The sequence below is a fragment of the Schistocerca serialis genome, chromosome 3 (assembly GCF_023864345.2).
Source record: "Schistocerca serialis cubense isolate TAMUIC-IGC-003099 chromosome 3, iqSchSeri2.2, whole genome shotgun sequence".
Taxonomy (NCBI): Eukaryota; Metazoa; Arthropoda; class Insecta; order Orthoptera; family Acrididae; genus Schistocerca; species Schistocerca serialis.
The window spans coordinates 404,622,999-404,767,177 of NC_064640.1; the positions used below are offsets into that span (position 1 = coordinate 404,622,999).

The window sequence follows — 144,179 nt, forward strand, 5'->3', positions numbered from 1 at the left end:
ACCGGCAGAAGGGGCTGCTCTCAACATGCACAAAGTAGTGGAAATAAAAAGAGGTACTGTTACCTTATTGGTGAAAAAAAAGCACGTGGAGGGCATCGAAGCATGTGGAAATAGGACGAGTCTGCAGCATTGAGAAACGCTTCCAAACAACTGTTTGCAGGTGATGATCTCTACATTTAATCCCACGCTCCAAAGCAACAAGTAGCAGATATCCAGTGTTGTGGCAAGGCTCTCTCCGTCTCAACCAAGTGGTGTTAGTCAATTATTATGTGGTAATCAACAGTGTACCAGTGGATGGATGGGTGGGAAAGACACCACTGACGTGGAACGATGTGTGTAATACGCATCACAGTTGATAGTGTGATCAGTTTAAGCAGTATTTTAAACATAGCTGCACAACAGCAACGGTTTCACGTAATAAAATTATAAACAGCCGACCAGTTGCAATGGATAAAGAAATTCTTTACCTAGGTTTCGACAAATATAAATTTGTATTCTTCAGAAGGTAGCCTAAGGACAATGAACATCATAGCTTACATTAGAAAAGTATGAAATTTTTAAACCAAGAATAAATTTTAACACAAATTAGAGAACTCTTGCATTACAGAAGTATGATAACGACGACTGGTACTTACAATTTTACATTAGTAAGGACTAATGCTGGTAAACTTAGTGGTTCATTTCCTCAGGAAGCTATGATGCACCTTCAGTGCTTTAAGCTCACTACCCCTTATGTAATGGTGCTTTTGTCACGATGTATGTTTGCTACTACATCGGCCCTTATGTGATTTTGCCTGACTAAAATTTTGGTTTTCCCTGTGAATATGTATTAACAGGATCGTGTACCAGTGTTCGTAATTCTTTCTTGACAAGAGCCATTATTGTCAATTTTAAAGTTCTGACATGTATACCGTTTGTGGGCTTCACTAATATAGTAATGTAATTTTTTATATTTTGGCTGTATATGCCACTGGGCGTAAGTTTCTCGGCGTAAGCGCCACCTGCTTTTTTTTATGTATAATTACATTATTTGTACCAATGCTCCCATACTGTTATAACGGGAGTGTTAATTTCCTTCCTTTTTTATTGTTACTTTACCTAAGGACGTTATTAATACTGATAATTTACACTTTGCCTTTGTACGCCAATTGGCACATGTTTCTCGGCACGAGCTCTGCAAGATCCATGAGCTATTTTATATTTACGTGACAAACACTAATTCTAGGGCTATATTTTATTTTTGACACATGGATCTATGCCGACAATTATAAAAACGGCGATGGTACATTAGTCCTTACTAATGTAAAATTGTAAGTACCAATCGTCGTTATCATACTTCTGTAATGCAAGAGTTCTCTAATTTGTGTTAAAATTTATTCTTGGCTTAAAAGTTTCATACTTTTCTAATGTAAGCTATGATGTTCATTGTCCTTAGGCTACCTTCTGAAGAAGACAAATTTATATTTGTCGAAACCTAGGTAAAGAATTTCTTTATCAATTGCAACTGGTCGGCTGTTTATAAGTTTATTAGTTTAAGCAGTTTTACCAGTTGTTCCGTAACTTCAGTACCAGCTAGTGACATAGCAGACTGCTTCCCAAGTTCTGTATCATCGCTAAATCACCCCTTCACTACTTTGCAAGTATCATATACCAGATTTCGAATGCATATAGATGACTGTGCGGTATGGTCATTCACTTGTGTACACCATTTACGAGATTGCTACCTACATATTTACAGCACATCGATCATAGTGCAGAATTTACGAATACGACTAGTCATCTTTCCCTGTGTGGATAGGCGTCACAGAGTGTTTTCGCATTTGTAGGATAATGTCGGGGATTGAAAGATCCCTCCCACATTGTCCCTTTCCAATCTTCCCTGCAACACGGTCACCAATTTAAACTGGCAGTGACTACATTCCACATCTTGTGAAGCAACAGCGTCAGCTGTGTCCATAACTGCTGTTCAGTGGAGACTTCTACACCAACCTTACATATGGCACCCATCCAAATGCACAAGATCTGCATCTACATTTATACACCGCAAGTCACCCAACGGTGTGTGGCGGAGGGCACTTTACGTGCCACTGTCATTACCTCCATTTCCTGTTCCAGTCGCGTATGGTTCGCGGGAAGAACGACTGCCGAAAAGCCTCCGTGCCCGCTCGAATCTCTCTAATTTTACATTCGTAGTCTCCTCGGGAGGTATAAGTAGGGGGAAGTAATATATTTGATATCTCATCCAGAAAGCCCCCCCCCCCCCCCCCCACTGCGGGTTCGGGGGTTAGAATAGGCCCGCGGTATTCCTGCCTGTCGTACGAGGCGACTAAAAGGAGTCTCAAACGTTTTGGCCTTTATGTGATGGTCCCCTGTTGGGTTTGACCTCCATCTTTCCAAATTCTTCCGCAGAGCGAGCCAATTGGGGAAGGGCGCCTTACATGATGCATTTTGTTCATCGTGCATTGAGACCTCTAGCCAGCTTTATCGTCGTCGCATTGCCGTCCCGCTCGTCCTCCATCCCTTGGGCGAGGATGTGTTCCTGGGTGCAATTTTCACTATGCACTGTGCAGTGTTGCTTTTTGCGGAGACAACGACCATGGACGTTATGGCGCCTAATATCCAGCACGGTACCCAGTCCGTTAAATGGTGGGGCCGCCACGTACCCTGTTGGTTGTAGCCCCCTGACAACACAGGGATCGCTCTACTGATGCCTGCGCCGTTAACTCTCCACGTATGCCAAGGAGTACACGCCCATCTCCCTGGGGCATCAGGAATCCCGGCAATGGCCATCCTGCCAGGTGGCCTTTGCTGTGGCTTGGTGGCGCCCGTGGGGAGGGCCCTTGGTCGGAGTAGGTGGCATCAGGGTGGATGACATGCAATGAAGCGTGGCACATTTTCTCTTGCTGCTGGCGAGCCACCAGCAGTCTCTAAGCTTTCGAGGGCTCACTTTAAAGCTAAAGTGTATGACCCCAAATCGTTCCCCTCCCTGGCCACACCATGGGAGGAACGAAAGGCTATGAATGACAGCGAAAGGTATTCGCCCCGGTATCTCGTCTGTACCAGAGATGATGGGGAATCCTTTGCGTCCGTGAAGCCTCAGTTCTTTGTAGAACATTTAGAGGACAAGTTCGGGGAGGTGGAGGGCTTGTCCAAAATGCGGTCAGGCTCAGTCTTGATAAAAACAGCATCCTCTGCCAGTCAAGAGCCTTGCTCGCTTGTACGAAGCTGGGGGATGTTTCTCTTACTATCACCCCTCATAAAAGCTTAATTATGGTCCAGGGGCATTATTTTCCACAGAGATCTACTTTTACAGTCCGATGACGAGCTGCGCGCCAATTTAGAGCGACGAGGTGTCCATTTCGTCCGGCGCGTCCACCGGGGTCCGAGGGAAAATCAAGTTGCCACTGGCGCCTTCTTCTCGGCCTTCGAGGGTGACACATTACCTGAGAGCGTCAAGGTGATGGTCTACCATTGTGATGTCAAGCCATATATACCTCCCCCGATGCGGTGCTTCAAGTGTTGGAAGTTTGGCCATATGTCTTCTCGCTGTGCTTGCAGCCTCATATGTCGCGATTGTGGTCGACCATCTCATCCTAATACTCCATGCGCCCCGCCTCCCATCTGTGTCAACTGCAGAGAGCACCATCCCCCTTGCTCGCTGGACTGTAAGATTCTACAGAAGGAACGGAAAATAATGGAATACAAGACCCTGGATCGACTGACCTACACTGAGGCTAAGTGGAAATTTGAACGGCTTCATCCCTTGTGCATGATGTCATCTTATGCCGCCACTGTCACTCCTGCCCCAGTTCCATCAGCTGCACCACATACAGTCAGCTCTCAGAGCCAGAGGACGACACCTGCCCCTTCACGGTGGGGGCCACTTCTCTCTCTGTTGCTCTCGCACCACCTACCTTGGGAGCAGCACCCCGTCAACCACCGGGGACACCAGTCCCCACTTCTAAGCCGGAGAAGCGTAATTCTTCTTTGGCTTCTCTCGCTCGGAAGCGATCCCTTGGGTCATTCCCTTCCCAGGTTCCTACTAGCAGCACAGCACACACCTGCCAGTGGCTGAAGAAGCCACAGGTCGCTGGTCGTCGAAGTTCTCGATCCTCTTTGGTCCCGGAGACTGACACAAAAAAACCCTCCCAGCAAGGGCAACCAAATGAACAGCGCGAGAAAGCGAAATTGAAGACCCCTAAGACCAAGGCACCTGCTGTGGCACCTACTCCACCCCCACCTACAAGCTCTGCATCTGAGGACAAGGTGGAGTTTCTTGCATCTGCTGAGGACCTCGATCTCGCCAGTCCCTCTGACGTGATGGATGTCTCCGGCTTAGAAGTGGGGACTGGTGTCCCCGGTGGTTGACGGGGTGCTGCTCCCAAGGTAGGTGGTGCGGGAGCAACAGAGAGAGAAGTGGCCCCCACCGTGAAGGGGCAGGTGTCGTCCTCTGGCTCTGAGAGCTGACTGTCGGTACTCGATTGGTGGCGGTAGGTGACCCAGCAACGTAATTTGCCTCCTCAGTTCCTTCACGCCTTCCTCAGCCATGGACAATGTCATCCTCCAGTGGAACTGCGGCGGTTTCTTCCACAATCTTGCTGAGCTCCAACAACTTCTCAGCCTTCACCATTTCTTCTGCATTGCTCTTCAAGAAACTTGGCTTCCAGCGATGCGAACCCCCACCCTCCGTGACTATCGGGGTTAATATATGAACTGGGCAGCTTATGAAAGGGTATCTGGTGGCGTCTGCGTCTATGTCCTTTAGTCTCTTCACAGCGAGTCTGTCCCTCTAAAAACACCTTTAGAGACTGTCGCTGTTCAGGTGTGGACGCCACAGGCTGTTACTGTCTGCAGTCTGTATCTCCCACCGGATTGAGATGTCCCGCAGCATGTCCTGGCTGCGTTTATAGCCCAATTTGCGCCACCTTTCCTGTTACTGGGCGACTTCAATGCCCATAACCCTCTGTGGCATGGATCAGTGGCAGGGCAGAGGCAGCACTGTTGAGCATGTATTGGCACAGCTCGACATTTCCATATTAAATGATGGGGCCTTCACACATTTCAGTGTGGTGCATGACACATACTCAGCCATTGACCTTTCGATCTGCAGCCCCAGCCTCTTACCGCCTGTCCAGTGGAGTGTGCATGGCGACCTGTGTGGTAGAGACCACTTTCCGATCTTTCTGTCACTGCCACAGCATCACTCTTGCAGATGGGCTATGAATAAGGCAGACTGGGACTTGTTCTCCTCCATTGCCGCTACTGAGCCTCTTTCCCATGAAGCCATTGATGCGGTGGTTCAATCGGTCACCACCAGCATTGTTACTGCCGCAGAATCTGCCATTCCCAGTTCCTCTGGTTCCGCTCGGCAGAGGACTGTGCCTTGGTGGTTGCCTGCAATCGCCGAGGCGATTAAAGTTCGCAGGCGGGCACTCCAGCGTCACAAGCGGCATCCCTCATTAGAAAACCTCATCGCCTTTATACGGCTCCGTGTGTGGGCCCGCCGCATCATTCGCCAACACAAGCAGGAGTGCTGGGAACGGTAAGTCTCCACTATTGGCCGCCATATCTATACATCGCAGGTTTCGGCCAAGATTAGGAGCCTCTATGGCTATCGGACCCCTGTCAGCGTCCCTGTGCTCTCCCTGAGTGGAGCAGTTTGTACTAACTCCGACATAATTGCAATTCGCTTAGCAGACCATTTTGCTCTCAGTTCCGCTTCTGTGAATTACCCACTGGCCTTCTGCTCCATTAAAGAGCGGTTGGAACGTCGGAGCCTTTCATTTCACACCCGCCATCCTGAAGCCTACAATGTTCCATTCAGTAAGTGGGAATTCCACAGTGCCCTAGCCCCTTGCCCTGATACAGCTCTCGGGCCAGATCGCATCCACTTTCAGATGCTGAAACACCTCTCAGTGGACTGCCAGCGACGCCTCCTCGACCTTTACAACCGTATCTGGGTTGAGAATGAGTTTCCGTCACAATGGTTGGAAGGCATTGTTATCCACGTTTTGAAACCTGGCAATAACCCATTGGAGGTGGACAGCTACTGCCCCATTAGCCTCACCAACGTTATTTGCAAGTTGCTCGAACGCATGGTGAGCTGGCGGTTGAGTTGGGTACTCCAATCTCGGGGCCGTCTGGCTCTGTCTCAGGGTGGGTTCCGTAACGGCCGCTCTGCCGCCGACAATCTGGTGAGCCTGGAGTCAGCCATCCCTATGGCCTTTGCCCGCCGTCAGCACCTCATCACTGTCTTATTTGACATGCGGAACATGTACGATACGACATGGCACCATCACATCCTCTCTACACTTCATGGTTGGGGTCTTCTGGGTCCGGTGCCGATTTTCATGCGAAATTTTCTGTCCCATCGTACCTTCCGCGTGCAAGTCGCGTCCTCCCATAGTTCCCCCCGAGTTCAGGAGAATGGGGTACCACAGGGATCTGTCCTAAGTGTCTGCCTGTTTTTAATTGCAATTAACGGGCGCGCTGCGGCGGTGGGAACGTCTGTCTCAGCTTCCTTGTATGCTGACAACTTCAGCCTCTACTACTGCTCCATTGGCATTGCAGCTGCTGAACGTCAGCTGCAGGAAGCTATCCGCACGACGCAGTCTTGGGCTGTAGGGCATGGCTTTCAGTTTTCGGCTGCCAAGACCTGCGTTATGCATTTCTGCCGGCGACGAACATTTCACCCTGAGCTGCAGCTTTATCTTGCCGGCAAACTTCTTGCTGTGGTGGAGACACATCGGTTTTTGTGTGTGGTTTTTGATGCCCAGTTGACTTGGCTCCCACATATTCGACAGTTTAAACAGATGTGTTGGCAACACCTTAATGCTCTGCGATGCTGGAGCCACACCATCTGGGGCGCCGACCGATCTACCCTCTTACGGCTCTACCAGGCGTTAATCCAGTCCCGTCTGGATTATGGGAGCCTGGCTTATGGTTCAGCATCCCCATCTGCTTTGTGGGTGCTGGACCCAATCCTTCACAGCGCGATCTGAATCAGAGGCTGAGACGGTTCTGCGACCCTGTGGGCTGCAGATTCCTCGACTTCCGCCATAGGGTGGTGGGGTTTCGGGTTCCGCTGGATAGGTCAGGAGTCCACTATACGCAACAAGCGACTACACGGGTAGCAGGGGTTGTGTGGCGTGGACTGGGCGGTTTTTTAGGTTAGATGGCCTTGGGCAAGTACAGAAAGGGCAACAGCCTCAACGGGTGCGGGGCAAAGTCAGGACATGCGGGGACCAAGCAGCAGTCGGTATTGTAATTCTCAACTGTCGAAGCTGCGTTGGTAAAGTACCAGAACTTCAAGCGCTGATAGAAAGCACCGAAGCTGAAATCGTTATAGGTACAGAAAGCTGGCTTAAGCCAGAGATAAAATCTGCCGAAATTTTTACAAAGGTACATAGATTGAATGCAACCGGTGGTGGAGTGTTCGTCGCTGTTAGTAGTAGTTTATCCTGTAGTGAAGTAGAAGTGGATAGTTCCTGTGAATTATTATGGGTGGAGGTTACACTCAACAACCGAGCTAGGTTAATAATTGACTCCTTTTACCGACCTCCCGACTCAGCAGCATTAGTGGCAGAACAACTGAGAGAAAATTTGGAATACATTTCACATAAATTTTCTCAGCATGTTATAGTCTTAGGTGGAGATTTCAATCTACCAGATATAGACTGGGACACTCAGATGTTTAGGACGGGTGGTAGGGACAGAGCATCGAGTGACATTATACTGAGTGCACTATCCGAAAGTTACCTCGAGCAATTAAACAGAGAACCGACTCGTGGAGATAACATCTTGGACCTACTGATAACAGACAGACCCGAATTTTTCGACTCTGTATGTGCAGAACAGGGAATCAGTGATCATAAGGCCGTTGCAGCATCCCAGAATATGGAACTTAATAGGAATATAAAAAAAAGGAGGAAGGTTTATCTGTTTAGCAAGAGTAATAGAAGGCAGATTTCAGACTACCTAACAGATCAAAACAAAAATTTCTGTTCCGACACTGACAATGTTGAGTGTTTATGGAAAAAGTTCAAGGCAATCGTAAAATGCGTTTTAGACAGGTACGTGCCGAGTAAAACTGTGAGGGATGGGAAAAACCCACCGTGGTACAACAACAAAGTTAGGAAACTACTGCGAAAGCAAAGAGAGCTTAACTCCAAGTTTAAACGCAGCCAAAACCTCTCAGACAAACAGAAGCTAAACGATGTCAAAGTTAACGTAAGGAGGGCTATGCGTGAAGCGTTCAGTGAATTCGAAAGTAAAATTCTAAGTACCGACTTGACAGAAAATCCTCGGAAGTTCTGGTCTTACGTTAAATCAGTAAGTGGCTCAAAACAGCATATCCAGACACTCCGGGATGATGATGATGGCATTGAAACAGAGGATGACACGCGTAAAGCTGAAATACTAAACACCGTTTTCCAAAGCTGTTTCAGAGGAAGACCGCACTGCAGTTCCTTCTCTAAATCCTCGCACAAACGAAAAAATGGCTGACATCGAAATAAGTAACCATGGAATAGAAAAGCAACTGGAATCACTCAACAGAGGAAAGTCCATTGGACCTAACGGGATACCAATTCGTTTCTACACAGAGTACGCGAAAGAACTTGCCCCCCTTCTAACAGCCGTGTACCGCAAGTCTCTAGAGGAACGGAAGGTTCCAAATGATTGGAAAAGAGCACAGGTAGTCCCAGTCTTCAAGAAGGGTCGTCGAGCCGATGCGCAAAACTATAGACCTATATCCCTGACGTCGATCTGTTGTAGAATTTTAGAACATGTTTTTTGCTCGAGTATCATGTCGTTTTTGGAAACCCAGAATCTACTATGTAGGAATCAACATGGATTCCGGAAACAACGATCGTGTGAGACCCAACTCGCTTTATTTGGTCATGAGACCCAGAAAATATTAGATACAGGCTCCCCGGTAGATGCTATTTTTCTTGACTTCCGGAAGGCGTTCGATACAGTTCCGCACTGTCGCTTGATAAACAAAGTAAGAGCCTACGGAATATCAGACCAGCTGTGTGGCTGGATTGAAGAGTTTTTAACAAACAGAACACAGCATGTTGTTATCAATGGAGAGACGTCTACAGACGTTAAAGTAACCTCTGGCGTGCCACAGGGGAGTGTTATGGGACCATTGCTTTTCGCAATATATATAAATGACCTAGTAGATAGTGTCGGAAGTTCCATGCGGCTTTTCGCGGATGATGCTGTAGTATACAGAGAAGTTGCAGCATTAGAAAATTGTAGCGAAATGCAGGAAGATCTGCAGCGGATAGGCACTTGGTGCAGGGAGTGACAACTGACCCTTAACATAGACAAATGTAATGTATTGCGAATACATAGAAAGAAGGATCCTTTATTGTATGATTATATGATAGCGGAACAAACACTGGTAGCAGTTACTTCTGTAAAATATCTGGGAGTATGCGTGCGGAACGATTTGAAGTGGAATGATCATATAAAATTAATTGTTGGTAAGGCGGGTACTAGGTTGAGATTCATTGGGAGAGTCCTTAGAAAATGTAGTCCATCAACAAAGGAGGTGGCTTACAAAACACTCGTTCGACCTATACTTGAGTATTGCTCATCAGTGTGGGATCCGTACCAGATCGCGTTGACGGAGGAGATAGAGAAGATCCAAAGAAGAGCGGCGCCTTTCATCACAGGGTTATTTGGTAACCGTGATAGCGTTACGGAGATGTTTAACAAACTCAAGTGGCAGACTCTGCAAGAGAGGCGCTCTGCATCGCGGTGTAGCTTGCCCGCCAGGTTTCGAGAGGGTGCGTTTCTGGATGAGGTATCGAATATATTGCTTCCTCCTACTTATACCTCCCGAGGAGATCACGAATGTAATATTAGAGAGATTAGAGCGCGCATGGAGGCTTTCAGACAGTCTTTCTTCCCGCGAACCATACGCGACTGGAACAGGAAAGGGAGGTAATGACAGTGGCACGTAAAGTGCCCTCCGCCACACACCGTTGGGTGGCTTGCGGAGTATAAATGTAGATATAGATGTAGATCCGACTTGCCACTGGAGCTTTCCGGACCAGCCCTGTGGACAGCATACTTGTGGAGGCAGGTGTCCCTCCACTGCGGTTACGGCGTCAACATTTACTGGCCGCTTATGCTACACATGTTTGTAACTTGCCCCGGCATCCTAATTATCGTCTCCTGTTCCCTCAGTCGGTCGTCCATCTCCCAGAACGTCGGCCCCAGTCGGGTTGTACGATCGCGGTCCGCGTCAGATAGTTTCTCTCTGGGCTTGGGGTTCTCCCTCTTCCACCTCCTTTCCGGGCCCCTCTGCGTACAACCCCGTGGTGTGTGCCCCGCCCTTACCCTCGGCTCGAATTGGCACAGGGCCTCTCCGGAGACCTTCCGCCGCCGCTTTCTTTCCATCCTTGCCACGTATCAGGGCCCTGGCGTTGTTTAGACTGACGGTTCGATGGTTGCTGGTCGTGTCGCTTATGCTCTCACTCTAGGGGACCATTACGAACAACATTCATTGCCAGTTGGCTGCAGCGTTTTCACTGCTGAGCTGGTCGCCATCTTTCGTGCCCTAGAGTATATCCGCTCCTGCTCAGGTGAGTCCTTCGTTATCTGTAGCGACTCCCTGAGCGATTTACGAGCTATATACCAGTGTTTCCCTCGCTCTCGTCTGGTGATGGCTATCCAGGAGTCCTCCATACTCTTGCCCGCTGCGGTCGCTCTGTGGTCTTTGTGTGGACCCCAGGCTATGTTGGGATACCCGGCAATGAACATGTTGACCGCCTGGCCAAACAGGCCACTAGTAAACCATCTCCGGACGTTGGCCTTCCGGAGGCTGCCTCCGAGCTGTCTTCCGCCGCAAAGTTTTCGAACTTTGGGACACTGAATGGCGCGCCCTGCCTTCAGCCAACAAACTTCTGGCCATCAAGGAGGCTACCGGTGTGAGGCGCTCCTCCTTGCGGGTCTCTCTACCGGCTGCGCCTTGGGCACACACGGATGACGCACGGCCACTTATTGCGCCGTGAGGACCCACCTCTATGTCGCTGCGGATCCGTTTTGACGGTGTTCCTTTTTAACTGTGCTCAGGCAGACGTTCGCGCTGCCTGACACGCTCCCAGCCCTTTTAAAAAATGACACTGCCATGGGGCTTAGTTTTGCGTTTTATTCGGGCAGGGGTTTTTTTATCAGTTAATCTGAGTGTTTGTTATGTTTTTTTTTTTTTAGTCTGGCCTTTGGCCTACGATTTTAAACTGAGTTTTAGTGTGTTTCTAGATGGTTGGATTTTCCTTTTTTGTTTCTATGGTCGGCCAACCACTGTCACATTCTGTGTGATTTTAATTCGTTTTGTCTGAACTCTGTCTGAATCCTTCTTCTCCTGTGTCGTCTGTTGTCGTCTCCACTATTCGTTTTTATTCTGTGTGGGTGTTTGCAGTTCTGGAAAAAGGGGCCGATGACCATCGCTGTGTGGTCCCTCCAATCTCACAAACCAATCAGAAACGCACCCTCTCGAAACCTGGACAGCAAGCTACACCGCGATGCAAAGCGCCTCTCTTGCAGAGTCTGCCACTTAAGTTTGCTAAACATTTCCGTAACGCTATCACGCTTACCAAATAACCCTGTGACGAAACGCGCCGCTCTTCTTGGGATCTTCTCTATCTCCTCTGTCAACCCGACCTGGTACGGATCGCACACTGATGAGCAATACTAAAGTACAGGTCGAACGAGTGTTTTGTAAGCCACCTCCTTTGTTGATGGACTACATTTTCTAAGGACTCTCCCAATGAATCTCAACCTGGCACCTGCCTTACCAACAATTAATTTTATATGGTCATTCCACTTCAAATCGTTCCGTACGCATACTCCCAGATATTTTACAGAAGTAACTGCTACCAATGTTTGTTCCACTATCATATAATCATACAATAAAGGATCCTTCTTTCTATGTATTCGCAATACATTACATTTGTCTATGTTAAGGGTCAGTTGCCACTCCCGACACCAAGTGCCTATCCGCTGCAGATCTTCCTGCATTTTGATGCAATTTTCTAATGCAGCAACTTGTCTGTATACTACAGCATCATCCGCGAAAAGCCGCAAGGAACTTGCGGCATGTGGAGAAAGGTAGCACTTTGTATCGGTGTACAGTACACGTGAGAGAGTTGAGGTGATATAACAGATGGTTAACAAGAAACATGTGGTTTATACATGATGGAGCTCCAGATGGATGTAGTTTAATCATTTCACGTAAATCAGCTGTGCTATCAATTCTAAAGTATCATTCCACCGTCTACGGTCAGTACCAGGAAGGTACTGGCGTCGGAGAAATGATTGTAGAGCATAGAGACATGCTCGTATGGTTACACGGTTCTGCGCCTAAAAATGCTATATTATTAAAGCCATATGGTTTCTGTAGTATTAATAATGCGGGTAGCAACGCTATTAATACTGTAATGCAGGACTGATTTATCCAACATCATACATGCAACTACACTGCAAGATTCCGTCCCCAATCACTGCAGTGACAGACTTTCTGTGTTCAAATGTGTGTGAAATCTTATGAGACTTAACTGCAAAGGTCATCAGTCCCTAAGCTTACACACTACTTAACCTAAATTATCCTAAGGACAAACACACACACCCATGCCCGAGGGAGGACTCGAACCTCCGCCGGGACCAGCCGCGCAGTCCATGACAGCAGCACCTGAGACCGCTCGGCAAGTCTCGCGATGCAACAGACTTTAAAATGGTAAAACTACTTCCTTCTTCACTAGTCTGGTGCCCTAGGAAGGCATGGTAAGTGTATATTCGCCACTTGAGCTGCTTAAAAACCAAGCAGAACGAAGTCAGGAGACTGCTATTCTGTCTCTTAGGAAATTAATGGATTTTATTTGTCATTTTAAGTCTGAAGTCTGTATACCCTCAATCACACTTCCATGTCAGTTATGCTTACCATTAGTAGTAGTGTCAGTTTTCACAGATATGGCTATGTTTCACTAAGAGCGAGGAAAAACCGACATGAATATTTGCGATAGCTGATACACTGATGTAACCACCCACACCCTGCTGTACTAAAATGCACACTAAGAAGCAGCAACTTCCTACGAGCGAGTAAGCACCACAATCAGTAGGTAAAGGAGATGTAACAGTCTTATTGCTGTTTACAGTAGCATCACCACGGCTCTGGTAGCGTTCCTCTTGCACGTATTTAAGTCCTGGTCTGATGTTAGATAGTTTTCCTCATGTGTAGTATAATATAGCAATTTTGTCATAACAGCACATCTCTCGAGTACATCCCCCTCACACTATTAAATGTGGTATATGTGGCATTGGTCCACTCTCCTACAGAACACTCTATGGCTTAAGTCTTATTAACACATTGATTCCTCTCCTTAATACTTAAGGAAAAACACTGCTTGCGAGAACCAACCATAATTTGGTGATATCTATATTCGACTGCATGTGTGAGGACACAGTTATGGATTAGGATACATATGTTTGCCTGCTTTAATATAGCGCCTCTGTGTAATACTTATGTCACCTTTGTTGGAGTATGTGTCACAAAAACCAACATAGTTTACAGGGGGAGGGGGAAGGCTAAAACTGAGCGCAGCCAGAGCGTATTTTTAAGCTTTTCTGGGTCTTGAGTGTCCAAGTACCCCAACCCATTTCAGTCCCCCACATTTCATGGCACTTTTCACTAATTTTATGCGTTCTCAGTCAATTTACGTAATTTTTTATGTTATTTCGTGATGTTACGTATTTCTTCGTATTTCCCTCAATTTTACGCTTTTACCATCAATTTGCCGTAATTACACAGATATTCCTCAAGTTTTACTGGTTTTATGTTGTTTTTCGTATTTTTTCGATATTTTCATTATGTGTATGATCATATTGCTAGCATACCCATGTGTTGTTTGATTTTATACGAGGACATTTGCATATTAAAAAATCCTAAGAATTCCCCTCTTCCCAATGATCTACATGCATGCATTTTCGATGGTAAGATCATGAAAGGTATAGTAGCACTTTCCTCATACTTAGGCGAGGCTCAACTACTGGTGTAGATTGCAAGCTCGTAGTCCGGAAACAAATCCGTTTACTGCTACGACTCATTATAGAGATTGTCTGCAGACTCATGTAGCGATGCATTGGATGGAAACTCAAAGTCTGGCACAGTTCTACAAGTTCATCTGACTTCCACTCTACCGTGTAGGGATCTGCAACAGTGAGTTGACATATTTGCAGAGTTGATTTCTGATGTTGCTCTCATATTCTTTTCCCGTAAGTATATGCTCTTATTGCTTACCAGATGAGCTTCGTTTCTTTTGTTTACACCTACCAACTCTGACACGTCCCCACAACCATATTAGGACATCTACAAACTATATATTTCGGGATTTTTTTTATCCTTGTAATAAGCCATTCGTTAGTTGACAGTTTGTCGACTGCAGGTTGCATCCTGGAATATGAGAATTTCCCCTACCCGCACCAACAGAGTGCACATCCCAGCAACGTAATTTATAGATGAACAATTAGCAAGTTATGTATTCGAACCACAACTGTCTGCCGATGACAGCTCTACACACATACATATAGAGACTATGCATACGTCCTACCAATCGCGAAGTCTCAATTTACTCGCTTGTACGTTATTTCGACAGTGCTACAGCACCATAAATAGTGAGAAACTCTTCGAAAAACGATTCTGTAGGGGATCTATACACATTTAAATTCGTCCTGCTAAAGAGCATAACATCTTCGATGCAAGCTATATTACCGATATTTCCTAACAATATTGCCTAGATTCTCCAGTAATACCAACGAACCAAGGTATCCTGCTGCGCCTATCACAACTCCTTTTATACTCCATGATGACGGCACATGATCATCCCAGTTCCGCTATTTTGTGTGTTATATGTTCGTTGGAAGGATAGAGACAGTCCTTCGTAAGTATTATTCTTATGTACAAGATAGAACAATACATTAGACATTAGTCGGGCGGTATAGTATAGCACTGTACTAGAATGCGTCCAGACACTCACAACCAAATATTCTACAGATGCAATGCATCTGCTCTATTTTTGGTGTACCTATGTCCATGCATGTGTTGTGGATGGTTCCGGTAAAGCAGACCCAGTCCTCCCACTGTGTGATCCACCACGTATTATATCTGGAATGGTGTCTAGAGGATGTTCCACAATGCAGTACCTCCGGGATAGGGTTCAAAGGTAGATCCACCAGCGAGAGGACTGGGTGAGGCTTATCGCAGACATCCATGACACTCACATAGACAAAGAAATGCGGAAAAGAGAGCAAATGTGCTGCATCTGTAGAATATGTGGTTGTGAGTGACTGGGTGCATTCGATTACAGTGCTATGCCATACCATCTGACTAGTGTGCTGTTATATATTGTATATAAGAATAATACTTACGAAGGACTGTCTCCCTCCGTCCAACAGACATCTAGCACACAAAATAGCAGAACTGGGGTGATCATGTGCCGTGGATCTTTAAGAGTATAAAAGGAGGTGTGAGAGGCGCAGCAGGATGCTGTGGTTTGTTGTTATTACTGGAGAAACAAGGCAATACAGTTATGAAATATGCATAATATGCTCTACGATCATTTCTCCGATGCTGGTACCTTCCTGGTAGTGACTCCAGACGGTGGAATAATATTTCAGAATTGATAGGACAGTTGCTTAACGTGAAATGTTTCAAACTCCATTCGTCTGGATCTCTATCAAGTATAAGCCACATGTTTATTCTTAACCATCTGTTATATCACCTCAGCACTCTCATGTCTACTGTACACCGATAACAGGTGCTATCCTCCTCGACACGTACGCATCTGGAGAGATATTGTGCATTTCGATGGGTGCAGAACAGTCTTCACTGAACAGCAGTTACAGACACATCTCGCTCTGTTCCTTCACGAGACATGGAATGTAGTGGGTGTAGGACCATCAGACTTCTCGTCAGTTACAGATTAAATTCGCGACTGTGCAGCAGGGTGCACGGGTCAAGAACAATGTGTGAGGGATCCTTGAAAATACAGCATTATGAAATGGTTGTGAGCACTATGGGACAACTTCTGAGGTCATCAGTCCCCTAGAACTTAGAACTACTTAAACCTAACTAACCTAAGGACACCACACACATCCATGCCCGAGGCAGGATTCGAACCTGCGACCTAGCGGTAGCGCACAGTTTTGTCCTACGAATGCGAGAATACTCTGTGACGCCCATCCACACAGGGAAAGATGGCCAGTCGTAATTATAAATTCTGCCCTATGGTCGATGTGCTGGAAATATATAGGTAACCTAATAGCATCGGTATAAGATGGTGTCTGATATACTTTGGTGTATACGGCTGAATGGACGTACCGCTCAGTCATCTATCTGCATTTGCAATCTAGTATGTGGTACTTGCAAAGTAGTGGATGAGTGGTTTAGCGATGATACAGAAACTGGAAAGCCTTCTGCTGTGTCATTGACTGCTGTTGAAATTACGGAACAGCTGGTAGACTCTGATGTGTATGACCGAATGGAAGTACTACACAGTTATCTATCTGCACCCGCAATCTGGTATATGGTACTTGCAAAGCAGTGGAGTGATGATTTAGTGGAGTATATGTAGTAAGCTCGATGTAAACACGCAGACAGTATTAGTTTCGCGATATATCGGAAGAGAGAGATACTGTAAAATCTTACGGGAAGTTGTATTACAAGGTGCGGTATAACTGGCTAAAGTTTGGATGCACATGATAGTGTTTTTCTCGACATGTGAGTCGACTGCGTAAGACAGGCTTTGATGATCAAATTGCTTACAAAACTAGAATCCAATAATCTACTGCTATTGCGAATGATTGACTTCTGAGTGATACTAAGATTACAGACAGGTCGGTAGATGGGACTTACGGAGGCAAAATGTCAAATGTAAGCACTCTGATGGTATTTCATTTCCATGTATCCGAAGAGATAGATGCACTAAAATCTTACAGGAGGTTCTATTACAAGACAGGCTCTCGCGATTTGTTTCGTAAACATCATGCTGGTAAAATGGGACCTATCATAGTGCACAGCCGGCCTCTGTGACCGAGCGGTTCTAGGCGCTTCAGTCCGGAACCGTGCTGCTGCTACGGTCGCAGGTTCGAATCCTGCCTGGGGCATGGATGTGTGTGATGTCCTCAGGTTAGTTAGGTTTAAGTATTTCTAAGTTCTAGGGGACTGATGACCTCAGAAGTTAAGTCCCATAGTGCTTAGAGCCATTTGAACCGTAGTGTACAAAACAGCAACATCCACTTGAATTACAGCTTCTTGTTGTCGAATGTAAAATGATGTTTGTAATAAACATATGCATAACAGTTTATTTACAGGCTCTGATTTGAACGTGAGAGACGCTGTCAGGTCATATAACTTATCGATCAAGCTGAAAGAAATTGCTTAACATACTTGTTTTTCCGTTGGAGTGTAAATTCTCGCTTTTTCTTTACTCTGATGACGGTTTCGAAATAACGAGGACATTTTGCAGTGATCGGTTGTTTTTGCAGGAAAATAGTGGAATTATTTTTCCCATTTTTATGCATGGTGGACATGTATGGGCCTCTGTCGTCAGGCCATCTGTAGTCGGTGATGGTGCTGCAGTTTTTTTCGCCACTTCATTGGATGTCGCAAAATAATGAGATGCGAATTGTATCCTACAGTCAAACATAAAAACTGTATCAAAAAAGGTAATTTATTATCATCATGATTGTATTTTCCTTTTTAATGGATGCTCCATTGTAAGAGATGGATTAACGTTAAATGCAATTGTTATAGTGAAGTGTTTTTACATTCAGAACAGTGGACACTTGTGGGGACAGTGTACGGATGGTCCATTGTGTGTGAGATCGCTGACGTCGACCAGGGGGCTGCATGTCACAAGGGGTGGTGCTACTACATTTTAGACAAACAAACAAGATGGACTTGCGGGGCCCTCTTTTATCACGTATTGTGTAGTTGGCTTTACATCCTTTTGTGTTCACGGTGGTCAGCCGCTGTGGTCGAGCAGTTCTAGGCGCTTCAGTCTGGAACCGCGCTGCTGCTGCGGTCGCAGGTTCGAATCCTGCCTCGGGCATGGATGTGTGTGATATCCTTAAGTTAGTTAGGTTTAAGTAGTTCTAAGTCTAGGGGACTGATGACCTCAGATGTTAAGTTCCATAGTGCTTAGAGCCATTTTTTGTGTTGGCGGTGGGCCAATGCTTGGACTGTCGCCTCAAGACAGGTTGGGTGCTGCTGATCCACTGGCAGAATGGTGGTAGGCCGCAGAATAATCACGAGGCGCGTTGTAGCAGTTAACCATTTGAAAAGGCCTGTCCCCACCATAGCAGGAGGGAGGGAGGAATGGAGGTGGAGGGATGAGGGGAGGTAGGAATTCCTATAACTTCGCTAGTTCCCAGCCATACATAAATTGATCAATTTAATTAATTTGCATATCAATTGGGTATCAAAATTTCCTCGCACCGCCCTACTATTGATGGCTGCAAGCACCTCGGATTTCCACAGAGTGCTTCATCAAAATAACAATAAAATATCTAACGAATTTTGAAGGATAATTCAGCACCAGTCCCGAAAGAAGGTTGACGGTCACAGACTTGTCAAACAACTTTGTGTTGTTTCCCATATCTCCACTGTTCCAGCAGCAACAACATATTTTTCTGTGGCTCTCAAAATCTCTCTATAGTGCTGCTACGCAAACTCTTCATGACGTCTGGATTATAGCACACCAATCTGAGGGCATCTAGTTGATATACACGGTTTTTGTAAATTTCCATTATCAATTTCTAAGGTGTTCAAATGGCTCTGAGCACTATGGGACTTAACTTCTGAGGTCATAAGTCCCCTAGAACTTAGAACTATTTAAACCTAACTAACTTAAGGACATCACACACATCCAATTTTCTAAGGTGTCTTGAGGGTGATTGAGTAGATAATGTTTTGAATTCGAACACATTTTGCAACCATTGGTAAAGCGATCATAGATTAAGTGCACTCAGTTCATCACACTCATTATAGCTAAATAAATTGCTCGTGTACTCGTTGATGGGTGCTCTTCAGTGAGATGCTTATGGGTTCTTCCAGCTCGGATGTGCGACGTCTCCTTGGAGCATTGCAGTCACACTTGCTGCCGTTGAATGTACACCTTTTCCAAGCCGTTGCGTAATTGTGGCGAAAAGAGCATGCGATAGAGTGAAACGTTGTGGAAAAAGGTCTTGATAAAGGTGACAAGCAGCTCTTCCATTACCGTGAGCTTCACCATTCGGAAGGATCATGTCTATGTAGTCTGCAAACGTGTACTCGACCACGTTGCTTTAACATTCATAGACATGTGAATGAAGCACGAACTGGGTCAGAGAGGTAAGATGGACGTCAAATGGCATAAGCCGATCTCTGCTATAAGTCCTAGAAGTATGTAATGGAAATTTACGGACACCTATAAGTTGTGTATTTGAGACTAGAGCCAGCAATAACGAAATTTCTGTACTCTAGCATGTATTATGTAGAAATAAATGGGGAAAAAATTCTTTGGTTGGTATGGCTTGTTGGCAAGAAAGCTTATCAAATAGTGCTTTATGATCCTGTAACACCTTCTGGTCCATAGCTTAATGTTATGCGAGTTTAGATTTTGTCAGTATTTGTTGCGTGTATTGAATAATTCCAATTTTTTTCTTTCCTCTGTCTGCTTTGTCACTTTGTTTACCACTCTGTGGTTTCTCATGTGCCCAAGCCGAGTTAGTATATAGGTCAATATCATTTGCATGCAGCTGTTGTCTCAGACCTGCAGTGGGTAGAGATAATTTTTGTGTGTCTTACCACAGTTTTATTACGATATAATGGTTTCAGTTAAATTTAGTGTTATTCTAATTATTACTGTCAGAACCAGCAATCCCAAGTCCTAGACAATTTGTTCGATGCATTCATCTGTCTTAGCTTACAAGGTGCGGGGCCACACAAATGCTGATGTGGTGCTACTAGAGCACATCACATTTGTAGGGTTTCGGATCTGTGGGCATATCACTGAGTACATCGATGGCGGCCAGCATCTTGGGTTTCTGTACAGCACTTCATCAAAATAAAAAGAAAATGTCCGATGAATTTCGAAGAATAATTCATTTTCAATCGCGAAACAAAGTCGGTAGTCAAAGAATTGCCAAACAAATTCTATGTTGCTTCCAACTCTCAGCTTTTTCCAGCAACGGAAACATACTGTATTTTTCTATGGAATTCCATACCTCTCTTTAGTGCTGCTACCGAAACCTTGCTGTACCTCTGGGTTACGGGACTACAACTTAGGGAGTCTTATTGAACTATGTTGTGTATTTAGAATTAGATCTGGCACCATGAAAATTACTGTACTGTGGTATGTGTTTTATAGAAATAAATAAAATGGAAAAGAATTTTTTACTTGGCATTCTTTGTTGGCAAGAAAATTTATCAATTACTTGTGAAGCTTTACGTTTCTGTAACAGGTTTTAATCCATAGCTAAATACGAGGATTGGAACTTAAGTAGTGGCAACTATTCATTCACAACCGATACAAAATAGTTACATGTTTGCACCTGTTACTGTCCTCCAGAGTAGTCACCAGCGTTGTGTAGAACCCCTTGCCAGCGATGTGGAAGGCGTAGCATATCGTTATCAGAGCCTGTCCTGTTGATGGTGGGAATGGAGCGGTCTACTGCCTGTCGCATCTCTGGAACAGTTCTGAAGCGAATGTCACGAAATCAAATCAAAGTCACAAGGCAAAGCTGGTCGCAGGTGATGCTCCAAAAAAAAGCTTTGCGAAAGAAGCTGCGACACTTCCTGCGCAACCCACCCATCATTTTGCACGACAATGCGCGGGCGCATACAGCGCAAGCTGTGGCGGCTCTGTTCGCTCGATGGGACTGGGAAGTACTGTACCATCCACCATACTCCGCGGACTCAGTCCTTGTGACATTGATTTGATTCCGAAGATGAAGGAACCACTTCGTGGCATTCGCTTCAGAACAATCCCAGAGATTCGACAGGCAGTAGACCACTCCATTCGCCCTATCGACAGAACAGACTCTGCTAACGATATACTACGCCTTCCACATCGCTGCCAACGGGTTCTGAACAACGCTAGTGACTACTTTGAAGGACAGTCACAGGTGCTAACATGTAACTATTTTGTATCGGTTGTGAATGAATAGTTGCCACTATTTAAGTTTCAACCCTCGTATTCTTCTAATGAGACGGGTTTCTGTCTGCTTTGTCATCTTTTCTCCACGCTGTGGTTTCTCGTGTGCCCAAGCGCAGTTAGTACGTAAGTCCTTGCCTTTCCCTGCAGGTGTTGTCACAATCTACAATGGTTAAAGATAACTTGCGTGAGTCTTATCATAACTTTATTTCAGTATAATTGCTTCAGTTAAACATAGTCTTATTTTAATTATCATTATAAGAAGTAGCAACCCAAAGTGCTCAATAGTTTTTCAATATATTCCCGTGGCGTAGCTTACAAGATGCGGGGTTACACAAATGTTGATGTGATGCTACTAGAGCACATCACATTTGTGTGGCCTCGCATCTGTGAGCACTATCACTGAATACATCGACGGTGGCCAGCATCTCGGGTTTCCGAAGTTTACTTCATCGAAATAACAAGAAAATATCCAATGAATTTCGAAGAATAATTCAGCTCCAGTCTCTAAAGTAAGGCGACGATCACAGACTCGCCAAACTATTATTGTTTCGTTTCCGGGTCTCAGCTGTTCCAGCAGCTGAACATATTTTTTTGTGGTTCTCTAAATCTCTCTCTAGTGCGGTTACCCAAACCTTGCTGGACGTCTGTGCTACGGGGAACCATCTCGATGCATCTTACTGATCTAGAGGAACTCCCAGTACAGACGTCCAGGACATCTAGAAGCGAAAGAGTAAATAATGTTTTGAAATGGTGCCGATGCCTGGAACCGCACCGTTTTCGTGCTGTAACCATTTGAAAACATGTTTGTAACGCGATCATTTTTACAAATAAATGATGAAGCGTGACCCAGTACATCAGTTGTTGTACAGTTACACTCATTAATAGCTAAACAAATTGCACGTGTAATCGTTAACGGGTGCCCGTCAACGAGATGCAGTATGGGCTCTTCCAGTTCGGGTGTGCGGTGTCTCCTAGGACCACCACAATCATGCTTGCTGACTGTGAAGTTACCCTTTCTCGAACCCATTGCTTAATTGTTGCGAAAAGAGTATGCTATAGCGTAGGACGTTGTGGAGAACGATCTTGATAAAGGGGACGAGCAGTTCTTCCATTAGCGTGAGCTTCGCCATTCGGAAGGACCATGTCGGTGTATTCTGCTACCGTGTACTCAGCCAAGTTGCTCTAACACTCAGAAACACGTGAATGAGGTTCGAACCAAGTCAGAGAAGTAGGACAGACCTCATTGCACATCAGTCTATACGCTCACCATGACTATCCAGTTGCATACCTACCTAGCAAACATGTTTTCAGACGGCTGTAGGACGGAGACCGTACCTTTTCGGACACATGCAAAGGAATTTTCTAACTGGAAAATTTCATTTTTGTTGGTTTCTCCGTCTGCTTTGTCATCTTGTTTTTCACTCTGTGGTGCCCAAACCGGGTCAATACACAGCTCCCTAGCTTTATATGCCAGTTTTGTGGCAAATGTACAGTGATTAAATAATATTTGTGTGGGACTTACTGTGATTTTATTACAATGTAATGATTTCAGTTATACTTAGTGTTATTTTAATTATTGCTGTAAGAACTAGCCACTCGTAGTCCTAAATAATATTTTAGATGTATTCATCTGCTTAGCTTACAAGGTGTGGGGCCACACAAATGTTGAGGTAATGCTACTAGAACACTTCACATTTGTGAGGTCTCGCATCTGTAAGCACCATCACTGAATACTCGTAGTCCTAAATAATATTTTAGATGTATTCATCTGCTTAGCTTACAAGGTGTGGGGCCACACAAATGTTGATGTGATGCTATTGGACCACTTCACATTTGTGAGGTCTCGCATCTTTGAGCACCGTCACTGAATACTCATAGTCCTAAATAATATTTTAGATGTATTCATCTGCTTAGCTTACAAGGTGTGGGGCCACACAAATGTTGATGTGATGCTACAAGACCACTTCACATTTGTGGGGTCTCGCATCTGTGAGCACCATCACTGAATACGTTAACGGCGGCCAGCATCGCCAGTTTCATCAAAATGACAAGAAGATATCCAATAACATTCGAAGGATAATTCACCTCCAGTCCTAAAGTAAGTCGATGCTCAGAGACTTACAAACAAATTTGTTTTGTTGGCCAAGTCTCAGTCGTTCCAGCAGCAGGAACATATTTTCTGTGGCTCCCTAAGATCTCTCTCTAAGGCTGCTACCCAAATCTTACTGGACATTTGGGTTAAGAGACAACAACTTGAGGGCATCTTATTGATCTATGTTGTGTATTTGAAATTTGGGTAGCGCCATGAAAATTACTATACTGTGGCATGTGTTTTGTAAAAATAAATAGTGGAAAAAATTCTTTGCTTCGCATGACCTGTTGGCAAGAAATTTATCTAATACTGGACAAGCTTTACGTTCCTGTTACACATTCTGGTCCATAGCTTAATGTTATGAGATTTTAAGTTTTGTCAGTATTTGTTGCTTGTAATGAGAAATTCCATTTTTGTTTCGCTCCTGTGTCTGTTTTGAAAACTTGGTTTTCATAATGTAGCTTCTCATGTGCCCAAGCCGAATTAGGAGACCGTACCTTTTCGGACACATGCAAAGGAATTTTAGAACTGGAAAATTCCATTTTTGTTGGTTTCTCCGTCTGCTTTGTCATCTTGTTTTTCACTCTGTGGTGCCCCAAACTGAGTCAATATACAGCTCCCTAACTTTCTATGCCAGTTTTGTGACAAATGTACAGTGGTTAAATAATATTTGTGTGGGACTTATCGTGATTTTATTACAATTTAATTATTTCAGCTATACATAGTTTTATTTTAATTATTGCTGTAAGAACTAGCCATTCGTAGTCCTAAATAATATTTTAGATATATTAATCTGCTTAGCTTACAAGGTGTGGGGCCACACAAATGTTGAAGTGATGCTACAAGACCACTTCACATTTGTGAGGTCTCGCATCTGTGAGCACCATCACTGAATACATCAACGACGGCCAGCATCTCCGGTTTCATCAAAATGACAAGAAGATATCCAATAACATTCGAAGGATAATTCACCTCCGGTCCCAAAGTAAGTCGATGCTCAGAGACTTATCAAACAAATTTGTTTTGTTTGCCAAGTCTCAGTCGTTCCAGCAGCAGGAACATATTTTCTGTGGCTCCCAAGATCTCTCTCTAGGGCTGCTACCCAAATCTTACTGGACATTTGGGTTAAGAGACAACAACTTGAGGGCATCTTATTGATCTATGTTGTGTATTTGAAATTTGGGTAGCACCATGAAAATTACTATACTGTGGCATGTGTTTTGTAAAAATAAATAGTGGAAAAAATTCTTTGCTTCGCATGACCTGTTGGCAAGAAATTTATCTAATACTGGACAAGCTTTACGTTCCTGTTACACATTCTGGTCCATAGCTTAATGTTATGAGATTTTAAGTTTTGTCAGTATTTGTTGCTTGTAATGAGGAATTCCGTTTTTGTTTCGCTCCTGTGTCTGCTTTGTAAACTTGGTTTTCATAATGTAGCTTCTCATGTGCTCAAGCCGAATTAGTATATAGGCCCCTGACTTTTGTATGCAGGTGTTGTCTCAAACATACAGTGCTTAGAAATAATTTATGAGGGTCTTGCAATAATTTTATTACAATATAATGGTGATATAATGATTTCACTTAGACTTTGTTTTATGTTAATTATCATTGTAAGAAATAGCTATCCAAAGTCCTCGATAATATGTTCAGTGCTTTCATCCATCGTGGCTTGCAAGGTGCGGGGCCACACAAATGTTGATGAGGTGCTACTGGAGCGCATCACATTTATGTGGTCTCGCATCTGTGGGCACTATCACTGAATACATCGATGGCGGACAGGATCTCGGGTTTTCGCAGAGTAATTCATCAAAATAACAAGAAAATATCCAATGAATTTCGAAGGATAATTGAGTTCCAGTCCCAAAAGTAATACAGCAAATTTTATGTTGCTTCCCATGTCTAAGCTGTTCCAGCATCAGGAATTCTGTGGCTCTCAAAATCTTTCTCTAGTTCTGCTTCCCAAGCCTTGCTGGACGTCTGGGCTACAGGACACCAACTTCCTAGCATATTGTTGTTTTGTGTTGTGTGTTTGAAATTAGAGCTATCACAATTAAAATTTATGTGCTCTAGCATGTGTTTCATAGAAATAAAGCGGGAAAAAATCTTTACTTGGTAACGCTTGTTGGCAAGGAAGTTTATCAAATACTGGTGAAGCATTATGTTCCTGTAGTACCTTCTGGTCCATAACTTAATGTTATGAGATTGTAGATTTCGTCAGTATTTGTTGCTTGTAATGAATTCCATTTTGGTTTCGTTTCTCTGTATGCTTTGTCACCTGGTTTTCCACTCTATCGTTTCTCATGTGTCCAAGCCGAGTAAGTATATATGCCCTACCTTTCTCTGTAGGTGTTGTCACTAACCTACAGTGGTTAAACAGACTTTTTGTGAGTCTTATTTTAATTATACTACAAGATTGTGGTTTTACTTAAATTTAGTCTTATTTGAAGTATCACTGTAACAACTAGCAACCCAAAGTCCTCGACATTATTTAGATTATTTTTGTCTATCTTAGCTTACAAGGTGCGGGGCCATACAAATGTTGATGTGATGCTACTAGAGCACATCAGATTTTTGTGGTCTCGCGTCTGTGGGCACCATCACTGACTACCATTGCGAGGAGTACTATAGGCGTCAACTGCAACCCGTATAACGAGCGTCGAGTTGACACAACTCAATTTCGCTCGAGGCGGATATTCCAACCAATTAGCTCCAATTAGCTCACCAGCAGATAAAGAGAGGGCGACACCAGTAGCCGGACCAGCATTAGCCTCGAATTGCACTCGCAGGCCATTTCTCACTTCTGCTGAAGCTTAAGTTTGAACCAGTGAAACAGAAGTGTTATTCTGTGAGACGACTATACAGGCCTGCACCCAGATGGCAGTCAGAAGTTCCATTGGATCCAGCCACATTGCGGAGATCTCGCCTGGACGACACGCTACCATGATCAACTCTTCTTTTCTTGGTTGCCACCGTGAAGTGGGACTAGCCAAACGAAACGCCGCTGTGTTGTGAGGACTTGGTAGTCTGTTTTGTACATCACTTACACCTGGGAAGTGTCGGACTTAGTGCCAGTATTACAAAATTCAATCCCACGGATTTTAAATAGATTTACTTTTGTGACTGTTACGTTTTAGAACTCAGATTATTTGAACATTCACTCAGTCAAGAAAGTTTTTATCCCTGTTCATCAGAAGTTAACTATTGAATCTCAGCTTACAGGTGCGGGGTCACGCAAATGTTGATGTGGTGCTACTAAAGCACATCACATTTGTGTGGCCTCGCATCTGTGGGCACCACCACTGAACACCATTGCCGTGGCGACTAGAGCAACAGGGCCAACTGCAACCAGTACAACATACATCACAGCGACGATACTCCAGACCACACGAAGCAGAAATTCAAACAAGCCAGCTTGCTAACAGATGACAGAGGGCGACACTACTAGTTGGGTCCGCATCAGTTCCAAAGCGCGAGTACCGCCTCGATCTGAGCGCGAAGGCCGAACTGTTTCCTATTTCCGCTGAAACTATGTTTGATCCAGTCAAACAGAGGTGTTATTCTGTGAGACGACTATACAGGCCCGCGCTGCAAAGGCAGCCACTAATTCCAGAGCAGCCAGCATCATTGTGGAGATCTCGCCTGGACGACGCGCTACCATGATCAACGCTTCTACTCTTCGCCGTCACTGTCAAGTGGGAATGCCCAAACAGGACGCCACCGATTGTAAAGTTCTTGGTATTCTGTTTTGCTACACCATCTACGCTTGAAAAGTGTAAGAATTAGTGTCATTATTACAAAATTCATTCCCACTGACTTTAAAGTGATTCAGCCTTGTGACTATTGCTTTTTGGAACTCAGATTATTTGTGCTGCATTCACTTAGCCAAGAAAATTTTTATTTTTATTCTTCAGAAGTTAATTATTGTGTTCATCCGAAATCTGTGACTTTTTTCCTTGTTCTGTAAATATAACTGTTTAATTGGTGTAACTTGTGAACACCTCGTGCAATATAACCAAAGGAAGTCACATATCAACCCTGAATGAATGTATAACGGAAGAATTCGTATTGTTGATCCTTGTTGCGTATCTGAAATTAGAGCTATCACAATGGAATTTCTGTACTCTGATGTGTGTTTCACACAAATAAAAAAATTCTTTGCTTGACATGGCTTGTTGGCAAGAAAATTTATCAAATGTTGGTGAAGCTTTATGTTCTTCAATTTAACACAAGTGGATAGAATTCTAATCCACAAAACTTTACGGTTTCATATCGTCTCTTTTCGGGACGGCATAATTATCAAACGATAAGTGCCTCATTCTAGAACAGACGATAGAACTCTAATCCACCAAGTGGCTCAATTTATTTGTAATGTGAGACAATATAAACATCAATTCTCATACTAATGTAACAAGACCTTCACGTCATCTTACCCTGAGTCATTGTTTTGTGACGGCGTTACCTCACATAAAATGGACACGAATCAGAGAGCAATACCTATTCATTCAAATAACTACTACTGACCAAAATTCAGAAGTGACAGAAATGATGCTATGGCCTGATTATTATTAATTAATTGAAACATGTAGAAACTGAATTCTGACTCTTAATTTCAGTTGATAACAGCGATAATAAACTTACATTTAATAGTGTCATTCAGTTTGCAAAATTATTATTTATGACGTAAAGTGCGAAAAAATCGTTCTTTATATGAAAAACCATATTTGTAAGGTAAAGGTTGTCTCTACAGAGCTTGTTTTGAGTAATCTGATTTTCAGTTATTACTTATTTCAAACCGAACAGAAGCTAATATACCCCAGTATACACCACTGTTAAAAACTGTTGGCTTTTGGCAACAATAATTGGTAGCGTCGGAATGTCTTCACGCGTTGCAGCAGAGGAACCACATACAAACCAGGAGTTCGTCAACGCACACGAACTCGAGGATCCATATTAAGTCCCCAAAAAAAGACTAGTAGGCTGTGAGGACATTCTTTGGTATGTATGTTTAAGGTTCTGGTCATTCTTTGACCACAATTTCTTCAGTTAAGAAAGAGCGGATAAATATTATTTGGATTTCTATGCCAGAAAGGCGTAAACAAATGTTTAACAGTAAGTAGACTGAAACATCCTAGCAGATTTAAACTGTGTGCTGGACCAGGACTCGATTTTGGGACCCTGATTCAACACTTGGTCGCACCAGGCAGAAGGCCATAAGTACAGGTCTTGGTCCGGCACACAGTTTTAATCTGCAAAGAAATTTCATGTCAGCACACATACTGCTGCAGAGTGAAAATTCGTTCTGAAATAAGTAGACTGTTACTATTAGCTACCGAAAAAAACAATAAAAAAAGAAGTACTCGGTGTTAACTACCACAAGTTGGGACTGTGTTGTGTGTGGGATACTACACTCCTGGAAATGGAAAAAAGAACACATTGACACCGGTGTGTCAGACCCACCATACTTGCTCCGGACACTGCGAGAGGGCTGTACAAGCAATGATCACACGCACGGCACAGCGGACACATCAGGAACCGCGGTGTTGGCCGTCGAATGGCGCTAGCTGCGCAGCATTTGTGCACCGCCGCCGTCAGTGTCAGCCAGTTTGCCGTGGCATACGGAGCTCCATCGCAGTCTTTAACACTGGTAGCATGCCGCGACAGCGTGGACGTGAACCGTATGTGCAGTTGACGGACTTTGAGCGAGGGCGTATAGTGGGCACGCGGGAGGCCGGGTGGACGTACCGCCGAATTGCTCAACACGTGGGGCGTGCGGTCTCCACAGTACATCGATGTTGTCGCCAGTGGTCGGCGGAAGGTGCACGTGCCCGTCGACCTGGGACCGGACCGCAGCGACGCTCGGATGCACGCCAAGACCGTAGGATCCTACGCAGTGCCGTAGGGGACCGCACCGCCACTTCCCAGCAAATTAGGGACACTGTTGCTCCTGGGGTATCGGCGAGGACCATTCGCAACCGTCTCCATGAAGCTGGGCTACGGTCCCGCACACCGTTAGGCCGTCTTCCGCTCACGCCCCAACATCGTGCAGCCCGCCTCCAGTGGTGTCGCGACAGGCGTGCATGGAGGGACGAATGGAGACGTGTCGTCTTCAGCGATGAGAGTCGCTTCTGCCTTGGTGCCAATGATGGTCGTATGCGTGTTTGGCGCCGTGCAGGTGAGCGCCACAATCAGGACTGCATACGACCGAGGCACACAGGGCCAACACCCGGCATCATGGTGTGGGGAGCGATCTCCTACACTGGCCGTACACCACTGGTGATCGTCGAGGGGACACTGAATAGTGCACGGTACATCCAAACCGTCATCGAACCCATCGTTCTACCATTCCTAGACCGGCAAGGGAACTTGCTGTTCCAACAGGACAATGCACATCCGCATGTATCCCGTGCCACCCAACGTGCTCTAGAAGGTGTAAGTCAACTACCCTGGCCAGCAAGATCTCCGGATCTGTCCCCCATTGAGCATGTTTGGGACTGGATGAAGCGTCGTCTCACGCGGTCTGCACGTCCAGCACGAACGCTGGTCCAACTGAGGCGCCAGGTGGAAATGGCATGGCAAGCCGTTCCACAGGACTACATCCAGCATCTCTACGATCGTCTCCATGGGAGAATAGCAGCCTGCATTGCTGCGAAAGGTGGATATACACTGTACTAGTGCCGACATTGTGCATGCTCTGTTGCCTGTGTCTATGTGCCTGTGGTTCTGTCAGTGTGATCATGTGATGTATCTGACCCCAGGAATGTGTCAATAAAGTTTCCCCTTCCTGGGACAATGAATTCACGGTGTTCTTATTTCAATTTCCAGGAGTGTAGATTGTGGATGCCGGTCACGTTCTGTTCAGCAAATTTGAGTTTTAATCCGGTTGACAACGAACGCTGTTAATGAATTGTGGAAGTTTAAAATATTAAATCTGCAGCTACTGGCTAGTCTGCACGCACATCAGCACCGTCTGTCCATCTATACCATCGCATTCGTATCTTCAGATGTTGCTGATGGTCGCTGAGTACTAACTCCACTCCAGGCCACTTTTTTGAATTTCTTTTTATTTAATGACTTGCTGTCACTGAGACCTTTATGGTAAAGGTCACTAATTTCTTTCTTATTTATGTTTAAATAGAATAGCAACAGCTGTGAGGAGGAAGGCCGTTCAATTAATTTCCCTTGCTGTCAGTTTATGGTGTTTCGGTTGGTTTACATATATTTGCTTACCTTTTTCGTATTTCTAACGTCTGTCAACGTGGCGGCAGTTTAATCTTCGACACTGAAGCGCAGACTTTACTCCTGAGGTGCTAGCCCACTCAAGAAACACAATGGCAATGGAAACGTATTCCATCCTCCTTTGATGATGAGTCGCACTTGTCAGCATTGTATAAAAAGTCTGAGAACCGTGTGGTAGTCTATTCACTTCCTGTAGTGACAAAGAATTATTCTGTTCAACTGACTTGACATTTTATTGGTACTTCAATGAAATATTCTGAAATATTTTAACTTATTGCGTGTCATATAGCTATCAGATTATGGTTTTAGATCATCAAGTTCATTCGCCGCTGAAAATACAATTAATTTTGTCGTTTTCATTCTAATTATCTATCTTTTACATCACCAGGTCCCTAGGTGTGTAGTAATATCGCCACGCTTAAAGGCAAAGCTGTGTTAGTTCTAGGTCCCAAACTCGCCAGATAACAGTGTTTTACATATTACGTTACTGAGCTACAGCCATTGTGCTTCCAGAATCTAGAGAATAATTCGTGTCAAAACGATCCTACATGAAGCGAGAAAACTATTTTCGGACGTGACTTTTCGATAGCATTCACTTCATACGTGGCACAAGTGTTCGAGCTTCCTCCACTGCCTTCAGCCGTATATTAAATCCATAGAGAACAAAATGTTAAACTTTTTTCTGTTAACACTCCGTTTTCTTAACTCATGAAGAACGCTACTCACAACCATCAAATATACAACGTTCAAGATGTCATCGCAAGAACGATACAAGAACCTTAAATAAAAACAGACGATTGAGAAATACACTTATAGCAACCTACATACCAAGAGACCAAACATAATCACCACGAACTTACGCACCAATCTACTTTTTCGAGTATATTTTGCACTACAATGTTGTTGCTGCATGGTGTACACTCGGTTTATCGAACGTATTTAATTTGAAAACCAAACTACAATCAACAATATGAATATTAACTAGTATTATGGACGCCAGTGTGAGTGCAAAAACGTTCACTGTAAATCATAGGCTAATGGCGTGACGCAGCCTGATTGCCTGGGCTGATGCCGACTGGCATCAGGTGGCTGTAGGCATGTGGTGCAGAAATTGTTCTGATCAAGATAGGCAGCCAGAAGCTCTTTCATAGAAATGTTTTTCCAATGTTTTGCTGTTGCTGGCCGTTTAGAAAATAAAGTAAATTGTATCTGAGCTACGAACAGACACATAATATTAAGGACAGGTGATGTGTAGTTAAAAAATTACGCAAGTAATGGGTTTAATAACCAGATTATCTTTTGCGTTGTGCGACGTGTACCATCAGCAGACAGTGCAGCTCAAGTAGCAGGCGACAATTCCTGTGGAATCTTCAGCATCCTACAGTTTTGGAAGTTTTCTAAATGGTCGTAATGTGATTTTATTCAGTGATTAATAAATAAAATCGCATGTAAGCACTGGGTAGTCGAGGCAGCTGATTATAGCCGTTCCATCGAACAAAGAAGTAAATCTACTGAACACGTTGTAATCACCTACAGGAAGTCAGAATACTCATCCAGTATGGCGCACAAAATCATGATGCAATCATAGTGAAGCTCCGTGTCTGGTGGGTTAGTGCTACTTTAGTATACATAGGATCTGGGTTCGCATCCCATTTCAGGCAATAGTTTTTAATTGGCACAAACAGATCCTGTTCAGATCTGCTATGTGCAGTGAAGAATCTACGATTGCTCCGTGGTTACAGATTCACCTTAAAGACGATCCTTCGCTGCCGATTAGATTTCAGACTGGGACACCACAGAGCCGAATATGGCGGCATGTTAAACCTGTCACCAGTAAGCCTTCTTACTCAAGTTAATTTATTTTATTTAATAAACCAAATGCCATGTAAGGTCACATTTCATTTATTCCATCTTTTATTTTAGCCTGAGATCTTGAAAGTATTGGTTCTGGATTGAAATTAAAACTCACTTCCTTCCTTTCGTAAGATTTGAACTCTATGTGGCTATTGAGTTCCATCGACTCGTTGTTTCCTCAAGATCCCAAACTCCTCCATGCCTGCACACAAGGCACCTGTCTGAGTTCAACACCACAAAGATTTTCTTCAAGTATTTTCAAACACTAGCAAGAGTACATCTAACTGCTGGAGGAAAATATTTTTGATTTTTAATGTCTCTTCACTCGTGATGAATTTTTCTAGGGTTATCAACCGAGTGGTGGCGTCGACTTGTCGCAACGTTTCGATGAGTTTCGTACCCATCATCTTCTGTCGAAGAAATTAACGACGAACGACATTAAATAACTAACAAACCTTAAATACGGTGATGTAAAGTTTTGTGTTGGATGGGAATACGTACCCAGCATCTTATCTAGTTGGTAACTAAGAACAACCAAATGTGAACTCTGGAATTTCCTCTGCAGTGTCGAGATGTCTGAGCCTGAAATGGTGAGACGAACGCACTTAGAAGTGGGAGTTAAATATAGGTTTCTTGCGCCAGTATCAGCTTCGGGAAAGTCTGAACTAGAAGTTACGTGACAAAGATTTCAGTGACGACTGGGGATCGAGCCACGCACATATCGACATTGACTATAAACAAAGAGGACGATAATTATCTACTTCTTTTTCACCAGCTGGGTGTGTCATGTTTAACCTTGAAATGATGTGAAAAAATTCTGTGTCTCTCTGGTAGTCGAAATCGTCACACATCGTTATTGTTGACGAGTGAAGAGACATGCGATTGCAGTCTTTCTCGACGTAATCCGATGATGCATTCTTCTGGGGTTATCAGCCGAGTGGTGTCGTCGTCTTGTCGCAACGTTTCGATGAGTTTCGTATCCATCATCTTCGACAGAAGGTTTCCATACAGCACTTGAAGCTTTTAATTGTAATCTTTCTATCTGGTTAGGTCATCAAACACTTTACACAAAACTACTCGCCAAGCAAACGACGATTAATAGGTGTTTGGAAAACCTTTTAGAACTTGGAACTGTCATTTAATTTTTGGAATTCAGATATTCTTGGAAAATCTCTTATTCGAAAAATAAATTTGTTTTGAGTAAAGATTTCGGAATAAGTTATGCAGTGCAGTTACAGGTATTAGTCGTCTCAGACACTAATACGAGAAATGTCTCTTAGTGTAATAAAATAAAGGACTGTTTCATCTGAAATAAAGTGTTAAATGATATTTATAGTATCGTGGTATTAATTTACGTGTGGAGTTACTGTCATACAAAGCAGTGTTCTCTAGTGTTCACTTGAGGTAACCATTTTGTATAGTCAAAAGAATGTACTGGAGACTGATTAGAAGACCTGCAAAAGAGAGACGTTACGTCGGCTGCTTGCCAACCGGGCGGAACACAAGTCACGTCGTTCGGATCTTTGGAGCATGATACTACCTCGGAACAAATATTCTATTATAATTTAGAAAACTTTTAAATCGAGAAAATCTTGTCAATACAGTATTTAGTCATCTATCTGTTACACCAATAATCAGTATCTGAAATCAAATTAAGCAGGATTATCAAAAACTAGTTATAACTGCAGTACATTTTGAAGCAGAAGATATTAGAAATTTCAATTTTCGCGACAGGTATGATTATTAAGACAGTAACGAAACTAAGTTAATTTGCAAACGTCACATGGTCCATGGTGAAAGACCGTCTTCTGTCTCAAGGTACAAGATGGTGCACGTCTGACGAAGTCCATCCTCCACACGTCTCATAACAATTTTTAAAAATACATGTAATTTTACTTGCCTTAAAGTCTGTAACTGAAGAATTAACAATATATTCAATATATTCCAAATAGCGTTAATATATTATACAGCACTTACAGCTGTAGAGCTCAAAATATTTACAAATGCTGCTCAAAACACAACCTCATGTCCAACTGCAACAAAAACTATAGTAAGTCGCGGAAACTGTTTATGGCGGTCTCTAGTGCGCGTTCCTTCATGTGATTCCAAGATCAGTTATTAAACTGAAGTACACTAACGTCTAGGTACAACACTTTCACCTCCTAGATGGAACTGTAGAACACATAAACAGTAAGGAAAGACAAGATACTGCAGCACATACGACAAATAACTGGAGAACGTATGTGTAAGTTCTACATTCAGAAAAAGATTGCTACACGAGAGGAAATCATGGCCAGCTGCATCAAACCTGCCACAAGTCTGATGTCTCAAAAAATAAGAAATAAAAGTAAGTATCCAAGCCTGTTCTGTGCTCCATCTAAACCACCTTGTGGTTGACAAGTCTTTAACCTCCTCCCGCACAGACACCGACTGGCCACCGTGTCATCCTCAGCCCACAGCCGTCACTACATGCGGATATGGAGGGGCATGTGGTCAGCACACCGCTCTCCCGGCCGTAGGTCAGTTTCCGAGACCGGAGCCGCTACTTCTCAATCAAGTAGCTCCTCAGTTTGCCTCACAAGGGCCGAGTGCATACCGCTTGCCAACAGCGCTCGGCAGACCGGATAGTCACCCATACAAGTGCTAGCCCAGTCCGACAACGCCTAACTTCTGTGATCTGACAGGAACCGGTGTTACCACTGCGGCAAGGCCGTTGGCAAGTCTTTAACCTAATCTATATTAATATTGGGGTTGTGATTCAAATCTTATTTGTTTCTGTAAGTCGCAGTCACGCCTGCTTGGTGCAGTGGCTGACTGTCTGCAGGCCTCAGCTACCCGCTGAAACTTCGTAGAAGTTGTTATACGCGGCCAGTGTCATTAATATGACCACCAGTTATGTTCGACGTCAGAGTCCAATTACCACTCATAGACGGCAGAAGGCACTAACAGTGGAAGGTATATAAGACATCTCGAGGGGGGAGGGATGGGGGAGGGCGAACAGTGGAGTCGGTGTCATAATGAAGCGACTTACGTAACGTGAAAAAGGGCATGATCATTGGCTCTCGAGGTATGGATGACAGCATTTCCGCAACGACTAAGTTGTAAACCGTTCGTGAGCTGCCGTGGTTAAAGTATACGATGGATAGCAAAAATGGCGCTTCCCAAAACCGGCACTGAGACAGCTGTTGTGCGCCATGGGCCAAGGATGATAGGGGTGAACGACGGCTGCAGAGATGTGCGTGGGCAAATACACATGGAGCTGTTGAGCAGCCAACCGCCCAGATGAACCAAGGGGCTACCAACGGTCTCTCCTCTGTGACTGTTCAGTGAACGCTGCTGTGTACGGGCCTCTGTAGCGGGCGCTTAATTCATGCGCCCATGTTGAAAGCTGTTTCTCTGCGGCTACGGCTGGAATTCGCACGCCGATACCGCAACTGGACTGGGCGTCCACTAAATGGTGTCAGGTGGCTTATGCAGGTGAATCACTTTGTATGCTACAACGGACAGAGGTCCCTTGACGGGTAGAGCGTGAAACAGTCATCCGAAGGTTCCATTTCGGAGGAGGAGCGTTATGGTCTGGGGAATGTTTTCGTTCAAAAATGGTTCAAATGAATCTGAGCACTATGGGACTTAACATCTGAGGTCATCAGTCCCCTAGAACTTAGAACTACTTAAACCTAACTAACCTAAGGACATCACACACATCCATGCCCGAGGCAGGATTCGAACCTGCGACCGTAGCAGTCGCGCGGTTCCGGACTGAAGCGCCTAGAACTGCATGGCCACCGCGGCCGGCAATGTTTTCGTGTCATTCCCTTGATGATCTCGTCATTTTGGAAAGCACAATGAATCAACATAAGTATCCATATATCCTTTGAGTCCGTGTCCACCCCTACATGCTGTTCGCTTTTCCACGGCACGATGGTACCTACCAACAGGACAATGCAAGGTATCGCTCAGCTTTCAATGGTTCAAATGGTTCAAATGGCTCTGAGCACTATGGGACTTAACATCTTAGGTCATCAGTCCCCTAAAACTTAGAACTACTTAAACCTAACTAACCTAAGGACATCACACACATCCATGCCCGAGGCAGGATTCGAACCTGCGACCGTAGCAGTCCCGCGGTTCCGGACTGCAGCGCCTAGAACCGCAAGACCACCGCGGCCGGCAGCTTTCAATGTACAAGCGCGGTTCAAAGAGCACGAGAATGAGTTAACCGTACTCCCCTGGCTATCAAATCCTCTGGATTGAAACACAATCGAGAATCTGTGGGACCACCTCAGTCAGGCTGTTCATGCCATGGATCCTCAAACGAGAAACCTAGCGCAACTGGCCACGTCACTGGAGTCGCCATGTCTCCACATCCTTGTCGGTACCTTCCAGAAGGCGGTTATTCAGGCTTCTGACACGTGATCACATGAATGTGACTGGATCGTGTACATTCATGCCCAAAACATTCCATCATGGCAACACTGGGTGAACCATTTTCTGGTGGTACAACATGGGAACACGTGACATACGTAGCATTCTAGTATGAAACGACTTAGTGTCGGTGTGGACGGAGGTCTTAGGTTTAATCGATGCGATTGAGGGTATTGTGCGTTTCGCATGTAGTATTCGAGTACTGGAGAAGCAGCATGCCATAGTGAACAAGCATAAATGATCAGACACAGATTAGAGACAGGCCACAGTCAAGAGATGTGGACCAGAATTTGTCACCCATTGCGTTATTTCACGGCTTCCTCTCTTCTTACGTTACAATCTTGGGAATAATGGGAGAAGTGACTCATAGGATGCCGTCAGTTTTGTTGTCGCTGATGTCCTGATGTTATTGCCACATTTCATGCGTCAATTCTAAATACATAACAATTACTATTAAAATATGTATAATGAAGCCTTATATGAAAGAGTTTCGAGATTTGAATATGCTGAGAGTTACCTTAATTATATTTTCGTATCAAGTTCATCGGCCTCCTCAGTCCGTGAATTAAAAACTAAACAACCCAGTAGATGACAACGTGAGTCTATATTCGCGGCCGATGCAATTGTATGTAGCAAATTTGTAATGCCATAAAACTGTAATGAGACATAGGAAGACCTGCAGAGAATGGACATTTGGTTTCGGGACCAGCAGTTGACCCTCGACGGACATAAATGTACCATATATGCGCAATGACCCACTGCTGCTTAGTCAGAATACTGGCGGTAAATCACTGGAACAGTAACAACTGTAAACCATTAAGAGTTTACATCTGGGGCAACCCAGAGTGGAGCGACAACATAAAAACCCACAAGTATGGGAAGATACGTCCATACGGATTCTCACCACGACCTCACAGCCCTCCCTCCCCCCCCCCCCCCCCGCCCAAGAAAAAGAACGGTTCTCAGCCTCATAGTGGCAAGAGCATATGGTATGACTGACGAAGCCAATTTAAAACATATATTAAGTTTAAAAAGAGCTCCGAAGCGTCAAAGAGCAACAGATAAGAATGAAGAAGAGGACGCAGCACCATCACAGCTGCTGTTTTGCAATACATATTGAGCGTTACCGATCGCATAGAAAGTATCCTCCGCGGAAAAGGTTTAAATACAAGCAGCCATAAAATCAAAGATGCATTAAGACCCATAAAAGACCACTCAGATCCACTACACATTGCTATAATATACGAAATCAAGTGCACATTAAACAAAAGATACATAGAAGGCACAGGTAATGTAATGGCTAAAACAACATGAAAGACATGTGTACATCAAAAACCCAAGATTCGAAGTCGGGACCTCTGCCTTTCGTGGGCTAGTGCTCAACCAACTGAGCCGCCTAAGCAGGACTCACGACCCATCCTCACTGCTTTACTTTCCCCAGTACCTCATTCCCTACTACCTTTCAAATTTCACATATGCCCTCCTGCAAAACTGGGATTATCATTGATTATCACTGGGATTATCACATGCACGACTATTAGTAATACGAATTATTAGGCAAAAACTGATTTTCGGACCAAAAAATATAAAAGCCATTCAGATTAATTAACATTTATAATTAAGATAAGATACTAAAATCACCACACTATATTTAATAAACGTAATGATGGAGCTTCAGCAATTTTCAAAATGGTTCTGAAATTTGACCAAGGTTCAAATGGTTCAAATGGCTCTGAGCACTATGGGACTCAACATCTTAGGTCATAAGTCCCCTAGAACTTAGAACTACTTAAACCTAACTAACCTAAGGACATCACACACACCCATGTCCGAGGCAGGATTCGAACCTGCGACCGTAGCAGTCCCGCGGTTCCGGACTGCAGCGCCAGAACCGCACGGCCACCGCGGCCGCCCATTTGACCAAGGTACAGAAGGTAGAGGCAGTCGATAGGTCACAATCTACCCTCGGTTCCACGCTTGTGAGGCTCTTCTGATTTAATCCCCCTCCCCATCCCCTTCTGCCGTCAGTTGAAGCGTCAAAGCGATGGTTAACAGCTCATCTGTCAAATCCGAAATGGACTCAACCACTCGCTTTGCCGCCGCTACATCAATGATTCAGAGGAATTAGGGTCTCTTGCATGAAACGACGTGACAGCGGTACAACGTTTAAGCGGTGCTAAATCCTAAAAAAAAATTGTAAAACATTAGGCTACTTGTGTTTCTACTGTTGTCGAGGAAACAAAACTTTGTATTCTAGGACGAATCCCTCGCTCTGAAGCGAAGTACGGCTCTTTCCGAAACTGACTGAAAAATTATCCTTGCCTATCGTGAACAATGCTCTTCGAAAGAGGAGTGGTACTGACAGAACTGAAGAAGAGAAAAAGGGGGGAGGGGGGCACGGGTTGTGTGGCGAGTCGTTCGTGGATAGCTCGGTCGATAAAGGAAGGTTCCGGTTACGTGTTTTGGCACGGCGAACAATTTACATCTGTTAATCTGTTAAGATATGTTATACCTTTAAATTATTTTGTGCAAATACAACAAAATTTTCAGGTTTGGGACAGAATAACATCGCTTAAACAACAATAATTTTCTCAGTCAGCTGTACTTCTGTTATAGCCACTACAGGTGTCGATGATTTTGACGTCATCGTCAAGTGGATTTCTTCGTATCTTACTTGTAGAATTGCATTCGTGGCATGCACATGCTAAGGTTTTGAGGACCTCAAGTGTCGCTTTGCGGTAGTGAAAAAATACTAACGTTAAGTACAATACTGTATCTGTCATAATACGTGTAGAATATATTCCTGCTGAATTTACTGCACTCTACAATACGTGCGAAAGATCAGGTGTACCAACATGAAGATGTTGAAATTTACATTTAGAATGGCAGACCAGAAAAGATGTATAAAACCTTAAAGGCTGTCAAAACTTCTTCATTCACATCGATGAAGTCACTAACGTTCGTGTTCCTACCGCTAAGGTGATTTAATGAAAATAGTGTTTATAATTAGATTAAAAGTGTATGGCAAGAACATACACATTATTACTTCTCTCATCCATATGACTCACTCATCCTACTTCTCTTCATTTTGTATAAAATATTCTAGTACACCGATATTATTGTCAGCTAGCAGTTTTCTCACTAATAATTCACGTATTTCGATTTTCGGTCTTTTTTTACCAATTGAAGCTTGTTTTCTTGAGTTATTAATTTTTACATTTCTTATTACTTCTTCAAAATTTCCTTTGTGTGTTATAGGAAAGTGAACGTGAATAAACAAACAAAAGAAGAATTGCGCTTTATTATGATATGTGCGGAGCGCCTCCGTAGCCGAAACGTTAGCGTCACTGCCTGTCGTTTGAAAGGACCTAGGTTCGATTCCTGGTGCATCCTAGAATTTTCATGAGGTAGGAAGGTCTGGGACGGGCTCCACTCCGTGTCATGAAGTTAAAAGAGGAGTTGCATGAAAGAAGGAGCGGCGACACAGTCGGGATTCATCAACTAGCAATAATGGCTGGAGGAAATAGGGACATGCTGAATACATGCCCCACAATCACAGATCGCACCAAGTCAGAAGTGGGGCCCTCCATTGTTGCCAGATGTATCCAAGATGGCGGTGATGACGTCATCCAAGATGTGTAGACTTAGCAGCACCGCATGACGTCATCTAAGATTTCGGCCATTATGTCACTGATGACGCAAGTGCCACATTCCCCCCACCCCCCTGCCATGCCCCCTGTTGGGAAGTTTGAATTTTGGTGGGAAGATAGGTATTGGTCTATGTCCACTAACCTAACCCCCCCCCCCCACAGCCCTCCCCTCCCCTCCTCCCAGAAAAATGACGGGAAGTTCAAATTCCAATAGGACAATGCATCACAGCTCTACCAAGCTAAGAAAATCGTGGGAAGATCGGTCACTTGGCCTGCCTCCACTAACCTATGTCACCCGACTGCCACCTCCTCCTAGGAAATTGCGCCAAGTTTTAATTTTAGCGGTAAAGAAAGGTCACTTGCGGTTTCTCTACCAACCTAAGAAAATTGAAAAGGAAACAAAGCTCACCTCCACTAACCTAAGTCACCCGGCCGCCACCTCTTCCTAGGGAATGGTGGCAAAAGGACTCAGTCTGCACTGGGCTGGTGGAGAGAGGAAGGAGTGTACTTTATTTACTTTGGAACAATTTCTTTACGGATGGAGTATAGTCATCACAGTGATAGAGAACACGTACTCTGACATGCCACACAGCATACAGATCTGAAAACTACTCCTAAATAACTCATGTATAAGGCTCTACACACGTGCTTGCTAATTGTAAACTATCAAAATAACACATTCCACAGCCTACAGACATACAAACCACTTGTAAATAATGCAATACATTTACGTCCAGAGAACCAAACAACTCCTAAATTGTCAAAATAATAATCCATCTAGAAGACTCTGCGAACATGCTTACGAATTGTCAACTTTTCAAATCATGCACCAGTCTTTATTTAAACAATTAGAGGCAGCACCACCATACAGTGTGTTTGTCATGAGGTCCACACTCCAACTGACCTAGTACACAGTACCACCACCAGAGGGCCCTGTTATGTGTTCCGTGACATAATCCAAGATGGCAGCCATGATGTCAGCTGATGACACAAGTACCGTTATCCAAGATGGAAGCAAACAGTGTGTTCACCACGAGGTCTGGACCTAGTACACAGCACCACCACCAGAGAGTGCTGTCATCTATTTGCCATGTAATCCAAGATGGTGCAGGGGGGGGGGGGGAAATGGCGGGAAAACGACTCTGTCTGTGCTGGACATAAGTTTTTAGTTTCCAGGCAGTGTCTCCACCACAAGATCTAGATTCCAACTCACCTAGTACACAATTCTGTCACCAGAGGGTGCTGTCACCCATCATGTGACATAATGCAAGATGATGGTCTGGGGTGGGGCAAAATGGTGGGAAAAGGATTCTGCCTGTGCTGGACATGAGTCTTTATTTTGCAGGCAGTCTCTCCACCATGAGATTTTGAGACCAAATGACCTAGTACACAGTACAGCCACCAGAGGGTGCTGTCATCCCTTCTGTGATGTAGTCAAAGATGGTGGTCTGGAGTGAGAAAATGGCGCGAAAATGACTCAGCCTCTGCTGGGCTGCTGCGGAGAGAAAGGAAGGAGTGTACTTTACTTATTTTGGAACAATTTATTTAGGGATGGAGTATATTCACCACACTGATACAAAACACATGCTTGGGGTCATGTCACACAGCCCACAGACCTGTAAACTACTCCTAAATAACGCTCTGCTAACACGCAAACCCTCTCCTAAATTACTAAAATAATTTCAGCACAGAAATGCAAACTGCTCCTAAATAATGCAGTACACAGATGTGCAGACCAACTCATAAACTGTCCAAATAACGCATAGCACAGCCTACAGACCTGCTCTCAAAGTAATGCAACAGACATGCCATCAACATGCACAAACACCACTTCCCACACCCTGTCCACTGGAACGCACAGGACATTAGCGGCAGCCCCCGCAAAGTGACGCAGCCATCAGCTGTCAAACCACACACAGGCGCCCATTAGTATCCCACACGCATCCCTTTCGTACTTGACACCTGAGAAATTCCTCTCGAAATACGTGTGACCGGTGCTGACGTGACCAGGCAGGAGCACAGACGCTCCAGGGACGCGTACCGCCACTGGACACAGGTGAAAGTTGCCCCTATTTTTGAGTATACAGTCTGTGTTATACTGAAGTCACAGAACTCCAAGGTGTGCTCACGCCAGTCTCAAACGAGAGACGCCTCTGGGCAGCATGTGTCTTTACCATAGATGACAGAGTAGCACACAGCATATTGTTCCTAGTGTGACATGACACACTCATCTAACCCCACTTAACTGCCCAGTGTGACTGATGCAACACCACGAAGTGCACGTGCATAGGTACAAATCTTCGCAAGTGCATCTAACAAGGTTCTCAATCTTACACTGATGACATGTGACTATGTAAGAAGTAAGAACTGAGTCCACCTCGCTGAAATTATATAGTGTCCCAGAAATAGTTAATGCTCGCTTTCTTGATGTCCCAGCTTGTATGCACGAAAATTCTTGCCCTAACTGAAAATGTTTACGAAAATAACACAATAACGTCGAATGCAGTCTTCCTCATGGACCTAATGTGGTATTCAGTCCATCACGTGTTATCCTCCCTACTTTCAACACACTCAAACGTTCCCTCGGCTATGTAGAGGCATTTGTATCCCAGCACAAAGGACGTGAATGAATCGAGCATTACAACTGACTCTTATCGAATTTACCTGCTGAATTAGTGTTGCCGCCGGTAACGAAGAACTGCCCACCTTTTTTCCATCTGCCGATGTGAGTTTTAGCGGTTATTTTAGACAGATCGCCATATTGCACTGGCAATTACATATTACAAACTACCATACATATCGCCAAATACCGAAAGACTCTTACTCATTTACACTGCTCTCCCACCAAGGACAGGAGCTTGAATATTAGAACATGAAACCAACCTGCAATCCATCAATACATCACCGGGTACCCTACATAATGTCAAATACAGAAAGACTCCTACTCAATTACGCTGCTATCCCACTAAGGACAGGGGCTTGAATATTAGTGTGTGAAACTAAAATTGTTCGCAGTATCAATTGTGGCGCTTATCATAAGAGTACATCGATGGTGTCTTTTCCATCCCATCTATGCACTGGCACGGTGTTGGTTACCACATAATGATTGACTGATATCGCATGTTTGAGTTGAGGAAAGAGTTTTGGTGGATGGACAGCACCTTCTCGGGGGGATAGTGCTGAAACACTGATCGCGTACATGAGTGCAATATGAGGAATCAGTCGAAAGGGAATGCAGAGCCATCAGCTACTCCATCAGTGTGAGAGACAAGTCTAAATGTAGAGCTTGTGAATCACCTTCGGACTGTAGTTTGGAAACCGACGCCAACGTCGTAAGACTCTTCCAGTCTGCTTAAGTTGTAGCTGATTTTTTTTTTTAATCAGCCAATGTGTGGCGTGTTATGCTATCCGCCCTAAGAACATGATTTACACCGTGCAACGTCTAGTTCCCCACAAAAGGCCATGGAAAGGCCATTGATCAGAACTTCTTAATGTCAGCTTAGAACCTGGCACAGCCCTCGAAGTCATGGCAGAAAAACGAAATGTTTGGCTTTGTACAAAAGCGTGTTAGAAAACAGTGTTTCAAACAACTAAACAGGACCAAATGGAGGGTCTCATGCGATTTAGTATAGTCTGTGGGATACCTTCTACCTTCATTCGCCTAGAGTATAGGTGATCAAACTTTAAAGTGGCCTCTGCAGTGCCTGTATTTCTAATATGATCATGCCACACAGGTGGTAGTAGCAGGAACAGTTTGAGGTGTAAATTCGGTGATGGATAGGGAATGCTTGGAGGGCTGCACAAAAACCTCGTTCGAATTTTACTATAGCAGCTAGGTTCAGGAAAGGTGACTTGTTTCGAGATATGAGAGTGCCAGAAATATGAATGAGTAGTGGTTGTAATCACTGAAGGAACTGTCAACAGGATCAACGCAGGTATGTGCCTGAATGGAAAGGCCTAATTGCAAATCATGGACATCATTTCTAGTGGATAGCGTAAAACTAGAGATATGAGAAGCTAGTGTACATTTTGTTTGCTTACGACCGCCATCACCACATCATCTACTACTACTGTTTGTGTTCCTTCTCAATCAGTCATCGCCTATAGCTCAGTGGATCAATTGCACAACCTCTGATACGGTATCGAGACAGAATGCGCTACAAATACTATAGAATTATCTAGCTGGGGCGGTGTGAGGGAGTCGCAAATACCACTTACATACCAGGTTCCTTAGCCTAATCACTTTCAAAATGCGGTAATTTTATCACAATGTTGCATCGTGGGCTACATGTTGGTCTGACAATACACATTCCTACGATCACCGTCGCGGTATTTGTCCGAAAAAAAACTACCTCATTCAGAGGTAATGTTCGGTATAGCTTTTAACATGGATACTTGTGTGCACCTGTAGAACCAAGGTTGCTTGTGACAGTAACATGCAGTAATTGTTACGATCGAGTTTTGTAACATCTGGCCGATTCGTCTCTCTTTCTAAGGCACAGCGGTAGGACTCGCAAGAAAAAGCTAAGAGACGTGCCCACCCATCGTTGATTGTCGATCAGTATTATTCTGTATCGTGTATATCATTTATTGGTCAAGTATTATACTTAGTAGTAGTGGAGAGGGGTGGGGGGGGGAGAGGGTGCGTGAGATGTTCACATTTGAGCATCAGGCTTATAAAGTATGACTTTGTCCAGTCGTAAGGAAGGTACAGATATTTCCATTTCCAGAGCCACAGCCTTCAGCACGGTGTTTTTCCGATACTTCACTCATTGTTGAATGTCGTTCAATTGAGACTGCGATCATAACATTTAATTGTAAGTATAATGATAAAACATATATGTTACCGGTTTTCTAGAATGATTCTGTGTGTGCATGGCCTGTGGCGGGAATGATTCACATTTCCTGTTAATGGCAGCTGCCTGTTGGAGTGTAGGATCATATCTGAGTTAACTTTGTTGTCCTCTAGACGACCGTGTTGGGTGGCTTTCGTGATTAAGTAGAAACTTGAGAAGATTGTGTATGGAGGTGTGTTTGCGCTGGACTGTTATTCACTCCCATGTAAATTGTTGGGTTGACTGCTTCTGCACATTTCGTGCTTTTATTTAGTTGAGAGAAGATCGATTGTGGTGTGTGCATCTAGCATGTGGAATACACGTTTGCCTGTTCTCTAGACATGGGAAAGACCTTAGTGGCTTGTAAATTAGGGACGATTTGAAATCTGTTACATCACCGACATCGGTATTCGAGAGTGGGAATATCAGTTTCCTCTATTTGTCTCTAGTTACTCAGTGGTTCACAGCATGCTGCACCTCGTTAAAATTTGGGGTTTGTAGAGAAATAATTTCCAGTCTATAACTTGGGAATTATGTTGCGCTAGTGGTCGGTGGGATGCTGCCTAGTGCTTGATATCGAGAAGTACCGCGAAAATGGTATAATATTATGGTGAACCATGAGAAAAATACATGTGTTCTTGTAATCCCTGAGTCTGGAGATGTGTGTAGAAAATCGAACAAGCATGGAAGCAGATTCGGAGTAGAAACATTAAATTTGTTTGTGTGGAGCGAAGACGATCCAGAATATGCAGAACAGCTCTGAGAGTGACTTCGGTCCACTGAGGGTGCTCTGGTCGTGAGTTGGGGGTGGACAACTTCTGCTCGTAGGCAGTGGGAAAATATCCAGTGCTGAGAGGAGTATATATATGTTACTGTCCGTCTTCATCATGAATGTACGAATGATGTAAAAGACATGATTTTGATGGTGCAAGATACGAATTGTATGTTTACTACATCTTCACAGTACGCAGTGGTATGTTGCTGGGTTGTAGATCGGTATCACACACTAATATTCAAGTTCCTGTCCTCAGTGGGAGAGCAGTGTAATTGAGTATGATTCTTTCCGTATTTGATGTTATGTAGGGTACGCAGTGATGTATTGATGGATTGCAGGTTGGTTTCATGTTCTAATATTCAAGCTCCTGTCCGCGGTGGGAGAGCAGTGTAAATGAGTAAGAGTCTTTCCGTATTTGGCGTTATGTATGCTAGTTTGGAATATGTAATTGCCAGTGCAATATGGCGATCTGTGTAAAATAACTGCTAAAACTCTCGTCGGCAGAAGGTAAAAAGGTGGACGGTTCTTCGATAGCGGCGGCAACGCTAATTCAGCATGTAAGTTCGATAAGAGTCAATCATAATGCTCGATTCATTAACATCCTTTGTGCTGGGATATAGGAGCCTCTACATAGCGGACGGAACGTTTGAGTATGTTGAAAGCAGGAAGGATAGCATGTGATGGACTGGGTACCATGTTAGGTCCGCGAGAAAGACTGCATTCGACGTTATTCTGCGTTATTTCCTTAAACATTTTCAGTTAGGGCAAGTATTTTCATGCATACAAGCTGGGACATTAAGAAAGCGAGCGTTAACTATATAATTTCAGTGAGGAGGACTCGGTTCTTATTTCTTACATAGTCACACGATATCAGTATAAGATTGAGAACCTTGTTAGATGTGCTTGCGTTGCGTCAGTCACGCTGGGCAGTTAAGCAGGGTAAGATGAGTGTCTCATGTCACACTAGGAACAATGCGCCCTGTGCTACTCAGTCATCAATGATAAAGACACATGTACGAATGATGTAAAAGACATGATTTTGATGGTGCAAGATACGAATTGTATGTTTACTACATCTTCACAGTACGCAGTGGTATGTTGCTGGGTTGTAGATCGGTATCACACACTAATATTCAAGTTCCTGTCCTCAGTGGGAGAGCAGTGTAATTGAGTATGATTCTTTCCGTATTTGATGTTATGTAGGGTACGCAGTGATGTATTGATGGATTGCAGGTTGGTTTCATGTTCTAATATTCAAGCTCCTGTCCGCGGTGGGAGAGCAGTGTAAATGAGTAAGAGTCTTTCCGTATTTGGCGTTATGTATGCTAGTTTGGAATATGTAATTGCCAGTGCAATATGGCGATCTGTGTAAAATAACTGCTAAAACTCTCGTCGGCAGAAGGTAAAAAGGTGGACGGTTCTTCGATAGCGGCGGCAACGCTAATTCAGCATGTAAGTTCGATAAGAGTCAATCATAATGCTCGATTCATTAACATCCTTTGTGCTGGGATATAGGAGCCTCTACATAGCGGACGGAACGTTTGAGTATGTTGAAAGCAGGAAGGATAGCATGTGATGGACTGGGTACCATGTTAGGTCCGCGAGAAAGACTGCATTCGACGTTATTCTGCGTTATTTCCTTAAACATTTTCAGTTAGGGCAAGTATTTTCATGCATACAAGCTGGGACATTAAGAAAGCGAGCGTTAACTATATAATTTCAGTGAGGAGGACTCGGTTCTTATTTCTTACATAGTCACACGATATCAGTATAAGATTGAGAACCTTGTTAGATGTGCTTGCGTTGCGTCAGTCACGCTGGGCAGTTAAGCAGGGTAAGATGAGTGTCTCATGTCACACTAGGAACAATGCGCCCTGTGCTACTCAGTCATCAATGATAAAGACACATGCTGCCCAGAGGCGTCTCACATATGAGACTGGCGTGAGCACGCCTTGGAGTTCTGTGATGTCAGTATAACAAAGACTGTATATTTGAAAACAGAGGAAACTTTTACCTGCATCCGGTGGCAGTTCGGGCCCCTGGAGTGTCTGCGCTCCCACCCGGTCATGTCAGTACCGGTGTCTGGGTGAACACATATTCCAAGAGGAATTTTTCAGGGATCAAGAATGAAAGGGATGCCGCCACCTCATGCATACAGGACCCTAACACACTTCTGTGTGTGGTTTGACAGCTGATGGCTGCATCACTTCACGGGGGCTGCCGCCAACCTCCTGTGCGGTCCTGTGAACAGGGTGTGGGGAGTGGTGCTTACGCACATCGATTGCGTGTCTGTTGCATTATTTAGTAAGCAGGTCTGTAGGCTGCGCTGTGTGTTATTTCGACAGTTTATGAGTTGATTTCGTGTCTGCACATCTGTGTACTGCATTATTTGGGAGCAGTTTGCATTTCTGTACTAACGTTATTTCGGTAATTTAGGAGGAGTTTGCGTGTATGCCGAGCATTATTTAGGATTAGTTTACAGAACTGTGGGCTGTGTGACATGACCCCAAGTATGTGTTTTTATCAGTGTGATAAATATATTGCATCCCTAAATAAATTGTTCCAAAATAAATAAAGTACACTCTTTCCTTACTCTCTCCAGCAGCCCAGTGCAGGCTGAGTCTTTTTCGCGCCATTTTCCCCCTCCAGACCAGCATATTGGACTACATCACAGGAGGGATGACAGCACCCTCTGGTGGCTGTACTGTGTACTAGGTCAGTTGGACTCTAGATCTCATGGTGGAGAGATTGCCTGGAAAATAAAGACTCATGTGCAGCACAGGTAGAGTCCTTTTCCCACCATTTTCCCTCACCCCAGACCATCATCTTGGATTACATCACAGGATGCATGACAGTACCCTCTGACAGCAGTATTGTGTACTAGGTCAGTTGGAATCTAGATCTCATGGTGAAGATACTGCCTGCAAAATAAAAACTTATGTCCAGCACAGACAGAGTCGTTTTCCCACCATTTCCCCCCACCATCTTGGATTACATGAGAAAACAGACGACAGCACTTTCTAGTGGTAGTACTGTGTACCAGGTCAGTTGGAGTGTGGACCTCATGGCAAACACACTGTATGGTGGTGCTGCCTCTAATTGTTTAAATAATGACTGGTGCATGATATCGACCGTTGACGGTTCCCAAGCATGTTTGCAGAGTCTTTTAGATGGATTATTATTTTTACAATTTACGAGCTGTTTGGCTCTCTGGACGTAAATGTATTGCATTATTTACAAGTGGTTTGCATATCTGTGCAATGCATTATTCTGGCAGTTTACAATTAGCAAGTGTATGTGTAGAGCATTATACAGAGTTATGCGGGAGTAGTTTTCAGGTCTATATGCTGTGTGGTATGTCAGAGCATGTGTTCTCTGTCTCTGTTATAAATATACTCCATCCCTAAATAAATTATTCCAAAGTAAATAAAGTACACTCCTTCACTCTCCAACAGCCCAGTGCAGGTTGAGTCCTTCTCCCACCAATCCCTAGGAAGAGGTGGCAGCCAGATGACTTAGGGTAGTGGAAGTGAGCTTTGTTTCCCGAAATTTTCTTAGGTTGGTAGAGAAACCCCAAGTGACCTTTCTTTACCGCCAAAATTCAAACTTGGCGCCAGTTCCTAGGAGGATGTGGCGGTTGGGTGACTTAGGTTAGTGGAATCAGCCCAAGTGACCTATCTTCCCATGAGTTTCTTAGCTTAGTAGAGCTGTGATGCATTGTCCTATTGGAATTTGAACTTCCCGTCATTATTCTGGGGGACAGGGAGGGGAGGCCTGGGGGGGTTAGGTTAGTGGATGTAGCCGAATACCTATCTTCCCACCAAAATTCAAACTTCCCACCAGGGGCCATGGCAAGGGGGGGCGGGGCACTTACGTCGTCAGTGACATCACAGTCGCCAGTTTGTATGACATCATGTGCTGTTGCCAAGTCTACACACTGCCATCTTGGATGACGTCATCACCGCCATCTTGGGTAAATCTGGCAACAATGAAGAGTGGGGCCACTCTCTCCTAGCCCTACTACTCACATCCTGCATTGTAGACAGCAATCGGTGAGGTGCAATAACCCTAAGGCCAAATCTGTGTGTGGTGTTTACGGTTACAATATGGACGTATATTGGGGCAGAACCGAAGTTTGGGTAAATAACCTCCATCAAACTGCCATCTCAGTCAGCGTACACTGAACAGACTTAAAAAAAACAGAAGTTGGAAAATTATTAATCTCAACAAACAAAATATTTATTCATTTCTGGAGTAATAGTTTTTACTTTGTGGAATTGTCCTATTACAAATTTACTTTCATGTATTCTCCGTTGGATAACATTTTATAGTATTCTGGTAATGTTTCTGTAATGGGATAAGATGCGTTGTTGCATCTGGAAATTATATTGCAACTTGTTAACGAAGTTGGAATTGTTTGACGCCTTATTATATTTCCCATGCAACAAAACACAGAACATTGTAAGAATTTGCCAAACACGAATCTATATAGGGCTGCAGCAGTGAATTTTTGTGTCAAGTGGAGATACATTGAAACTTAGGGTACTTCGTCAGCCTAAGGAGGGACGAAGTATTTGAAACTGGTAGAAATATCATCTGTGTAGTTCAAAAGCATGGGCTAGATCGCAATCACAGTAGACTAAAGCACGAGAAATAGGACGCATGTACGGAAATGACAACTTGTGAAAAATTACTGTCTCTAGGATTTGAACCTGAGATTTGGGACGCAGTGCCAGTAGAAAGAAGAAATGAGATACTTCCGATATTTATACACATGGTGGTAATATCACGACCACATGAAAGTAGGTAAATTTATAAAGTTGCATCACTGATACGCCAACCCACGAGTTGGGACTCAGTCGCGATAGATAAAAGTAATAAGAAACCTGAGGAAGTGCCAAAATATTCATAAATACATAAAATAGAAAAATATCATGCACAATGCTCTCATTAGGACTTGGGCCCAGGACCACGCGGGTGCAAATCTTCTTGTGACTCGTTTGTCTGCTGTTTTTACTCATGACGTCGGTTATCTAGGACTTTCCTGTCATTAATACTTTTCAAGTGCAAAAACTATTGAAAACTGAAAAAGTGATAATGTCAGTACTCGGAACCAGGGTCCCAGGGATGGGAAGGAGAGGGAGATGGTAGTGGGCAGTGAGCATTTCTTCGGTAAGTAGTAACATCACTCCCAACCTTGAATCGGTACTGTCACTTTTTCCAGTTGCTGTGTATCATTGTGGAAGATGTATTTTCCTGATTAAAGATGAATGATGAACTCAGTTCTCTTGTCACAATTTTTTCGTGCAGTTGGTTCAGGATAACTGTTTAGTTACTGTTTTACCGTTTTCAAAGTAATTAGTCGAATAACCATATAAACGGTCAAGTCACATTAATGTGACCACCATCTATGTGTAATAACCACGCACAGATAGAATGTGGCAGCACTAGCAGTGGAGTGAGTGGAAGGTACGTCAGGCATTTCGGGGGAATTCAGACAACAGTGCAGTCGCTATCGTAATGCGAGAACGGATCGATTTATCTGACGTCCAAAAGAGCATGATCATTGGCTTTCGGGTCAAGGGTAGAGCATTTCCTAAATGACTACGTTTGTATACTGTACGAGTGTTGTCGTGGTTAAAAGATACCGTACATGGCAAGATGGCGCTATCCAAAATCAAGTCCGAGGCAACAGTGACGCACCTCTGGCCACAGGGGTGAACGACGGCTGCGGAGATGTGTAAGGGCGAATGGACGTGCAACTGTTCAACAACTGAGTGCCCAGATGAACCAAGAAGCTACCAACAGTGTCTCTTCAACGACCATTTAGCGAACGTTGCTGTATATGGGCCTCTGCAACTGGCGCCTGGTCCATACTGCCATGCTGACTGCTGCGTTCATCGGCGACGAAGGCTCGAATTTTCACGCCAGTCCCGTAACTGGACGTCCGATACAGGTGACCTTTCAGACGCATCACGTTTTATACTTCATCGGTCAGATGACTACTGGCATGTGAGGCTTGAAATAGCTAGAAGCTAATACCCTGCAACAATCGTCGGAAGGGCCCACGCTGGAGTAGAAAGCGTTATGGGTCTGGAGAATGTTTTCGGGCCATTATCTGGGTGACCTTGTCATTCTGTGAGGTGCAATGGATCTACATAAGCATGCATCTATCCTTGGGGACCACAATATATATAAATGACATAGTAGATAGTGTCGGAAGTTCCATGCGGCTTTTCGCGGATGATGCTGTAGTATACAGACAAGTTGCAGCATTAGAAAATTGTAGCGAAATGCAGGAAGATCTGCAGCAGATAGGCACTTGGTGCAGGGAATGGCAACTGACCCTTAACGTAGACAAATGTAACGCCTTGCGAATACGTAGAAAGAAGGATCCTTTATTGTATGATTATATGATAGCGGTACAAACACTGGTAGCAGTTACTTCTGTAAAATATCTGGGAGTATGCGTACGGAACGATTTGAAGTGAAATGATCATATAAAATTAATTTTTGGTAAGGCGGGTACCAGGTTGAGATTCATTGGGAGAGTCCTTAGAAAATGTAGTCCATCAACAAAGGAGGTGGCTTACAAAACACTCGTTCGACCTATACTTGAGTATTGCTCATCAGTGTAGGATCCGTACCAGGTCGGGTTGACAGAGGAGATAGAGAAGATCCAAAGAAGAGCGGCGCGTTTCGTCACAGGGTTATTTGGTAACCGTGATAGCGTTACGGAGATGTTTAGCAAACTCAAGTGGCAGACTCTGCAAGAGAGGCGCTCTGCATCGCGGTGTAGCTTGCTGTCCAGGTTTTGCGAGGGTGCGTTTCTGGATGAGGTATCGAATATATTGCTTCCCCCTACTTATACCACCTGAGGAGATCACGAATGTAAAATTAGAGAGATTCTAGCGTGCACGGAGGCTTTCCGGCAGTCGTTCTTCCCGCGAACCACACGCGACTGGAACCGGAAAGGGAGGTAATGACAGTGGCACGTAAAGTGCCCTCCGCCACACACCGTTGGGTGGCTTGCGGAGTATAAATGTAGATGTAGATGTAGAACATCCCTACATTTAGTTTGTTTTTCCTCGGCACGATGGCATCTACTAGCAGGACAATGCAACATGTTACACAGCTCACAGTGTACTTGTGTGTTTCCAAGAGCACCGGGATGAGTTTACCGTACTCCTTATCCACCAGACCACCCAGATTTAAACCAGATCGTGAATCTATGGGACTATCTACATCAGGCTGTTCGCGTCAGGGATCCTCAACCGAGAAGACTAGCGCAGCTGGCCAAGGCACTGGAGTTGTCATGGCTCCAAACTCCTCCTCGTGCCTTCCAGAACGTCACTGACTCTCTTTCTGCACGTCTCGGAGCGGTCCGCGCTGAAAATCGTGGTTACTGAGGGTTTTGACAAATGGTGACATTAATGTGACTGGATAGTGTATGTATGGTGTTAAAAATACATATAACTTTAATTATTGATCGCATGTTACCATTTTGTGCACTTTCAGAATGTTTTCATCAGTGGTTTCTGTATTAAAATGTCCTGTGTCTGTAACAGAATAGAGACCACGTTTTATTTTAGCAGCCGGCCGCAGTGGCCGTGCGGATCTAGACACTTCAGTCCGGAACCGCGTGACTGCTACGGTACCAGGTTCGAATCCTGCCTCGGGTATGGATGTGTGTGATGTCCTTAGGTTAGTCAGGTTTAAGTAGTTCTAAGTTCTAGGGGACTGATGACCTCTGATGTTGAGTCCCATAGCGCTCAGAGCCATTTGAACTTTTTTTTTTATTTTAGCCTCTCATTTTTAACTAAGAAGGACCAGAGTCCCTATTTGGCTTTACCAGCTTTGAATGAATTTTCTTATGCGATACATGGGCCTGAAGCAAATAAATATTACGTCACAGTGTTGGAGTTTATCTATTTCAATAAAAAATAATTTGCATGATTATTTGAAAACACATCATAAAATAAAAAATTCTTAGTTTATGTTGACATTTCACTTGTTCCATCGTAATAAAAATAAAATTTCTTCGATATCATTCTCATCTCTACACCAAGCAGAGAACATATCACTTTGCAGTTGCAGCTAGCACTTTGTGGAAAACCAAAAAAGTCGTTATGTAGGTCTTACATCCTATCAGTCGCGATATCGAGAAGAGTTGTGAAGACCACATGGGAACAATACCAATAATGTCTGACGATTTGCTGGAAATTGTGTTTAAGAAGCTAGTAGAGACTGACGAGATAATGGAAGCGATGAAAACGACGGAAACTATGGAAGTGCATTGCTTCTGACTGCCCCGAGTGCTACCAGCTAGTCACTTGTTAAACCCTGACATCATTATGATGGTATGTTAGCGACAAACCCAGTTCACTCCTGACGCAGTCAATTTATTACTCGCGAGACAGAGTAACATTTTCCCACCTCCACTCGCAGTCCTGCTGTGTTACAAAACTCCAGCAAAGCAGCCTAGATCGGACTCCTAGAACCTCACACAGATTCCATTTTTCTCCCATGACAACGTCAAAATATTTTATACTTCACCGTACGCGCACAAGAAATAAAGTTTCAACATTACTATTACTCAGTGACTCACCACTACATTTTCCATTTAATCTCTAGAGATCTGAAGCAAAATCTGTACAGTACATCGAAACAAACAACCATTAATATACTGACTGGCCTGACTAATAATACATTCACGAATAATATCAGGTTGCTAACGAGACAAAATGACATAGACTCAAAAATAAAAGTTACTTTACTTTAGTTTACTAATGCAATATTAACTTCTTTTCACATTGTAAACTGCACATGCTTAATGAATGTTTTCTCATTATTGTTATTTGTTGACATAAAAATGGAAACAAACATTCACAAATGATGTTACGTTTTCTTAAATTAGAAAGTTACATTTTATCAAGTATGAAACTTCTTGAAACATTTTCTTTCCGGGCTTAGGCAAGAGAACGCCTTATATTCAGATTTTTCAGGCTTGGACAACCCGTTCTCCAGCACCTTGATCTCTTTTTTTTAGTAACCATCCCTGGCTCATTAAAAACACATTTACATCTCTTCGCCTATGGTACTAGTGGCTGAACTGATATTCTCTTTCTCTTTTTGTCCTCTTGCCTTCCATCGCGTTCCTTTTCTTCATTTTCTTCATTTCGTGTGGTTTTTTGGAAGTAAACAAAATTTTGTTAACTAATAATAAACGGGGTAAGATGGTATCGACTGTCGGTTGATTATAGGTGTGTCAATATACGAATAAAGTATATATGAATGAAGTGTGATAAATCGAACTTCACAGAATTACTTTTCACTTCATTTTCTATGGTATAAACGGAATCAGGAAACTGTTAACACATTCTGGCACGGATTTAGAAGGAAATAAAACTAAATCAATAATACTAACTTTTCCTCTGGGAAGTCATACTGTGTCTTTCAGGAACCGACTGTTATTAGAGAGGATGCGTAAATAGAGAATAACCAAGAATGATTGTGTCCCATATGTGGTAATACCTTGCGAATAAGATTTTCACAGCAGTTTTTAATTTTTCTAGGGTTAATTTTAAGTGAATTTGACTGATTATAGCTAGTGTGGACTCAGTAATTATAATCGATAACTTAGAGCTATGCTAGATTTTTCCATTGTTGGCTGTAAAACAGAAGTGAAGATCATTTTATGATGTTAGTGTTTCCCCTAAGTAAACAAGGAAATAGTGGATAATGGTAGTTAACCGGGAAGAAGCGGATACGTACAGATAATTCCTTTTGGTATGCAGTAAACATGTCATATGATGAGGTATTAATAATTTCCAACTAATAATGTTACTTATTATCTAATGATGTTTCATTACAAAAAATGTATTATCAAACCATGCTACGACCTTTTTCTTTTTTTCCTTGGAAATAATGAAAAGATTAGTTAAATTTTTTCCTATCATATTTTTTTTTAACCAGATTCATATGTTCTTGATTCTAAATGTGAGTACAGGATTACATTTTCTGTATTGCACCAATACAACAAAAAATTATTGGAGACAATACAATTACTCGAAAATAAACTGTACGGGAATAAAAGAAGAAGTTTCAAAGCTTATTGGCTTCAAAGATGAATATCCCAGCAGCAAAACCTGAAGTCGCTACAGTCCAAAATCAACGAAACGTTTCTTCTGTACAGCTCTTGATATTTTCGTACGTTCGAATCATGTGCCTAATCTTTTACAAATCTCTGCCGTTCGCCGGTCGTATACAATGCTTCGCAGTAAACTTTCATTTACTTTCACATTTATACGGGATGGGACGCGAACACCACCGCCAAAATTTTAGAAGTCGATGGATGGTTACTGAGTATTTCGATATAAGTGATCCGTGGTCTCCGGTGACTCGTTACAGAGTAAATTCATTTCATTTCATTCCTTACCGCCCATGTCTTTATATCTGAATTGCCCTGAAAATTTCGACAAAACTGTGCAGTTGTCGACATTATGCTATGTGTGTCTCGTTTCGACACAAACTTGTTCCATTCACACGCGGTAGCTGCTGTTGACAACAATAGTGCTCACTTTACTCTTCGTCCTCAAGCTTGTCTTCAGTAGTACTCGATTCCGTCTATGATTTGTTTTCCTGTAGTTTCAGTTGTGCGTTAACTGTGAGACACATCAGTACGGATAATTTTACTGATGAAAAGTAGGCCGATATGGAACTTGTGTATGGATTCACAAAATGTAAAAGCAGCATGACAATCTACTACACTGCCTACAATAAGCCTGTCCGTTGTCTTGTGGGGTAATGCTGCGCGGTATGGGATCCTTACTGGATAGTATAGTATCTGCGTCCTGGAGACACTAATCGTGGCCTACACAGTGGAGTCACTGGTGAGGGAAGGGTGGACAACCGCACGGTACAGTCGGAGCTTGGTATTTAAGTCTATGTCTCTGCTGGTGAAGTGCGGGTACAGTGCTTTTATCAGCTTCAGCCCCTTTTGGGTGACATACTCTGTATATCGGTGGAAGAGGATTTAATGGAGGCCATGCTCAGGTCTAAGTACTGATGATGCGCAGATACAAAACGTGGACAATTATCAAAAATTGTTCAAATGGTTCTGAGCACTATGGGACTCAACATCTATGATCATCAGTCCCCTAGAACTTAGAACTACTTAAACCTAACTAACCTAAGGACATCACACAACACCCAGCCATCACGAGGCACAGAAAATGGACAATTATCAGGCTCCTGTCTTGTGGTGTGAAATAGTCCCGCTTTGGCCGCGCCTCCTGTCGGCCATTGGAACGCCGTCATACGATAAGAGTAGCGCTCGCATTGGCTGCGTCCAGTGTCCCTGCCGGTGACAAACTGCATTATGTTTGTTGCTGTTCCGCTGGCTATCTACCCGGAGCTGCACCGAGTTGGCTTGCAGAAGTCTGTACAGGAAGCGGACGACGCCTGAGGCAAGGCCACCCGACAGAGGCTGGTGCGTGCGCTGCGGTTGTCGTGCGGTCGAAAAGCAGGTCGGGGGATGCAGATGTTCAGAGAAGGGCAGCTTATTTTGTATTATCGCGACATAGAAGAGAGAGTATCACGAATATTATACAGGATTTGTAGCGACAATCATTAAAATAAAGGTGTTTTTCGTTGCGGCGAGATCTTTTCACGAAATTTCAATCACAAATTTCTCCTCCTAATGTGAAATTCTTATGTTGACACTTATCTACACAGGAAGAAATGACCATAGTAATAAAATAAGAGGAAATAGAAGGATTTAGGTCTCCGTTTTTCCTACGTGCTATTCTGGAGAGGAACGGTGTAGAAATTGTCTCATGGTAGTTCGATTAACCCTCTGCCAAGCACTCAGGTGTCAGTAGCAGAGGAGGCATGTACATGCAGATGTTATGTTGAAGCGTTCCAACAGTGATGACAACCACAGCACAGTACACATCACAAAACATATGTCTGAAAAAATGGTTCAAATGGCTCTGAGCACTATGGGACTTAACATCTGAGGTCATCAGTCCCCTAGATCTTAGAACTACTTAAACCTAACTAACCTAAGGACTTCACACACATCCATGCCCGAGGCAGGATTCGAACCTGCGACCGTAGCGCATATGTCTGAGAGTTGTGGCACTGTTATGTGTTTTGTGTTGCAGAGTTTCGTGAGCACATATTACAGGCGTTTTCACTGTTTTACTGTTGTGATGGTATTTTCACAGAAACTTAGGTAACTGGACAAACAAATCGTATAATTCATAATTACATGTTTACTCTGTAACGAGCCACCGAAAACCACGGCCCCTTATGCCAAAATACTCAAAAAATATCCATGAGCAACTTACTCCGAAATTATGTCGGTGAAGTTCGGGTTCATCTGATATACACAGTCATATAGGAATTGCGTTTGCTGTAAACTGTTATCAAACAATAGATTAGAAGTGCTGTTTGGTATCGCTTATGAAATATAAGTCTTGTTATGGTCCATGATTGACTGCATTTCTCCTTACGAGGCTACCTAAGTGTCCATATCCCGTGCATGCTGGTAAAAACATACCGGTCCCCGGAGAATTGATCACTCTGTCTGTACAGCTTCTCTAATTGTTACAGGTCTTTGCTGACATGTAGCAGTTGTTCTGAGAATGACTAACTGCTGATGTGCTCTTTCTACAATTGTATCGAATAAGATACAATCGACGTTCATACAAAGTACAGCGCACTTTGTGCATGAACACAATTTGAACGGCCGTACCAGGTATGACACCTGGGGTTGGTGGAGGCTAAAGTGTTGATTTATTACCTCGATAATTCCTACTTATATCCCAAGTCTACTAACGTCTGTGCTGCTGGCACGCGCCTAAGCAGCCAGCACTGCAGTTCTACCCAGTCTACTTTTCTTTTTTTCAGGACTAAAATGTGATTCTTCCTTTCCGCTGCCGACAAATGGAGCTCGCTAACTTGGGACTCTTAACTTGTGCCGACTGCGCCACTTTCGCACGAAAACTCTCTCCCCCGTTGGAGCTGTCTCCAACGTGATAGCGTAGAGTGGACCGCTCCCACAGGGACCCTGCCGTCTCTCAGCTCCCCTTTCCTCCACGCGCTCTTCCCAGTACAATTCAGTATTGATTTCAGATACTCAGAATCAGCATCCGCCCAAGATAGCGCACTACCGAAACAGGGAAAACAATTGTACTTTGATTTAGAAAACTATTTACAATTTACCAACACAATTAACTTGTTTCCCTACCATACTGTATCCACGATCCTTTCCGTAACGCTGAGACGCGCCCTACGGCACCTAATTCAGAAAGCCTTTAGGATGGGATCTTAACTGCCAAACTATTCGTTGCTGCAACGAAAAACTTAGACTTTGTGAGACAACTAGGTATGAAGGAACCGAAGCAGACATCTGACAAAATTTCAGCTCACTCAACTCCATCTACGTTATTTACTACATTCGTTAGACTGACTTAAGATTTTTTATGTACTGTGTTATTATGATTAGTCTATAACTTGAAGACAAAGTCGATATACGAGCCAGCACCGTATCGCATTTAGTTCACAATATTTTCAGTTTTTATATAAACGAGCAACAAATTCCATCTGGTGTGTTCTTCTGATTCGATAATCAGCTTCAACGTGACGAACACATAGGTACCACTAACAAGGTCTTCTGGTTTCTACTTCAATGTAGTATTATAATGAAGACTCTAATCGAGGAGATCCATTTCATTATCTGCCATTTTAATATTTGTGAGATTTCTTCCCAGCCACAAAATTGTTGCTCTATTTCCTGTGTTATGTCTACAGTTTTGTTACTCTTCCTCTGTAAAATATAGATATCTTAAATCTCATAACAGTCTTGCCCTGTTCATTGTCAACCAGATTTTAGAACATGTTTTTTGCTCGCGTATCATGTCATTTCTGGAAACCCAGAATCTACTCTGTAGGAATTAACATGGATTCCGGAAACAGTGATCGTGTGAGACCCAACTCGCTTTATTTGTTCATGAGACCCAGAAAATATTAGATACAAGCTCCCAGGTAGATGCCATTTTCCTTGACTTCCGGAAGGCGTTCGATACAGTTCCACACTATCGCCTGATAAACAAAGTAAGAGCCTACGAAATATCAGACCAGCTGTATGGCTGGATTGAAGAGGTTTTAGCAAACAGAACACAGAATGTTGTTCTCAATGGAGAGATGTCTACAGACTTTAAAGTAACCTCTGGCGTACCACAGGGGAGTGTTATGGGACCATTGCTTTTCAACATATATATATATATATATATATATATATATATATATATATGACCTAGTAGATAGTGTCGGAAATTCCATGCGGCTTTTCGCGGATGATGCTGTAGTATACAGAGAAGTTGCAGCATTAGAAAATTGTAGCGAAATGCAGGAAGATCTGCAGCGGATAGGCACTTCGTGCAGGGAGTGGCAACTGACCCTTAACATAGACAAATGTAATGTATTGTGAATACATAGAAAGACGGATCCTTTATTTTATGATTATGTGATAGCGGAACAAATACTGGTAGCAGTTACTTCTGTAAAATATCTAGGAGTATGCGTACGGAACGATTTGAAGTGGAATGATCATATAAAATTAATTGTTGGTAAGGCGGGTACCAGGTTGAGATTCATTGGGAGAGTCCTCAGAAAATGTAGTCCATCAACAAAGGAGGTGGCTTACAAAACGCTCGTTCGGCCTATACGTGAGTATTGCTCATCAGTGTAGGATCCGTACCAGGTCGGATTGACAGAGGAGATAGAGAAGATCCAAAGAAGAGCGGCGCGTTTCGTCACAGGGTTATTTGGTAAGCGTGATAGCGTTACAGAGATGATTAGCAAACTCAAGTGGCAGACTCTTCAAGAGAGGCGCTCTGCATCGCGGTGTAGCTTGCTGTCCAGGTTTCGAGAAGGTGCGTTTCTGGATGAGGTATCGAATATATTGCTTCCCCCTACTTATACCTCCCGAGGAGATCACGAATGTAAAATTAGAGAGATTCGAGCGTGCACGAAGGCTTTCCGGCGGTCGTTCTTCCCGCGAACCATACGCGCGACTGGAACAGGAATTGAAATCGCACGGAAATTGCCCTCCGCCACACACCGTTGGGTGGCTTGCGGAGTATAAATGTAGATGTAGTAGATGTAGATTTCATCCTACCTATGTATAAGGTGTGTGAGAAAAGTAAAGAGACTGATCTTTTTATCTACCAAAATGTTAATTTTTTTCAGATGACTATAATGTTCCCTTTAAAGTCATTCCCTTTGCTAGCTATACAACGAAGGAGTCGTTATTCACAATCTTTCTAGGAGTGCTGAAAGGTTTCAACCTGTAGGGGCTTTAAAATGTCCGTCAGGATGTTATCAGGTGAATACGGCGTACGGCGGAGTAGGGGAAGGGGGGGGGGGGGGGAAGGGCTGTGGAACAACAGGAATGCTTTTTGAGGTCAAAAACTCTATGATGGAAGTGGCCGTGTGACATGGGGCCTTGTCATGATGTCTGCAATATCCAGTCCCACACGATTTACCCTTTCCTGAGCCATTCAAGAGCATCTTTGTGAAACACTTGATTGACAGTTTGTTCTGGAGGAAAAATCATACAAGAGCAAGCACACTTTCGACATTTTCGTCGGGTTTTGAAGTTGAAGGTCTCCCTGAGTGAGGTGCATGTTCAACGTGTTCTCGGCTTTCCAAAAATGATTTGTATGTGCGGAAAACTTGTGCTCCTAATAAGGAATGTTCCCCAAAGGCCTGTTTAAACATTTCAGAGGTCACACTCGCGTATTTACCAAGCTTAACGCAAAATTTAATGGCATAATCCGTTCTAAATTCCACTGTTCCATTTTCATAACGCCCAACAAAAGCACAACTTCACTTATAGCGATCTCAAAAATCACGCGAAGGCTGTACGAAGCTGAAACTCGGACTCAGCATCTCGAACTCATGGACACACGGTTTTACACAGAAGTAGAAAAACCCAGTGTTACCAAATCGTTGCCGGCCAGTGTGGCCGTGCGGTTCTAAGCGCTTCAGTTTGGAACCGCGTGACCGCTACGGTCGCAGGTTCGAATCCTGCCTCCGGCATGGATGTGTGTGATGTCCGTAGGTTAGTTAGGTTTAAGTAGTTCTACGTTCTAGGGGACTGATGACCTCAGATGTTAAGTCCCATAGTGCTCAGAGTCATTTGAACCATTTTTGAACCAAATCGTTCACTTTCCTCCCTCGTATACCGTTGAACTGAATTTGGTGCCTATTTCAGAACATCGCCCCAGACTGAATCTGATGGGGGGTTCTGCCAAAATCGTTAATGTTGAAAGCTACAGGGTGGCGCACGATAAGTCACCTGATTTGTTTCGCGACTAACAGATATGTTGTTGACAATATTTGTAATTTATTGATGTAGAAGTAAAGAATACAGCTTGGAAATACAACCTAATGAATCACATGTTCAATATGACTGCCGTTTTGGTTTAGAACTTTTTCAAGTTGCACACGTCCATTTGTGACGACTCTCCGACACGAATCTTCTGGAATGGTGCGGCGTAACTCCACAATGATTGCCCTATGTTGCACTGCATTTTTGGGTTTTCTGTGGTTTACCTTCTCTTTAAGGAACCCCCAAAGGAAGAAGCCACATGTGTTAATGTCCGGGCTGTGGGGTGGTCACATTCCTCCTCCTGCATAACGTTCGGGAAATCTGTTTGACAGTACCCTAAGGCCAAGTCTTTCGTGTAGGAAATCAAGCACAACGTTGGCAGTATGGGGGCGTGCTCAATCCTGCATGAACCATTCTGTCTGCAATGGAAGACATAAGGCCACGAGTTGAGGACAGAACTGGTTTCGCAACATGTGTAAATAGCGTTCAACGGCTACTGTAGCATCGAAGAAGAACGGACCGATGATTGCATGGCTTGACAGCGCGATCAACACACACACTTTCTCCCCATAGGTGTCTTCCGTGTGGATTATTCGCGGAGGTTCACGTGCCCAGAATCGAACGTTCTGTTTGTTCACAACATCATTCACGTAAAAATAAGCTTCGTCGGAAGACCATGTGTTGTGTAGCACTGCCTCTTGGTCTTGCTCGATTGCCCATCTTGTAAATTGCAGTCTCCGCTCCTTATCTCTCGCAGTAAGCTTATGCACTAGAGTCAGTCATCTTGTATGGATACAAGCGAAGGTCGGATTGAATAATTCTTTGTACAGATCGGCGTGAACTTCCCAACTCGGCACTGGCTTTTCTTGTTGATTTGCTCGGACAACGAGTCAAAGCCACTCGAACTGCTTCAGGTTTTTGCGGCGAACGTACGGCACGTGCATGTGGCCGCTGACACTCCAAAACAGATCCAGTACCTTCAAATTTTTGATGTTATCTGCGTATTGTCTGTGGGCTGGGAGCCCACCGTGTGCCGAAATGAGCACGAAACCTTCTCTGTGTCAATGTAACGCTGTTCGTCGCAGCGAACAGTAACACAATCTTCGTCTTTTGCGCGATGGTCAACCGTCCTTTGTCCGCCATCGCGGTAAACTGAAATGGCGGACTCACAACGGAAGCGATGAACTCACAGCGACATCTGGCGTAATTTCCAAGAACTTCACGAAATTGAGCGCACAATTTGAAAGCTATTGCCCCAATAGTATACTTGTAGGATCAAAATTCAATCGTGTGCCACCCTGTTCATGTGAAACGATGCGATCTGGACTGAAACTTACAAATAAAGGGCGTTGTGGTTAAGACAGAACAGGTTTACCAACAGCCAGCTATTGTACTATTGTGCCAACTCCTTGTCATGACATTCGATGCCAATGTTAAGGAACTGGAAACTGTAAAAACATAATTTTGTATCCGAGTCAAACCGCCTCATTGCTGCTCTCAAAATTTGGCACGCTGGTCAAATCGTGCAGTATCGAGATTTGTGGGACGTGGGACATGCGGCTGTGACAGTGGTGCAATGATGTACTGCAGGGGAACGTGATGGTATGCCCACACACACACATTACATCCGTAATACACGAGTTTACTAGCGAAGACAAAATAATATATATATATATATATATATATATATATATATATATATATATATGTGTGTGTGTGTGTGTGTGTGTGTGTTGAGGACACAGCGTCGCCTGCTTATGTGTTTATTCCAATTCTATTAATCAGTTTTTTCCACCTACCTCTGTCTGTCTCTCCCCACGGCCCTCTGTCTGTTCATCTCCTCCTCTCATCTTTTTCTCTGTACTCCCGCCCCCCCCCCCCCTCTACACACTCTCTCACTCTCTGTCCATTTCGTTCTGACCCTCTATCCATCTGCTTCGCTCTCTCTCTCCTCCTCCCTTCTCCCTCTGTCCATCTCCTCCTCTTCCCTTTCTCTGCCCATTTCCCCTTCCCCTCTTTCTGTGTGTCTCCTCCTCTCCCCCCTCCCCATGTCTGTGTCCATCTCCTCCTTCTCCCTCTTTGTCTGCCCATCTCTTCCTCACTATGTTCTTTCTTTATGTTATCACCCTGTCCCCAATAGGAGGTTTTTGGTGCTTACCTTCCCTCCCCTTGCAATATTTCTTTCCAGATAGTGAGTAATACATATACCAAGTCTGGCAGAAATTGATCCATGGGTTTAGGAGGAGTTTTTCATCCTCATCTTTTGCAGCATATCCACATGTCACACATATGTGTGGGGTTTGTCAGCGAGAAAAAGTTTTGTAAAGTTTGTCATAAGTCACTAAGTGCTCTCATTCTCAAATACTGGATGAATAAAGTCTGGGTACCCGTGCGTCGTGGGCTATAATTCTTTTCCAAGCCCACTCCCACCACTTTGATGGGTAGGCAGTGCTTACTCTCCATAGCATACTGCACAGAGAATGGCAGAGACTTGTTCTTTTTTATGGTCAATATCTCTTATTCATTACATCAAGCATTTCCTTTCGGTATTCAGCAGTGACACTTTTCTGTGAAAACAGCACTTCCGTCCGATAGTTTCCGTGATTCCTTTCTGTTAGGAGTTGAACTGACTACTGCTACTGACGTGTGTGCCTCCTAGAGAATAAATTATTTGGGGCATACACTCACACGCGCGCGCACACACACACACACACACACACACACAGCTGAAATTTATTGCGCGGGAACCACCGCCAACATCATCACTTAAACATAAGACAAAGGTACAAAACTTTAGTAACGTATAACGCACAGCACGCGCCGTTAATATTTGATTGACTGGAAGACCGAGGTTGTTCTGTTCAAAGCGAGTACAGAGCGAACAAGGTGGTGCATTGGCTGTGATACTAGACTCGTACTCGGGAGAAATGACTCTCATATCTCACCAAACTGCGCTTCTTTATGTTCGCCGTGCTTTCAATAAATCATCCGGATAAAAGGCTGATTTCGCAAACACGGCTGTAGTGGATGTCCTTTTCCCAGGCTTGTCAAATCCGAGTTTGTGCCCCATCACAAATGACTCGACGTCGAAGGAACATTGCTCGCTAACTTCCATTTCCTTTGTCATTTCACCGTGACAAACTTCGTCGACTTACTTGCAGAATACATTCGTGAGGACATAATACCCTTTAAGGACCTCAAGGCAGATTTGTGAAGTAAATGGAAGCAAGAAGCCTCTAATGAGTTGTTTGGCACCATTCATGATAATAATTCGTGAATAATGTTCAATGCATACACATTGCTGCAGGCCGTGCATCATCCGTAATACACTGGTTTACTAGCGAGACAAAATAACATAAGTTAAAAATTAAGTCTTACTAAGTTTTAGTTTACTTCCGTAATACAGATCTCTTTTCATGTTGCATATTGCACAAGCTCGTTGAAGCTTATCTTATTACTGTTATTTATTGAGATAAAAATCGTAAATAAACATTCTAAAATTTGCAAAATACAACCCAGTCCCGTGCATGTTGACCTGATTCTTTTTTCAGTAGCCATTTGTGGCATGTGCAAAACACGTTTGTATTTTTTGGCCAAAGGAGGTAGTAGTTGATCTGATTTTCTGTTAGTTTTGTCCTCCTTCATCACCCTCCACTCCATCAGTTTCTGGTTCTCCTGTTGTCGTGTTTCCCCTTCCAGTGCTGTTGTACGTAAGATTTTTGGCAGTGTCCTAACTGGAGAAACAACATCACATTACATCCTATGCAACATCTCTTCAGCATTTTAGTACTCAGCGTATGATTCCGCAATGGAACCTAAACTTAAGATAACTAAGAATTGATACGACAGTTATCAAAGAAGACATACGCAACCTAATATCAACAAAATATTGTTAAAATTACGAATTAACAACGTATTAAATATGATAAATCAAAGACAGCATCAATTTGAGCAACTTAAACCAATTCTCACGTCATTTCATTTAGTATAATTGGAATAACGAATCTGTTAAAAGCTTTATAGCATTGTTTTGGAAATAAATAAACCTAAACCAACAATACTAACCTTTTCTTCTAGAAGTCACGTTCAAATTCTGGAAACTACTTAACAAGTGTAGCCTAAATCTAATAATGACAAATAGCTTCCACAGAGCGTTTCGAAACAGGTACAGAAATAAGCGCACTTTGGTAACAAATATAATGTGAAACAATGTTGTATCATGACTATCAGTATAGCCTACGTAGATGTACTCGATATGAAATGAAGCTTACAATCAATTTCGGTTAGGAATAACTTCCATGTAGACCAAAGATGTGAGAGGGATCAATGAAACACTCTCTAGACACTGGCGCTGTAGTCAAAGCAGACAACCTGACAAAAAAAGTGAAGCGTCCAAAAGGGGAAGAGTAAACGAAACGAAACATCGCGGTTTGAGCTTATATGTCACGTTATTTCAATGATTACAAACTCCAGTGAAATTTTCAAATAATTTGTCGGTTTGAGCCCACTTTTCAGTATGACGTTGCACGTCCTCCGACTTGGATGCATGCACTGATTCGGTGGACAAGAGTGTCGTAAGGTCGTTGTGTTCTTTCCTGAGGCAAGATGACGCACAGCTGTTACAACAGGTCCTTCATACCTGATACACTGGGAGTGGGACGGAATTGATGTCCTAGCTGCTCCCAAAAATGTTCTATTGGTGATTGATCTGGGGATCTTGCTGGCCACAGGAGTAACTCAACACCACGAAGCTTGTTTATAGAGACATGTGCCACGTGTGGACGAACGTTGTCCTGTTGTTGAAAAATGGCAGCACGACACTGCCTTGCGAGATGTAACATATGAGGACGCAAGCTGTCTGTGACGTACCTTTGTGCCATTAGAGTTACACCAATCACTGCCAACCGTGACCTGAAGTCAGACCAGATGGTTCCCCACATTATGATGTCAAGAGTAACTCCACAGTGCCTCACAAAAAATTGGAAGAATGTGACTCCTCCCTAAATCGCAGCCATACTCGGCACCGATGGTCATATGGTTCATCGCTGAACACAATACGACACCATTCATCAGTAGGCCAGGCTTCTCGGTCACAGGACTACACCAAACACGGCGGATTGTGTTGTCGAGTTAACAGCGGCCTCTGCATGGGTCGGCAATTGGTTCAAATGGCTCTGAGCACTATGCGACTTAACTTCTGAGGTCATCAGTCGCCTAGAACTTAGAACTAATTAAACCTTACTAACCTAAGGACATCACACACATCCATGCCCAAGGCAGGATTCGAACCTGCGACCGTAGCTGTCGCTCGGCTCCAGACTGTAGCGCCTAGAACCGCACGGCCACTCCGAGGACGGCAATTCACCAGTCGGGCAGTTATTAGTCTGATCAGTGGTGCAGGATGACACACAGTGTTAGGGAGTCCATTACTTAACCTCGGATGGCACGCTCTGACGTCGAGGGGTTACGGTATTGTAATTGGGAATGATTTCAACTTGCCAGGCATAGACTGGGAGAATCACGCTATCAAAACTGGTGCCAGAGACCATTTTTAACAAGCACGGACAGACGCTCTTTGCCTTTGGTAAAGCAAGTTAAACAATGTAAGTTAGCACTGTGGTTCCAAATCCACATTAAACATGACGTCCCTTCGACATATATTTAAGCTAGACCATGACAGGGGCGGAAGTCACGCCAGGCAGAAACTCTGTCACCAGTTTGCTTTCTTAAACGAGATTTTTTTTAAATTAATGAGCCAGTCGAGATGCAAGGTCACAGAGCACTTATTTCGTATTGTATTTGAACGTGAGATGTTGAAAATATTGGTGCTGGACTGCGACTGAAACTTTATTTTCCTTTTGCTGGATTTGACCCTTTGTGATGATGCAGTTCCATCGTTTCATTGTCTCCCCATGATTCCGACCTCATCAACATCTCCACGAAGAACGCGTGCCTCGGTTCGAATCCTGGGCCAGCACAAAAGCTTACATCGTGTCATTTCAACTTGTAACATGCACACACGAAACTACAGACGACAAATGATTGTGATTTTTTTCATCACCTCTCTGTGCTTTTTGAACAACGCTGGTAGGTACCTGTTTCGACTCCCAGTGAGACACAGAACTTTGCGTCATGTTATATCCACTTCAGACATGTGTATATCTTGCTTTATGTAAAGTAAACCGATTTTTAATGTATATTCGTGACTAGAAGTCAACGACAATAGGTGCTAAGTTCGAATCCCAGTAAGACAAAATTTTTTCGTCTCATCATTTCAGTTTCAATCATCTCGCTATTGGTGAAAAATTATGATTTCTAGTATTTGATTGTGCTTAATTAACAATCCGATTAGGTGCCGGGATCGAATCCCCTTCCAACGCAAAACTTTGTGCCGTGTCATTTCAAGTTCAAGCCTGCGCACACTTTGTTACTTGTGATTGAAACTATATATAATATCTTTCGTGGTTAGTTAACAGGAACAATAGTCGATGGATTGGAGCCCGGGTCCCAGTCCAATACAAAAATGTTTCTAATGTAATTTCAAGTTGATATTTGCTTATTTAAATGTCATTTGTTGCAATAAGTTTGAGTTTATAAGCGTAATGCCTGTGTCATCTCTAATAAAGAGTTTTCTGATATTTGGATTATCATGACATTAATTTGCATCTGGACTGATAGCTATGTAGAGAAGTTATCTCTTGTTGCCTCTTGTAGTAACCAGTTTGTGTAGTTAAACGACCGTACCGAAAAGAGAGCAGAGCACTTGTAAGACAATTACATTACGTGGGTTGCATACAAATCAGGCGAAATGCAATTCTGTTCTTTCGGATGCTTTTGACTGTGATAGTGCGTTCGACCAGTCAGTAGTGAGCAGGCAGTGTTAAGCTATGGACGTGCGAACGCAATATGTCAACGTTGTTGTCACACAAAACACAATGGAGCAATATCTCTAAATCAAGTGTTCAAGACATTCTCCACAATGCTTTGAAGAAGAGAAAAGTGTGTACAAAATCTGTGCTGCACACCTTGACTCTCGAATAAAAGCAATGACGCGTAAACGTCTGCCGCGATTTGTCTGAAATACAAAAACGTGGCCTGTTCTTTTCCGAAAAAACCACAACGGGTGACGAGACTTCGTGTTATCAATACAAATCTACTGATGAATTCTTCTCGGGTTATCAGCCGAATGGTGGCGTCCTCTTGTCGCAACGTTTCAATGAGTTTCGTACCCATCATCTTCTGGCGAAGTGTCGACGCTGACGCTGACGCTGAAAAGACGAGCCTGTCCTTGGCTCGAGATGGTGCAGTTTGGACAAAAATTTGCCATTCCTGAGGTTGTTAGGGGGGTGAGATTAGATCTTACCATTCTTGTTGATTTGTCCTTGCTAGTGGAGCCTTTAAGAAAGGTAAACACTCACTAATGGGGGATTAGTAAAACTTCATCCCTCAGCAGGTCAGGCCAACGCGTGGTTGGCCTATGGTGAGGTTGTTGGACCGGTCCTCGGATGAGCCGGTTGCGAAAGTGGCCCGCTTTCCCGTAGAATGGCGCGAATCCTATCTCGGACAGGCAGGATCCCAGTGTCCTCGTGGAGTTGGCACGTCGAGTAGCGCCTCGGAAGATGCATAGCAGTCTTTAGGGCGCGATTCTGTGTACCTGCTGCAGAGTAACAATTTGAGCATCTGCGGCTTTCCTCCGGACCACGGCCGCATACTCTACAGTGGGCGGACCAATGTTAGATATAGCGAGATGCCGTGTTGCGGGGGCAATGACTGCGGATTTAGCAGCGGATACAGGGCGCGAAGGCGTCCTATTGCTCTCCCTTTGACATCACGGCCGTAATGCTTCCAGGTGAGCCTCCTGTCTAGGGTGACCCTTAGGTATTTCGCCGTCCCACTCCATGGGATAGGTTCTCCCAGGATTTCCCCTGGCGTAAGCCCTGGCGGCAGAAGTCTTCGGCTGAAGACAACTGCCTGGCTCTTCGTGGCGTTGAATTTCAGCCGCCATTTTGTTACCCATGAGCCCAAGGCGTCGCACCCGCGTTGGAGGCGGTTTCCCAGAACTTAGGCGTTCATGCTGTGAGTGAACAGGGCCGTATCATCTGCGTACAGCACCAGTTCAACTCCTACCACTTTCGGGGCGTCGGCAGTGTACAGGGAGTACAGCGAGGGGCCGAATACCGACCGCTGAAGCACTCCTTCAAGTATCTGCCGGTCTGAAGACGTACCGCCGTCGGCCCTCATGTGGAAGGTTCGTTAAGACAGGTACGACCGCAGTAGCGTCATGTGGGACGTCGGTATCCCTTGTTCAAAAAGTTTGAACTCGAGACCGTCGTGCCACACCGAGTCAAACGCTCGGGACACGTCGAGGAACACTGCCCCAAGGTATTCCCTTGTTTCCAATGCCCTCATCGCCGGTTCTACCACCCGCAGGAGCTGGTGGGAAGTGGCATGCTCTTCTCGAAACCCGAACTGCTCGATGATGCCCTCCTGGGTGACGTACTGTATCAGTCTTCTCGTGTACAGCCTCTCGAAAACCTTCGAGAGGGACGGGAGCAAGCTGATGGGTCGGTAGCTGGTTGCCTGGCGTAGGTACTTGCCGGATTTCAGAATGGCTACAACCTCTGCGTGTTTCCACCCGGTGTAATCCCGGCGGAAGGTTCGTCAGCAGGAGGTTTGTGATGCCATCGCTGCCTCCAGCCTTCTTGAGGTTCAGCGAATGAAGCTGTGCAGCAATTTCTTCCTCCGTTATCGGCTCGATAACGTCGCCTTCCTCCCTTGCCGCGCGGAAGGTTGGTAGTAACTCGTGCACCCGCCGTATGTGCTCCACGTCGATGACGTCTGCCACCGGTGTGAAGTTCGCAGCAAATGCGTCAGCCAGAACGCTGGATTTCGCGTCCGGATCGCTGGCGAAGTCGTTCCCGACCTGTAAGGGCGGTATTCGCTGTCGCCAGCGTAGGAAATATTTTACCACCCTCCATGGACTACCATCCTCAGGACTGAGGGTAGACACAAGGTCTGCCCATTCCTGGTTCCGGTGTTGCTCGACTGCTGCCTTAATTTCCCGTCTCATGCGGTTTAAGCGACGCTTCGTGTCTGGTTGGCGAGTGAGCTGCCATTCACGAAACAGTCAGTAGCTGTCTCGAGAAGTCTCGTAGTCCTTGGCGTTGTCTCGGCGTGGCTTCATCTCCTGCTCGGAGTATTCTTCGGGGGAAGAATGCTAGGGCGGCGTCTGCACCTACCTCTGCGGGATTGGCGCGTCCTCGAGCCGTTCGAGGGCTTTCGTCCGAAAGCGCTCGGCGTCCAGCCTGCGATAGCTCGGACGGCTGTCTGGAAGAGAAACTCCGACCGAGGCCAAAAATGACCGGTACGTGGTCGGAGGACAGGACATTACGCATCTCGCCGGTCGCGAATTGCCCGATGCCCTTGAGAAGAGCAATATCGAGCACGACCGGTTGTCCCCGTACAGGGAATATCGTGGGGTCAAACGGCCCCACGGTGATCGCGCCGTTACATTGAACACCGCGGGAGAGGCTGCGCCCGCTGCGGTTGACAGTTCGCGAGTTCCATTCGGTGTGTTTCGCACTGAAATCCACGGCAATGAAAGCTCGCCCCTCCAGCGACAGCAGGGCGTCGAAGTCGTCTTCGTCTAGTGGTCTGCCAGGCTGCCGGTACACCGCCACGAAAAAAATCTTTCCGGCGGTGGTGTTGACGACCACTCCTGTGGCCTCCAGCGCGTTGAACGCCGTCAGTTGAACCCGGTGGTGGCGCAGTGACTTCTTCACGTAGATGGCAGTGCTACCCCCGTGGGGTGGCTCTGTCATCTCGGTAGCAGCAAAAATTTGCTGCTCGCACGTCGACCCCGGGTTTGAGGGAGGTCTCCTGTGCAATGCACATGTCGACCGCCTCGTCCCGTAGGAATTGTCGGAATTCTCCCTGCTGGGGGTGGAAGCCCCTAGCGTTGAACGTGCAAATGGTTAACCCATAAATATGGTCGTTATACATTTGGAGGCTGGCTTCCCCCGGCGGTGGCCTGGAGGGCCGCCGTCACTGTTCCCACGAGCACCGGTAGCTGAGTCATCAGCTGGTTGAGCGACCGCCGAAGCTCGGCCAGCTCGGTGGTGTCTTCCTTCGCGGTTTCGGGAAGGTTTGACTCCATCGCGACGTTTCCCGTAGTCGGCAGCGGAGCGGCGTGCTGGGAACACCCTGCGCAGCCGGCAACCCTCCTCACAGCCGCGGGCGCCGGCAAGCCGGCTCCCCGGACTGCAGGCGGCGCCGCCGCGAAGGCAGCTGCGACGGTTGCACTCAATACTGTAAATGGCCGACGTCTGCAACCCCAGCTGGTCTTTGATTCAGCCAAGTAATCTATATAAATATATCTATATAAGTATATCTATAAAGTATATCTATATCTATACCTATATAAGTATATCTATATAAGTCATCAGTCCAGCAGTCGTTCCCCTCTGCGACTTCTTCAGTAGTTTCAAAACCCCATCATGGATATAGGACCAAATATCCAAGGCCTGACATTGTGCGTCTTTAACGCAGACGGCATTGTTAATCAGGAAGTCGAGTTCAGAGAACTCATGAAGGAGTTCTCCATCGACATATGCATGGTGGGGGAAACCCACCTAAAATCGGGAACAAAAGAGACAGTCCCCAACTACGTTAGCTACCATAAGGACAGGCCAATCCAAGGCGGAGGAGTGGCCATTTCCATAAAAAGAGGGATCCCCCACCACCAGGTATTCTTACCAGCTACCAATAAAATCGAAGCTGTGGCGGTGGAAGTAACCACTGCCACCGGACCCCTAACAACTGTTGCAATCTACAGATCTCGCCCCCCACCCCCCTCGGAAAGGGACGGGCCGCCCCCGCAAATACAGCTCGCGGAACATTTGCTAGCTCAAATTCGACATAAGAACATACGACCAAAAGAGTGGAAGATCACCAGAGATCAGGCCACCAGGAGGCTACTCAATCGTTTACAGAGAGAACTGAAGGTCGCGCTCAATGAGCGCAGAAACCAGCAATGGCAAAACCGCCTCACAGCTCTCAAAGTAGACGATCACACTCTGTGGCAAGCAACCAAGCAATTCACGGAAAGACGCGCTAGGATGCCGCCACTGCACGGCGAGAGGGGTCTGGCCTACAGCCACTCTGAAAAGGCCAACGCCCTCGCCAACTCCTTCGAGAAGCATTTTCAAGCGGCAGAACCCCAGGATGAAGAACATGAAGAGGTAGTCCGTCATCAACTGGCCGTCTTCCTCAATGCTGAGGAGGACCCAGAGGACGAACCCCCACTTTTCGCCCTCGTGGACGTGGCCGAAGTAATTAGGTCCCTCCCTACAAAAAAAGGCGCCAGGGCACAACAGTGCCACCAATCAGTTAGTTAAAAACCTCCCACCCTCGGCGATGACACACCTCGCGAAAGTCTTCAACGAGATTAGTCGTTCCCGCGAATTCCTAGCTTGCTGGAAACACGCGGAAGTGGTCGCAATACACAAACCAGGGAAGGACCCTCTATTCCCACCTGTTAGCCTCTTGCCAACTCTCAGCAAGGTCTATGAGCGCCTCGTACTAAAACCCATACAGGAACATATTGTCAGAGAGCAACCTCTGCCGGATTTCCAATTCGGATTCCGGCAGAACCACTCTGCCCCACAACAGATCATGAGAGTGGTTGAAGCAGCCACAGAGGGCTTCAACCACAGAGGCTACTGCGGGATAGTGCTACTAGACGTAGCCAAAGTCTTCGACTCAGTATGGCATAGAGGGCTACTCTACACGTTATACACACAAGGGTTCCCCGGGAGCATAGTTAAGCAGATCATAAGCTATCTCACGAATAGAACTTTCTCTGCCAAAGTAGAAACCGCCACTTCCACCAAAAGGCGTATTCGTGCCGGGGTGACACAGGGATCGGTCCTGGGGCCCGTTTTGTACAGTCTGTTCACTGTGGACACACCAGCAGCCCCCCTGGTCCACACAGCACAGTACGCAGATGACACATCCTTCTACACACGAAATGCGAACAAGGACCTGGTCATCCGTAGGCTACAAAGGGTTTTAGATGACACAGAAACTTGGGGCCGTCGCTGGCGCATTACCATCAATTCTGAAAAGACGCAGGCTATGCTGATCACCCGGAGGCTCGGAAGGCGTGGACCTCCTCAGCGCTTCCCCCCCCCCCCTCCCCCCCCCATCCTCCTACTTCTAAACGGTACCCAACTTCCCTGGCGCAGAACCGCCAAGTACCTTGGCGTAACCTTGGACTCTCGTCTTACTTGGAAACCCCACATAGGCGAGGTCCACAGGAAGGTCTGTGCCAGAATGTCCATCCTATACCCAATCCTCAACTCAACCAGTTCACTTCCCTGCTCTGTGGGTGTGAACGGCCATTAATGGATTACGCATGCCCTGTCTGGGGATACGCGGCGAAGCACCTGGACAAACTCCAGAGGCTGCAGAACCGCGCCCTCAAGAGGGCACTGCGTCTACCCCTCGGGTTCCCTATTGACGACCTGCACGCCGCAGCTGAAATCCCACTCCTAAAAGAGCGCTTCCAAGATCTGGAAAGGGCCTTCTGTGAAGGCTCTTCCAGGTCAGGAAACGTCTTCATCCACTCCCTAGGTCGGTATGACATGTCCCATGACAAGCACAAACGACCAATGACCATCTTCGACGACTAAGTCTAAGAGAAAATCCCTATATCCAATTCCTAATCCTCTTCCCGCCCCCATAATATCAATCATCTCCCCAACCCCAGGCATATACCAGACACACACAGAACAATCATCACATCACACAGACACCCAAAAAAAATCACAGAAATAAACACACACATGTACAAAGTGTAGTAAAAGCCGCAAGGCTACAAACTCGCCCACACACTTCCCCAAAGAGGGGAAAGTATTAGATGAGATTGAGGAGGCGACACTTCTCAGGAGGACATTGCACCTCCCCATGGGATTCCCCATAGACGATCCGCACGCCGCTGCCGAAATCCCCCTCCTCAAAGAAAGATTCCAAGATCTGGCAAGGGCTTTCTACGAGAGCTGTTCCAGATCTAGAAATAACCTCATCCACTCCGTAGGTCGGTATGACGTGTCCCGCGATAAGCACAAACGCTCATGACGATCTTCGACGACTAAGTCGAAGAGAAAAATCCCAAAAATCTCCAAATCCTAATACCAATCCTTAATCCTTAAAATACCCAATATCTCGCCAACCTCAGGCAAGTACAAGACACCACCAGAACACCACCAAAATACACAGACAGCCAAAACAATCAAAGACAATCACACACACACACACACACACACACACACACACACACACACACACACAGCACACATTGTGGAGTAAAAGCCAACAGGCTATAAACTCCTCCATACATTTCCCCAAGGAGAAGAATTCATCAGTGGAATACGCCGAGAAAGACTGCAATCGCATGAATACAGATCAATCTCAAAACGACAAAGTGCAGAAATTCACATGAAGGGTTATGTCTTTAACAACATAGTCGACATTTAAGTCATTGTGACGTGTAAGTTAAACACCATCTCTTAGAAGAACTTTTCTGACAGCTTCACATGGTTGTATGGACGTTTTGTGCGTTGTACTAAATTAAGGGGAGACTATATGAAACACCTGACGCATTAAAACCGCCATATTAATAATTTTTTATTAATCCAGCCTCGAAGTTTTTTGGACTGATGGGGTGCACATATACACCCTCAAGCTATCTTACGGTGAGTGGTGCAGGTTACATGTTGTACCACTCTCATTTCCTCTATTCAGTACTCCATTCGCGAGTAATGCGTGGAAAGAATGGCTGTGAATAAGCCCCTGTATGGGCCGTATTTTCTGGTAATCCAGTCGTGGTCATTTCCATAAATGTGTATGAGGGGAAATAATGCTTCGTGACTGTTCTTTGAACACACCCTCTCGGAAAATGCGTTTCTCACAATACCTCTCATACAGCACTCATTACTGTTTGACGTGCATCTCCGTAACGCTCTCGTGCTCACCAAATAAACCTGTGACGAAACGTGCCGCTCTCCTTTGGATCTCCTCGAGATCTTCTATTACTCTTACCCGATAAGGATCCAAGACTGTAGATCAACACTCAGAAATCGTTTGAATGAGAGGGTTTGCAAGCCACTTCTATCACGGATGAATTAAATTTCTTTATGACTCTTCCTCTGAACCTCTGCGCATCTGTTTCTTCTACAACTTTTCCATTGATTAATTACTAATATTGTAATGGAACTGTCTAATTACGTTCAAACTGTTATATTTACGTTAAAGATCAACTAGTTGGTCTATATACAGTCTTAATGCTGTGTTATGATATTATATGGCCGATTTTGTCTGTCATCCTTGAGTTATATGTCTGAAAGTTCAGATCCCAAGTGTTGTAAAACGTCCAAGATACAAAGGCTCACATACTATTATTGTAGGTGTCGTAAGGATATTAATCGTGTTCCTCTTTTGCTTAAATTATGGTATGATAGCTTACTGATATACCAATCTGCATATGTAGGTTTGTGATACACAGTATGGATCACGTTTATTCCATTCCTGTCCGCAGCTCGTGTTCTATTGGCTAGCGTTGCTGTCTCTGGATCACGGGGTCTCGGGTTCGATTTCAGCCCGGGTTGGGGATTTTCTCAGCTCGAGGACTGGATGTTTGTGTTGTCCTCATCATTTCATCATCATTCTTGAAAAATGGTTCAAATGGCTCTGAGCACTATGGGACTTAACATCTATGGTCATCAGTCCCCTAGAACTTAGAACTACTTAAACATAACTAACCTAAGGACATCACACAACACCCAGTCATCACGAGGCAGAGAAAATCCCTGACCCCGCCGGGAATCCTCTGTCCATATCCTCCTATTCTTTTCCTCTATCCATCCATTTCCTCCTACCATTCCCCTGATCCATCTCTTCCTCCCTTCTCTGTGTCCATTTCCTTCTCTTCCGTTTTCCTGTCCATCTCCTCCTCTCCCCTCTCTCTGTCCATCCCCTCCTCTTCCGTCTCTGTCCATTTCCCTCCTCCCTCTCTCTCTCCATCTACTCCTCTCCCCTGTCTGTGTCGATCTCCTCCTTCCCCCTATTTGTATGTCAACCTCCTCCTCTCCCCTTCTGTCTCTGCGTTATCATCCCCACACGCATATGATGTTGCTGGTTCTCACCACAACAGTATATCTTTTGAGATAGTAAACAGTATGTGTACCAAGTTTGGTTGAAATCGATCCAGAGTTATAGGAGGAGCTTTTTATCTGCCGCTTACCCACATGTGCAATTATGTCATGTATTTCACTTCACACATTTTTGTGTTCATGTTTCACCTGTATCTCTAGCGAATTTCGCCCTTAAGTTTTGTTTTCACATAGCTCAGTGTTTATGACGTCTATCTCCTGAAAAACATGTCGACAATGATATAGTTTCGCAGGTATCTCCAGTGGTATATGCAGATACTGTCTACGAATGTGTGGCCAATAGAGTTAGTAGTTAAGACGTAATAAATTAAAATGTCATGCCTGACGCAGCAGTTTTACTGCATGAGCAGTGAAATTGTAGTCAACGATAAACTTCTTTCCTTTCATCATTTTCTGGGGGGGGGGGGGGGGGGTGTTACTGAAAAATCTCGTAAAGGTTTCAAATTATGTTAAAGTTGTTAGCAATCACTAAGCGCTCTCATTTTGAAATACTGGATGAATATAATCCGGCTATTTGCGAGCCATAAGCTACACTTCTTTGTCTCCTTCGTCCCCCACCCCTGCCACCGCTCCTTTGAAAGGTAGGTGGTTCTTACCCTCACAGTTATTCTTTCTAGATAGTAAGTAATCTGTGTACTAAGTTTGTTTGAAAAGGATGGAGTGGTTTAGGAGGATATGTGGAACATATGTACATACGTACTGGGTGTTCGGAAATTTCATTACAAACTTCTAGGAATTGTAGAGGGGAGCTAGTACATAATATTTCGAACAAGAACCCTTGTCCGGAAGCGTCATCCAACGACGCTACACAGCGTCAAAGTTACAGGCGCCGGCGCCAGCAAATGTGTGTGTATACAGGATGATTCCATGATGATGTTACAAACTTTCTAGGATGGTTGAGAAGGATAAACGTATCAATTTTAGGCAAGGGTCCATGTACCGGAAACGAACGAGTCGAAAGCTATATTCAAAAAAGGTTCTGATACCTCTGACATTGGAATACATGTACTGGTACTGTTGTTGCTAAGACTATGGGGTAGGCAGCTTTCAGGGGTGGTAGTATGGGCCAAAACAAGAAAAAATGTCTTGTAAACATGGGCTATAAAACGTATATCTTGAGAGTTATGAGCACTTGTTCAATAGAGGAAATGTGTTTCACAGTAGCTCCTCAGGTATGCGTTTTAGAGCCCACGTTTACCTGACATTTTTCCTTGTTTTGATCCATGTTACCATCTCTGAAAGTTGTCTACTCTACGGTCTTAGCAACAACAGTACCAGTACATGTATTCCACTGTCAGAGGTATCAGAACTGGTTTTACTTATAGCTTTCGACTTTTGTTCGTTTCCGTTACAGGGATCTTTACCTAAAATTGATACATTTATCCTTCTCAGTCAGCCTAGAAAGTTTTTAACATCATCACGGAATCGCCCTGTATGTATATATACATCTACAGGCGCTAGCGACTATAACTTTAACACTGTGTAGCGTCGTTGGATGACGTTACCGGACATGGGTTCCTATTCGAAATATTATGTACTCGCTCCCAATTCCTAGAAGTCTGTAACGGGAATTTCCGAATACCCCATTTGTATGTGCGTATATTCCATATCTCCTTCTAAACCATTGGACCCATTTCAACCAAACTTGGTACACAAATCACTTACTGTCTGGAAATAATCACTGTCAAGGCAAGAACCACCTACTTTTCAAGGGGGAGCGGGAGAAGGAGAAAAAGAAGTGCAGCTCACTACTCGCAAATAGCCAGGATATGGATTCCTGTTCAAAATATTGTGTTCTCTCTCTGCTCTACAAGTCCTAGAAGTTTGTTATGGGGATTTCGGAACATCCTGTACATACACTTTTATAGTATGTTTCCAATTCGCAAACTGTTGTTAAAACACGATATGGCACATCTTATTTCTTATATTATCCAGCTATGCAATATAATATTGTTAGTTAGGATTGTTTTTTATGCAGGGAAGATAGAACAAAGATGTGAAAGGAAGGTGGTGGGCGGAGAGGTTGTTAAAACAGCCTTTACATTGTACCATTTTTGTGCAACGCCTTTCTCGCTGGTGTGCACGACAGCAGGCAGGTGGTGGGGCAAAGCACAGTGACATCGAGCAGTGTACCGTGTGACGCTCCAGCCACAGTGGCATTCTGACGTGTCCGTCTGTAGAGTGCACATCAGGCTGCTTCTGGAACATTTAACCTTGACTGTCATGTTAGTTTAGGAATAGTGACAGCTGGTCCCGGCGGAGGTTCGAGTCCTCCCTCGGGTATGAGTGTGTGTGTTTGTCCTTAGGATAATTTAGGTTAAGTAGTGTGTAGGCTTAGGGACTGATGACCTTGGCAGTTAAGTCCCATAAGATTTCACACACACCTGAACATTTTTAGGAATAGTGAAAGTAGTTAGTCATTGTAGTATTCATTGTAGATGGCATAAGGCAAGCACAATAAGTGTTACATTAAGAAGTGATCTCTACAGTTTTCTGAGGATGTAAATTGTTGTAGAGAGAGTCATTATCACAATGGGCCAACATGGCCGTTACCCCATTGTTCCCAGTGCCCAAAGTAGGCAACAGGTGGTATGTATGGTGCGGGATAGAAACAAAGAGTGCACTGGGGACACTGCAAAATATATTGGATCTTTCTCTGGCCAGAAAGCATCACGCACCCTCTTCGTTACTTGCACACTCCTATAAAACATTGTAGGACATACCGGGTGATCAAAAAGTCAGTATAAATTTGAAAAACTAATAAACCACGGAATAATGTAGATAGAGAGGTAAAAATTGACACACGTGCTTGGAATGACATGGGGTTTTATTAGGAAAAAAAACACCCCATATAGCTAGACGCGTGAAAGATCTCTTGCGCACGTCGTTTGGTGATGATCGTGTGCTCAGCCGCCACTTTCGTCATGCTTGGCCTCCCAGGTTCCCAGATCTCAGTCCGTGCGATTACTGGCTTTGGGGTTACCTGAAGTCGCAAGTGTATCGTGATCTACCAATATCTCTAGGGATGCTGAAAGACAACATCCGACGCCAATGCCCTCACCATAACTCCGGACATGCTTTACAGTGCTGTTCACAACATTATTCCTCGACTGCACCTACTGTTGAGGAATGATGGTGGACATATTGAGCATTTCCTGTAAAGAACATCATCTTTGCTTTGTCTTAGTTTGTTATGCTAATTATTGCTATTCTGATCAGATGAAGCGCCATCTGTCAGACATTTTTTTAACGTTTGTATTTTTTTTTTTGTTCTAATAAAACCCCATGTCATTCCAAGCATGTGTGTCAATTTGTACCTCTCTATCTACATTATTCCGTGATTTATTCAGTTTTCAAATTTATACTGACTTTCTGATCACCCGGTGTTTGAAAAATGTCGTGCCCATTATATAGCAAATCATCAACGTCAGTCCGACTGTTTTGTGTTGCAGAAAAACGATGCCATTTAATTAGTGCTGTATATCCTCGGCATCTTTTGATCACCCGGTATATCAATAAGCCTACTGTTGTGTACATAGTTCTGCGTAGTCAGCGCGTACACAACTTTCCCACTAGAGCGCGCCCCGCTAAGCACAACAGCGCAGGTGCAGTGCTCGTCCGTCTCCGCACTACGAGATGGCGCTGTCTTAGAGACGGACCAAATTCTGCTTCCGCCGATCCGCGTATTAATATGTAACGCAACCAATGAGATTGCTGCTAACGTAGAACCTTTTCTCCTCGCGGATACACTCGCGCAGTGATACCTGAACGCGCGAGGTATTATAACGAGTGTACAGACCTCCGATTAGTCAGTCTGCATTATTTCAAATAACTTCCGGGAATCCAGCCAGGTAACGCTTTCAGCGACCGCCGATATTTCGGCGGCAGAACACCCCGCCATTTTCAAGGCAAACTGCAACGGAAAGGCGGCGTACATGCAAATTTAATACCTCGGTCCTCGGACAGAAGCAGGAAAGATAACACACACACACACACACACACACACACACACGCACACACAAACACACACTGAACACTAGTGCCACCAAAGGTGACCAAAGTCAGAGCTATCGATAGTGAGACTATGAATTCGCAGGTGAGGTAGCATTGACTCTGTTCCTCTGTTTTTGACAAGGGAGAGAGCCGGATTCCAAACAGAGTTTAAACAGAAACCTCCATCCCTGTTAACGAGGTTGCTCGCTAATTTAATCTCAACTGCCTCCCTAATGACACTGTCCCAATAGCTGGACGTGCATGCCAATATCTCGGTGTTATTATATAACATGGGGTGACCAGTATCCAAGCAATGTTCGGCAATAGCAGATCTATTTGGCTGCTGTAATCGTGTGTGCCGTTTATGCTCAGTACATCTGTCCTCCACGGTCCTGATGGTTTGACCAATATATGCCATGCCGCAGCTACAAGGAATACGATATACACCCGCCTTACGCAGTCCAAGATCATCCTTAACGGAACTCAAAAGTGCTCTAATATTTGATGGAGGTCGGAAAAAACATTTCACATCGTATTTCCGTAAAATACGACCGATCTTATTGGACGTGTTTCCTACGTAAGGCAAAAAGGCAGTAGACTTAGGTGTTGACTCAGAATTATCATCAATCACCCGATGTACAGTTGGTCGATAGCGCAACGCACGTTCAATCTGTCTATCACTATAACCATTTTGACGAAATGTAACTTCAAGATGGGACAGCTCAGCTGGCAAAGTCTCAGCGTCAGAAACGACATGTGCCCTGTGTACCAAGGTACGAAGTACCCCTTCACACTGAGCCGAACAGAGTCAATGCTGCCTCACCTGCGAATTCATAGTCTCACTATCGATAGCTCTGACTTTGGTCATCTTTGGTGACACTAGTGTTCAGTGTGTGTGTGTGTGTGTTATCTTTCCTGCTTCTGTCCGAGAACCGAGGTATTAAATTTGCATGTACGCCGCATGTCCGTTGCAGTTTGCCTTGAAAATGGCGGGGTGTTCTCCCGCCGAAATATCGGCGGTCGCTGAAAGTGTTACCTGGCTGAATTCCCGGAAGTTATTTGAAAGTTGTATACGCCAGGAGAAACTCAGGTCTCACAGTCTGCATTAGTCTGCATTAGTCTATAGTCAAGTTTCAGTCTGTGCCTAATAAGATTATCATATTCCTCTACATAGCCATGCAGATAAATGTATAGACACTTTGTCAAGTATCAGAGATATGAGAGAATAAGATTAACGTACCAAGACCAAAGGAACTTCAGATTGTCAATTGTAAATAGCATCCAGAACTAAGTTAAATAATGTTTATGCTGGTTATTATTTTAATAAATGTGTGTGAAAATTAATCAAGTTCTGTTTAAAGCTGGTCACCATCAATCTACTACTCTAAGCGTGCAAGTGGCATTTCTATCGTCTGACCTAACGGCAGAAGATAAACACGCCACGATAAGACCACGAGACATATTGCTGACACTCGCTTACTTCGTTAGAGCGACAAGTCAAATAATCTGATGGTGTGTGTACCGAAGGTCTTACAGTATGCACCCCACACCTACATATCGTCCTGATAATTGTTTCAAATACTTACACACACCCTGCAGTGGGCGCACATTGTAACAACTCATTTGCAACCATTATATACACTGAGGCAGGAGTCTAACCCACAACCTCCGCGTCTCTGATACCCGAGACTGTCGAAAATGGCCAGCTTTCGATTTTTATGCTGGATCAGTGATGGCGAGTGAACACCATTTTCTTATTGTATCACGAATAAACTGTTGTAAGACCGATGTGAGACAGGCAGTGGTTTTGTGTTGCAGGTGTGCAGTACCTGCGCGACTGCCCGCGCGAGCCGCACCTGCCGATGTACATGGTGGTGGGCGGTGTGCTGGGGCTGGTGTACACGGGCTGGCTGCTGTGGTGGCAGGTGCGCTCGCGCCGCTACGAGCGCCTCGAGGCGCGCCACGGCGTCGCCAGCGTCGCGTCGTCGGCAGGGTCGCGCCTGGCGCACGCCGCGCTCGCGCTCTTCCTGGCGCTGTGGTTCGCCTTCGGCAACTACTGGACGCTGCACGTCATGTGGCCCGAGTTCGAGCCGACGCTGTTCGAGCCGAACCGGTGGTGCGCGCGCTCGCTGTACGCGTTTGCTGTGGCGCACCTGGCGCTCGTGTGGTCGCTGGCGTCGTTGGTGGCGGGGACAGCGCTGCTGCTCGCCATGTGCCGCTGGCTCGCCTGCCCCCACGTGCTGCGCTTTAAATAACCTCGCCACCATTCACCGCTCCTAGCTACTCTTCTCTGACCTTCCTTTCGCTTAGATTCCTCTTGTGTTGCACAGACCACTGCACTGTGTCAGTGGTACTTTCACTTCGACGTAGAGATGTCAACTCCGCACGTGTAGTTGCAAAAAGACTTCTGAAGCTAATAACCTGGGCAGAGGCTGGGTCCTGGTGATCAACTACCCTCTTTCAAATGGTTACAGATTTCGCAGTGTCCTTATTCTCGCTAAACTCGTCCGTATGCCGTCTACAGTTCCGTTTTCGGTTTTGTACGACTCCGTACGCGCGTTCCGTCGCATTTATTTGCCGTAGTTTAGCAGTTTACACTACAATCACATCACCGAAACACGTTAATCGCGATTCGGGTCGCAGATAGTAGTTTCTGCTCTTTTGAACACAACGACTAGTTCTGTTACCGTAAATTTAAGTGTTACAGTACAGATCGATTCTGTAAACTCTCAGCAGCTACGGACCAATAAATAACCATTAAGCAAGCAGCAAGGTCAGACTGATAAAATAATCTCTCTATGAGAATTATTTTTCAATACTGATCGTTGCAAAAACTGTTTGTGCTGCCTTTGTGTACTGATGCTCTAGACAACATCTGCTGAACCGTACCACTATATCAGTATCAGTACTCAAACGCAGTAGCATATCGGGTCACAGGCCTTTTCACCAAGAGTTATCACTGAATTCTTCTTTTGCGAATATTATTGTTATCGACAGGACATTTTTGGGCGCATGCATTCTCTTTCATTCACTGAAACGAATGCCATACAAGATAGTTCGCTTCCTTCACTCATTTTGTGTTACCATTGCAGTCATACAAAAGAAACAGTGAAATTGATAGTAAAATAATCTGTTCAGAAAATCTGCCATTCCGTTTGCCATGTTTCCTTTAAAGTCATAGACTATCTTGCTTAAAGTGCTTTTTCACCTCTGTATAGACAACATAGCTATTTTGACTTACTACAATGGCTCTATTTGCTCATTATCTTTTCCTGACGCAAACACAGTGAAATGTTAGTACATGTATCATTGGAAATATTGCCAGAAGAGTTCAGATGATTCGTTGTTTTCTGCCTATTTCCTAAATTTTGCAAAGGATAGATTTTATTATTCAGGATAAAACTATTCCATTTACGATTTTCCACAGTAAAAACTAAACATTTCTTTGTAGCTTTCGTGGTATTATTTGGAAATAAATATATATGTCACTCTTTTGTACAAGAAACGTGTGGCGCAATTTTGATTGCTGCTCGTAGATACTCATCTCTGATATTGTAGAAATGCCAGTCAGTCACTGGCGATAGGTGTGGTCAATGTACATCACTTTAGTTACCTGTAATGCTCAGCAATGTGTACAAAAACAATGTTCACATTCAAAGAAATGCTATACACATTTAAAATGAAAATTCTAAGGACGCTCGTGCAAATATGAATATATTCAGCTCTTGTTGAAGTAAGATATAAGTTACCACTGTATATGTAAAGGTTGATAATGTTTTACAAGTGATAACAAACTGAACTTTCAACGTTTGTATGCCAGTTAGTGAAACTGATGACAAGAAATACTTTTAAAGCTACCTTCCTATTTAAGGGAAATTGTGTGTTGACAGACTTCAGTAAATTTCATCACTGATCCACAACTTCGTTAGTTACTCTGTAACAAACAATTTTAAGAGTTACAACACCTGACTGATGTTTATATAAGATACAGGTGATTATTTGTAAGTCATTTTACAGTTGGTTTGGAGTACAATATTTTTCTCTGGTCAGATCAAATAGCCCAAAAAAGATTTTTAAACTGAAGGTTGCAAAGGAACTATAGTAAATAAAGATAAGTCACTACTGTCTGACTTAATCCTTCCAATTTTGTACGAGTATGAAGAAGTTTTTGGTCTAAACTAAGTCAATAATTAAAACCTTCAGTAACAGTCGCAGGAAATCTGTTCCGTCCTTTCTTTCTTTAAGCAAGCCGAAAAATTATTTTTCTTTGTGTCGCCTTTATGGACAATTTAAAAATTTCCGGTTGAGCCATAATTTTTGTGCGGTATCATGAAGAAAATTACTACCAGTTCCTCAGACTTTTTTGTATCTACGTCAGTTTGCAGGCCGTAATACTCAGTATGATATAGAGACGGACTTACAAAGCAGTGCATTATCCATTTCTAATTGTTGTGAGACGTAGTGTAACACCTGAAAAACAAATAAGTGGTGGGCCTTCAGCGTGTCACCAGAGCTAACACTTAACAAGGATATGTGGGTACCTTAGCTTTGTCTGCAACTCTGAAGAGTCTGCTAATTAAATGAAGCTAGAGCTGAAGAACTCACTTCATACACCGTGATCGCAGTTTAAAAATTTTTATTGTTCTGAGATGGCGGTTTGGACAGTCTTATGGTGCCATAATCTGTTCTAAATGAAGAACATGAAAACCACGAGAAGGGGTGGAGAGACTACAATTAAATACACCTATAATGTAAAATACAAAATTTCACGTAAATATAAAACTTCACGTACCTTATAGACCTTGTCATAAAAGTGCCATGCTACGTTACACGAAGACAAAGCTCAAAAAGCACTCTACCACACATATACATATCTCTATAAAAAAACACACACAGCTGATAACATTCTGGTACCATCCATGCATATCGGTGTTGGACATGACTTCCCCAAGCTTGCTGCACAACACTGCGTTACAAGCGGAGTGGTAACTTAGAGAAGCACATCCACTACAAAGTTACCGATCTCGCCTTTGGATGGCGTAGGTGGTAGACGCTGCATGTTCACATTTTGAGGTTATAAGCAATAAATAGCTGTGCACTGAAAATAAAGGTATATTTTTCGAAATGCCCGATATAATAGTATGGCGTTACAGCTGACTACACATTTGAAATTGCCATGGGCTTACTCTCATACAATAACTATGGTCATACATGCTATTTGCTTATTGTGCAGTGAGTAAATTATGGTAATAATCAAAACATTTTAATAATATTCTATATCTTCAATTAACCAAGCAACATGACTTAAAAAGAAAACCGCGATTTCTAAGCGAGCCAGACGTGGAAGGGTCCCGCAAAGTATCACCCAAGAAAAGCGTTAGCGTACGCAAAATCCGCGCGGAACTAAACGTACTTCGAGAGCCATCTAACATAGATGCAAGCTTATTGGGTGCGATGTGTCTATTACAGAGTCAAATCTAAATGATATACACTATAAAAAGTAATGTTAACACCTACAATAAAATTAAAGGTATCAGTGGGTCGAAACAGTATGTGTGAGAATAGGTAATGACAGCGTGTGAGGGATGTCCAGAATCCATGCTGTGTGTCACAAACTGCTATAAACGGAGGAATTTAAGCAAATATCAATGACGAAAATCAAGTAACTGAACAGAGACCGAAGTCCGTCTTTAGTATTGTGACTAAGAGGTGAGACGGGATTTGTTACATCCGTAGCCCCTCATGATAATACAATGATAAAGCTCCAAATCAATGCACTAGACGATCAAATGATAAATGACTGTCATATGAGCTACCCGTTGCGTGCTGGATACAAGGTATAGATTCGTTATACAAAAAGACGCTTACAGGTTGGACAGATTACCTACAACGTTTGCGGTAGTGACATGGTGCTCCCCGCCTGGCTAATAGAAAAGCCTCCGCACTCGCCACTGTGCAAATTGTACACTCCAGAATATCTATACCTATCTTGCTGATTTTCTATTGTAAGCCTCAGTTTAGAGTGTAAATTATATGTTGTATTAAAGGCAAGAGCTATATTAGAATTGCGAAATTGTTGCTCAGTTTTTATGCTTATAGTAGAACAGCCTATAGGTACCATATCATTACCCCAAATCCAAAAGGTAACCTATCCCACATGTAAACCTCTCACTTTATAACGAATATATACTTTGATCCAGCACACAACGGGTATCTGATATGATAGCCATTTATTACTTTATCGTCTAGTGCATTAATTTGAAGCTCTATCATTGTGTGGTCATGAGATGTTGCGGTTATAACAGATACCGTCTCGTCCCAAAGCCATAATTGTAAATATGGACCTAGGACTCAGCTCAGTTACTTGATTTTCGTCATTGCTGTTTGGTTAAAAATCCCCGTGTGTAGTAGTTTGTGACACTCAGCATGGATTACAGACATCCCTCACGTACTGTCGTGACCTATTCATAAGCACTGTTAGGCTCCATTCATCTGTTTAATCTTACTGTATTTGTCTACATTACTTTTTATAGTACACATCATTTCGATTTGACAGTGCAATAGACACCTCGCACCCAAAAAACTTGCATCTGTATTAGGTGACTCCTGAAGCAGGTTTAACTCCGCGTGGTTTTTGCATGCGCTAACACAGGTGTGGCCGGCTTAGCATTGGCGATCGCACCATTGCGGCTTTCTTTCCTTACCATGTTGCTTGGTTAGTAAATGATGTATTTTATATTTAAAATGTTTTGATTATTTCTGTAATTTCCTCACTGTACAACAGCCTACAGTATGCATGACCTAGATTTTATTTGGAGCGTAAGCCTATGGTAATATTAAACCTATAGTCAATTCGGATTCCTTATTGTTATATAGAGTATTTAGAAAAATCCACCTTTATTTATGGTGCACCTCTATTCATTGCTTGTAACCTCAGCATGTGATCATTTAGCGTGTACTACTTATGCTACCCAACTTTGTAGCGGATTTGCCGCCTCTATGTGAAATCGGTCATATTGGAATATTAAAATTTCTATTCTGCGATCGCAGAGTACGAAGTATGGTCATTTACAGCCATACAGATCGCCCGAAAGCACAAAATGTGTGCTTTAGTAAATAAATTTCTGGACCAAAGAAATATCAATGTTTGAAATTTGCATTTCACGTCGACCAAGTGTGAAATGCAGACAAGATTGTGGGAACAAATAAAAAAGAAATCACAACCAATTGGCGGTGACGACATGTCATCACATGACGCTAGTCTCAAGCGGCAAGAGTGAAAGAGCTGAATGGACAGGTTTATACACAATAATAAAGAAACAACAGTTAATGTAGCAGATCGTTTGTAGTGACATTTAATATTGTAGGACCGGCGGAAAGCGTACTTACTACACGTGATAAACCAACCTAAGTATCTCTCGACAAAGTGAAGTATAGTCCCAGCCGTTGTAGCAGCTACGCTCGGCAATATAACAACAAGATAACACGTCCATGTTCAAAGTGATGCGCGCTGTTAGTTTATAACAAACGATAGCAGGAGTTGCGGCGAAGTGCTGTTAACGTTATTACATTAAGTGACAACCAGAAGAAGGAAGAGAGAAAAAGAAAGAGAGGAGATAAAATCTACTGCTAAGGTGTTAAAGGAATATAAGACGGCTGTATGTAAAGTAAGAAATCGTGGTGGTGAATGAAATTTCAGTACCTTCTCCAAAGAGGCAAAATATGATGAAAAGTGCTTAATTTGGATGTTCCGTTGGTGATCTATATAAATACGCTAAGAAGTTCTCTGAACGGTTCAGGTGAACATGAACTTCTTAGAAACTTTACAGCTTTTTTCACACAGAGCTGCGTATTGAATAACAGGGAAATATTAAGAGAGTTTATTTTGCCAGTCTGATTCCGTATTAAGAAGAGTGTCCAAATGCGACCAGCTTTTACTACAAAATTTTGGATTCAAAACATTTACGCATTACATGATGATTCAGACCTGACCGAGGGAGTGTAAGCAATCCTGTTGTCAAACAAATATGGCAGTCAACGTTTAATTTGCATTCCTTTGTGTGTGTGTTCAGTACACAACATGTGGAAGGACTCTCTCCGATACAACTCTGTCCGGTAGCCACTTTACAGGCCAGACTTAGATACAGAGACCTGTCTTTGAATAATACAGGTAACACTTGTCTTTTAGGTTTAAAAAGAGTAGCAGTTTAACTTCTTGAGGTGAACAGCTATAGATTACATGTGATGATTGATGAACGACATCTACTTTGATGAACGGTGAAATTTTATGTTACTATCAAAGCAACACCGATTTTCAGTAGTCACTGCACGGGCACTATGAGTCCCCACGTGTTTTAGCTGACAGTGTTGCTCCTTGTAATCAATTGGTTACGCAGAGTAGGTAGCGCTGACTACAGCAGAGTGGTATTTTGTATCCAGATGGCACATTTATGTCGGCTTGCATGAGGACTGTCAACCTGAGAATGGTACGTACATTCTTCACCCAGGCTATGTCAATTTACTCTTACAGACAGCAAGTACCCAGACGAAGTGTAATCATTTACAACCGAACCAACAGAAGGCATGACTATGGTCAATGTTAACATATATCACGAAATCGCCATGGAAATTAATTGCACGCATACAAGTGTACAAACGTGCTTAGGAGGAAAGAAGAAAAGTAATTCCTATTCGTTTTGTTGTAAGGCCCTGGCAGTCACTTGATGTATTTTCTAACAGCGCCCTACCTGTAACATACGGGAGTTTTTCTGGTTTTATATTTCCGTCCCTCGCTTTCTCTGACGCAAAAGCAATGCTGCCACTAAGTCTGATACTAAAGTTTGCAATGTCGGGTGGTGTGACTTTAGGAGAGCCATGTGATGGATGTAATCCTTAAATACCCATACTCAACACTGGCAAATCTGAGACGCCTGTCTCATTTTATCCAGACACTGCAGAACTGCAGAAACAGCGTTATGTTCGGAAGGAAAGGCGTTTTCTATCTTACCCTTTAGTTGCACATAATGTAGTTTAACATTTAGTTATCCACAGTGTGGGACCAAAGTCTACTACATTCGTCAAATGACACTCTTCAAACGATTTTTAACTCGCGGCAGTCTGTTATTTCACTGCAGTGTGTGTCACGTGTTGTTAGCAGGGAATAAAACGTTTTCAGAGACAAAGATTTTTCTCCACCGTACGATTACCAGATATTATGTGATACAGAGGTCATCACACGCACTATATGAAACACTTTGCTGAAAAATAAATTACTAAAGTATTAGACGTGAAATGTTGCTGAGGCCTTCTCTCAAATGGAACTGCTGCATTAACAATTATGGAGACAAGGATAACTTGAGTTCCATCTATAAGGGAAAAGAAGTCAGCTTAGAGAGTGAGCGCCAGGAATCCCTGCGCTGTTGCCGATATGCTAACTCAATAAAAATTCTTTACCGGATTCTTATAACAACAAGCTTAATTCTTGAGTTTAAGGAAACCAATAAGCTTTCCTCACACCTCACCCCCCCCCCCCCTCGTATTGTCAAATCCAATATATTTTTTGCATAAGCTCCTCTTACGCTGGGAGCCATTGTCTCAGTTTGACTTAATGCAGCTGCTTATTCTTCTGGAAGTGTAAGCACAATGTTCGAAAACAACATCGATAGTTTTTTTTAACAGATCTCCACATAACTTGTTCGATAATCTATTAGCTACAAACTGAAAAGAATCAGTTGCGAAACCCAACCAATGTGGCTCTCAATACATATCTTTGGATTGTGGGTATTAATCTCCTTTGCATTTGTACAAGACAATACAATAATTGTTTGTTATATTGTGACGACTAATGTGTACCAGATATGATCAACTATACGCTTAAAAATAAGACATCCTAATTACCTGGAACAAAATAGACAAACATATACCGTATTCTGTATTATGCGGCTTGTATGGGCAAATTTATATTTGTTCTATCGAAAAACACCAAAATTTTAAGACTCGTCCAAATATAGAAAACGGAGAAAAATATTTTCTTGATGTTCTTTTTCGAGATCTCATATTCCTGAATCATTCCAATAAACGATATTTTGTAAAAGGGCTTCTCATATACCAGGCACTGCATTTATAAAATTGTGGTTTCACGTGAACACGCTCCGATATATAGTCACGTACAATTGTACAAAAGTATTATGTGTGATGCATGGATCATGGTTCACAATTACAGCTTTCGACGACGAAACACGATAATTAGCAGAAAATATTTACTACCTCAGTATTTCTGATTCGCTACATTTAACCGAAATTAGTTTGGCATTTTGATAAAATGGATGCGTGTACTTCCCACAGCATTACGCTACGTGCTACTACTTCATTGAGAGGAATCGGGAGTACTCACATCCAACTGTATGCCTGGCTGTGTCTCCATAATTTTAACACTTTTGTTATACACGGCAAATGAACAAGTGTATTCGGAAGTACTGTAACAGTACGTCTAGTCCATGGAGCGATGTGTCATCTTAAAAATATTTATTTATTTGTTATGTTTTGAACATTTTGGCAGGTAACATCACGTTGCAAAGCAAGTAGGAAGAAACGCCAATGCTACTAAACTTGTGCTAGGGGATAGAAGTTTGTGCGTCTCGTGGCGTAGTAGTACGAGACTGATAGTACAATCAGCTGTTATTCTAACATTTTTAGGTGGAGTAATTGCTTTGAGATAAGAAATGAACGAATTAAAACGCTATTTTTGAAAATTGAGATTTTTAAAGTGAATTAATTACTATAATATTTTACTTATAATTTTTCATACTGGGGACATATTAAAACGAAATAAATTTCTAACGAAGAACTAATTTTGTCTACCTGCAATGATTTTTTTATTATAAGGACGTGGTAAGTCTGCAGTAAGGAAAGTAGGTTGGCTGGTGATGACTAGATACTGTGTAATGGTAGAAAGTCATCATCAGACACGCTGCGATGGTGAGAGGATGGCGATTACGAGCTAGGTAGTTCTGGGACGTTTCATTTCATTGGGTTGTCTCCAAGGAAAAATCTTTCTGTTTCCTGGAAAGACTTGTAACGTTATCCGTGGTATAGAGTTTTGCCAGTGGCTTGTTGCTTGCACCATCTTCACATATGGTGCACTGTATTAGCCTGTAAATCATTGAGCGACGTTCCTCAGCTCTTGTTCCTCCCCTTTTGGCTCAGCAAACTTCATATTTCTATCTTTCTTTTTGTTTTACATCTTGCATAAATTGCGTGTTTAATTACAGAGAACGCAGTGTCTCGTTGAATCATTGTTTTTTTTTTAAACTGATAATGTCTGTGTACTTGAATGTAGGACGTCTTGCACTAGTAGCTGTCTGTATTTCTCGCTAGCGACATCTCAGAGTGACATTGACAGCTCGGTGAATTTAACACCATAAGCTTTTCACACATGTCACGAAAAATTCGTCTACGAGAGGAGAAATCTCAGCTGCAGTCTGTTTCCCTTACTCTGTATCATCTCGATCGAAAACACTTTTTCATGTACCAGTGCAAAAATTATTAGGTAGTTGTTGTCTGCCCCAAACAACATCAGTTTCATAATTTTGGAGATGAATATCAGATCTCTAACACTCTTCGGAACCAGCGCGAAATCTAAGCAACTGCAAGTTTCGTGATGTTTTAATTTTTATCTTTTTTTGAATTATTCAAAGATGTTTACTCAGCGAGACGAAATCTGCAGAATAGGAATTTCCTTTTCCGCACAGAAGTCAATCTAGCTCTGTCAACATGTCTTTATTCAAATGTCTCTGGTGGCGAATAACTTTGCTAAATTGTTTACAATATAATTTCCATAATCTGAAAACTTCCTTAAAGATTCCAGTGATTTTGTTTCCTCCCATAATGATCTCCGGTATAATGCTCTGGTGTGTAAAACTTATGGACGAAGGTAACTTTTGAATTATGTGGCACTGCCTAGTATTATAGCTCGATGAAACTTAACTATACACAGAAAGAACTGCTACAGTATAGTACTGTACAGTTCATAAAGTAACTGCGAGAAGAAACGCAACGAGACGAACAGGAATGAAACTTTTATTCAAAGAAAATAATTATAGTGAATTAACCCCGATTTATGACAGTCCCATGGACATTAGAAAAAGAATGACATCTTTTTTAATATGTTGTGTGATCACCAAGGACACCAGTACATGCTCTGCAACGTGGTCCCATGCTGGCCACAAAGTTGCTGGGGAGTTCTTGTGGTAGGGCTTTCCATTCCTGCACCAGCGCGACTATCAACTGCTTGATAGTCACTGGTGCACGTGGACGTACTGCAATGCGTCACCCCACAAGTGCTCGATGCGATTTAAGTAGGAGGAGTGGGCAAGCCAGTCCACTGGCCGAATATCATCTCGCTCAGGACTTCCTCCACCAGCGCAGTTCGATACAGTTGCACATTCTCATCCACAAAAATGAAGTCACGGCCAAATGCACCCCTGACGCTCATGGGAAGCGTTGACAGGCGATTGTCCCACGTTCAAAAATTTGGAAATTAGCACATCCACGAGACATTATGTCTCGCCGCACCGTAACACCCGGACCGCCAAACCTACAATTTTCGACAATGGTGGACGGTCCTCATATGACGAGAAGCGGGAACACGCAATGTCCCCAGGAACATCGCCCAACATAATGTTGCATGTGTATACTAACCTCTATATCTCTGAACACCGGTCAGCATTACTGTGACACTGTACTCCTTTCCCACGCGCATTTTTTCTGTGGTGTATTTGGCCCTGACTTCACTTTTGTGGATGACAATGCATGACTGCATCGAATAGCGCAGGTGGAGGACCTCTTGCAACAAGATGATATTCAGCAAATGAACTGGCCTGCCCATTCCGCATTTCCTATCGAGCACGTGTGAGATGCGGTGGTGCGTCGTATTGCAGTACGACCGCATGCACAAACGGCCACCCAACACTGGTGGAGCAATGCAACGCTCTACATTATGCGGGCACGTGGCTCACCATGCGTTGCTATCTCTGGTGATCACACACCCTACTAAGAACTATGTCCCTCCTTTTATTATTGTAAGGGGACCATTATAAGTCGCGGTGACTTCAGTGTAAATATTGTTTTTCAATAAAACTGTCAGTTCTGTTCGTCACGTAGTGTGTTTTTTTCAGCCACCTTCTGCACTAATCTGCAGCAGTTCTTTCTACGTATGGTGCATCGAGCTATGTTACTTGACAGTGCCTCGTAATTCGAAAGTTATCTTCGCCCTTAAGTTTTGCACTTCAGTGTATATTAGGCCATTAACTATGTTCCAACAGCTACTTGAAAATGGGATATAATATTTTACCTAAATTTGTTATTCTAAAACACCCGAGAATTTGCCATCACCCGCCAACAGTTGCTGTTATCGCTTTACCAGTGACTCCCTAGAGTGTATTACCAACGATGAATAACGTCATTTAGGCACCAAAGATGAGAGAAAACTCATCAGTGTACTTTACCCTAGAGCGTTGATAATTAAGTGATATCAGCTTGCTTTGTAGAATTAAAAAAAAACAGCGTCTAATTACTGTTTCGGAATATTTTTACGCTTGATATGTAAGGGCGTCATTAGCGTGTGTGTTGTGCTGATGGTTGCTGCCGCAAGCTTAGTTCTTGAAAACGAAAAGTACCCAGCGGTAAAGATGATAGCTAAATAACTTCTCTTTCTTCTTGTGTCATGATATCTTCTGATATGTTCCTAGTTTCGTTGCATGAGGTTCTGTTTTCCCTACTCATACACTACCTCTGACGTCTGAGAAACACCTGGTCCTCCACATCTCAGAATGATGGCAAACTACACAACAAACTTTTCCTCGCACGTTTCTTTTCCATTTTCGATCAAAAATCTGGTTCGTCGATGTGTCTTACAGGCCGTAATTTGTACAACATACAATCGCCTTGATGCGGGAGTCCTACCTTCGCCGATACACTTAATATGCAAAGATTTAGTAAATTTTTAATAACATTTTATTTCCTGTCAGCGGATTCTGTTACAAGAGACAAGGTACAAAGAAGCCATTTGTACTAAATAGGTTACTTCCGGACATCTTACCCATTCTTCAATTGTAGATATTCGTATACAGCATTTTGTGTTAGTAAAGGTAGTGGCGGTCGTTGGGCGCTACAAAGCCGTTTCGCGATTCGCACGTACAAGATCGAAAAAAAATTTCGCAAGATGCAGATGATATGGGCTAAAGTGATATACCGGGAAATGAAATTCCTCTCTTCGGTTTTCCCGTTAAACGCTAGACATGTGTAGGACGTTATAAATTCATGTTCAACGATAGGGAGTTGTGTTGAGCTTATGAGTTAAACGAAAACAGCTACTGGCAAATACTTAGATTACAAAAGAGAAATTTTATGGAAGATCGAGGAGAAGGTAATGCAATAAATCCGTCTTAAGTTGTAGAAGTGACATTTTTTTAAGTTTGACTTTTTCAACGCGTTTTGTGATGCCATATGGATGTTTCCAGCTATCGCAAGTACTTAACGCCCTCATTTGTGGTCAGTTTGTCTGCACATAAGGACATTTTTCTTTCTCCATAGTTATGGTTTAAATATTGAAAAGGTGTATTGTTCCTTACCTGTAAAGCGATACGTAAGTTCGAACTAACGTTTTTAAAAGCGATCAGAAAGGTCTCTACAACAATACAGATTTTTTTTTAAAAATATAGGTCATAATTAACTCATGCGTTTGCAACGAATAACTGCATGTCCTAGGGTGAAAACTGGTCGGAGATCCAGACACACAGTACGTTATCACAATTATTCACTATTCGTACTCGTTCCGATCCACTATGATTTATTATTCTTGCTCTGTTATATGGAGCACGTGGTATGTTCTAGAATTATATATTAAAATGGCTTTAATTTACTAACTTAAATATTAGGAAGTCTAAAATAAAATTTCTTCCACTAAACTTGGATAGTGCCAAGTTAAGAGGGGCGACGCAAAAGAAAATGAAGTATTATTTCTATAATGAAGTTTCTGCTATTGGTCACATCGTCCTTCATTATTGTGTTACGTAAAGAGCTGTTATTAATTCTTGGGAAATATCTAATGTCGTCGGTTCTTATTCTTGGAAATGATACCGTCTTCAATGCCTAGAGGAAAGTTTCATCGCAATGTCTTCATCGGATGACTCACAGTGTTAACATAGACGATTTGTTATTTTGACATACTTCCAATATTACGAGAGAACTGTAGGATTTTCAGCTTATGTCGTGAAGGATTGCGTCATCAAGTGGTAATTTGGAATGAGTTTTTGATTCGTCTTGAGATGAAGTCACGATGTAATTATAATATTTCGGATGGACGTTTGTGCTCGCTGTATTATTTTAATAAAGCAGTCTCCCTCTTGATAATGTATCTTAAGTATCTTAAATGTTGCTGTAAACATTGCTATATTGATGGTTGAATTTCTCACACCCTTTAAAGAGAAACAGAGATAGTACCTATCTGATGTGCTAAATGTATGTGTGTGCTAATTAGAACATATCCTACACTAAGGCATATCCATGTAAGATAATCTGCTAAAGGTTTTAGTTTTGTGTAAATTTTGTTAATACAAGAAAATGGTAGAAAAGTTTTAGCCTGAACTTATGTAACAGATACGAAAGTGTAATGTTCTTAAGCAGTTATATAATAGATATATATATATGTACCTTGTTATACAAAATATCAAAAGTAGAAGTAGAAAATATACTTTATGTTGTCTGTGTAAGGAAGTGCAACTATATTTTAGACATTGCTTCGCTGAAAAGAATAAGATATATACAAGAAATGAATACTATGTTGAATAAAGTAATATAGAAGAGTGTGCTTTGTAAGTGTGTAAAATGCTTTCTAAAACTTCTGATCCTGAGCAGAATTCTTACGTCTGAGCAAACATCATTGTAGAAAATAGCTCCGAAATATATTTTCATATAAAGAGGTTTTACGCTATACTGGATTTGTTTACGAGACATTAATTGCGTTTGAAGTATTAACTGTCATTTCAACGTGCTACTTTTTCAATGAGTTTGTGGTGTTTTGCGACCCAATTTTGTTTATTTTTGCATATGTTTTATTTGCTGTTGCTCTGTTAACTAAAACTGTGAAGGAACAAATAAAAATCTGTCTCTGCAAAAGCACCAAATTAGAAAGGTGGACGCTTAATATAACTATGTACAATGTTTATCTGATTCTCGGTGTGAAAAATAAAGGTTATTTTCGAAAATATTGTTTTCTCTTTTGAATAAAATAAAGTTACCTGAACAGGAATAAGCATATGACTCGTATGTTGTATGCGTTTCAACGCTGCCCTAAACTCAAAACTTGTTCAGACATGTCATTTTTACAGACTGTAGGCTATAATTCATAAGGTTCAGTGAATTAATGAAATACCAGTGCAGTACTTATTTCAGGCTCACAACACTCAACTAACTCGCCTTCATGAACAAATAATACTGCAAAGTAAGCATTCCCTGGTATTAAACCACAGAAATTGTAGTGGTGATTTCTGTGACATTTGCGATCTTGATACAAAGAAAATCTACATGCGTGCATCTATTATATAAAATGTCATGCTACTGGACAACAAACTCTGATATCATGCATTTCATAGTACTCCAAGGATGAATTAATAAGTAGCTTGAGCAGCTTCGCATCATTTTTTGATCTAGAGACGTCCTTCAAAAATGTGAGTCGTACACTGATGAGCAGAATTTTTAGGAGATTATGTATGGAGTACAGATACAGCCAAACGATTTTTCGTATCTAAGAAAGGAAAATGAGAATCATAGAAGCAGGCACTGAAGGAAAACGAGCTGGTACTAAAAATGTAGATTTGAACTTTATGCTATTAAATTTCTACACCGAATAAGCGTTAAACAAAATTAAAGGAAAACTCGCAACAGGATTATACATGTAAGGGAAACAGATACCAGCTTCCCAGACGACTTCTGCATTTCTGAAAGCAAGGAGTATAGAAAACAGAAATTAAGAAGCTTGTTACTTGAGCATCATTCTGCATATTCCTTGGATCATAATTGCGATATCTTGGTATGAGTTTGAAAGTTATTTAGTTAACAATTATGACACTTTCATGGTGAAAAATGTGGGAACGTCCTGAAAATTTTTGTTCTTTTTTTCATGTGGCGTTTCAAATTTAACTCTATACGGAACTACTCACACACAAATAACCACATTCTCATCACTTCTCCTCGTCACCAAAACACACACACGTACACACACATATATATGTATTCATTTCGTGAAAATATTCTGTACTTACAGAACTTCCCTGACTATAACAAACTAGCATCAAATACACAGCCGAAAGTTTACTCACAGATGCAACAGGGGCCTCTATTCCAGCAAGATGTAAGTATATATGTAAACTGACCTTTATGTACAACTTTTACAAACGTAAGAAGACTCAGCAAATGTAACATCTACAGGTTTACTTGCAAATGGCGCTATAGCAGAAACAAGATTGTAGTAAAGAAGAAACATTACTAATTAAACTGTTTGCAGTTTACCTGGAATTATTCATTATAAAATGTCATATTATGACGTATTCTATGTTGTAAGTCCTGCTGAAAAGAGAACATATTGTAGTGTTACACATTCATAAATTCTTGTATGGAGTAGGAGTAGCTGTCAAACAGATATCATTACGATGTGTGTTTGAAGTTTATTTTATTGTGTATTACGTTCTTCAGATCATTGGGGGAAGTAGTCAAAGAGGTTATAGCTCAGTGTCTTACTCGTTAATGTGCCGCTGTATAGCTGAGTGACACATGGTGAGTCATTTCTCCTTCTTCTCCTTTCTTCGTTATGCCCAGTTAAAGAGCCCGTTTGAACTCGGTAACTTCGTCCGACAACTTCTTTTTCTTCTTCTCTTCTCAAAACCTCTTCAGGAATTCGCTGTGCTTTTTTTTTTTTGCATTCCTCTGGCCATTGTTTTCCAGCTTTCTTTTCCGAATGCGTGATCTGAAACTAGATTTCCAATGACTTTGCATTCTCTGATGGGATCTTCTGCGGCATTCATTTCTTATAAGTCCTGCTTAACTTCTTCAAACCAAATAATTTTTCCTTTATTTGATTTATTATATTAAGTAATGCTTTTGTTAATGTAGTGTTGTCCATTCTGTGGATGTGACCACAGAACTTCATGAGTATGGTGCATAGGTGTACTTGTCCTTTAATCCATATACCATTTATATTAGTGGGCCCATAAATTCTGCTTAGAATTTCTCGCACTTCCTTCGGAAGTTCATCAGTTTTTAAATGACTTCCTAGAAATGTAGGCTCTGAGGCGTACAGTCCTTCAGGCAAGACAAATGTATTGTAATGCCGAAGTTTCGCATTACGGAATATTACTCGTTTATTGAAGTGATTCAATGTTATTGTGTATATTTTCTGGAGTTTGGTGGCTCTTTCTAAACTGGCTTTACTGTCTAATGCAGATGGTGCAAAGATTTGTCCGAGATTCGTTTTTATAGGGGAAATTTTGTTACTTTTCTGTAAATTTTTCACCAAATAAGTCTCCTCATATGATATTCGAAGGCCTGTCTTTGATGCCGCCTTGTGTAACTTCTCTATGGCGAACTGGGTTTCCAGGCTGGTCTTAGCACAGACAGCAATATCAAATGGTTCAAATGGCTCTGAGCACTATGGGACTCAACTGCTGAGGTCATTTGTCCCCTAGAACTTAGAACTAGTTAAACCTAACTAACCTAAGGACATCACAAACATCCATGCCTGAGGCAGGATGCGAACCTGCGACCGTAGCGGTCTTGCGGTCCCAGACTGCAGCGCCTTTAACCGCACGGCCAGACAGCAATATCGTCAGCATGACTTTGTCTAACACAATGTTCAAAAGGATCAGACATTCATCCAGTAACTTCATGTGAGATGTTGTGTCTGTGAAGGTCTTGCATGTTAGTTCTCTAGCCTTCCTGTATATCCTGGGCTGTACTAAAAGGAGACAAATCATCAGTGGAAAACTTGCGTCCCATTTCATTATTGGCAATATCTTTAAAAGTGTTTGAAAGGGTTATGTACAATAGACTTTATAAACATTTAGTACAGAAAAATATTCTCATTCGCAATCAGTTTGGGTTTCGGAAAGACCTGTCAACTGATGAAGATATATATTCACTTTTACAGGTGATATACTAGAATCAATAAATCAAAAGTTATTACCATTTGGAATATTCTGTGATCTGGCTAAAGCTTTTGATTGTGTTAAGCATAATATTTTTATACAAACGTTAAAATGTTATGGGATATCAGGAGCAGCAGGCTCTTGGTTCTCATCGTATCTTTTTAATAGAAAAAAGTGTGTGTCTGTATCGGGCTTACCACATAACAATAGTCATTCAAAATATGAAACCATCAGATAAGTGGTGCCCCAGGGCTCTATTTTAGGTCCTTTGTTGTTCCTATTATATATTAATGACCTTCCATATGCAGTGTCACAAAATGCAAACTTTGTCTTATTTGCAGATGATACAAGTATTAGTATAAAAAACAGTACCTGTGATCTCACTAAGCAATCAGCTAATGAAATAGTTGTAAGTATCAATGGGTGGTTCACAGCAAATGGATTGTTACTGAATTTCGACAAAATCCAGTACATACAGTTTAGTACCTCACAAAGAATACCTGAACCCATAAGTATAATGTATTCAAACAATGAAATTAAAGCTGTAGAAGTGTCAAATTTTTAGGGCTACAAATTGACCATAACCTAAATTGGAAAACTCATACTCTAGGCTTAATGAAACGCCTTAGTTCAGCTACATTTCCAGTACGTGTGATAGCAGAAAAACGTGATTTAAAAATGAAGAAGTTAGTATATTTGCCCTACTTCCATTCAATAATGAGTTATGGAATCATATTTTGGGGAAACTCCTCTCACAAAGAGAAAATTTCCAAAATTCAGAAAGGAGTCATTAGAATTATATCCGGTATCAGTCCTAGATCATCATGCAGAAACCTCTAAGACACTTGGTATTTTAACTACCACTTCTCAGTACATATACTGATTGATGTTCTTTTCATTTGCAACATGTCTCTTTTTACACAAAATAGTGCAAAACATGATTATAATACCAGAACCAAAAACAACCTGTATAAGGACTATAAAAGCTTAACATTAGTACAAAAAGCCGTCAAATACATGGGTGCTCATATATTCAATAACTTACCAGAGCATATCAAAGGTCTTGTAAGTGATAAAGATCGGTTTCAGAGTGGATTAAAGGACTTCCTGTTGGCCAACTCCTTCTACTCCATCGATGCATATCTTCACAAGGATTATAGCTCATAACTCTGTCTGTATTAGAATTGTACAATATCCATGTATCTGAGAAAAAAAAAAAAACCTGACACTTTGCACATCCCAGAGACTCCTCTCCAAGGGATTCATGGAAAACGATAAATGTAATATAATGTAAAGTTTCCAAAACGGTTTGTCTGTCAACAGAGTCATACACCTTCCTGAAATATACAAAGATGCCGTATGTGTTGGTACCTCGACGTATCCATATTATTGTCTTCAAACACCAAATCTCCTCAGCACACGTTCTGCCTTTCCTATAGCCTTCTTGATATTCACCAGTGAAATGATCTTTTGCTGTCCAGCTCTTTTTAAGAGATATGTGGATTTAACCTGTATAAATGACAGAAGAGTTTGGCCTCTGTAGTTGTTGTGGTCTGCTCTATCAATTAACAGTTTTCTTCCAATCCTTGGGAATCGTGTCAGTTTGCCACATTTTTTCTGCTAAAAGTGCATGAGTTCTTCGCATGAGGTCGTCATTTTTAGCATTCCTGCAGCACGTCATCCTTTACTAGCCCTTGTTATTTTTGCGTGATTGAATTATCTTCCTTGTTTCTTGTATTTTTTGGAAGACGAGAGTCTGTGATTGCTACAGGTTTTTCAAAATTCAGTCTTTTCACTGGAGGGTCACATTTAATTAAATTTTGAAAGTAGTCAGCAAGTATCATGCAGTTCCCTTTATTGTTTGTGTCTAGTTTTGCATTAATTTGACGAAAACTTAATGTTGGTGTCAATTTTTCGTTTTCCGTTGTTCCTTGGCTGCTTCAGAATTCATGGAGGTGTGTTCTGTCTATGTAACCAAATGAAAGGCTGTTTGATTTTTGCCATATGCGTTTCGCTTCTATTATTTGTGAAGCATATTCAGTGGCGTTTTCCAGTGGTCCATATATGTGAACTTGGAGATGTGTTCATTCTGTCCTCATGCTCCAGCTGGCCGATTTCCGGCGTTTCTTTGCCAACATTTATGATAACACATCACTTGCCCTTTTCATTTTGTGATCTATATGTGTGTGTTTGTAGAGTGGGACATATGTAAGAGATGACACGAATGAATAGTTCACCAAAGTCACCAACAATTTTGTTGCACTGCAGATGATATCAACTGTCCTGTGATTTTTCTCAACGATACTCTCTACTCTCCTTACTATTACGTACTGCAAGTGCTCCACATTTTTTGTTTTATACTGTACAATTATACAGCTATTAAAAATTCAGAAGCACAGATTTTGAGAACTGTCAATATGAGGATAGGAATCTGTATGGGGCTTGGAGAAATTGTTTCATACTTTTAGCCCATTTTAAAAACGTGTAATATTAACAAGTTTTTATTTAAATAATTATTTTCTGTTTTTTAGTCTTGTGTGTGTGAAATTTTCCACTCCATTTCAAACATTTTGATGACATTATAACAGAGACATTTGGTAAATTTCAGTTTCGCTTCATCTGTGTCAACCAAAATGTGGCCTCCTGCTACGTATGTACCGTATCGCGAAAAGACAGTGAAGGTAAAAGTAAGAGAGATTCGAGATCACACGGAGGCTTAGCAGTAATCGTTCTTACCCGAAACATTCGCGACTAGACTGGAAAAGGGGAAATAACAGTGGTGTACAAACTACCCTCCGCCACATACCATAAAAAAGAGAATTAATATTCCAGTGTCATCCTCTTCTAAGCTACGCTGAAAGTTTCAAGCCTCTACCTCATCGGAAATCAGTTTAAAATCAATGTGTACTGAACATAAGACATAGTGAAAAGCAAAATGCCCTCCGCCACACACCAGACGAGAAAGCGAATTAGTAGTTGGATCTCATCCGCTTCTGCGCTATGTTTAAAGTTTCAGATCTCTACCTAATCGGGAAGTTAATTTTAAATCAATTGTGTAGAACCCCCTGACGGCTGGTGGTTTTTCCGTAGAAGTACGAAAATACTCGTTTGACTCAAGTGTCTGTCCTCTCTCGAAATATCATCGTCTGGCACGACCTACTGGAATCCAGGGCACAGTCATCAACTTCCCGGATATCTGTAGTGGTAGCACGTTATTCCCAGAGAAACAGAACTGTGAGCTATAAGTAACTTGCCACAGAAAAGTAACTTAAAGGTATACTCATCTGCTGACGGTTACTTGAAACGAAAAACGAGCACTTTCCACCAGCGCCTTCAGACAGCTGGTACTTGACATCCACATAGTATAGAGATCACTAGCCCCCCTGCTCAGTTCATTTATCCATGATCAGGTCCACAGTCAGATCTCAGATGACGCGAGAAAGTAGTACGCGCATCGGTAAACAGATGGCGCCACATACTATTGGCAGTTATTAAAATAACTGGTAGTGTCAAATAAGCGGTTATTACAGTAAATGCTACTTGTCAGTAACCGATTATTTCCATCAGTTAAGTTATTTTTGGCCACCTCTAGTCTCTACTGTTTCTTATGTTCGGGCCGTGAAACTCTGTCCGCTTTAGTTTGCCCCGCAACATACGCGAGCCTCATTTTTCTGCGATGTTGCTGTCGTGGTAACATAGTGGAGTAAATCCTTACCGTAAGCTGCTGAGGTAGCTCCACCTCTCCCTCTCGTTGAATCATATTAACGCAATATCTATTACTGTCATTTTGTTCGTTGTCATTGTGATTAACTCTATTGCTGTTATTTTTACGATAAACACAATTACCTCGCCAATGAACTTCATCCTCCATTCATTCCAGAAACGCAGAAAAACTTTTATGATCACTTTCCAGGTTTCTCTTCGAATCCTCCAGTAGCTGTTTCCACTGCCTCCACAAAATTTCAGATTCCGATCGTCTACTTCTGACGTGTGTTAATTTTCGGTACCAGGATTCGCAGTGGTCTTTGATGGATTTTCTGTCCCTGTTGACGTACAATCTGGCCATTATGAATAACCGCCATAAACAATGTTATTTCTGTTCTGACCAATATATCTCGTTAAAATTTTGTTTAAAATCATTAGACGTCATCTGATCAGTGTTCAGATTTAGTCCCTACGGTTTAGCTAACGCATTTGTAACTACGTTAGATATTCAGAAACTTTTCTAGCAATTTTTCGGGAAATCCAGTGTGTACAAGCCAGTATGTTTGTTGCCAGGATTAAAGCGTTTCTTTCGCCATCTAATAGCTTGTTTTGAAGTACTCTATCACACACATAACTAGCCTTGTCCCTCATTTTCTGTTTAAGGTCACAAATTTCGTCTCGAATTTGTTAAGTGATCACACTTCTGTTTGCAGTCTGTTACTTACTACCTACTACTTACTTACATACTGCATTTTCATAATCACATAATGTCTTTCTCAAACGTGAGATTTCGTTTCTACATTCGTAACAATTTCGATTTTCAGATCGAAAACTTTTTTATCCACTTTCGTTACTACTAAGGGTTTTACCGTGATTTCGGAATCGAACCTTTCATTGATATCATTGATCTTCCCCCGCATAGTGACCACATTGGTATTTATGAAATTTATTTCATGTTTCGTGTCTTTGATTGCACTACTCAAAACGCCTACTTCTTCGTCTACCTTTTTGACCCGTTAATTGATCTTTACACCCTGTGTTTTCATTTGATCATAGAGATTACTAATACCACTTACCTGTCTTTTGGTTGATTCTCAAGGCTACTGTTTTGTGCCAACTCTACAGTATCTTCATGCTCTAATACTACCTCATGTGTGTTCGATTGTTTCTGTTTCTATTTAGGCGAAGTGACTATATCAAGCGATTCATTGACATAATCACTATCTTCCAGGTAGTCTTGCTCATTTGTTCCGTCCTTTAGTTGTTGTTTCCTTTGTGACGGGCTCGTCATCTGATTCTGATGATTTATGTACGCATGGTATTCCACGTAAGCCTATAGCCGCTCTGTAGCGCTACCTGTGTATTCATTTCTGTAGCTGCTATCGAGTTCCATGATATTTCTCGGCACGCACTGTATCCTCTCGTTCTCCTCATTTTCATCTACTACTGTTTTTGTATCCATTTTAATAATGAATATCAATTAAAGTTTACTTTATAAAAAGTCATCATATTTGCTATTATTGGCTTTATTACATTTACTGCAAGTTCGTGCCGCTGGACATTCAACGTTCGTAATGCGTTTGCTTCTTACTTACTACTTCTCCTGCGATATTTACACTATATGATCAAAAGTATCCGGACACCTGGCTAAAAATGACATAAATTCGTTGCGCCCTCCATCGGTAATACTGGAATTCAATATGGTATTGGCCCACCCTTAGCCTTAATGACAGCTTCCACTCTCGCAGGCATACGTTCACTCAGCCGCTGGAAGGTTTCTTGGGGAATGGCAGTCCATTCTTCACGAAGTGCTGCACTGAGTAGACGTATCGATGTCGTTAGGTGAGGCCTGGCACGAAGTTAGCGTTCCAAAACATCCCAAAGGTGTCCTATAAGATACAGGTCAGATTTCTGTTCAGGCCAGTCCATTACAGGGATGTTATTGTCGTGTAACCATTCTGCCACAGGCCGTGCATTATGAGCATGTGATCGACCGTGTTGAAAGATACAATCGCCATCTCCGAATTGCTCTTCAACAGTGGGAAGCAAGATGGTGCTTAAAACATCAATGTAGGTCTGTGCTGTGATACTGCCACGCAAAACAACAAGGAATGCAATCCCCCTCCACGAAAAGCACGACCACACCATAACACCACCGCCTCTGAATTTTACTGTTGACACTATAGACGCTAGCAGATGAAGTTCACCGGGCATTCGGCATACGCACACCCTTCCATCGGATCGCCACATCGTGTACCGTGATTCGTCACTCCACACAACGTTTCTTCACTGTTCACTCGTCCAATGTTCACGCTCCTTACACCAAGCGAGGCGTCGTTTGGCATTTACCGGCGTGATGTGTGGCTTATGAGCAGCCGCTCGACCATGAAATCTAAGATTTCTCACCTCCCGCCTATCTGTCATAGTACTTGCAGTAGATTCTGATGCAGTTTGGAATTCCTGTGTGATGGTCGGGATAGATGTCTGCCTATTACACGTTACGACCCTCTTCAGCTGTCGGCGGTCTCTGTCAGTCAACAGACGAGGTCGGCCTGTACGCTTTTGTTCTGTACGTGTCCCTTCACGTTTTCATTTCACTATCTCATCGGAAACAGTTGACCTAGGGATGTTTAGGGGTGTGGAAATCTCGCGTACAGGCGTATGGCAGAAGTGACACCCAATCACCTGACCACGTTCGAAGTCCGCGAGTTCCGCGAAGCGCCCCGTTCTGCTCTCACGATGTCTACTGACTACTGAGGTCGATGATACGGAGTACCTGGCAGTAGGTGGCAGCACAAAACACCTAATATGAAAAACGTTGTTTTTGGGTTCAAAAATGGTTCAAATGGCTCTGAGCAATATGCGACTTAACTTCTGAGGTCATCAGTCGCCTAGAACTTAGAACTGATTAAACCTAACTAACCTAAGGACATCACACACATCCATGCCCGAGGCAGGATTCGAACCTACGACCGTAGCGGTCGCTTGGCTCCAGACTGTTGCTCCTAGAACCGCACGGCCACTGCGGCCGGCTGTTTTTGGGTGTGTCCGAATACTTTTGATCACATAGTGTGCATAACTAGTCGCCACACTCCCTGTCTCCTGCTCCTCCATGTGCTACTGCTTCTTCCTCTTACGCCCCTTCTTGCTCCTCCTCTTCTTTCCCTCGTTTTTCTCTCCTGTCTGACCCCTCCGTTATAAGATCCTTCCAGTTTTTATCCAGTTATTCTCTGTCGTGTTTTGCTGCTTGTCGTATTTCTTACGTAAGTGCATTGTATGTTAAGTGTCGTCGTCCCGTGTGGCTTTGATACAGTGAACGCCGTTTTTACTTGTGCTCTTCATGTCGGTGCCACCAGTGTTTATGTGCTACGTCTTCGTCAAGTGTCATTTTAATTATATGTGGATTTTATGCAGACATGCCTCGCTAAACTTCTCCTTTTTGTGTATTTTAACTCCAATTGTTTCTCCTTCTCATATGTCAGCATCATCTGTTATCCCCGTATTGTTGTATTTTACGTTTCTCCTGTGCTAGTTTCCGCAGTCTCTTGGCTGAAGAGCAGCGTATTGTGCTGCTGCCAGCCCACCCCTGCCCACATGGGGCAGGGGCATGAAATAACAATAAAGAAAAAATAATATAACTAATCCCAACGATCCCTCCAAACACACTCCAATCAGTTTACCTCCTGGTGCAACCAGTCTCTTCTCAAGATCAAACCCTCCAAAACCAAGGCAATAATTACAGGATGAACCAACCGCACCTTCCGTCTCCATGACTTCTACTTTACCATTTACAACCTAACTAACACACTAAACTATCTTGGACTAACCCTCCAACGGTAACTAACATGGAAATCTCACCTACCAACCCCCCAACAGAAAGCCCACAGTAGGCTAAAACTACTAAAAGGCCGTACATGGGGATTACACCCCTCCACTATTCTCCACACCATCCTCTGTTATGCCAATGTTCTATGGATATCCACCCCACCAAAGTCCTGTAAGTCCCACCAGATCCTCGAACGCCATGCAGTCCGCCTCGCTTTCCTCATCCGTTTACCTTACCCCACATGGATCCTCTAACATCTTATCAAATTCACACCCCTTCTCATCCACATCGAACACCTCCACATCTCCTATACTATCTGTAATGTGGAGTTCGAAAACCTCATTGTCGCGTCTCGGATCACCAACCTTGGTATGTTGCCACGCCTTCACAAACACATCTCTCCTTCCCTACACCTATACATACTCCATGTCCTATCTTAAACACAACTTCAACTAATCCCCTCTCCTAGACAATAAGATCCGCTCCAATATTTATTCCTACCACCAACTTTATCTCTTCCCCACCTATCCCACTCCACATCAGGGCTTCGCCCTCCTTTCCTATCTATATCCACATTATCCCATTCTTCTTGTACCACTATCCTCCCCACACACCAATACTCCTCCCCACCCTCTGTCCTTAACACGGTCTCTATTTCCACTATCTGCTTCACTTCCTACCAATCATCTGCATAGTTTCCCCACCTAACAGACCTCCATCTCTTTACCCCTCCGTCCCCCCCCCCCCTCCCAACCTATGGAACATATTCTGTCGTCCCAGAATACTTTTACACGGACTGAAGGTCCTTCAGACGTTACGTGAAAGTCTAGTGCTACAGAATTTTTTCGTAGAAGAATATCACCTCATCGCAACTGGGATTTTAAATTGTATACATTTTTCGTCTTTTCAGCTATCAGTCATTAACCTTCTTAAAATGTAAACAGTTTTCATATTTTTGTTTTTCTATCATCTTTGTTGTTGTTGTTGTTGTTGTTGTTGTTGTTGTCATCAGTCCTGACACTGGTTTGATGCAGCTCTCCATGCTACTCTATCCTGTGCAAGCTTCTTCATCTCCCAGTACTTACTGCAACCTACATCCTTCTGAATCTGCTTAGTGTACTCATCTCTTGGTCTCCCTCTACGATTTTTACCCTCCACGCTGCCCACCAATACCAAATTGGTGATCCCTCGATGTCTCAGAACATGTCCTACCAACCGATCCCTTCTTCTAGTCAAGTTGTGCCTCAAGCTCCTCTTCTCCCCAATTCTATTCAATACCTCTTCATTAGTTATGTGATCTACCCATCTAATCTTCAGCATTCTTCTGTAGCACCACATTTCGAAAGCTTCTATTCTCTTCTTGTCTAAACTATTTAACGTCCACGTTTCACTTCCATACATGGCTACACTCCATACAAATACTTTCAGAAACGACTTCCTGACATTTAAATCTATACTCGATGTTAACAAATTTATCTTCTTCAGAAACGCTTTCCTTGCCATTGCCAGTCTACATTTTATATCCTCTCTACTTCGACCATCATCAGTTATTTTGCTCCCCAAATAGCAAAACTCCTTTACTACTTTAAGTGTCTCATTTCCTAATCTAATTCCCTCAGCATCACCCGACTTAATTCGACTACATTCCATTATCCTCGTTTTGCTTTTGTTGCTGTTCATCTTATACCCTCCTTTCAAGACACTGTCCATTCCGTTCAACTGCTCTTCCAAGTCCTTTGCTGTCTCTGACAGAATTACAATGTCATCGGCGAACCTCAAAGTTTTTATTTCTTCTCCATGGATTTTAATACCTACTCCGAACTTTTCTTTTGTTTCCTTTATTGCTTGCTCAATATACAGATTGAATAACATCGGGAATAGGCTACAACCCTGTCTCACACCCTTCCCAACCACTGCTTCCCTTTCATACGCCTCGACTCTTATAACTGCCATCTGCTTATTGTACAAATTGTAAATAGCCTTTCGCTCCCTGTATTTTACCCCTGCCACCTTCAGAATTTGAAAGAGAGTATTCCAATCAACATTGTCAAAAGCTTTCTCTAAGTCTACAAATGCTAGAAACGTAGGTTTGCCTTTCCTTAATCTTTCTTCTAAGATAAGGCGTAAGGTCAGTATTGCCTCACGTGTTCCAACATTTCTACGGAATCCAAACTGATCTTCCCCGAGATCGGTTTCTTTGTTATCTCTTAATAAATACTCTTGGCTGAAGAGCGCCTCCCATATGAGCATGGGGATGAACTAACAATAAAGAAAAAAAGAATAGCAAAAACACTTAAAGAATGTCCTGTCACGCGGCGCAAGTGTAACACCCTTCTTTTAACAGTACTATTAGTCCCGTCAGACGAAAAACCAAGTATAACACTACTGTTTCTTATTCAATTAACAATATACCGATGTTGTTACTACTGTGAAAGGACTGTGACTGTGACTGCGTATAATGGTTAAGTTATCGGACTATTTTCATTTCTCGAAGTATTACAAACAGGATTGGAGCTAAGATTCAATTAGTTACAAGTAAACTGCAATTACATAAAGTAGGTTTTCTGATAATTACGTTCTCTATTCTCATTACTACACTCCTGGAAATTGAAATAAGAACACCGTGAATTCATTGTCCCAGGAAGGGGAAACTTTATTGACACATTCCTGGGGTCAGATACATCACATGATCACACTGACAGAACCACAGGCACATAGACACAGGCAACAGAGCATGCACAATGTCGGCACTAGTACAGTGTATATCCACCTTTCGCAGCAATGCAGGCTGCTATTCTCCCATGGAGACAATCGTAGAGATGCTGGATGTAGTCCTGTGGAACGGCTTGCCATGCCATTTCCACCTGGCGCCTCAGTTGGACCAGCGTTCGTGCTGGACGTGCAGACCGCGTGAGACGACGCTTCATCCAGTCCCAAACATGCTCAATGGGGGACAGATCCGGAGATCTTGCTGGCCAGGGTAGTTGACGTACACCTTCTAGAGCACGTTGGGTGGCACGGGATACATGCGGACGTGCATTGTGCTGTTGGAACAGCAAGTTCCCTTGCCGGTCTAGGAATGGTAGAACGATGGGTTCGATGACGGTTTGGATGTACCGTGCACCCCTCGACGATCACCAGTGGTGTACGGCCAGTGTAGGAGATCGCTCCCCACACCATGAAGCCGGGTGTTGGCCCTGTGTGCCTCGGTCGTATGCAGTCCTAATTGTGGCGCTCACCTGCACGGCGCCAAACACGCATACGACCATCATTGGCACCAAGGCAGAAGCGACTCTCATCGCTGAAGACGACACGTCTCCATTCGTCCCTCCATTCACGCCTGTCGCGACACAACTGGAGGCGGGCTGCACGATGTTGGGGCGTGAGCAGAAGACGGCCTAACGGTGTGCGGGACCGTAGCCCAGCTTCATGGAGACGGTTGCAAATGGTCCTCGCCGATACCCCAGGAGCAACAGTGTCCCTAATTTGCTGGGGAGTGGCGGTGCGGTCCCCTACGGCACTGCATAGGATCCTACAGTCTTGGCGTGCATCCGTGCGTCGCTGCGGTCTGGTCCCAGGTCGACGGGCACGTGCACCTTCCGCCGACCACTGGCGACAACATCGATGTACTGTGGAGACCTCACACCCCACGTGTTGAGCAATTCGGCGGTACTGTCCGCCGCTCGTGGTCTCGCGGTTGCGTTCTCGCTTCCCGAGCACGGGGTCCCGGGTTCGATTCCCGGCGGGGTCAGGAATTTTCACCTGCCTCGAGATGACTGGGTGTTTGTGTTGTCCTCATCATTTCATCATCATCCAGGAAAGTGGCGAAATTGGGCTGAGCAAAGGTTGGGAAATTGTACGGGCGCTGATAACCGCGCCGTTGAGCGCCCTACAAACCAAACATCATCATCATCAATTCGGCGGTACGTCCACCTGGCCTCCCGCATGCCCACTATACGCCCTTGCTCAAAGTCCGTCAACTGCACATACGGTTCACGCCACGCTGTCGCGGCATGCTACCAGTGTTAAAGACTGCGATGGAGCTCCGTATGCCACGGCAAACTGGCTGACACTGATGGCGGCGGTGCACAAATGCTGCGCAGCTAGCGCCATTCAACGGCCAACACCGCGGTTCCTGGTGTGTCCGCTGTGCCGTGCGTGTGATCATTGCTTGTACAGCCCTCTCGCAGTGTCCGGAGCAAGTATGGTGGGTCTGACACACCGGTGTCAATGTGTTCTTTTTTCCATTTCCAGGAGTGTATTTGTATTCTCAAGGAGCATTAGCTTATTTATATTATATAGCTCAAATTAGACATTTAGTCCCTAGATCTATTACATTCTGAATAATTGTAGAAAATTACTTATTATAGAGCACAAATGTTATAAAGTAGGTAGTTGCACTTCATCTGTACGATATTGTAATGTGGAAAGTACTGGCTCGACAGTTACCATTGGACCAGAAACTACTCTATCCGTTGAATCATATCAGGACTGAACATTTTAATTAAGACACTATGAAAAACACCTTTTAACTACATACATATGAAAATATAAATATTATTACAAGCCTTTACAGTAACTGTTCCTTAACACGGCCCTTCTAATTTACTAGTCAGTACTACTTTGACTGATCACAGTTTTATCCTAAGAATTTAAATGCTGTACTAACATTTCAATAAGAGTGACGTTTAAGCAAAACACTTTTTATCGTTTCCTTGCAATTTTACTTTGATAAAACTTCAACCACTCTCTTATGAAAATCACTATTTGATGTGGGGGGGAGGTTGTATGGGAAGTGGTAGGTGCCACTAATAATATTTCATTTAACAGGAATATGAGGGTTTATTGATAATTGATTTGTGTTTTCAAATTAAGATCTTAGCTCCAAGACATTAAAAAAACCCAAGAACACAAATAATGAAAGACTATAGCTGAATTGGAATTTAGCATACTCCCAAAATAACAATAACAACTTTCAACAAAATTTTCTTTCAGTGCAAGTTAAACAGCACTTCCGCAGCCTCAGCAGTTACTTATTATAAGTACTCACTGTTAAATTACCAAAATCAGGCAAAGCGCTAAAAATGTAATAATAATAATTTTTAAAGATCATTTGTTTAAGTGAGTTTTCATTAAACGCGAAATCAGCTGATTTCCGGCAAAATTTATCATATTACATGTTTCTGAATAACTACAGCTGAAATTCTCAGTATGGCACGGCTGCAAAATGCCAATAACAGAATTTAATAACTTTTGTAAACTTCAGTAAATACTCGTAATAAAACACGTAGAAATCACGTTAGGGTGTACAAGTACGTAAGTCCAAATGTTGACTAAATACTGCTACATCTACTTAGTATCAAAATTAAGCTGCGCGAATACGTAAATACCGACCAACAGTCCCTCATGGATTTACACTCTTTCATCACACCTGGCTGGGGGCGAATTAGATGTCTGCTCAACCAGCCCCTCGCAAAAAAAGTGCGATCGTAAGTTCATTTAACGCTGGCCGCTGTTACAACAGATAAATCCACCATCAGATACAGTACAAATATTCAACCTTAAACGGTACTACAAACGAAACTTTTGGCGAGCATATGGATGCAGCTAGTGAACGGTGAAGGAGAAACAATTAGATAGTGCAAATAAAGTTATATTCTTTTGCAATATTGAAACTCACACACTGACGAGGGACTATGAACGTTCGTCATGGCAGAGCGTAATAATTCTGATTTAAAAGGCACTTCGACTCACACAAGAAGAGTTGGAGACTTCCGGTAACGAAAAAAATATTCACACTCCGAAAACTCGTCAAATATTCATACACTCCTGGAAATGGAAAAAAGAACACATTGACACCGGTGTGTCAGACCCACCATACTTGCTCCGGACACTGCGAGAGGGCTGTACAAGCAATGATCACACGCACGGCACAGCGGACACACCAGGAACCGCAGTGTTGGCCGTCGAATGGCGCTAGCTGCGCAGCATTTGTGCACCGCCGCCGACAGTGTCAGCCAGTTTGCCGTGGCATACGGAACTCCATCGCAGTCTTTAACACTGGTAGCATGCCGCGACAGCGTGGACGTGAACCGTATGTGCAGTTGACGGACTTTGAGCGAGGGCGTATAGTGGGCATGCGGGAGGCCGGGTGGACGTACCGCCGAATTGCTCAACACGTGGGGCGTGAGGTCTCCACAGTACATCGATGTTGTCGCCAGTGGTCGGCGGAAGGTGCACGTGCCCGTCGACCTGGGACCGGACCGCAGCGACGCACGGATGCACGCCAAGACCGTAGGATCCTACGCAGTGCCGTAGGGGACCGCACTGCCACTTCCCAGCAAATTAGGGACACTGTTGCTCCTGGGGTATCGGCGAGGACCATTCGCAACCGTCTCCATGAAGCTGGGCTACGGTCCCGCACACCGTTAGGCCGTCTTCCGCTCACGCCCCAACATCGTGCAGCCCGCCTCCAGTGGTGTCGCGACAGGCGTGAATGGAGGGACGAATGGAGACGTGTCGTCTTCAGCGATGAGAGTCGCTTCTGCCTTGGTGCCAATGATGGTCGTATGCGTGTTTGGCGCCGTGCAGGTGAGCGCCACAATCAGGACTGCATACGACCGAGGCACACAGGGCCAACACCCGGCATCATGGTGTGGGGAGCGATCTCCTACACTGGCCGTACACCACTGGTGATCGTCGAGGGGACACTGAATAGTGCACGGTACATCCAAACCGTCATCGAACCCATCGTTCTACCATTCCTAGACCGGCAAGGGAACTTGCTGTTCCAACAGGACAATGCACGCCCGCATGTATCCCGTGCCACCCAATGTGCTCTAGAAGGTGTAAGTCAACTACCCTGGCCAGCAAGATCTCCGAATCTGTCCCCCATTGAGCATGTTTGGGACTGGATGAAGCGTCGTCTCACGCGGTCTGCACGTCCAGCACGAACGCTGGTCCAACTGAGGCGCCAGGTGGAAATGGCATGGCAAGCCGTTCCACAGGACTACATCCAGCATCTCTACGATCGTCTCCATGGGAGAATAGCAGCCTGCATTGCTGCGAAAGGTGGATATACACTGTACTAGTGCCGACATTGTGCATGCTCTGTTGCCTGTGTCTATGTGCCTGTGGTTCTGTCAGTGTGATCATGTGATGTATCTGACCTCAGGAATGTGTCAATAAAGTTTCCCCTTCCTGGGACAATGAATTCACGGTGTTCTTATTTCAATTTCCAGGAGTGTATTTTGCTCACCATAAGGTTGCTCCCGGCGCCACAGATTTCGTATGGACAACGAACGTCGCCTAAAATAAATTATCGTAGGATACTTCCTCGCTGAAGCACAGATCCGTTCCGTTTACGCAGCGGGTACTCTAACATTCCGTATACAGAGTCGCCACGCAGCCATTGCTTCCTCGTTCACGCCGCATCACCAGCACAACTCGCTACAGCGCCCTCGTCCTAGTTCTCGCGGCGACACGTCTTTCAAAACCACTAACCCTGTCCCATTTTGGCAGAGCAGAGAAATTCCGTATATCGATCGGCAAAGATTACCGAGCGTTAATAGATCGAGGTACGGACTCGCACGGCTCACTTTTGATCTGTATTTCTTCTCCATGCCAAGCTGTGCCCTAAAATCACCTAATAAAATTTTCACGGAGTGTTTGGGAAACTTGCTTGTACGAGGGTCATTCAATAACTAAAGAGACAAATTGGTCTGAGGAAAAAACTGCTAGTAGGGCAAGTTTGGTACCTTTATGGCTTTAAGTTGACATCACTGGGTGAGCCCTGATCAGCTGATGTATCAACATTGTTTTGTTTATAACCTCAAAAATACATTTCAAGATGGCGAGTCCACTTGAAACGTCCACAATAGTTGAACAATGTTCTGTTATTCGTTTTCTACTTGTTAAAGGCGAGAAACAAGTGAATACAGGGTGTCCCAGATATCTTGTCCACCCAAAATATCTCTGGAACAATAACAGCTATTGGAAAACGACTTTCACCGTTATCAATGTAGGGCTGGGGGCCATTAATGTACATATTTGGAAACATTCTAAAACGAAAGCATATGTGTTTTTTAACACAAACTTATGTTTTTTTTTAACTGGACCTCCTATATTTTTTCTTCAGCAATCCATAGCATGACAAAGCACATACACAATGGCGTTGATTGCATCGCAATATTCCCATTACATCCCGAGATATTGAGACACGAAGTTGACGCTTGAAACACCCGACATGCGCTGCTAGCGCACGTCCTGAGGCTCAGGCGTGAACCCCATGCTGCCCGTAATCACGATATGATTGACATGTGTAATCACACCTCCATACTTATCAAGAGGGACACTTACTTGTCAATCACATCGCGATTACGGGCAGCATGGGGTTCACGCCTGAGCCTCAGGACGTGCGCTAGCAGCGCATGTCGGGTGTTTCAAGCGTCAACTTCGCGTCTCAATATCTCGGGATGTAATGGGAATATTGCGATGCAATCAACGCCATTGTGTATCTGCTTTGTCATGCTATGGATTGCTGAAGAAAAAATAAAGGAGGTCCATTTAAAAAAACATAAGTTTGTGTTAAAAAACGCATATGCTTTCGTTTTAGAATGTTTCCAAATATGAACATTCATGGGCCACAGCCCTACATTGATACCGGTGAAAGTCGTTTTCCAATAGCTGTTATTGTTCCAGAGATATTTTGGGTGGACAAGATAGCTGGGACACCTTGTATATACTGCAGAATGTCTAAAGTTTATGGTGAAGGTTATATGAGTAGTGCAAATTTTTACAAATGGGTAGAGCAGTTCAAAAATAGTCGCGACTGACGAACACCATTCTGGCCTAGTAGTTGCAGCTTCAACTCCCTCACTTGAAAGTCGAACTGATGACATTATTCGTGCCGACCGCCGTGTGACTGTCGAAACGATAGTTGATAAGGTTCACGTTAGTACTGGTACAGTTCATGACATTATCTGTAACAAGCTGAAGTACCGCAAAACATGTACAAGATGGATCCCAAAGCAGTTGACGCGGCTACACAAGGAAATAAGGTTGAGAGTGTGCACAGAGCTAAAGGAACGTTAGAGAAGGTGAGCATTTCTTCAACAAAATTTTAGCTTGTGATGAAACTTGAGCTCACTATTATGAGCCATACTCAAAAAGATAAAGCATGGAGTGGAAGCACACCAACTCACCTGTCAAGAAAAAATTCAAAACCCAAGCATCAACAGGAAAATTCATGTTGACGGTGTTTTGGGATGCTGATGGTCCAGTTTTTTTGTGATTATCTCGAAGTTCAGAATACAATGAACAGCCAATACCACCCGGATTTGTTTTTAAACAAGGTGAAGGCAGCCGTGAGAGAGAGACATCGTGGATCTCAGAGAAGAGGTGTGATTCTCCAGCAAGACAAAGCTGTCCGCAGCTCGTGATCGTGCGGTAGCGTTCTCGCTTCCCGCGCCCGGGTTCCCGGGTTCGATTCCCGGCGGGGTCAGGGATTTTCTCTGCCTCGTGATGACTAGGTGTTGTGTGATGTCCTTAGGTTAGTTAGGTTTAAGTAGTTCTAAGTTCTAGGGGACTGATGACCATAGATGTTAAGTCCCATAGTGCTCAGAGCCATTTCCAGCAAGACAAAGGACGTCCTCATATTTCGCAACTGACCCGTGAAACCATCGACAAAATGAGTTGCGAACTACTACCTCATCCCCCTTACAATCCTAATTTAGCACCTAGTGATTTCCATTTGTCTGGTGCACTGAAGGAGGCATTACGTGGGTAGAGGTTCCAGGACAACCAGGAGGTGAAAATTTTTTTGTGGGAAATTGGTTCAAACATCAAGATAAAGAGTTCTTTGCAACCGGAATAAGAAAGCTTGTAGCCCGTTGGAACAAGTGCATAAATGTTCAAGGGGATTATGTTGAAAAGTAGAAAAAGTATTGTTTTGTAAAAATAAACGCTTTTTTCTCCAGACTAATTTGTCCCTTTAATTATTGAATGACCGTCTTAGCTTCCTCTACTATTTCCCAAAAGTCTTCTACTTTCTGAGGATCTCTCTCGTTATCACCGTCAGTGGGAGCATGAGTATTTATTAAAGCATATGTTGTGTGCTACTCTGATGTGTAAAGGTTGACATAGGAGAAGAATTCGTGGCGGGCTGCATCAGACCTGCCAGAAGACCAACAACTCAAAAAAAAAAAAGGTCTTTCGAGCAATACACACGTCAGATTGCTTAAGTCTGAAGTCGAATTAAGCATAAATACAAGTAAGTAGTAGTAGTAGGAATACGAAAAACATCAGTTGTGCAGAAGCAGTTAAAATTGTTACAGATTTCACAAAATAGATGTAGCAAAAAGCAGATTATTAACACGAACGTGAACAATGCGTCTATGTGCACTTAGCTGCTGATGGTATTACATACTGGGTGATTGACAGTGCAATGACAGTTTAATTTATTACAGTTGAGTCGGACTGGGCAGTTTCTTCGTCTGAGTTACTAAGTTTATAGTACTTTTGTACCAGTGGAACGCACGCCTACTTGTCATATGTTTTATGCTTATTGGTGGCTGGACAGTCTGGTAGCTTGTGCTCATGCACGTCAATTACCGCTTGATTATGACATACTGCTGAAACTGACCGACAATGGAAAATAAACAATTGCAACTGAAGGTGGATTATGTTGTCATTTTCGAAATGTTATACGAATGCGTTTCCTGCCTGAATGAAAGTAATTTATGTGATCCTTCTGTCACATGTAAACAGTATGTTAAGCTGACCGCCGTTTAGTAGCATTTATTCTCATGTTTACCAAATACATCAAAGAGAAATGTGTGGAAAAAGTACGTACATCATTATACCCGTGAACTGTTCGTGAAGATTCAAGGTATTAAGTATTTCATTGCCGTCTTCTATCTGCGCAGCTGGAGTGAACAACGACACATAAAGGTTCGTAATGCATCTGTGTTTCATAAATGTTTTTTCGTTAAAATTCTCCGCGAAAAATCTTTGCTCTCTATTTTCAAGTAGTGGAAAGGCTATTACCACAAGCTTTTGGACAGTATATGTAATTAATCGTATGTTCCGAGTATCTGAAAATAAGTGGTTACCTACCCACGACTAACTGCGTTTTTTAAATCACCTAAAAATGACATGTTATCTTAATCAAAGCAGTTAAACTAATATCATGATTTTGTTGAGATGGTACGTATCTCATATTAACAGTTTATAATATCCTGATCGAGGTGTTGCACCTGAAGCAGTACAGTAAGGCTCGGTGGCAACCTCTACGTTATTACGAATAAAAACGGAACAGATTGAAAAATGTTAGTTTCAGTGGTAAATTTATTAGTTTCACAGACTGTGAAGAACACAGTTACCATCGTTTAATATCGAAGCAGTTGACATTCGGACGAACACTGGTTTTTTTCGTAATGTCGTTATATAAACATTACTTGTCACACATTTTACACACATAGTTAAAAATACCTTGTAAACAGCTTTCAGGTATGTACACCGCCGCAACTATTTACACATCGTAGTTTTTTGCAACTATATGGTATCTTTACCACTACATAGTCAAGACAAATATCTTCAAATGCTCAAGAATTCCTAAGGGACCAAATTGCTGAGGTCATCGGTCCCTAGACATACACGCTGCTTAAACTAACTTATGTTAAGAACAATACACACACCTATGCCCGAGAGAAGACTCTAACCTCCGGCGGCCTGGGCCGCGCAATCCGTGGCATGGCGCTTCAAACCGCGCGGCCACTCCGTGTGGATAAAAATATCGTATTATAATCCCCATACATGGCAGTTCGCACATTCATACAGTAGTTCTACGTCTAGAGTAGATGGTCGATAATATTCTAACTTTCCAGGAATCACAGGTGTACAGCATAAGCCTTCTAATAGCACACTCCGTTACTTATGACTTATGTTCTGTTACATATCTTGTTTTTATATTTTTAATTACTTTAAATTTTTTGCGGTATTCTATTTTTGTTTTTAAATTTTCTTATCAGGATTCTATAGTTCTCTTATATAATGACTCTTCACCTGGCCACCTACCTTAGCCTCACATGGTCCTGCAGAACCTAACAGTAAAAAAAGTCAAGTAAGGAAGCACACATTACATCTCACAGGAAGCTGAATAATTGAGTTTTTTCATGGTAACAGGTAAGTCCTTGTCTGAAAATAAAAAAATGAGTTTCATATGGCAGATACGTGATTTATTATACTTGTACAAAATAGTAATGAAAAGATAGAAAAAATCGAAATCAGAGTTATATAGTAACTTTGATCATTTCGACTAGATTATCTGAAAATACCAAAGCAAAACAGCTTGTACACCAATCTGGAAATTGTTGTATATTTCATCGAAAAATAGGAGAAGAAGAAAGGAACGACTGATATGGAAGACCTACTTGATTCAATCAGTGCAGTTAATCGACTGGTGAGATTTTAAGCAAACAACTGAGGGAAAGATAGTTGAGAATAAACTGAATACGGTCTGGGAACAATACTGACTTTTGATTATGCAAAACTGGGGTGAAATATGTTAACAGGTGCAACTTCACAAACAATATTACTAATTCATAAGTTTTTATTGGCCATATGAGCATTTTACTCGTAACGTACACCTAGAGCTTTTATCCTTCATCTGGTGCCTTACAATGCTTCACTTCAACCTCAAACACATCTACACGCTATAAAATAGGCGACTGTTATGTGTTTTTAGGATTTCAGGGAAGGCCTGAATACCGCAGAATTTTACATTCTACTCGCTAAACTCACTAGCCAAACCGGTTCTTCAACTACTGTACAGTGGTTACCAATGGAATGATTGGAACAAAAAAGTCGCAATGGAGAGATGTAGTATTAGGGATTCCATAAGGATCAGTATTGGGCGTAATACTCCCCTCACTATACACTCTATGGAAAAAGCAAAAGAAAGACGACGCACCACACGAAGAAATTATCCAGACTGGACGGAAAATTGATAGATGTGATGTACATATGAAGGACTTATTCCAGTAGCGGTACAAGTCCATTTTTGTTCGTATTGAGATACAGAGTCCTAAAGTTAAATGAGCGCTGAAAAATCTGCAGTTGAGATACCAGAAATATTCAGGCATATGGCTTCTTGCTAGAGATGAATCTTTCTTTCTGTTTGTTTGGCTCATTAATTTCAGAAGCATTATATACAGAAATGTGGAGGTAATGGACTCGTACCACTATTGAAATAAGCCCTTCGTATATAGACAAACAAGTTATTACAATTTTTAAAAAATTGATGATTTATTCAAGAGACTTAGATTCACAAACAGACCAAGTTAATAATGCGTTGGTCCACGTCTAGCTCTTACGCAAGCAGTTATTCGGCTTGGCGTTGATTGGCAGAATTGTTGGATGTCCTCCTGAGAGATATCGTATCATATTCTGTCCAATTGGCGTGTTGGATCGTCAGCATCCCCAGATGGTGGGAAGGTCCTGTCCATAACGGACAGAGACAAGAGGTATAAGCTCTCGCTGTGTGCGGGCGGGCATTATCTTGCTGAAATGTGAGCCCAGACAGGTCTTAATCGGAGAAATTTCGAAGCGGGAATCATCACTTAAGACAATTCTACTCCAGCCAGTGAGATTCCTGGCCGAAGATGTGTCTGTCCCGAACAGCAGTGGAATACCAAACTGACTGTCACCCATCATATGGCCCGACAAAAAGGAATAATGGTCTGAGCTATCATTTCTTTTCATAGTAGGACCCCTTTGATTGCCATCTGTGGCATCCTTACAGTAAATTGATACGTCGCAGACGATATTCTACGCCCCATTTTGTTGTTCTTCATGGCAAACCATGCTGAGCTTACATTTCAGCAAGATAATGCCCGCCTGTACACGGCGAGAGTTTCTACTGCTTGTCTTGGTGCTTGCCAAACTCTACCTTGGCCAGCAAGATTGCTGGGTCTCTCCCAATAGAGAACGTTTGGAGCATTATGGGCAAAGCCATCCAACTAGTTCGGGATTCTGGCGATGTAACGCGCCAGTTGGGCAGAATTCGACACGATATTCTTCAGGAGGACATCCAAAAACTCTGTCAATCAAGGCAAAGCCGAATAATTGATTGCGTAAGTGCCAGAGGTAGACCAACGCGTTATTGACTTACTCAGATTAGATTAGATTAGATTAGATTAGTACTTGTTCCATAGATCATGAATACGACACTTCGTAATGATGTGGAACGTGTCAGGTTAATAAAAGGTGTCTATACAAGATATTACATTACACAAAATATTACATGACATCTAATTTTTTGTGGGTCTTGGGGAAATTACCCACTTACTATATCTAAAAATTCATCTAATGAGTAGAAGGAGTTTCCATTCAGAAATTCTTTTAATTTTCTTTTAAATTCTATATGGTTATCTGTCAGACTTTTGATGCTATTAGGTAAGTGACCACAGACATTTGCGGCAGCATAATTTACCCCTTCTGAGCCAAAGTTAGATTTAACCCTGAGTAGTTAAGATCATCATTTCTCCTAGTATTGTAGCCATGTACACTGCTATTACTTTTGAATTCGTTCCGATTGTTAATAAAAAATTTCATAAGTGAATATATATATATATATATATATATATATATATATATATATATATATATAGTGAGGCTACAGTGAAGATCTCTAGCTCTTTAAATAAGTGTCTGCAGGATGATCTTGGATGAGCTCCAGCAATTATTCTGATTACATGCTTTTGTGCAATGAACACTCTTTTGCTCAATGATGAGTTACCCCAGAATATGATGCCATACGAAAGCAGAGAATATAAATAGGGGTGGTAAGCTAATTTACTGAGATGTATATCGCCAAAATTTGCAATGACCCTAATAGCATAAGTTGCTGAACTCAAACGCTTCAGGAGATCCTCAGTGTGTTTTTTCCAGTTCAACCCCTCATCAATGCATACACCTAGAAGTTTTGAATATTCCACCTTAGCTACTGATTTCTGATCGAAGTCTATATTTATTAATGGTGTCATGTCAGCTCAATTTGTGAAGCTCTTTTTCTTGAATAAATCATCCAGTTTTTCTGAAACTCTAATCGTTTATTTGTCTACATATTTACATCATATTTATCCATTTCCACCCCATTCGGATAATTCCTTCGTCTTGCGTCATTTTTTCTGTCTTAGAGTGTATGATAATTATATGTCAACTATTCTCTCCCACTGCAGATATTATCTATACGCTGACGACATTCAGATTACATGAGTTCCAGTCCAACAAATCTGCGTACTACCATCTGGTACGCAAATGCCGATTTACTTGCCCTATCAGAGTCGGGGCATAACCCATCTAAAACGCAAGCAATCCTAGTCGGTCACAAAAAGACTTATTACTCCGTAGTTCAGATAATCTCTTCCACCAGTAATCCTAAACTGCACAGAAATAACCTTCTCTTCTGCTGCATAGATCTTAGAGATAACTCTGGATCATCACTTAGACGGAAAAGACAACGGCAGTCTACAAGAAGATTTCATGGTCACTTCACTCACTACGGAAATATAAAGAACTATTTCCTTTCGAGTTTAAAAATAATCTTGTAGGACTTTCTTGCCAAAGCTACGCAGGTTGCAAGTGGCGATAAATGCTTGTGTATGATACATTTGTGACTTAAGCTTTTTCGACCTTATCGCACCATCCTAGGAACAACTGTCATGGCTGCTTGCCGATAAGCGTAGAAGCTACCATACTCTACGTTTTCACCATCGTCTTCTCGATCATTGCACTCTCTCTTATTTGTCTTTAACTCTTACCCTACTATCTGAACAGCAAAGCGGAAATACTTGTCCTTAACAGAGTAAAAGTCTCTCTGTAGCATTACATAGCACTGGCATATCCTCGAAATCATATCTGTATCAGGAACCCGACTTCAGAACAACCATCTTCAGAATATCAGATAAATTAAATTCTTTCCAAATTTCGAAAGACAACTAATGGTCCACCTTATACCTCAATAACCATCTCTCCTACATTCAGTGCAGTTCATTCTCGTCAGCCCTCCTCCGACAGAACTTTTCCCTACCCCTCGTCGGCAAAGTTCTCTATTTATATTTTGTTCGTTCCTAATAGCAAATGTCAGTTCATTTCAATCTTCTCCTTTTCCTTTTTCCAATCCGCTTCTGAAAATACGAATCATGGCTTCAATGTGTTAAACTAATCTATAGGTTTCTAAATGTCCTTTACTATTATTATTATTATTATTATTATTATTATTATTATTTATTACTGGAAAGGTTTTGTAATATCTTTGGTATGTGTTGCTCCTGGTCAGACGTACGTAATAGCCTTAAGGACCTTTAAACAAATAAATAAAAAATTATCTAACCCAACCTACTGCAGTTGTCATATTTTTGTTTGTCAACAACTGGCTTTCTTCAAGCTTATTCAGAAAATTCGGTATAGTGTCATTGTAGTCGTATTTGCAGCAATGTCTATGAATATCGTCAGCAAAAGTACAACTGGCCATATAGCGTGAAAAAGTAGCCATGGGTATTGTATAAACGCATCTTATCGTCTTACGGAAAGCCGTGGAAGCACAACACAGACTTCTCTGCAGTCATTTCACTGTTTCCATTAGCACAGAATGTATATTCGTACATGATATACACTTTCGCTTACACGTGTACAACTCTTTGCCAACGACATTGTTCATGTTTCAGATCTAAGCTATAAATTCGAAAAATATGAAATTTGACGAAACGATATTTCTATTTATTTCCTTATCGATATGTCAACTACTGATATCGAAGAGAAAGGGAAAAAAGACATTCAGAGCTACTATTAACTATCATTACGTTATTACTACATTTCAAGTCAAGATTCTGTTCAGTCAGTGAAGTTTTTGTTTATCTGTGTGTTTCCTTAACCACTGAGTCTCCTCAGTCAGGTTGGTTTCATTATGCTGCGTCCACAATTCAACCTCTTCATATTAACCAGACAAAATTTCAAAGTTTTATTTCAAACTGAGTTGCAAAACTTTTATGGGTTCTGTAAATTAACAGCGTCTTCCTTTCCTAGAAAACGTGAGTAACAACGCGGTAAGGCTTTGCTTGTGAGAGTCGCATAGCAAAATCTGAATCGTATATCTGTGAAAATTCCCACTCTGACATATTTAGTGTTTCTAATACACGAATTTTTGCAAATTATTAGCCTAGCCCTTATCAGTCTAATAATTAAATTCAGTAGGAAATCTGTTATAAAAACAATTCTGAGAATAAACATAGAAACGCAGCGACACGTCTTGATTGTTTGGTTACCATCGTTCTCCAGAAAATGAGACATCGAAATAAAATCTCTGAAATATTAACTTTAACTTACTTTTCAGAACTAAAACATTTTTACTCTCCTAAGTAAACAATACATTGTTATATCATACATATTCTACGGATGACACTTCCCGACAGCAAAAAGAAAAATGAAATGGTTGCATTCATTTGAAAAGTCTTTAGTTGTGTGTTAATTAAATCAGCTTCGTTCATGTTTTCAGTCATTTCAGAGATTCCTGTTTATTTAGAAATGTTGCTGATTTTAATTCTGTTCATAACACTATCCAGGACATAAAACTCGCGAGATTGTTTTCGGAACATTGGAATTGCTGAAGAATATTTTATTAAGAATTTCATTCTAAATTGAAAATGTTTTATTTTTTATACGTCACACGTTATTAGTGTCACCGCTGGCCGTCATCATAAATATCAAACTGAAACAATACAGTTGTTACTGTTACGATATGAGAAAAAAATAATATACAATTTGTCGGCACACACAACCATTGTAAACATAGCTTTAGCACTTGACTGTAACTGTCTGTAATCTAAGCACGATACTGTGAATATATATAATTTATGTCATTTATTAAACGTTTGATACCGTTGTGTTATGTTATCGTGCTATTGTTTTTCTACATTTCTCCTATTGTTGTATTTTTACCTCATATAGAAGCAGTAAAAATGGTTTCATTGTGACAGGTCTGATGATGAAAACGACCAGAACTAGCAGTCTGTGAAGCATAAAAAATTAAATATTTGCTTTCTAGACTGAACTCATTAATTGCTACCTCTTGCGCAGGTCTTATGTCTTCTCATAATATAGAAGAAACTATTGGGCCGGAAATCGGCTCTTTCATTTATAAGTTTATCATTCTGATCAAAATAATTAGTTCAATACCCAAATGAAAAATGAAAATTATGAATTAATAATATAATGTGAATTGTTGCGATCAGTAACACACTGTTACACAATGAGTCCACAGTTCGACTTCAACATCTACACTATTACTCTGCAATTCACACTGAAGTGTTTTGTAGAGTGTTCGTAGAACCACTTTTAGATTATTTCTCGACCTTTCCACCCTCGAACAGCACCTGGGAAAAATTAACACCTAAATCTTTACGTTAAAGCTCGGATAATTCTTGTTTTATTACGATGATCATTTCTTTCTATGTAAGCAAGGCCCCGAAAAAGATATTTTCGCGTCTCACAGCAAAGAAAAACGCCTTTTGTTTTGACGACTACCACCCCAACTTGCGTATCATATCTGTAGCACTCTCTCCTCTATTTCGGGATAATACTAGCTGGCCTTTTTTAAAACTTAGTCGATGTCCTCCATCAATCCTACCGGCTAAGGATCTCATACCGCGCAACTGTACTCCAGAAGCGTAGATTTGTTGCTTTTTCTAAGCTATCTCCCAATAAAACGAAGTCTTTGGCTCACCTCCCCAACAAAATGTTCTATGTGGTGGTCGTAATTGTACATAATTGAATCGACAACCTTTATATTTGTTGATTTATTGTGTAACCGAAATTTAACGGATATTTTTGTACTCACACTTTTTATTGTTTAAAGTCAATTATCATTTTTTGCGCCATATAGATATCTTGTTTAAATCATTTTGCAATTCATTTTGATGTTATGATTACTTTACTAGACGGTAAACGATAGTATCATACGCATATAACCTGAAAGGGCTGCTCAAATTGTCTCTTAAATCGTTAGTATGGATTAAGAACAGCAGATGACCTATAACACGACGATGGATGAACTGAGAACTCATCGCCACTCGAATACGGTTCGCCGGTAACTAAGTGAAAGGTCGAGAGGGTGGCGCATCTCGTACGGGTGCTGCTAAGTGGAAGTGGGGAGCTACTGCGCCATCGCCTCAGTGGTCCAGACCAGACCAACAGCTGGCCAGCGAGTGAGGGCAGCTGAGTGGCCTCGTCCCACACCTTTATTACCGCACTGCGGCTGTTGTCAGCTTATCAACCGGCATCGAAGGCTTGCACTGTGCCTATTGATTGCTATAAGTGCGCATACGAATTCCACTATTAATACATTTACATAGAGTTCCAAATCCGGTTTTGCGTATTGCAGTTTCCTCCATACCGCTTCCGGTTTGCCTTGTAAACACTCTATTATCGATTCTAGAAATACGGTTTCGCTTGCTGAATTCGAGCCTCCACAACCGATACTCCCTCCATGTAAACGCTCTACCACATTTGAATCACAACTGAATTATGGTTACTTGCTTTCTAAAACGTTGCTCAGTGTTGAAGTGTTCTTACACGGATTGAAGTAAAAGAAAGAGTACTCAGTTTAGCAATAAATGAGTGATTTTCTTTATTTAATCAAAGAGAAGTACATTTTTCATTTTTCTCAATTAAAAATCTAACTGAACAGCAATAACCTTTACATTTTGCATAGCTGGCTAATTTGTAAACTGCTACACTGACTCAGTCTTTTAGTGACATAGGTCCTTGTACACACTCAATGGCTTGAGACAAAACATCCGCCAATTCTGCGCACAGGAATCGTAACGTGTCTTTGCTCATTCGTAAGTTAGCTGGCCATTTGAAGTCTCCAGAATCTTGGAATGGTATAATCTTCCACCAGTGATAACGACGTTCTTTCTTCCACAACGCGCGTGGTATTGATTGGTATACTAAAACCAATTCAAACACAATAATTGAGGGGGGTCTGATATTTAAACATCTATTCTTGCACAATCTCTTCCTGCTCTTCCCCCTTACGACATCACTCACATCCATAAGGAACTCACACACTCTCTTTAATAAAATTATTACAAAATTACTCATAAAAGCACTTCATTGTGTCGACGAAACTAGAACAGCTTATCTACAGATCCCATTCGCGCAAAGCATGTGATGCTCGGAAAATCGATATTTGATTTAGCTAGCAAAGTCGATTCGGACCTAACATGTAAACACGACAGCGAGAAACAGTTTTCGAGATAATGGTTTCATCTTTCGGAAGTTGTTTGACATGTGAACATGGTAGTTGGTAGTTTGCAAGAAGAGGTCGCCGCAGTGAGACTTTTTGCCCCACTTGAGCCATTACAAAAGAGTTACGAGGTTCCACGTGGGAAGGGCGGAAGAGAGACGATGATTCCGAGATATGCCTACGGAAACTGGCCGACGACAAATGGACAGAGAACTGGTACCTTTCAATCTTCCACTGGTAAGAATGCGTACCGGCCACGTTTTAACGTCTCCTCATTTATGTCCGATAGGTATCAAGGAGAGGTAAATCAGTTGATGTTTTCCTACATTTTTTTTTTTTCGGAAGATCCACAAAACTTTTGTTTCTAACTCTTGTGAAAACTGAAGTGTCCCTCTCAAGAAGGGTGTTGTTTTAGGAAACTAAGAAAATACATTAAGCCCATTTCAATTCTATACGGAACAGTGACGAGTATTTATGAACTTTAGTAGTGTATTGTCAGTTGGTAAACTAATACTTTAATCGTTACATATACGTTTTTAAGCCTGTTTAGTTCTCTTTTCTATCTTCTTTCCGCTATGCTTGTGCAGATTCGTTCTATTCTGAAGTTTACGAGCAGATTTTTTAAAATATTTGCAGCAAGTTATGGTAGCATAGTTCAAAAAACCCAAGGCAGTTAAAAATAAAGGACGCAAGTATATGACGTTTCTCTCATGAACGACAATTCAGCAGATTTGGAGAGCCAGTATTTTTTATCATCATTCTGCTGTCCTTGCATACCCTTGTCATTGAAAATACAATGAGAAGAATGGCAAAACGAGTGCACAAACAGAGAGAATAAGTATGTTACTGCTGTGTCACCCATATCGGAAATCAAAATACAAACCCGTTTCCGTGGTGATTTACATCGTCAGTTAGTGATGGCGGTCGCTGTAAGAGGTAGCTGCTTCACATCCTGATTGTAGATGAAATGTTTGTCACCGGTATGTGGATCCATTATTATACAGATGACGTTGTAATAAAAATAAGTGAAATTGCAGGTGGTGAAGTATAAAAACAGGTTTTACAGAAGTTTTTAAGCTGAAATTCACGTCAGCAATGTTGCACTGCTCCAACTTAATGTTCGGGTCAAACAAGCCTCAACAAACAGTGATGCTGAGTGATTTACAATCAGCTCTTTAAGCCATCGCCAAAATTACAACTACTGTCAATGCATTATTAAAGACAGAAAAACAAGTTATCGTTCAATGGTGATGAAGTGTTGTACCGACTAGCCACATGAAGCCAATAAAACCGACGAAACTTCCAGCAAGCCTATGTCGCCATTTTTCGGTAGTGCTCCCGGGATATTATTAACTCTTGCTCCGATATTTCAACTGAAAATCTTTCAACCATTCTCAACATGAGTCGCTTGCAAGAGTTTTAAAGCACTTTAAACTATGGAGAGTGCTCTAAAATCTTGAAAGCGGTTCACCTTGAAAATGGCTGAAAGGTGCCAAAATATCGGTGCAAGAGCTAGTAATGAAACACTTCCAGCAATTTTGTTCGTGCGTCCATTTTCCGCAGTAAAGTTTATAAACATCACCTATAAAAATTATATGCCTTTTTCTTCATGCAAGAAAAACGCATTTAATTCATAAAACGAATAAACTTTCATCAGTATCACACTACTCTATAAAAAGCTAAGAAAACGAAAATTTTCGAATATGTACAGAATATCTTACACTGTGATGTGAAAGACTTTGAAAGACCAATTATACAACAGAAAAGTTATTTTGGAATACGCACGGAATGAAGCAGTTGCAGCACTACGATTAATTACAGGTCACGTTTGACTTGGTGGGTACTATCTTGGAATTCTGTGTATCCATAACACAAAAGTGTAGTTTGTAATTAAGGTGATAATGTTATGAACTTGCATCAATCACCAATCGTGGGAAATTACAACAGTATAAAACTGAAACACTGCGTTGTGGAGCCGGAAGAAAAATCGTTACGTACCGATATTACGAGCATTAAATAAAAGAAATTAAATAAAAATTTTAGCTTCAGTGCCTTTTGCTGAACTGCAAACTTGTGGAAGGATGGCACAGTTTGTTTAATCATATACACGTTAAGGTCTCTGCATTTTAATTTCTTCTATACCTGTAAATGCGCAAACACACAAGGACATATAACACGCTATTACACATCCACTTAGTCTGCGCTGTCATGTTCGTTTAGATATGCTTAGCGCACAGTTTACCATCCTGGAATAAACAAGCTAGTATTTCGAAGCCTTACTGGAAGCTGGTATTTGGAAGCCTTACTGGAAGTTAAAATTCGTTTCGGCTGCGTAAAATTAGCAACAAAAAGGACTACACTATATTCAGTCACTGATGCATGCAGCACGAAACGAAAAAGCTAATAAAAACTTCATCACAAAATCCATAAGTAGATACAATGATAGGCTAAAACATTATGACCACTGCTCGCAGCGACGTTGGATGCCACCTGATGGCGTTGCGGGCACATGACGCGGTAACAAAAATAAAGGGACTTTGACTAAGGGAAGGTTATTATTACGGAGAGCCTGCGAAAGAGTATCTCGAAAACCACGAAGCTGTCGAATCTTACCATCACCTGTCGTATGCATCTACGGAAAGATGTAGAAGAATAGTGAAACTACCACTAGGACGTAAATGGTTGAACGTCCACGACTCTACACAGAACATGGGATTCGGAGACTTATCTGCTCTGTAAGATAGGAAGACGGTGAACTGTGGCATCTCTGCCGAAAGAGGAGAATGCTGGTGCACGCACAAGTATTCCGGAGCACGGTGTTCACCTTACAGTGTTGAACGTGGAACTCCGCAGCAGACTACCCCTACGTGTCCAAACGGTGACCCAACGACATCGTCAGTTACGATTGTAGTGGGCACGGGACCATCGGAATTTGACCGCCGATCAATGAAATGAGTTGGCTCTTTGGGTGAATCCCATTTTTGCTACACTAGGTCAATGATCGTCTCCACAAAGGCCGTCATCTAGGTAAACGGTGGCTCGAAACGTGCAGTGCGCCAAGGACGCAGGCTGGTGAGAGCAGTATCATCCTACTGGAAACATTCTCCTGCGCTTGCATGGGACCTGTGATAGTAATTGATGACACGCTGACAGCTGCGAACCACCTGCATCCCTTCATGCTTGATGTCTTCCCCAGCCGCGACGTCATCTTTCAGCAGTACAATTGTCCGTGTCTCGGAGCCAGAAGCGTGCTACAGGGGCATGAGGAGCATTACAGTGAACTCACGTTGATGTCTCGGCGACAAAATTCGCCTGATGTAAATCCTGTGGAACGCATTTGAGTCGCTATCGGGCGCCATCACTGCGTATCCAGATCAGCTGTCCATTATTTTAGCGAATTATATGACCTGTGTGGAGACGTCTAATGCCGCGTACCTCCACAAAGCTACCAACAAACTGTCGGATCCCTGATAAGCAGAATCAGTGATGCATTTCGTTGCAAAGACTGGAAAACAATCTATTAAGCAGGTGGTGATAATGGAAGAAGAAGATTCTAAACTTACTCGCAAAACTTTGTGGAGTTCCTTAAAACACACCTACTTCATCTTTCTCAGAAATTTTATCGGAACGCTGTAAAACTTTGCTTTTGAGAGTCACATGAGAAGTTAACAAAGCCCTAATCTTGCGTCTGCAAAATTTTTGATGCTGTTCTTTCTGTTTTATTTTATTTTCCATATTTGTTTCAAATGTGCTAATTTCCATTGTGGTATCTTGGTGAATCTTTAGTCTAGACATTATTAGACTAATATTTAAAAGCACTAGGAAATGTATTACAAATACAGTTCTGAGAATAACCATTAAAAAACGTCAGCGGTACTTCTTGCTAATTTGGTTACCATTGTTTTGCAATAAATGAGTCGTCAAATCTGGTTCCCAACATTTTTACTTCAACTTACATTTCACAAAGTAAACTTTTTGTTTTTCCTGCGTAAACATTTTACTGAAATTCATTCAACAGACTACAGAAATTTATACGTTCTGGACACCAGAAATAAATGCGCACAATCACGTAGAAAAATTCTTTTTTATCGTATTAAGAAAAATGGCTTCACGAATGTTTTCCATCATTTCCTTCATGATCTGTGAAACCACAATTTCCTCTTGTTTAATCAGTAATATTGTTGAAATATTCGTGTCTCATAACATTATCAAGGGCATCGCAGTCTAGAAATTAGTTTTGAAACAGTGATTATAGTTTCCTACATTTACTTTACTCATTTAATCAGAAAATTATCAACATTTCCAGTCTGTAGAGTATCTTGGTTTTGTATTCTATAATTTGGCGGCCACGTCTAAAATTCCTAAATAAAAATATCTCGTAACATTCGTCATTCTGTACTTAATGTACGAACTAATGGAAAAAAGTATTTCAAAGACCAGTTTCTGTAAGGCCTCACTTTGAAATGGATGCATAAACGCCACAATTGTCATTCAGACCCCTCATAGTTTTCTCCCGTATTTTTCGAAACCTACCCTCTGTGGTGTGATGGCCATAATAGAGATAAAACTACTTCAGTTGTTTTCTTGTAACTCCGGCACTTCAGTTTCAGATTGTTTTACAGCTTTCCTGTGTATTTTGATAGATCTACAGCTATCACACATTAATGAGTTAAAGCAACATGCGACTACATGAAGAGCATTTTGTGAAGATCGCTTCCATCATGATGAACTAACACCTTCACAACTATATATAACCAGCGACTGCACAATTTTTTTACTACCAATGAAATGTCGATATTTATTAATAGTTTCGCACCGTAAGATAACAAACAAATATAATGTGTGTTGTTATCAGTAATCTGGGAATTATTTTTAGAACAATATTTGTGGCTCGTTTTTGGCATTTATCATCTGATTGATTCAATGCAACACGCACGACTAACGTCCTTAATTATTTGTTATATATTTGAATCTCTATCTTCGGCTACAATTTTTGCCTTTCACGGTTCCATCTGGTACCTTGAAAGTTATTGTCTTATGTCTTAACAAACGTCCTCTTATCCTGTCCCTTCTTACAGTGAGTGTTTTTCACGTATTCCTTTCTTTTTCGACTCTGTGGAGAATCTTTTCATTCCTTAATTTGTCAGTCAGATTAATTTTGAATATCATATTCCTCTACAACACCATATCTTAAACGCTTCAATTTTCTTCTTTTCTGGTTTACTCAAAATCCATACAATTTCCAGAATAATTTTCTATAATTATTGACATGTAAATTCATCAGTCCTTTTACGCTCTCGGCGTTACGACGCTAAAGAGTAAAAACAGAAGAAAATTCAGGTTTTTTTGTTATAGTTACACCTGTTCGACAAACGAGAATAATTCTCTAAATTCGGCGTGGTGAAATTAACGTCGCACGGTACAGAGTACTTACGGAGATGATTTGAAAATTAAAGAACAAAGCCTGACAACAAGTTCCTATGCGTCGTTTAAAATTGTTAAGTAGCGTGTGGTCAAGAGGCTAAGTGATGTAAATTATTTTCGTCCATATCTTCTCGAATACTTGGAAACGTATGAAGTACGTACCGACGTAATTGGTAAAATTAAAAGAGAACTTGTGTTGACTTAACTAGGAAACACAAAAGAGTAATGTTAACTTTGTAAATAAATATACAGTATGGGATTAAAATAATTTGATGATAATATAGCTATTTCGTAGGTCTATAAGATTTTTGTGGTTGCTTGCCGAATGCCTTTTCGAGCTACTGGTAGGTTTACTAATTAATATTTAAGGCAAATTTTCTTCTGGTGCTGTGACCACTAATCTTCTGAAATTACAATGTACTCTTTATTACGAATTTAATGAACGAATATGCATACCTGTATTGTGAAGGATCCTTTAAAATACCTAGCCCCTTGAAGAGGCAAAAACGAAAGGATTGTGGGTGAACATTACCTATTATTCTCGTTGTTCACTTCTTTGCAATCGATGCATTTCCTTCTAAGTGACGAGTTACTCCATAAAATTATACCATAAGACAAAACAAGTGTAAATGTCCAAAATATATTAAGATGTTTACTTTTTGTTTCCAAAACTAGAATTTCACTGCAAGCAACAGTTGCTGAAATTAGTTGTTTGAATACTTCAGTAATATATTTCTTCCAGTTTAAATTTCTGACCGTGTACTGTCTATGTGATTTCACCAAGGCATGTTTCTTGTGGAATTTATAAATATTTTATTCATTATAAATAGAAAAACACTAAAAACTGGGTAAATATTCTGCAGTATTACGTCAGTGTTGTGTTTCTTTTCTTTTTTCTCAAAAAATATTCTACCGAGAACTGACGGAACTATCAATTAATGCTATATGTTTTTCGGTCACGACCACTCCGCAATAGAACAGGGGACTTCAAAAGTAAGTTGCTCATGTCTCGTCACGCTAAGACCACTACGCAACAAGAGTGGTGGATTGTCAGAAGAGAGTACATGTTCCGGGTTTCCTGAAGAGACAGTTCTGTAGCAGCACAGATAACAGGTGCATAACAGTGTAAGAGTGAAGTGGTGCGACAACAAGAAACGTCCTCCGAAGCTGAAGTACTCGAGGGAGTGCGATTCTTGTGAGCAAAAGTCTAATTATCACGGATGGTGATCGGGAAGGAAGGTGAAACGTCCCCTTAGAAAAATTATACAGGACTGTGCTTAAACTGACACACAATATTTTTAGCGCAACGCAATCTGACTTTCAAAACTCCCTGCAAAAGAATCGCCCTGACTAACATTAACCTATACCTTTCACAAATCACTTACCTAACAAAAATCTTCGTTACTCGAACTACTGCAATACAGCGAGCGCCACTACTGCCAGCTAAATAAAAGATTCAAACTACGGAAGCCACTAACTACTGATAGGCATAGTTAGCAAATGAAAGATTTTAATAGAGAACAAACAATGTATTTACCTTAATAGTGTTAAAAATCATAATTTACATAGCAGTTCATGACATCCAGTCTTACAAATTTCAAAATTCCGCCATCTCTCTCCCCACATCCACCACTGCTGGCGGCTCACCTCCAACTGCGCAACGCTACGCGCTGTTCGCATCCAGCTGCCCAACACTACAATGGCAGACAACAATGCAAACTAGCCACAGACTGCACACAGCACAGCCAGTGATTTTCTTACAGAGCGCTACGTAGCGTTACCAATATAAAAACCTAAACAGCGTACTTACAAAGGCGATCGACACCGACGACAGACAAGGTCCGGGCAATAGAGGAACTGATTTACAGCAAGTTCAGACTTTCCAACGATGAGGATGTTCGCTCAGTGGTTCTCGAATGGCTCTGTGATCAAAGAGCGGATTTCTGTCGTTGGGGAATTGAACAACTGGCAGAACGATCCGACAGTTCTTCACAGAAACTTGGTGGCTATGTTGAAATATAGTTTAGTATGTCTCTAGAGTGTGATGCAACATTCGGTGAAAGCTACTTAACCAGCCATAATAATGTGTAACTTAATTTTTGTAGTACCCTCGTGATAAACGTATATAAGGCGATTTCCGTTTACAGTTTTATCTTTTTAAAATACTAATATTTTTCAAATAAGAAATGGTTCGCTATGTATTATTTTATGGAGAATATCGCCAAAAGTCACTACAAGCAACAGACATGCAACCAAAACAGTACCAGATGCAGTTTCGACGTCGTTTGAAGCGCTGTCAACGCATTCTTATCAAGGCAAGAATTTTGTGCAGTTTAAAATTTGTTATTCATTATCGATCGCACTATAAGGGTACGTATATTACAGGTTCTACGTGTCATGGCCGTCCACTTATGACGGAGTGCTACGCTGATAGTCTCATCGTGATTACTTAGAATTTAGGAAAGATCTAAATACCCAAAATACTAGAGAATCCATTATTCAAATAACCTATAGAGACAAACTGACAGTGTCGTTTCCACCCTGGTGTGACTGAACCACGACATGTGTTTAGTGATGTAAAGATAGTCGATGCCGATCGAAATCGATCATTTCGTTTAAAATTAGACTGACAATAAATTATTTTCAGGTACATCAGCTACTAGTAGTTTCAGACGCATGTAGACAATGTGGTAGCACTGCTCCGCATTATAGTCGTCCTAAGGGTATAATTTCCCCGTCCCGTTATTCAGATGAAGATTTTCCATGGCTTTTGTTGTATTCACCAAATGCTCTTGGTGTCAAACATAAATACGTGGCAGGAAGAGACCCCACTACCACCGAAAGTAGTTGCTGTCATGAGATGGCTCGCTTGCACGCAGCAACTAGACACCCTCGTCAGAAGAACAAATGGTGTTAAGGAACAGCAACTCACTATACTTTATTAACAGAAACTTTACGTTACTTGACATAGTATGAATGTTCATTTGCAGTGATCTGTCTTTGACCCTGTCTTAACATTTTCACGAGATGTACGCTGTCTTTCTTAGGGTGTCCGCCAGTTATTATTTTGCAACATTTCTTTACGTTCTCTCACCACTGAAACAAGCCAGCGAAATATTCTCACCGGCGAGTTGCTAGAACGCTTGGTGAAACGAACCTCACAACATTTGCCTTCCACACACACAGATTTTGTCGCTGCTGCAAGGAAACAAATCCTTCAAGAATGGTCATGTACGTGGCAGATCTCACAACAGTCCAAAGGAAGCCGTTATGCCGCGATGCAGCAGAGCATCCCGCAAAAAAACTGGTTCTCTCAAGTCGAGCTATCTAGACGTCTTACCCAGTTTGGTCACGGCTATGGATGAAAGGACAGAAGTTCAGCAACCTCTGTACTGCGAATTCCACTCAATTGAGATTGCAAACCTTAGCCATGTGATGATACTAAGGTGTTTGCGTTACGACAGACAACGCCGCAAGTTTCTCAGGACCTTTATCAGAGCGGGAATTCATCAACCTACATCTGTGACGGACTTGTTTCGGCAGCTGTCGACAGAGGACTATATCAATACTGCCATCTTTCCGCAAGAAGCGAATATCCAGTTAGAAGTCAGACACAATGGATCCATCGTGCGAAGTTGCGACATATGGACTGTGTTGAATGTGTGAACATACAAAGTGTACCATGAAGTTTAACTGGTATCAATTTAATTTCTAATGACTACGCTGTGTATAGGATATTGTATACAGAATTTGCAGTTACTGCCGTGCGGGGTAGCAGTGCGGTCTTGGGCGTCTTGTCATGGTTCGCGCAGCTGACCCCGTCGGAGGTTCGAGTCCTCCCTCGGGCATGGGTGTGTGTGTTGTCCTTATCGTAAGTTATTTTAAGTTAGATTAAGTAGTGCGTAAGCCTAGAGACTGATGACCTCAATCCTTTCCACAAATTTCCAAAATTTGCAGTTACTCACTTCTCTGGTTAAATTGTTAAGTCCAAAGGCCAATAAATAAATAAAATATATTTGTACCGCCCTTCTTTGCTCCGCTTGATGACCCCTGTTATTAAGGCTTGATGTGGGTCCCATATTTGAGTAATATTAAAGTATCTGCCGTACAAATGTCTGTAATAGAATCTCTTTTGTAAACAAACTAGTTTCCCAGTATTCCACAAACGAATTGTAGCCTGTCACTCGCTTCACGTACAACGGAGCCTATGCGATTTTTCCCCCTCGTATCTCTACACACTGTTACTCCCAAATATTTTTATGACATGATTGACAACAGTGGTTACTCATCAGTTTTGCAATCAAAGGCTACCACATTTTTTCTTTTAATGAAGTACACAACTTTACAGTTCTCTACATTAAAAGATAATTCCCTGTCTTTGCACAAGGTTCATATTTTGTCGAAATTTAACTGTATATTACTACAATAAACGGATAAAATGTTCTTGCAGATAACTGCATCATTCGCGGAAAGCCTGAGCTTGTTACTAAAACAGGTCCTTTTGTTATTAACGTGTAACACGAACAGCAATGGTCGTATCACACTCTCCTGGGTAACACCAGATATTGTTTCAGTATCTATATACGACTCACCTTCCAGGATAACGTGCTAAATTGCAGCCTGTCAAGAAACCTGGTTTAATATCCTATAAGATCGTATTTTCTTCAGAACGTCCAAGCTTTTCTCGAATGACCTCATCCGCGACGGAACGTTGAACCCTAATGTTCCGCCGGCCGCGGTGGTCTCGCGGTTCTAGGCGCGCAGTCCGGAGCCGTGCGACTGCTACGGTCGCAGGTTCGAATCCTGCCTCGGGCATGGATGTGTGTGATGTCCTTCGGTTAGTTAGGTTTAAGTAGTTCTAAGTTCTAGGGGACTTATGACCACAGCAGTTGAGTCCCATAGTGCTCAGAGCCATCTGAACCTAATGTTCCTTTTCTTTTCCCACAAGGTGAGCGACGCACCAATTTTATTTACAGCAGAACTGTCGGTTGCCCCGTGAAATCAGATCGTTACGCAACAGCGTTATAACAAAAAGAGTGAAACTTGGCCCAGTCTCTAACAGTGTGGAGCGCCAACGGCAATCTAATTTTACAACCTCGGTGTTTATAAAGTAAGTAGCGATTGGCTCATAACGCGCGAGGAAGACTGCGGACGAGGGGCGAGCAGCATATTTCATCAACTATTCATTATCCTTTAGGGAGTAAAGGGAGTGTAAGTGGAAGAGGCACAATGCGCATCATGCCCCTGGGCGGTCAGCCGGCAGCCTATTCATTTGGACACAATGTAGCCGCCAGCCGCGCCAGGCGCATAATGGCAGACGGCAAACAGCGACTGTCGCTAGCCCCGGTTATAGCGCTGATGCGGGATGACAGCCTCCGCTGATATTTACATGGAAAATTCACCTTAAAGAACTTGGATAAATAACGTGGGACAGTGTGCGCATCGACAAAGGCGGCCGCGTAGCCGATCTTCTCTGTGATACGTGATGAAAAAGCTCCGACAACAAGAGAAGCCTGCTACGTGGGATGGACGGATAGCGTTTACAACCGCGACCAGTTCGCGAGGCACGCAGGTAATTTGTGCCTTTTAAGGAAGGAACAGCGTTTTCAATATTACCTAGACACTGTCGGTGTTATATGCCTTTCACTTTCATAACGTTTCCTAATTGCGGAGCGGTTTCCAATTTTAATCTGAGAATGGAAATAACGCACAGCTTTCAAAGCAGAATTCCCTGCGCACCATAACAGAAAAAAGGGCGATTAAGGTTTAACGTGTCGTCAACAATGAGGTCATTAAGACGATGATCGAGCTCGGGTTGGGGAAGAAGAATGGGGAAGGAAATCAACTGTGTCATTTCCAAAGAAATCGCCTTGAGCATTTACGGACACACGGAAAATCCAACTCCGAATGGCCGGACTGGAATTTGAAGCGTTGTCCTCTCGAATTTGAGTACAGTGTTTTATCATCGCTCGGTACCGTAACAGATGTTTGCTGCTTCGGTCCTGAAGTTATGCAGGCTGAAAAAGAAAGGTACGACCATTTATTCAGAACACGTTACTCACAGACTGATTAAAGAAATACGTTATATGGGTATGGAAATGCTTTACTTCCTTCGTGGGACTCGTTTTCTAGAGATCTTCATGATACGAGGGTTGGAACTTTAATAGTGGCAACTATTTGTTTGCAGCTCGTACAAAATAGATACGTGTTTCAGAGTTTTCTGACCTTCAAAGTAGTCACCAGCATTGTGTATAACCCGTTGCCTGCGATGTGGAAGTCGTAGAATACTCTTAGCAGTGCCAGTTGTGTTGACAGTTCGAACGGCGCAGTCTATTGCCTGACGAATTTGTAGCAGTTCTGTAGCGAAAGCCGTGAAGTGTTTCCTTCAGTTTAGAAATCGAGTTGAACTCACGAGTAAGGGGAGGTATAGCTCTTAGCCGCCCCATCAGTCAAACAAATCAGTAACAGCTTGCACTGTATGTACTCCAGCATTGTCCTGCAAAATAATGGTCAGGTCCTGCAGAAAGAGTCATCACTTCTGTCTCTAAGTTGGTCGTAGGTTGTGTTCCAAAAATGAACAGCAGAGAGACAGGAGTGATGACACTTTCTGCAGGACCTGACCATAATTTTGCACGACAATGCTCAAGCACGTACAGTGCAAGCTGTTACTGATTTGTTTGACTGATGGGGCTCCTAAGTGCTATACCACCTACTGCACTCCCCTGACGTAAGCCCTCGTGAGTTCAACTCGATTTCTAAACTGAAGGAAACACTTCACAGCATTCGCTTCAGAACTGCTACAAATTCGCCGGGCAATAGGGCGCGCCGCTCGAACTGTCAACACAACTGGCACTGCCAAGAGTATCCTACGACTTCCACATCGCTGCCAACGGGTTATACACAATTCTGGTGACTACTTTAAAGGTCAGTAAAACTTTGAAGCACGTATCTATTTTGTGCGAGCTGTAAATAAATAGTTGCCACTATTAAAGTTCCAACCCTCGCAGATGATTCTGTAATTAACCCTCTAGTAAGGTCATCCGAAGACCAGTATCAGTTGCAAAGCGATTTAGAAAAGATTGCTGTATAATGTGGCAGGTGGCAGTTGACGCTAAATAACGAAAAGTGTGAGGTGATCCACATGAGTTCCAAAAGAAATACGTCGGAATTCGATTACTCGATAAATAGTACAATTCTCAACGCTGTCAATTCAACTAAGTACCTGGGTGTTAAAATTACGAACAACTTCAGTTGGAAAAACCACATAGATAATATTGTGGGGAAGGCGAGACAAAGGTTGCGTTTCATTGGCAGGGCACTTAGAAGATGCAACAAGTCCACTAAAGAGACAGCTTACACTACACTCGTTCGTCCTCTGTTAGAATATTGCTGCGCAGTGTGGGATCCTTACCAGGTGGGATTGACGGAGGACATCGAAAGGGTGCAAAAAAGGGCAGCTCGTTTTGTATTATCACGTAATAGGGAAGAGAGTGTGGCAGATGTGATACGCGAGTTGGGATGGAAGTCATTACAGCAAAGACGTTTTTCGTTGCGGCGAGATCTATTTACGAAATTTCAGTCACCAACTTTCTCTTCCGAATGTGAAAATATTTTGTTGAGCCCAACCTACATAGGTAGGAATGATCATCAAAATAAAGAGAAATCAGAGTTCGAACAGAAAGGTTTAGGTGTTCGTTTTTCCCGCGCGCTGTTCAGGAGTGGAATGGTAGAGAGATAGTATGATTGTGGTTCGATGAACCCTCTGCCAAGCACTTAAATGTGAATTGCAGAGTAATCATGTGTATGTAGATGTTGATGTAGATGTATATCGCTCATCTGAAGTACACAGGAACGGAACGTACCAGCATACGACATGAAACTGTTTCATACATGAAACGTTCAGAATGTGCTCCATTTTCATTTCTAGCTGACACACGTATCAACCCTCTATTCCATTTATTTTTGAATCCGCTGATCTATCCCTGGAATATTTCCAAGCCATCTACAATATGGGCACGTGCTCGAAACGCAAGTGTTTTCAAAGGCCCCTTAAATGAAAACTTTGTGGGGCGACGTCCGGAAAAGATGAAGGCCGAGGAACTGATCCATCTCAGCGTAGGGAGTTCATAACATAAGTTACAAATGTCGTTCCACGCTAAGACCATAACGCGACAACAGCGGCGCAAAGTTAGTGGAGAATAGGGTAAGTAGGGGTAAACGTACGCATGTGGCAAGAGTACACTTCAACATTTCAGGTCCCTAAACCAGGAGTTCGCCGTTCTCCCAAACGGCATGGCACACGTCATCATCTCTTCAGTTCTGTTCTGGGACCTCGCGGCAATCGGCAGCTTAAAACTGGAGACAATGCGGTAAGCCACTTTTACACATTTACGGCGTAAAATCTGCGTAGCTGTAAGTGAGTGTTAAGTGTACTTAAATCTGCTGAAAACATAGATAAATTCGGTACCGGAGCTGACGGCTATAGACTTCCAGTATCCTCGACTTCCGTACTTTTGTATGTGTACGTCATCTGTAGATTGCCGAAAAGAAAATAGCGGAATGGGGGAAAAGTAGGCAGGTCTAACGGGGTAGAAGTTCGCAGTGCGTATTTTTACCCCCTATCAAAAAATTATTTGCAGACTTTTACCCCATTATCCGTACTTTGACGTGCGTAATCCTTCCAGTGTATTCAAGCCTTTTTGCTGGTGTTTATTTAACTTAGATGCCTCATTATTCACCTTAGAGAACCAAAATTAATGTTTCTTTGTGTAGTTTTTGTTTTGTTGGATAGTGGCTTTTACAGACGTATCTACCTCTCAAACACTCTTCGACTATAGTTTCATATTCCATAGTAGCATTTTTTTCTCCAGAAACTGCCCGAGAACATCAACTCGACTGCCGTTGACAGCAGCGCTAACAAATTTTCAGATACCAATTTAACACCGTCACAAGCGACCGTCCAAGATTTAGACGATTGCTCTCTCGAACTCGATGAACGACATTTCATAATCATTGGCGGACATGGAGAGGTTGAATCAACAAGGAATGAGAAAATCACTGTAGAAGACAGGGAGCACAATGGCGGGAATCACGAGAACATTCATCTGTTTCTCTCACCCCCAATCTGCTAATTGCCGAGCTAGATCCTCTCCCAGCATATACTCCTTTTCCGCCAGTCCTACATCAGTTGTGCCCTTGCTGTCACCAGACGAAATTATTTCACTCCAAAAATTCAAATAAAATGGAAAACAAAGGAAGGGGTGTTCATCGGAGGGGTTACGTTTGATATCTCATAATTCAATCTTAGAGGAGGAATCTGCTGAAAAGAAGACGATAAATGAGGAAAAGGAAAAGAAAGCATCTGCTATACGCGATAAAAGAAGTTGAAATTTTCTACCGTTCAAAAACTTCAAAGGAACAAACATTTTCGCCGTCTTCTTCGGAATCGGAAATAAAGATCTCTCTGAATAACAGGAGCTCTGTCCTGGAAGTGAATTTTTCAGAGGACGGTTCTAATGTAGAAGGTAATTCTGTTATAAGAACAGGAGAATTCGAAGTTGTAAAAGTCAACGGAAACATTGAAATCTCATTTCGCCTTTATTTAAAGTAGTTCATTCCTTCAATCACGGCTATAATGGAGTCATTTTACTAGTATCTCACGGAAACATCGAGATTTCAGGAAACGAACGAGGAACATTAAGTTATAAATAAAGATATTTTCAAAAAAAAAAAAAACATTCAAGACCAATTTATAAACGCTTAGGAAGGTTTTCCAGCACTATCAGCTTTTCAAAACATCTGTGTGTGGCTTACCAGTTTGCTAAAAGTATCGTTAAAGTGTAAGCTTAGCTAGCTAACATATGTTCTTTCTACTTTCTCGATTTCCATTTAATCACGTTAAAGTTCCTTAATTTCAAAATGGGCCTTTTCTGTTCATTTCTATTTTTCCATTAGGGTACTTTATATTTTCGTTTTGTTCGTTTCTACAAAACGAATATTTCTGTGCTTCCTACGGATGA

General features: G+C 42.7%; 1 protein-coding gene across 1 annotated transcript; it reads left to right on the top strand.

Annotated features, from left to right (window-relative positions):
• Positions 1–51,220: 51,220 nt before the first annotated feature.
• On the top strand, positions 51,221–83,956 carry LOC126470891 (transmembrane protein 272-like). Its single transcript, XM_050098915.1, has 2 exons — positions 51,221–51,248; positions 83,520–83,956. The coding sequence occupies exons 1-2, from the start codon at positions 51,221–51,223 to the stop codon at positions 83,954–83,956; spliced, it is 465 nt and encodes a 154-aa protein (XP_049954872.1).
• The last annotated feature ends 60,223 nt before the right edge of the window (positions 83,957–144,179 follow it).

Coding starts and splice junctions, on each gene's coding strand:
- LOC126470891 (XM_050098915.1), top strand. CDS start 51,221: ATGGTAGTGGGCAGTGAGCATTTCTTCG. Junction 51,249..83,519: donor GGGCAGTGAGCATTTCTTCG/GTAAGTAGTAAC, acceptor TTTGTGTTGCAG/GTGTGCAGTACCTGCGCGAC.